A 126,183-nucleotide genomic window follows, 5' to 3' on the forward strand; every position below is an offset into this window, starting at 1 on the left:
ACATATAAAATCTTTAAGAATCTTAAAATTCTTTAAATAGATATTTATATACACATTCTAAGTAGCAAAAAAAAACAGTCTAGTTCAAGTTACTGTGCACAGTCAACATTAATAAAACAATATTTCTATTTGGATAATTTAAATTCATCACTTATCTATTGGTGTTGATATAAATATGTTTAAAAGAAACTTACCAGGCGTGGTAGTACATGCCTGTAATCCCAGCTACTCAGGAAACCAACGCAGGAGGATCACAAATTCAAGGTCAGCATGAGCAATTTAGTGAGACCCTGTCTCAAAATTAAAAAAAAAAAAAAAAAAAACAAGGATTGGGGATGGAGCTCAGTGGTAAAGTGCTCCTGAGTTCAATAGCCAATAACAACAACAAAAACAAAACAACAACAACAAAAAAAAAACAGCTGGGCACACTGATGCACACCTGTAATCCCAGCAGCTCAGGAGGCTGAGGCAGGAGGATCAAGAGTTCAAAGCCAGCCTCAGAAATGGCGAAGCCCTAAGCAACTCAGTGAGATCCTGTCTTTAAATACAATACAAAATAGGGCTGAGGATGTGGCTCAGTGGTCGAGTGCCCCTGAGTTCAATATCCAGTACCAAAAAAAAAAAAAGGGAATCTACTCACTATTTTAATGTGACTTATTTTTACACAGATCTAGAGATACTGTGATGGGATCTTTTCTCCCTAAATATAAAACTACACATAGGAAAAGACTGGTGTTATCATTAATTCAGAGAAATATCTTCCAACCCCAGTGATATAAAATCAGTTCTAATGTATTAAACAAGATAATATTCCTTTAGTACAAAAAATATTTTTTAACCTTGCATCAGAATATTAGGAATATTAAGGAGTGTCTCTTTTGTGCCTGGAAATGGGACATTTTATTCATCCTCCAAAAGTTCACAGTACATTATGTGGGCGAAGCATCCTGGGCAACTTTTCCCTCTTTCAGCCTTTGCGGCTGCAAAGCCAAAATGTGTCTGAGTTCTGCTGCCCACAAAAAATGTGGCTAAGGCCAAATAACATAAGTGTTAATACTTTGGGAAGGCCACCCATCTCATGAGTCACAAGGCAGCGACTCTAACACAGGTTCCGGCACCTTCTGCAGCACCAGCAGCAGTCAAGCCACGAGAGCGCCCCCTAGGGGTGAGCATGGGCAGCGAAAAAGAGGTTCAGTATCCTTAATCGGAAAATCCAAAATGCTCAAAAATCCAAAACTTTTTGAGCACTGATATGATGCCATAAGTGGAAAATTCCACACTTGGCCTTCATGTGATAGGTTACAGCCAAAACACAGGTGAACTAAAGATATTGTACAAAAGACTGAATTTTGAGTTGGATCAAAATTGGATCTTAGATATCTATATCCAAGATATATCCGATATATCTTTGGATCCCATCCCCAAGATATCTCATTAGGCATATGCAAATATTTCAAAATCTAAAGAATACAAAGTCTGAAACACTGCCGGTCCTGAGCATTTCAGATAAGAGACCCTCAACCTGCAGTCACCTTCATCTGAGAGAGAGGATGTAGGAATTCTATAGCTTTCAAGTTCAAAATTTGACATTGATTTGCTTCAGGGTGTCTTCAGGAGACACCATGGCAGCACATCAAGAGCTTTAAGATTGCGCCTTTGAAGGCCACCTCCCTAGCCAGGACCAGACCAGCTAGGGCTGGCACAGATAGCTGGACTTCCGCTCCTGCAAGAAGGCACAGCCTTGAAAGGGGGCGGTGTCTCTGTGGGCGGGGCGTGTGTACGAGGGTCTCCGCCCCCTGTGCTGAGTCTCCACCTGGGAACCAGCCTGGGAAGGTCCCAGCTGGGGCCACCCACCTCTCCTCTCTTCTCTTTCTTCCAGGTGGTAAGAGGGGCCTGGGTTAAGCTACTCTGGGACCCTGACTAACAATTTTAAAATAATAAAAACTCACTGGAAAATTGTATTTAAAAAATTTTTATCAAGGAGGTATCAGAAATCACAAGTGGAACTATGTCACCCATTTTCTGCTCATCTCTAGAAGGAATGACTGGAAAACCATATCAGCGCTGGCCTCCTGAAGAGGGAACCCTGGAGAGGAAATGGGGAGGGGAGGGAGCCTCTCTCCTTCCCCAGCATTGATTATGAAAAACTCTCAGACACAAAAGTGGGGAACATTGTGCAATGGATTCCCACACATTCACCACCTAATTGAATTTGTGTTGCCATTTGTGTTTTATCTCTGTATTAGTTTGCCTAAGTTATTTCTTTCAGACTCACATGTAGGTGGAGTCTTTACCCTTTTGATCCCAATAAATTAATTATTATCAATTAGTTATCATCAATTAATTATTGTATTTATTATAAGTTATTTATAATTTACTATAGATTATAATTCTTATTATTAGTTACTATACTTTGATATGAATCATTGTAAATTATTATGAATTTATTATTATAAATATATTATGATAACTCTCAATGATTTTATTATTATTAATAACCTTCCCTGAGAAGAGTTGTGAGAGAAGGTGGAATTAAATGAGATATAGGTAAAATACCTGGCATGGTGCCGAGCACAGGTGCTCAGTCACGGTCACTCTCAGGTTTTTCTTCTTTTGCTTTTAGGTTCCCACAGTCCACTCAAGGCTTTTGATTTCCTGAGCACCCTGGCTTTGAGAAAGGCAGCACAAATAAATTAGAGCTTCTAAAAGGTCAATGACTCAGAATCCATCAGGGAGCAGGGGGCCTTTTCCGAATCCAGCCCTCTTTCTACTTTTCCAATCTTCTCTCAACTTCCTCTGGGCTCCCAACCAGCCTGGGGCAGAAAGGATAATCACACCTGCAGGAAAGTGACAGGAACTTCGACAGCTGTGAGAGACAAGCTTGTGATATGGGAGGAGTCCTAAGGTGGCCATGACACTTACCCTGTTCCAGGCTGCTCCAAGAAAATTGTTTTATGCCTACAAATAGCCACCTTTGCCTGCAGACTATCTTGTGATAAGTTTGGCTGTTTGCTGGTATCAGAAGATGTAATATAAATATAACATGAAAAATCCAAGTAGTTAGAGATAAATAGCTCTCCAAACATGAATGTACTACAAATACTTGATACTCTATATGTATGCAATATATGAGTTAGCTTTCCAGTACTGTAACAAATCACCAGAGATGGTCAATGTATAAGGAGATAAGGTTTATTTTGGTTCACAGTTTTGGAAGTTTCAGCCCAGAATTGATTGGCTGCATTGTTTATGGGTCTGTAGCCCAGTAGTACATTGCAGTGGGAGTTGTATTTGGGCTCACAGTTCTGGAGACTAGGAAGTCCAAGAGCAAGGTGCTGGCATCTGTTTGCTTCTGGTGAGAGCCTCATGCTGAAAGCTGAAGAGGAAGTGGCATGTTCGGAACAAGGGGCAACCTTGCTTTATAATGAACAGCTCTTGCTGCAACTCATCATGTCCTGAGAGTGAGAACTCACCCCTAGGAGACAGTTCCACCCCCATGACCCAAACAATTCCCCACACAGCTGCATTGAGGAATTAAGGTTCCAACACATGGACGTTTGGTGGACATGATCCAATCACAGCAACACATAATAGCAAACACGTAATATAGTACTCATGTCCTAGGGATAAAGAGAGGTAGATTAAGAAACCTAGTTATCACCTCTAGCTACTTGGTTTTTACCACATTCTGTATTATATTTGGTCAGACTAACCCTGTTTGCAACCACTCTCAAGGGCTGCAGCTCTTATTTTTCTAAGCAAACTATCTGAGTCACACCTGCCCTGTTAGCCACACCCGGTAGACTCTGGGGCCTCATGTCTTCCTGTGGGTTGCTCACAAACCCAGACTTACTCCAGTCCTGGGGGAAAGAGAGCACAGGGCCTCACCTGCCCCCCAAGGTACCTGTTTTTCTGATTTCCCTGGCTCTGTTGCTGCCACCCTGGACACAAATGAGGGCAAGTCCCTAAAAGCCACATGTACCTTCCCCACCAGCAGAAGGCTACAGGTTGGGGCCTGACTCTGCCCAAGCATGACTGTTCCTAGAGGAGAAAAAGAATGAGGGGAAATTTACTGGCACTGATATGTGAAGTCCTCCAAAAAGTATTGCTAATGAAAAAACAAAGTGTAGGGCAATATGTGTGTCTTAAAAACTAATATCCGGGCTGGGGATGTAGCTGAGTGGTAGAGCGCTTATCTAGGGTGCCCGAGGCCCTGGGTTCCATCCCTAGCACATAGTGGGAAAAAAAAAAAAAAAAACCTAATATCCGAGCCAAAGTACAGGATTCTGATTCCAGAGGAGATAAACACATTCCCCCTTCTAGCACTATATGAGTTTGGTGATATCAATCACACTGAATTTGTTCTCATATCAATATATGAGTTTGGGAGAGATACAACTCAGCCCCAAGCAGGACATTAGCTTCCCTGCGCTGTGTGTACTTCCTACCAACTGTCTGCATCTAGGAACAAAGAAGAGCAGAGAGAAAAAAAAAATCAGTTAATATTCCTCCTATGACCTTGGAAGCACAGTTCCTCTGGCTGGAGACAAGTATCCCTGGTTATGTTTTTGTTCTGCTTTGTTTTGTACCAGGGATTGCACCCAGGGGCACTTAACCACTGAGCCACATCCCCAGCCCTTCTTAATATTTTATTTAGAGATAGGGTCTCAGTGAGTTGTTTAGGGCCTTACTAAATTGCTGAGGCTGGCTTTGAACTTGAGATCTTCCTGCCTTAGCCTCCCAAGCCTCTGAGATTACAGGAGTGTGCCTTGGTGCCCAGCTGGCCTCAGTTTTAAGTGCCAGCTCACATACTACTGCCACCAACACCAAGGTGTGACCTGCAGGCCGAGGCATGGCTTCTTTTGGCGCTCTGTCTGTCGGCATCTGATACACACTTCTGGGTTTCAAGCAGTTGCCCCTGAGTCTAAGCTCGGCCACACGGACAGGGGGAGAGTGGTGAACTCCTTACCATTTTGGTGGAACTTTGAAATCTGGTCTCTTTCCCCTGTCCATTTGTCACCATTTGCTTTTCATGGTCTTTAGATAGCTGTTTCATGCTTGCTTGCTTCCTTTTTAAAATATTTTTTTTAGTTGTTGATAGACCTTTATTTTACTTATTTATAATGCAGTTCTGAGAATCAAACCCAGTGCCTCACGCATGCCAGACAAGAGTGCTACTGCTGAGCCCCAGCCCCAGCCCCTGTTCCATGCTTGCTATAGTTACAACAAGTATGATCAGAAAGTATAGGGAAAGACAGGTGCAGTGGCGCATGCCTGTAATCCCAGCGACTGGGGAGGCTGAGGCAGGAGCATAGCAAGTTTGAAGCCAGCCTCAGCAACTTAGCAAAACCCTGTTTCAAAATAAAAAAATAAAAATGTCTGGTGCCTAGCTCAGGGGTAGTGCTCCCAGCTTCCATCAGCGAGAATGGTGGGGGGAGGAAGATCCCAGAAAGTTGTGTCTGAACTTGTGAGTACACCCAGAGCTTGCATGTACAAACGTACCCCCAAATAATACCAAAGGCTTCCTGAACTGAGTACAAGGTAGCCCTCCAGCCAGGTCCCTGACTGACCACTTGGGGGCGCTCATGTGGGGCTGATCTCAACAGCATTACAAATGGTTTCCAAATTACTAGTTTAAGAAACCACAGCCCACAAGAAGGAGGTTGAAACTTGTGACCTGAACCTCACTTTCTGGATTTTCTGTTCAGATTAAAATCATTCCCTAGTCAGACTGACTTAAGGAAGAGAAAAAAGACAAAAACTACTAAATTCAGGAATGAAAGGGAAAATCACTACAGAACTACAGACTTTAAATAGTTGGGTGTGGTGACTTACACCTGTGATCCTACTGGCTTGGGAGGCTGAGGAAAGAGGTTCGTGAATTCAAAGCCAGCCTTTGCAATTTAGCGAGGCCCTAAGCAACTCAGCAAGACCCTTTCTCTAAATAAAATACAAAAAAGGGCTGGGATGTGGCTCAGTGGTTAAGCGCCCCTGGGTTCAATCCCTGGTATCCATAAATAAATAAAGAGCAAGCTCCTAAGTGAATATTATGAATAAGCCAACACATATAAACTTAGCAAGTTTGTTCAAGTGGACTGACATTTGAACTTGAGATCCTCCTGCCTCAGCCTCCCAAGCCTCTGAGATTACAGGTGTGTGCCTTGGTGCCCAGCCAGCCTCAGTTTTAAGTGCCAGCTCACACTCCTGCCACCAACACTGAGGTGTGACCTGCAGGCCGGGGTAGGGCTTCTTTTGGCGCCCTTTGATAGTGCTATATCAGATAAGTTCAATTTGCAGTTAAAAGTCCCTCCAAAAGAAATCTCCAGATGGTTTCACTTGCAAAATCTGCCAGATATTTAAAGACAAAGTAGCATAAATTCTATACATTCTCTTCCAGAAAATAGAGGAGAACATTTCCCAGCTCATTTTGTGTGGTCAACATGACCCTGACACCAAAATACCGAAATCAGACAATACAAGAAAACTATAGATCAGTTCTTTTTTCATGATCATAGACATAGCCTCAACAAAATATTATCAAATCAAATACAGCAATGTGTGTATATCTCACTGTAACTGAGTAGTGTTTATACTAAGAATTCGACAATGTTTTGATATTTCCAAATCAATGTATTCTACCATGTTAATAGACTAAAGAATGAAAAAAAAAAACCACACATGTTCAAATAAATTGGTTCAGAAAAATCATTTGACAAAATTCAATGGCCATTCACAATATAAGAACTAAGCAGACTAGGAACTTCCTGAGCCTGAATAAGGGCGTTTGCTAAAAATACTTAAACATCATATTTAATGGTGAAAGACTGGATGTTTTCCTTCTGAGACGGGGAACAGGGTAAGGATGTCTGCCCATTCTTATCATTCCTATTCATTATTGTACGGGAAGGCCAACAATGAGGCAAGAAAAGCAAAAGATGGCTGGACACCGTGGTGCCGCAGTCTGGCTGGGCAAAATAACCGAGGTGGGGTGGGGCGTGACAAGCAACTTGTGAAGGTTGAAACAGCGGGAGCCGCTTTATTACGGGACAGCAGAGGTATATATACTTAACTAATTACACACTTAATTAACTTAATTAACATCATCTAGATACAGCAGTCATTAAGGAATCCTCTTCATCTTAATGGCTCGCTGGCGTTACTTCACAAACCACTCCTCCTGGCAAAGTGCCAGACGCCATCTTGACTTGATTGTGGCCCTCAACATGGTGGCACACGCCTGTCATCCCAGCAGCTTAGGAGGCTGAGGCAGGAGGTTCATGAGTTCAAAGCCAGCCTCAGCAAAAGTGAGGTACCAAGCTATTCAGTGAGACCCCTGTCTCTAAATAAAATACAAAATAGGGCTGGGAATGAGGTTCCCTGGTTGAGTGCCCTTTGAGTTAAATCCCGGGCACCAAAAGAAAAGAAAAAGAAAAAGATGTTTTATAAAGGAAGAAATAAAATTGTGTGCCAGGCGCAGTGGCGCATGCCTGTATTCCCAATTTAAAACTGAAAAATTATCAATTGTAATAGCATAAAACCCAGACATACTCAGGCACAAATCTAATAAAATGTATGCAGGATCCATCAGCTGAAACTACAGAACACTGATGAAAGCAATCAAAGAACATCTAAGTCATGGAAGGTCACACTGTGCTCATGGAATGGAAGACTCAGTATCGTTAAGATGGCAGTTCTTCCCAAACCTTCTATAGATTGAACGCTATTCCAACTGAAATTCTACCAATAATTTTTTTTTAAATAGCTGCAGATAAGCTTATTCTAAAACAATTTTGGGAGAGAAATGTTAGAGGGCTCACATGACGTGATTTTAAATATTGCTGTACCGCTATATAAACACACAGCTCACTGGACCAGAAGAAAGGTCCAAAAATAGACTCACAGTTTTGATTTGCATTTCCCTAATGGCTAAATGATATTAAGCATCTGTTCTCATGCTTGCTGACCATTTGTACGTCATTGTTGAAATGTCTGTTCAAACCTTTTTTTTCCCCCCCTGTACTGGGGCACGCTCCACCACTGAGCTACATCCCCAACCTTTTTTATTTATTTTTCATTTTGAGATAGAGTCTCACTAAGATGCTGAGACTGACCTGGAACTTGTGATCCTCTTGCCTCAGCCTCCTGAGTCCCTAGGATCACAGGTGAGCACCCCAGGGCCAGGGGCTGATTGATTTTTGACAAAGCTCCAAAGGTGGTTCAATGAAGAAAAGCTGGTCTTTTCATCAAATGATGTTGGAAAAATTAGCCATATAGCAAACCAAAAATCCAGGGGTCCACTTCATGTTTTGAATATAAATCGTGATGTTCAACCATTGGTGGCTTGCTGATTGATTGATTGATTGATTGGTACCAGGGATTAAACCCAGGGGCACTTAAGCACTGAGCCACATCCCCAGTCCCCCCCACACACACACCCTTTTTCGTATTTTATTTAGAGACAGGGTCTTGCTAAGTTGCTGAGGCTGGCTTTGAACTCAAGATCCTCCTGCCTCAGCCTCCCAAGCTGCTGGGATTACAGGCGTGCGCCATCATGCTTATTTTAAAACTGATAATTTTTTTCTTCTTCTTCTCCCTCTTCCCCTCCCTAACTGTGGGGAAAGTCAGACAAACATTCTTCCTGTCCTAAGTCAAGTTATCTGTCTTTCCACTCACTGAGCACAAGAATAAAGAAAGTCCAGATGCAGAAACTAAAATAACAGCTCTGTAAACTGTATACGTTAAATATTAATCTAATTCGATCTACTGATAGTGATACTCGAAAATCAGCCCTTTTATCTCCCCTTTTTAAAGTCATCTGTTCCCCCAGCAGTTAGAATGGAAGCTTCTGAGACAACGAGTCTGTTGCCTTCTCATTTGCAATAAAACATTTTCCCTTTTCTCAAATCCTTGTCCTCATTGTTGAAATGGCATCGAAGACAAGGACTGAGCTTTTGGTATCACTTGGGATTTACAACTTGTACCTTATAAAAAAATAAACTCAATAATGGATCATAGATGTAATTGTAACATCATAAAAGTTAAAATAAAAGAAGCTGGACACCGTGTCACACGCCTGTGATCCCAGTGGCTCAGGAGGATGAAGCAGTATTAAAAAAAGAAAACACAAAAGAAAAGTTTTGCAACCTGGTATTGGCAGAGACTTCTTAGATATGACATCAAAATGTGATTTATAAAATAAATTTTGATAAATTAAATTTCATCAAAACTTAAACTTTCTTCTCTGCAAAAGACCCTGTTAGATTGAAAAGCCGGGCCTAGTAGTTCGCACCTGTGATCCCCAGCAACTCAGGGGGCTGAGGCAGGAGGGTGGCAAGTTCCAGGCCAGCCTGGATGACTTACAGAGATCCTGTCTCAAAATAGAAAATAAAAAGGCTAAGGATATAGCTCAAGTGGTACAGTGCTTCCTAGCAGATACAAGGCACAAGATTCAATCCCCAGCACCATACTGAAAAAAAAAAAAAAGAGGAGGAAAAGATTTGAACAGACATTTCACCAATAATGTCATATACATGATCGGTAAGCATAAGAGGACATGCTTAGGGCTGGGGTTGTGGCTCACTTGCCTAGCATGTGTGAGGCACTGAGTTCGATTCTCAGCACCACATAAAAATAAATAAAATAAAGGTCTGTCAACAACTAATAAAAATATTAAAAAAGAGAAGATGCTTAATATTATTTTTCCACAGGAAAATTCAGGCAAATGCAAATCAAAACCACATGAGATAATGCTATACAACTGCTACAAAAAAAAAAAAAAAACAAACAAACAAATGATAAAGCCAAGTGCTGATAAATTCCATAAGGAAGTCTCATATATTGTTGGTGAGAATGCCACTCCAACATTTGACAGTTTCGTAAACATACAGTTAGCATATGACAAGCAATCGCCAATATCACATCCTAGAGATATTTAAAAATTTATTCACATAAAACTCAATACAAAAATTTTTGTATTTGCTCTATTTGTCATCAATGAAAACTGGAAACAACCCAAATGTCCTCTACAGTGAATGGATAAAATGAACTGTGGTAATCCATACAATAAAAGGTAATTTTTTAAAAAAAGAATAAAGTATTGAGACCCATGATAACTTAGATGAATCTCAAAGGCATTATTCTGAGGGAAAGAAACCAGTCAAAAAAGTTACATAGTGTGAAAATTTCATTTATATTGCATTCTGGAAAAGGCAATAGTATAGCAATAGCAACACAGATTAGTGGTTATCCTGGATTTGGGGTAGAGGGTGTGGCTTCACAAGGACACTACTAGGGAGTTTTTCTGTATCCTAACTGTGGTCCTCATGACCCAAATCTACAAAGTTTCAAAACTCAGAGCTGCAAACAAACATACATGTACACACATCTAATTTTATGATATGATTATTTAAAATTATTTTTGAAAGCTGACATGTGTAATGAAAGAGAGATACAGATGTATCTGCTTATGCCCAAATAGCCCTTCTCCACATACCCATAGAAGAAATCAGTCAATGGTTGCTATGGCAGGGAGAGGAAGCACTTACTGAGGTTCAGGGGCGGGGAGGGCAGTGTCATTAATTTTAGATGTTGCTTTGCCTGGATTAAGGGTAAAGCACCATTTCTGGGTCTGTCCGTGAGGGTGTTTCAGGGAGACTGGCACTTGAATCAGTAGACTGAGTAAGAAAGCTCCACCCTCGCCCAGTATAGGCAGGCACCAGGAAATTGGCGGAGGGCCCAGATAGAATGAAAAAAAGGAAAGGAAAGGTGAATTGGCTTTCTCTTTCTCTTCTGGGACTGTGACACCCTTGTCCTGCCCTTAGCCGCAGAACTCCAGATTCTCTGGCCTTTGGTCTCTGGGACTTACATTAGCAGCTAACCTGGTTCTCAGGTCTTCAGAATTTGAACCACACTATCAGCATCTCCAGTTCTCTAGTTTGCAGACAATCAATCCATCAGGGAACTTCTCAGCCTTTAAAATCAAATGAATCAAGTTTCCAAGAAAATTCCTTCTCACAGTCAGGCACCGAAGTTCCCAACTGTGATCCCAGTGACTCAGGAGGCTGAGTCCGGAGGATTGCAGGTTCCAGGTCGGCCTCCGCAAAGTAGCCAAACTTTGTCTCAAATAAAAAGATGAAAAGGGTTGGGGATGTAGCTCAGTGATAGAGCACTCCTGGGTTCAATCCTCAGTACTGAAAAGAGAAAATACCTTCTCACATATCTATCCCTAGACTTAAATTGGAATCTATGTTATTAGTTCTATTTCTTTCTTTTTTTAAAGAGAGAGTGAGAGAGAGAATTTTTTTTAATATCTATTTTTTAGTTTTCGGCGGACACAACATCTTTGTTGGTATGTGGTGCTGAGGATCGAACCTGGGCCGCACGCATGCCAGGCGAGCACACTACCACTTGTGCCACATCCCCGGCCCTATTAGTTCTATTTCTATGGAGACCTCTTAACTAATACAGGTCCTTACTTTATTTTACACTTTCTGTGCTGACAGAATTATTTTCCTACAATGGGCTGAATTTCCTATTCAAAAACTTTCTTTTTTTTTAATATTTATTTTTTAGTTCTCGGCGGACACAACATCTTTGTTGGTATGTGGTGCTGAGGATCGAACCCGGGCCGCACGCATGCCAGGCGAGCGCGCTACCGCTTGAGCCACATCCCCGGCCCCCAAAAACTTTCTTATTGATACACATTATTATACAGAATAGTGGGGTTCATTGTGGCATATTTTATACCTGTATATAACCATTTGATCAACTTCAATCCCCAATACCTTCCCTTACTTTCTCCAGCTCCTCCTTTGATCCTATCCCTACTAAAAAGAGTATAAAACATAGTGTATATAGATCCAGGGATGATGGTGCAAGCCTGTAATCCCAGCAACTCAGGAGGCTAAGACAGGAGGATCATGAGTTCAAAACCAGCCTCAGCAACAGCAAGGCACAAAAAAACTCAGTGAGACCCTGTCTCTAAATAAAATACAAAATAAGGCTGGGGATGTGGCTCAGTGGCAGAGCACCCCTGCATTCAATTTCCAGTACCCCCCCCCCAAAAAAAACATAGTGCATATGAATACATTGGAAAGGAACATACAAAAATTTAAAAATAGGTATGGTGGTACACATCCAGAAACTCAGGAGGCTGAGGCAGGAGGATTGCAAGTTGAAAGTCAGTCTAAGCAACTTAGCAATGCCCTAAGCAATTTAGTGAGAGATTGTCTCAAATAAAATATTTCTTAAAAAAAAGACATGGCTCAGTGGTAAAGCTCTTGCCTAGCACATGTAGGGCCCTAAGTTCAATCCCCAACACTGGGGGGAAAAAACAGTGCTAAGATGTGGCTCAGTGGTAAAGTGACCCCTGTGTTCAGTCCCTGATTTATATATATATACACACATAAATTTTTTTTCTCCTAAGTGAAATTTATTGTTACTCTTGCCTTTCATTTCTAAATTTGGTATTGTGCTATTTTCTTACTCTTTGTAGACATGTTTCCTGTGGGTATATATTTTTAAATAAAATGAGTCAAACCCATCATAAAATGGATATGGAACTTCAAGGGACCCTGAATAGCCATAACAACCTGAAAACACAAAGTTGAAAATCTCACATGTCCTGATTCAAAACTTACCACAAGTCTACCCAGATCAAAATCACGGTGGTCTATACATACAATGGAATATTATTCAGCCAAGAAAGGAGTGAATTCCTGATGAACCTTGAAGATGTCATGCTGAGCCACTTACAAAAGGACAAATATTGAATGATGCCACTTAAATTAGGTATCTAGAGTAGCTGAATTTACAGAGACAGAAAAATAGAATGGTGGTTGCTGAAGGTGGGTGGGGAGTTACTAGGTTTTTGTTGCTGTTGTTTTTTTAAGAGAGAGAGAGAATTTTTAATATTTATTTTTTAGTTGGCGGACACAACATCTTTGTTGGTATGTGGTGCTGAGGATCGAACCCAGGCCACACGCATGCCAGGCGAGCGCGCTACCGCTTGAGCCACATCCCCAGCCCAGGGGGGAGTTACTCTTTACAGGTACAGTTTTAGCTTGGGAAGATGTCAAGTTCTGGAGACAGAACGGTGGTGATGGATGAGAATGTGGCGGATGTTACTAAACTGTACACTTAACAACACAAAAATGGCTAACTGGTAAGTTTTATGATATGCATATTTTATATCACAATTTTCATTTTTTTTTGGTAGTAGGGGGGCTTAAACACTGAGACTCCTCCCCAGCCCTTTTTTATATTTTATTTAGAGACAGGGTCTCACTGAGTTGGTTAGGGCCTCACTAAGTTCCCAAGGCTGGCTTTGAACTCACAATCCTCCTGCCTCAGCCTCCAGAGCTGCTGGGATGACAGGTGTGTACCACTGCATCCAACTTATAACTTTTTAAAACAACAACTTAATTGGAATTTGGTCAAAAGACTCAACAAACATTTCTCTAAAGGTGAATGGCAATTAAGCACTTGAAAAGACCATTAATGTCATTAACCATTAGAGAATTGCAAATTAAAATAATCAGAATTGCTACTACACATTTATTAAAAAGGCTAACATGAAAAAGACTGATATTACCAGGAGCTGGCAAAGACCTAGGACAAGTGGGTGTTTCTCACATTGCTGGAGGTGACATAAAATGACACAGCAACTCTGGAAAAACAGGTTGGCAGTCTCTGAAAAGCTAAGTAGACCCTGGAGGTGACATAAAATGACACAGCAACTCTGGAAAAACAGGTTGGCAGTCTCTGAAAAGCTAAGTAGACGCTTACCATGTGCTCATGTTCCTGGGTATTTACCTGGAGAAATAAAAACTTTTCACACAAAAAGCTATAAAATGTGCATAACAGCTTTATTAGTAATAACAAAAATTGGATAAAACCCAAATGTCCTTCAATGGATGAATGGATAAATCAATCAGGCAGACAACTATTCTATAATAAAAGGGAAAGAAATGTGGCACACAATTTGAATGGATCTCAAGGACATTAGGCTAATGACAAGAATCAACCTCAGAGTTACATATCACTGGATTCCTTTTTTTTGGGGGGGTGGGTACTAGGGATTGAGCCACATCTCCAGTTCTATTTTGTATTAAAAATATTTTTTTTTAGTTGTTGATGGACAGCATGCCTTTGTTTATTTTTTATGTGGTGCTAAGGATTGAACTCAGTGCCTCACACATGCTAGGCAAAAGCATTCTGCCACTGAGTTACAGCCCCAGCTCCGTTTTGTATTTTATTTAGAAACAAGATCTCACGGAGTTGCTTAGGGCCTCAGCAATTGAACTTGCAATCCTCCTGCCTCATCCTCCCAAGCTGCCAGGATTACAGGCATCACCACAATGCCTGGCTAGATTCCCTTTATATAACACACTTTTGTGTGTGTGTGTGTGTGTGTGTGTGTGTGTGTGTGTTCACGCGTGCATGCGCCAAGGATCAAACATAGGGAGTCAAGCATGCTAAACATATGCTCTACCACTGAGATACATCCCCTTCAGACATATTCTTGAAATAACAAATCACATTGACTGAGAACAGAGCAGAGTTTGCTAGGAGTTGGTAAAAATGTGACTATGAGGTTACGTGAGGGCGTTTTCTCCCTGATGATGAAACAATTCTGTATTCTGATTGTTTGAATCTGTATAACATTCTATACTTAGAATTTACACACACACAAATAATACATATCAAAACTGGTGGAATTTGAATAAAGCATTATAGTATAATTGTTTCAATGTCGGTTTCTGAGTTTTTTAAAAATTTAGTTGTAGATGGACACAATATCTTTATTTTATGTATTTGTTCTTTATGTGGTGCTGAATATTGAGCCCAGTGCCTCATATGTACTAGGCAAGTGCTCTACCACTAAGCTACAACCCCAGCTCGGTTTCTGGGTTTTGATAGTATATTATGGTCTCATAGAAGATATTATCATTGGGAAAAGCCAGATGAAAAATACACAGAAATTCTGTATTATTTTTGCAACTTTTTTGAGTTTTAAAATCTTTCAAGTTATAAGAAGCCAGACACAAAAGTGTGCATGTTGTATAAATCATTTTATTTCAAGTTCTAAAAGAGACAAACTAAAATACAGTGTTGAAAATTAGACTTGTGCACTGGATACAGTGGCACATGCCTATAATCCCAGCATCTCTGGAGGCTGAAGAGGAGGACCGCAAGTTCAAAGCCAGCCTCAGCAATTTTGAGAGGCTCTAAGCAACTCAGTGAGACCTCTAAATAAATATATACATGCTGGGGATGTGGCTCAGTGGTTAAGCCATCCCTAGGTTCAATTCCTGGTACCCCACTTCCCCGAAAAAAAAAAAAAAAAAAGAAAATCAGATTTGTGGTTCCCCTATGAGATGCTGGGTGGAGAATGATATAAAGAGACATGAAGTAACTGTCTGGAGTGGTCAAAATAAATATGCATTTTTCTGTTTAAGTTATACCTAGAAAGGAGGAGGAATGAAAAGCCTTCATTAATTTTGCTTGAAATGACCAAAAAAAAAAAAATTGATGGGACTGGGGGTGTGGCTCGGTGGTGGAGCACAAGGTTTTGGTTTTGTTGTTTTGTGTGTGTGTGTGTGTGTGTATTTGGCTTTGGTTTTTGCCTTAATGGTGATTGAACCCAGAGCCTCCCATATGCTAGGCAAGAGCTCTACTACTGAAACTATATTCCCAGTCCCTCTTATTTCATTTTGATATAGGGTCTCACTAGATTGCCAAGGATGGCCCTGAATTTGTAATCCTCCTGCCTCAGCCTATAGAGAAGATGGGATTAAATGTAGGACTACAAATTTGCAGCACTGTCCCTTGCCACCAGGACATAGATCTGATCCCCATTACCAAAAGACAAAAAAAAAAAAAAAAAAAAAAAAACCTTGCATAAAGGACTTTCTGAGGAGTGACTCAAGAATCTAGAGTGACTTGAGGATAAAAGTTCCCTCTGTAACTCTGCAGATATAATTCTCAGAGAGGCCTAGTTGACCAATTTACACTTCCCAATCTCTTTTGGGAAAATCTAGTGAGCATATGAGAATGTAGTCCACAGTTTGGTTTTGAGCAGATTATGTAGTTGTAAATCTAGTATTTTCATCTTTGGGTCTTTTATTATTGAACTTCTGTGTCCAGCCTTTCCAAAAGGTCAGTTTGAAAGGAAAGCACAGGTACCAATGAACACCAGTGAATATACCCATGTGTCTAAAATGTCCAGCGTTACTTCAAAAGCAACCTCTCCACTGAGGCCCGTGATTGCGCTGCCAGAGTGGCTGTACAGACTCACTCTTCCTTTTTGGTTATCTGTGCATATGAGGCCCAAGGATACTGTCCTTTGTTTAGGTCCCCACCATCCAAATTCTGGTTTCTCTTTGTGTTATTGTTCCTTCCCCTGGATATCACCTCTGGCTTTGTAATTCTGACCCTGAAATCTGAAGGTTTTCAGGGCTGAGTGCTGGGGGAAAGGGAACCCATTCAAATCTTTATTCAGAGCAGGGATACAGGAATCCCTGGGGACTAACCTCTCAAATTCATGGGTTTCACAGGGATTCTGGAGCTGTCAGGGAAGTGCTCAGCGTTCCTGGACCTTGCTGGCAGGAAGTAGATCTCAACAGCAGGTGAGGGAAACTTGGGGGAGTGCCCATTCCATACCTTGGGGACCATCTCTCCATTTTCAAGATAATGAGACAGACACCCAGAAAGTAGAGGCCATCTCTAGGCAGCAGTCCCCAAATTTATGACTCTACCTAGCCTTTAGGTTCCAGGTTCCTATTCCTTTCCTGGGTGTGTCATCTAAAGTCAACTGGATCAGAATGGACCGACTTCCCTGCCTCTATACAACAGTCTTGCCCCAGGCTCCTCCTCTGCCCCCATCCAAAACCTTCACAGCAATTCTATTGGTTCCAGCCCCAAACAGATCCCAGTCCTGTCCCCTCCTCTAATTCAGGGCTCTTTCGGTCAGACTCCTACAGACTCCCAGGTGTCTGTTTCTGTCTTAGCTACCCCATCTCCTATTCTCCCTTAGCAGCCATACTGATCCCTTCTGATCCAGTGATTCCTGAACCACAACTGGCTCCCCCGGAACCCTTAGATTTTACACAGCTTCCTCCTCACAGCCCACAAAGCCCTGACTCAGAGATGGCTGACTGGTCTACAGAACGGAATGTTTGGAATGTCTTGGGAACGGACAGAGACTTGAGTACCCACCCAAGAGCCAGACTAATGAGCTTCAAGAGATTGCCCTTGTTAGGCCTTTGGTACGTTCCCATTAGGTTTGCTATCAATTCATGCTGTTGTCACCTCCTTCTAGGCAAGACCTCCAACTTCTACCTTAGGAAGCAGTGAGGAAAGATTGCCCTTTAAAATCTGACTGTCCTGCCAGGTGTGGTGGCACATGCCTGTAATCCCAGCAATTCAGGAGGCTGAGGCAGGAGGATCTCAAGTTGGCAATTTAGTGAAACCCTGTCTCAAAATTTTAAAAGGGGAGGGGCTGGGGATTGTAGCTCAGTGGTGGAGCCTCTCCCCCACTCCCACCCTGTTTCATCCTCAGCAAGGAAACAAACAAATAAAAATCAGACAGTTCTAAATTTAAATGTTGGTTCACTCAACCAATCTCTACTGCATTTCACACATCTGAAAATAAAGACAATAACCCTCTGGAGTCACCAGAGGGTTATTGTGCCCAGTGAGCTATAAAGCACACATCACAAAACTTGGCACACATTAGGCGCGCTTACTATGTCAATGAAAGCTATTGTTTGCACTTTAAGGAACCAACAACTGGGCATGGTGATGCACCCCTGTAATCTCAGCCGCAGGCAGGAGGATCAAGAGTTCAAAGCCAGCCTCAGCAAAGCGAGTTGCTGAGCAACTCAGTGAGACTCTGAACCAGCACAATCAAGATTGGTGGCCGTTCGCGGGGGTGCACGCCTGAAATCCTAGCTGCTCGGGAGGCTGAGGCAGGAGGATGGCGAATTCAAAGCCAGCCTCAGCAACATCGAGGCCCTAAGCAACTCAGTGAGACCTTGTCTCTAAATAAAATACAAAACAGGGCTGGGGATGTGGATCAGTGGTGGAGTGCCCCTGAGTTCAATTCCCAGTACTCTCCGCCCCCCAAAAAAGAACAAACCGCTCTGCCCAGAGTCCAGGCTCACTCTCCAGCCTTAAGTCCCCCATCACTAGTGTGTGTGCAAGCACTACTTGGTGCCCAAAGGATTCCAGCACCCGCGGAGGGGCGGCCTCTTAAAATCCCTCCAGCCTCACGCCATCGCGCTCCTCACAGGGTGACTCCCAGTCTGCTCAAGCACCAGCAGTCAGAGGCGTGTGCCCTGCGTGCACCCCGCGTGTGCGCGGCCGCCGGGGCGGATAAAAGTTGAGCCGGCCGCAGAGAGAAGACACCGCATCCCACTCCACCCCCGCCGGGCGCTCGGCCCCGCGGCCGGTGGGCGGAGGGGCGGGCCACGCAGGCGCCGCGCCCTGCCATTGGCCGTGCCGGCGGGGGCGTGGCCTACCTCGTCTGCGTCCCCGCTGTGTTGTCATTAGGCGACGGCTAGAGGACACGGTCAACATGGCGGCGGTATCGGGGCTGGTGCGGAGACCCCTTCAGCAGGTAGGCAGCAGCTCGCGGCCCCCGCGACCCTGCGCGACCCATGCCCACCCGGCGACCTCTCTGAGTGCCCTTCTCTCCCCCGCCCCAGGTCTCCGGGCTGCTGAGGAGGCGCTTTCATCGGACCACGCCGGCCGCCCTGCAGGTAACTCGCGCGGGAGCTCCGCAGGGCCTGGAGGGAATCCTTGTCCTGGGGACCGGGTCTGGAGACGCCGGGGTCGCGTCTGCGCCCTAGCTGGTCCGCGTCTCGGAGATAAGTGGCCTTCGCAGGCTCTGGAGGCCGCGGACGGACTCATCCTGCGTGGGGCTCCTGCTGCCTCTATCGCCGCCGGGCACTAATCACACTGGCATGTCGCCCCGCGAGGCTGGTTGGGATCAGATGAGCCATCGAAGAAAACTAGTGGCTTCCTCTATCAACCGCACCCCCATCTTTATTTTTCTTTTTCATGTGGCAAAATATGCTTAACATTTACTCCTTCAAAGTGATTATTGAGTGGCATCAAGTACATTCACCATACGCAACCATCACCACCATACATTTCCAGAACTTTTTTTTCATCCTCCATTTTAGAAACACGATCCACTTCCCAATAATACCTTACCGCCCCCCCCACACACACACACTTGTAACCTCTGTTGTACTCTATGAGTTTGCCTCTTCTAGTGGAATTCGTTTGACCTTTTTACGCCCAGCTTATTTCTCTTAGCACAGTATCTTCAGGGTTAATACATGTTGTAGGATACAACAGAATGTGTTTCCTTACACAGTCTGAATAGTACCTGTTGTGTGTATACACCTATTTCATTCATTTATGCGAAGATGGGCATTTGAGTTTCCACCTTTTGGATTTGTGAGTAATGCTGCTATGAATGTTGTTGTGCAGGTATATATTTGAGTCTTCCTTTCAGTTCTTTAGGGTATGTACCTAACAGCAGAATTGCTAGAGTGTATGATAATATCCACCACCACCCCCTTTTTTTCTTTACTAGAAGTTTCTGCCATGCTTTGTATTAAAATAACACCTTATATCCCCTCAATTCAAAGTGTTTGGTAGTGCCTGGCACCTAGTGAGTGCTCAATACTTAGCCTTAGTTAAGCTTCCCTGATTTTGTCTGCCCCTTACCCTCTTAACTGTGGTAACAAAACAACCCAGCATATGCCTGTGAGCTAGGGTAGCCTGCAAACAACATGTACATCAAGAAAAGTATTAAGGCTGGGCATAGTGTCATACATCTGTAATCTCAGCCACTCAAGAAACTGAGGCAGGAGGATCACAAGTTTGAGGCCAGCCTGGGCAACTTAGCAAGACCCTGTCTCAAAACATAAAAGGGCTGGTGATATAGCTTACTGATAGAGCACCCCTGGGTTCAATTGCCAGTACGGCCAAAAAAAAAAAAAAAAAGTTAAGTAAGCTCTTAACTGACATATCCAGTTTAAGATAACAATATAACTTATTTAAGAATTCTTGGAACTTGTAAGGAGAAGCCTGTTTTAATTTTATGTTTCGTATTGTGTACAGCATAGGTAAGTGTAAAGGAAGAGAATCTCAATGGTATTTTATATGATCCTCTAGTATATTGATAATTTTTCTATTCCTGTGACAGATGACAGTTCGAGATGCTATCAATCAAGGTATGGATGAGGAACTGGAAAGAGATGAGAAGGTATTTCTTCTTGGGGAAGAAGTTGCCCAGTATGATGGGGCATACAAGGTAACCAAAATCAGTGAAAGTTATTCAGAACTGAAGTGGCCCTTCACCCCAATGTGTGCTTAAAAGTAATGGGTTCATCTCTTAATTGTAGGTTAGCCGAGGCCTGTGGAAGAAATACGGAGACAAAAGGATTATAGATACTCCCATATCTGAGGTAAGCCCTCCTATAGGAAGTTGATCTTTGAAGAGCATATCTATCAGTGTTTGCAATCCTGATTTTTTAGATCTTTGTCTTAGGCTTGTGTTTTACTTTACAGATGGGCTTTGCTGGAATTGCTGTCGGTGCAGCTATGGTATGTAATAAGCTTATCCAAAGAGACTTCTTTTAATAGGATCTTTTAAAAACATTGCATGTTGGAGGAAGGGAGAGGTTGTTTGCCACTCTTCATTGCTGTTTCTATTCTTTTTTAACATCAATGTTTTTGATTTGACAGGCTGGTTTGCGACCCATTTGTGAATTTATGACCTTTAATTTCTCCATGCAAGCCATTGACCAGGTTATAAATTCAGCTGCCAAGACCTACTATATGTCAGGGGGCCTCCAGTGTGTGCCCATAGTCTTCAGGGGGCCCAATGGTGCCTCAGCAGGTGTAGCTGCCCAGCACTCACAGTGCTTTGCTGCGTGGTATGGGCACTGCCCAGGCTTGAAGGTGGTCAGCCCCTGGAATGCAGAAGATGCGAAAGGACTCATCAAATCAGCCATTCGAGATAACAATCCAGGTCAGCAGAGTGACCCCTGTGTCTCTTTTGAACTTTAAAAAAAGAAAATGAAAGCTGGGGGCAGTGGCACACACCTGAAATCCTAATGACTTGGGAGGCTGAAGCAGGAGGGTTGCAATTTGCAGGCTAGCCTCAGAGACATAGTATAGCTTTAAGCAACTTAGTGAGTCTCTTTCTCAAGATAAAAAAAAAAATTGAAAAGGTTGGGATATAGTTCAGTGGTGCGGTACCCTTGGGTTAATTCCCCAGTGTGAAAAAAACTAAAAACTCCTTGCATCGAAGGAATCATTAAAGGCCTCTACTTAGGATTAGATGTATCATATCAAATACTAATGATTTATAGATAATAGATATGGTAAAGATAGTAAAGAATGTGGTTGTTTTTTTAGTTCCAACTAAAATGGGAGCAGTTAGGTAAAGGTGACATTTACTGCACACTCCACAACACTGTCTTAACCGCAACAGATAAAATTATATTGACCATGGGGCTGGGGATGTGGCTCAAGTGGTAGCGCGCTCGCCTGGCATGCATGCGGCCCGGGTTTGATCCTCAGCACCACATACAAACAAAGATATTGTGTCCGCCGAAAACTAAAAAATAAATATTAAAAAATTCTCATTCTCTCTCTCTCTCTCTCTTTAAAAAAAAAAAAATTATATTGACCAAACTACAACTGTAACGACATAGACCATCCTTAAGTTATTGGACATATAGAAACAAGGCTTCCTAATAAACAGTGAAACTTTTCACATGATAAATGATGTTGTCCATGCATTTTTAGTCATTATGTAGTTAGTTAATTTTTGCTTAAATATTTATATTTTGCAGTGGTGGTACTAGAGAATGAATTGATGTACGGAGTTCCTTTTGAATTTCCTACAGAAGCTCAATCAAAAGATTTTCTGATTCCTATCGGAAAAGCCAAAGTAGAAAGGCAAGGTAAGACTATGCATTTAGTATACATTTAAACATTATTTTTAATCCAGCCCCTCTTATTTTTTTTAAGTCAAATGAAGTCTAGAAGGTATTGTCATGTATTTTGATTAAAAAAGTAAAGGTGAGCTTAGGTTAAGAATGTGTGGAGCTGGGGATGTAGCTTGGTCGTGGAGCACTTGCCTAGCCCGCACAAGGCCCTGGGTTCATTATCCAGTACCACAAAGGGGGGAAAAGGTATGATGTGTGATGCCTGATTTTTCATACAGTTATGCTTCTCAAATCTCAGTCCAGTAGGTGTGTATTTCATTTTTAGGAAGGCGGCCACATTCCTTGGCTCACTGGAATGAAATTGAGGACTTGACAGATGAACAAGAGCCACAGCTGACTGCAGACTGGTACCGCATCTTTATTCTCAACCTGACCTCTGACCTGTGACCATTCTGTTTCAGGGACACATATAACGGTGGTTTCCCACTCCAGACCTGTGGGCCACTGCTTAGAAGCTGCTACAGTGCTATCTAAAGAGGGAATTGAATGTGAGGTGAGTGGACATTCATTTGCTCTTAAGAAATCAGAAAGCCTCTTTAAATATGAGACCTAGAAATGGGAGTTTGAGTTCTGTAATAGGTTAGTTGGTTGTAAAATCTTGCTTTGCCACTTAGTTCTGTCTCTCCTTAGAGCTAAGAACCAGCTTGCTTATCACATAACTTAGCTTTTTACCACTCAGGTTCTAGATGTTTTAGAATAGTACTTGCTTTCTCAAGACTTAGCCTTTGGGGCTGGGCTTAGGCACAAACTCAGAAGTTAATGATTCTAACTTTCTCTGTAGGACCTGTGCTTACTATTTGCACTTGGGCAAGATACATACTCCACTTCTCATCAGCTATAAAATGAGGATAATGTAAATACTACTCCATCGTGGGATGGCTGTGAGCATTACACTGAGTGTAGGGCCTGGTGCATGCTAAGCTCTCAGTGCAAGTTGGCTATTATTTATTTTGCCAAGATAGAAGTTAGAGTTGAGGAGGACAAATGAATTTATTGTGAACAGAGCTGCTAAGAGAAGAGATTTTTGCTTTAATTACAATTTTCCTTTTACATTTTGTACATTCATTAACAAGAAACAAAAAAGGAAGTGGTATTATAGGGTCCAGGCTATCTTTGTGCTGCAGTGCTTCCATAAAGCATATTTGTTATACTGTCTGTTTAGGTGATAAATATGCGTACCATCAGACCAATGGACATTGACACCATAGAAGCCAGTGTCATGAAGACAAATCATCTCATAACTGTGGAAGGAGGCTGGCCACAATTTGGAGTAGGAGCTGAAATTTGTGCCAGGATCATGGAAGGTATTTCAGAGAAACTGGTTCTAGAATGTTAGTCAAGCTATAATAAAATTAAAGCCTTAATTCGTACGGGATAAAGAAAGAAAAAAAAAAAAACTAGGGATGGCCAAAAGACTTGGTGATTCAATTTGTCATTTTGGCATTTTTTCCTTTGGGTAAGTGTTTTTAAAAGCAAAGCCAGAAACAGTTCCCCACAACTAGAAATTCTTCACCTATGTTTTCTTTTCCTGGGTAACCACATCTCTGTGTTAAAGTGAGTGGTAGTCAGTTGGCTTCTGTCGCCTCTCTCTCAGGAAAGCCTGCCTTCTCTCCTAGGCCCTGCATTCAATTTCCTGGATGCTCCTGCTGTTCGAGTCACTGGTGCTGACGTCCCTATGCCTTATGCAAAGATTCTAGAAGACAACTCTGTACCTCAGGTCAAGGACATCATATTTGCCATAAAGAAAACATTAAATATTTAGTTTGTACATGAGTATCAAGTCACTGAAATTTACTTAAAATACTTGCTGGGACTTCACATGGATTGTACTGTAAGACCTTACAATTCAAAAAGTTCTCTCTAAGGCAGCAACAGGTGTTTTGTACTGGTGGGATGTTTGAATGTGTCTGAGTGGGGAAGACGCCACTCTTCTGCCCTAGACTCCATGCTTTCACTGTCTGTTACGGTTGTCCTGTTCTTTGAATGCATTAATGTAAAATTTTACCTCTTTTGCTAGAAGGACAAGGTATGAATGTGGCATAGTACTGATGAAAGTTATATCCAAAAAAGATAACTTATATGTATAAATAAAGTGTATAATCTACATTTACTGTTTGATTGTTTTGATAAGGAATAAAGGAATTCCTGATTATATTTTTTATATTCATGAAATGATCAATGTGGGTGGAAATTTCAAAATTCGTTATGAAATTAGCCAGGCATATTGCATTGCCTATTATCCCAGCAACCCAGGAGGCAGAATCAGGAGGATAGCAAGTTTGAGACCAGCCTCAGCAGCTTGAACCTTAAGCAACTTTGTGAGATCATGTCTGAAAATTAAAAATAAATAAAAAGGGCCAGGGATGTAACTCAGTGGTAAAGGGCCCCTGGGTTCTACCCACAATACCCCAAACAAAACAAAAAAACCCAATGCTGCCTCTTGTGGTGGCACATGCTTGTAATCCCAGCTACTCAGGAGGCTGGGGCAGGAAGATTACAAATTCAAGGCTAGCCCGGGCAATTTAATGTCTCAATTTAAAAATTAATAAAAGGTCTGGATATATAGCTCATATGTAAGAGTGTCTCTGGTGTCAATTCCTAGTACTGCAAAAAAGAAAAGAAATTGATGCCAAATGGAAACAAAGCTGGTGTACAAAATCATTTTCATTTTTGGCAGTGGTGTTCCTCTGGTGCTGGGGATCAAACCCTGAGCCCTGTGCATACTAAAAGCTCTGCCACTGAGCTCCGGCCCAGCTCCTCATTGCTTGTTTTTATTCAATATATCTAAAACTTTATGTAAAACAACAAAGCTGACTTTAGAAGGCCCACAGCTACCATCAGGAACAGATCACCTAGACTACATCACACTTGGAATGGGATCTTGTCCACACACTCTTCAAATACCTGATTCTAACAGGTTCCTTTTAAAATGAAGACAAAAATTTATGTCAGGTGTTTTTCTCACTACCAAAAACAGACATTGTCATACATTACCCTCATAAGTTGAGATAGAGAAGATAGGTTTAAGTCAGTTAGTGAAAAATATTTAAATTATCTAATATCAAATTTAAATACTAAGATGTAAATAATGATTGTTAGTTCTTATTGACAAATGATAAGACACAAAAGAATAAAGGCAGGATAGGTAGGAAGGAAACTTTAGATATACTGTGTTAATGTAAGCTTTATGTTTACAAAAGATGCTGTAAAAAGTTCTCATTTGAAACATGTAGCCAAGCTCCAGACAACATGTTTTTCTTGACATGGTTTATTTTAATAAAAAATACAGCTGAACATTTATCACAGATTACATGAAACTATACACAATGACATTCTCTCTGCATAGTAACCAACACTGATGTGTGTATTTGAATTTTAAAATGGATTATTTATAATCCTTTAAAGTGCAATTTATTTAAAGGTTTAAGCAAATCAGGATAAAAGATTTCTAATAAATGAGTAACGTTAAAAAAGATGATATATTCAATAAGTCTTTCAAAAATCAGAATTGATTTATATAGATGCCAAATTTGCTTGTGTTGTAATAATGATCACCCAGATGACTTTGTTGTTGAGGACTACGCAGATCCTCTAACTGACTGGCAAGAGCTTTTTTGTGTCTGTTTCAGTACATTCTAACTAAAATGAACTAGGAGTCCACAGAGTAGTTGTTCTCACAGCCCCAAGTTCTATAGCCAAAATGGGATTCCTGGTGGAGCCTGAGACTGTTAGGAACTCCCCCATTTTATGTGAGGGAAGAAAAAAATGAAGAACTCAGTGGCTTCTCTGACTCAGCAACATAACTGTGCTTTGGGCCACAGTATTAATGTCTGAGGTGAAATAAAAGTAGCAGAAATGGGAATTAGCTAAGAAATAATGAGACAATGCTTCAGAAAAAATAAGCTATGAGAGGAACATTTCTGATGGGGTAGGAGGGATTGCAACAGAAAGGCCATTCACTATGGTGACGGAACATTGTCATTGCTTCTGTCTCTGTCCATTTCCTTTAAATGGTGAAAATATTGATTCCAATATGTGGCTGCCCCCAAAAGATGTCCATTAGCAGATGACCAGACTCCTTCACAATGCTGACAAAGGAACAACACATTTCTTAAGGCAGCAACGCCAGCTCCACTTTATTCTATTTGGAGGACGGCTCCCTCCTAACAGGCCTCTTAGCCGAGCATCTGTAGAACAGTGCGCAGCTGTACTGATTCCTCAAGGGCTCATCCAGGAAGAAGGGTCTTTAGTGGGTAGGAGTGGGGCGGACATGAATTCTTCCCTCAGTGTAAACAGGAAGCTTCAGCCAATCTTAGGAGCACTGTGGTCACAGGTTTCGGTTTTTCTCAAAGTTCCCTTTTGGAAATTCTGGATGGAGCTGAGCAAGGCCCCTCGGCTCACACCATTCACAGCCTGGGATGAGAGCTGCACAGGCACCTCTGTGCTCGCAGGAGGCAAGGGAGCTGCTGGCGGTGGCGGTGGAGGCGGAGGAGGTGGAGGTAATGCAGATAGCCCTGTGGAGGTAAGGGGACAGTCAGTATCCACCTCTCCCCCAGCCCTGAGCACTGCTGCTGCTCAGACCTGGGTGGAAAGGACTGAGGGGAGATTGCAAATATTCTCCTCAGAGGGATCAAGATACCCAGTACTGTACCACTCTCTAAAACACTGAACAGAAAAGCTGAAGCATCAAAGGGGAATTAAGATTGTCATTTGCCTCAAATATCAGATGAAAAGACTGTTGGAACAAATATCACAGATTACATGGCAACAATCACAATGACATTCTTTTTTCCTTCTTTTAAATTTGAGACTGGGTCTTGATGTTGCTGACGGTCTCACTAAATTGCCAAGGCTGGCCTCAGACTTTCAATCTGCCTCAGCCCCACTGAGTTCCTGGGATGACGGGCATTGGCCACCATGCCAGGCCACAGTGATCCTTTGTCTACATAAATAAGGTGCTGATCTCATTTTCCAAATTTAAGTACCAAAAGAAGAGTTCCATCAGCCACTTTAGCCAGGTACGGGCAGCCCCACCCATTCTGAGCTAGATGTGTGATGCAGACATCTTTCTGCACAGAACTGAGCTACCTGAATGCCAATTACTCAAAGGGATGACTAGTTCAGTGGCTCTAACGTGCAATATTTTGATGGATGTGATTTAAAATAAAATGATAAACCACTGAGGATTCTCAGCAAGGAACCAGCACCTGCTGGGTTATGCATTCCCCAAAGGAGTCTGTCTTGAAGAGTCATTCTCTACTGGGTTGGATTAAAGAAATATAAAACGCTAATGATTGTGAACAGTGTAAAGCAAGCACTTAAAGGGGTCTCTCCTTGGCAATGACATTCTCAGGGAGAAGTCTCTTGTCAAGTGCTGTTCTTTCCACAGTAGTCCAACTGAGGAACTGAATGGAACTGTACCAGACATGCATCTCTGCTGGCGCATCAGGAGGGGCCAGAATGCTGAGCTCTACTTGGCAAGGAGGGGAAGCTAGACAGGTATCTAAAACATGCCCACCTCTAAGGCATATGGTTATTTGCAACTTGAATTTCATATTTTTGAATCAATGAGTGAATTGTTCTCTAGGGACAAAATAAATACTAAGTACAGAAATAGCACTACCTTACAGAACTTTCCTATGCACAGGGTTAGTGGGTTTATGTCCTGTGAACCTGTGTCTCCCTGGAACTCTACTATTTATTGCTGCCCTGTCCTCTACCCCTGCTAGGGCTACAGCAGGGAGACATTCTGCTGGGTGGCTTCCCACACTGTGGTGAGCTATAGTGAGAACAGGAAAGACACCTGTATGGATGAATTTGTATGGATGAATGGCTTGGGGTGACCCAGAAAATATTCAAGTAAGTATATCCTTCCCACCAACTGTGACAGGCAACAGCTGAAATCTTGTAATTCATAGAAAACCACTTACCTTCCTTTATATCTTTTACCCCAACCTAAGACAGTTAAAATTGAAGAATGACACAAATACATACACCCATGCTCTGCAGCCTTGGGATTCTCAATGATCAATACAAATAAAGATTAAATACAGACAAATGAACAAAATGTAACTTTCATTGATCTATTGGATAACAACTAATGCATGAAGGGCAATTACGTTCTGTGCTGGCGTTGATTGTGGGAAGATGTTCTTGACTTTATGTCACAGGGTTATAAAAAGGGCTTTAAACCTGACGTGACTGTTGAGGTGAGAAACCCAGGTGGAATGAGCGTGTGATGGAAGTGTTCCTCTGAAGAGGACTCCTGGACGTGACCAGTGAAATACCAGGAGAAGGGAGCCCTGCCCGCTTAGGTGCCAATGCCCCCTACCAGACACTCTCACCCAGTGGCCAGAAGAGAGGACTCCAGGGTTTCTTCCTTTCAGCTTTGTGCTCTGACCCCTGGCAGAAGAATCACTGCAGGGTTAAGAATGAGAAGACAGAGTCCGGCAGCCCAGAACTGGCCACCCAGAGACTGGTTATTCCTGAAGCCCAGGATTCTGGGGGGCTAGAGACGGGACTTGGGGAATGGGCTTACAGGTATGGCTGGCCATCCTGGCACAGAACAGAAGTGCCTGGCCTCACAGGGAACCAACCCTTGACTTTGGCCTCTTTGTCCAGCATTGACATTAAGAGTGTAAATTACTACCACAGAGTTTGGGAGTTGTGGGGGAGTTCAGTAAATATATCTTCATTTTCCCAGGAAAGGCTGAAACTTGCAATTTTGATCACTTTGAAAAGGTAGATATTGGAAATAAACAGACTGTCGAAAGTGCTGTGGGGTGATCTGTGCCTGTAGCAAGGATGCTAAGGGCTGTGTGAAAGGAGAGCTGCCCACCCACCCTGATGTCTGCTCACAGAGGGTCAGACCAGCACCAAAGGGCCACTCTTCCTCACTAGGCCTGCAGGAACTAAGGCAGGTCTTGATGTATACAGTCACATTCATGGAAGGCCAGAGCCCACATTACCAGCTCAGAACCCCCTCTGCAAGGGGAGGGGAAGCCTAGGAGTCAGAGGTCAAAACAGAAGGAGGCAAATCGCATTCCAGGGATTGAGTCTTGACAAGTTTCATCTATTGTCCCTGGAACTTTTCTTCTTGCCTTTTTAAGGTCACAAGCTTCCTTTAAAGGTCTGTTGGGACTTAAGCTATAATACACTGGTAACAATGGCAGGGGTGAGGTGTGGATGGGGTTCAGGAGCTATGAGGCCTGTGACAAACCTAGGAACAACTGCATGATGTGTGCTCCATGTCTCAAATGCAAAAGCTCCTCCTGCAAAAGGTCCCAGATAGTCCTTTCCCCAGGTGACAGAGTAGGCTGGCCTCACGTTATGCATCTAGGAAGGGAGACAGTCAGTCCTGATCTCTCCCAGCTCCCTTTCTCTTAGAAAAAATCTCCAAGACCAGCTACTCTACCCTTCCTGAAATCCTCTCCACCAAACTCAATGGGAACCTGGCCGTCCAGTAGAGGAAAGTACAGGCTGCTGCCCCAAGAAAGTAGGTGAGACGTAGGGAGGAATGCCATTCCAGAAACACCCTAGACAGTCTCATGGAAAGGACATCTAAATCCTCTGTCCTCAGGCCAATTTTAGCAGAGGGTAATTTACAGGTCTCTGTGGCTGAGTTCCTTTCTGGTCCACACACATAGGTGGGAGGCCAAGTGGCCACCAGACCACACTAGAGCCTTACCAGACTACCTACCACTCTCAGGAGAGAGTGGAGAGCCCCAACCCCTGGTCCCCAGGTCTTGGGAACCACCTTCACTTTGACCTCAGGCAAAGAAGGAGGCTATTCCCAGGTCCCGACTAGAGAATTTTTAAGGATGCTTTAAAAAGAACTGTTCCCGACCATCATCAGTTACGCAAGCCAGTAAGCTGTCTCCTGGAACCCTAAAACCCTACAGCCTTTTCCTAACACCTTTTCCTCTAGATCAGAATGAGAAGGGACCAATAATTCTGTAACAACAGGACTTTGAGAGTCATGGTTTCCAAAATTAAAATACATCAAAATGCCATGCAGTCAATTAGCAGGTTTTAGAGCTGTATTTTATAACAAAAATCAGAGTGAAAATGAAGACTTTTGAAGGTCGTGATGGAAATGAAATGAATATAGATGAAGTCATTTGGGTGCTTTTTAAAGATGCTGTATTTCATTGAAATGTTCCATAAGGACACAGTCTCAAATCTGCTCTCCCACGTGCTCATCACCTTAGTGATCTAGACACTTTGGGTTCTAGTCACATACAGAAACAGAGCATCTTTAAAGTTAGAGAAATTAGCATAGCTTACTTTACCGAAAATTCGCGTTCAAAATGGCGCATGCTCTACTGAAAACAGCAAAGAGAAAGAAAGAGAGGACACAAGTCATTATTCAGGTTTTAGTGTCATTTAATCAAACAGTAACAGACAGTAAAATCAGACAGTCTGAATCACATGCTAATTAATCTCACTGCAAAACTAGGAGATACTCAAATTAACCACAAAATGCCCTGGTTTTTAAACCTGATTGTGACCCTTTTAGGACATGGGAAATCTAGTAATAGAGCAATCAATGAGTCACTTTCCTCTTCAGAGTCTTTCTCTCCTGAGCCAGTTAGGTGCTATTTTTATTTCTTTATAAGCACAGTGCTCACTTCAAAAGAGCCAGGGAGATTCCCGGTCCTGAAGAGCATTAGCAGTGTACTTCATTCTATTTCCAAACAAGGACCGAGGGGAAGAAAGGAAAACTCGCCACTTTTTTATTTTATTTTATTTTTTTGCAAGCAAGACTTCAAGTGTCTAAAATATAGACTTTCTGAAGTTGGGAAGAGAAAAAGCATAGGGCAGGTTCAAGGTGGATCGCCTGGGTGGGAGGCCTCCCAGGCAGAGATGCGGGTCACCTTCCCCTGGTAAAGCATGAGTAAAGCAAGAAAGGAAGGAAAGAAGGAAGGAAGGAAAGGAAGAAGAAAGGCAAATATTTTTCTTGTCTTCTTTCCAACTTATAAGTTTCCAGTTTAATGTGAGGGATAATGGTTTCCCAGAGAGGGAATCCCAGAGTTCCTAAGGAACAAATTCCATACACTGCCTGGAGGAAAAATCCCCTCCCTGGAGGTGGACCAGGAACTAGCACCCCCTGGGCGGTGCAGATTGACCACTCACACCAGGATGGTCTGGAAGACACAAAGGATGCTGGGAACACCTGCCCACCTCTCCTCCCCATTCTAAGAGAGTACTCTAAGGAGGAGGTCATATACTAGGAACTGGACTTGCAAGAGGAGGAGGAGAGCTGAGAATGGCCACAGCAGGTGGCAGCAGTGGGCAGAAGAACAGAGTCAACACGTGCTTCAGAGTTTGGTTGCAAGGCAGCCCTGCTCATCCCAGAGAGTGCACCTTTGTGTATGTGTGGTTTCTGAGAGACAGACAGACCATTCTTATGGCCAGACACAGCAATTTTGAGTCTACAATGAGGTTTTAGGCTTTGATTTGATTTGATTTTAGAAACTTCAACATTCTAAATAAACTCATCTCTTTCTTTGTGCCTTAAGTCTTCTTTTCCTCCTTAATAGTCCTTCACTTTCTGTCCCATTCTTTAAGCCCCTAATCACTCTTCATGCCCACGAGGCTCTGCTTTGCTACCTCCAGCTCTCTGGAGTCAAAACTTCTCTTTTTCTCCACTCATTCTTATAGACTGGGTTTTCTACAAACTGTCAGATCTTCTTCCTCAAAATGATTGCTTAAAATTAAACTGTAAGCAACAAGGGCTAAAATTCTCTGATGACAGACACTTAGCTTATGGCACTTCATTGCTTATAGCTTTGCTGTGTACAGCATCTACCTAGTAAGGTGCAGGACTTCTTTTAAAAGACAGCTTCAACCGGGCGCAGTGGCACACACCTGTAATCCCATAGTTCAGGAGGTTGAGGCAGGAGGATCACAAGTTCAAAGCCAGCCTCAGCAACTTAGCAAGGCCTTAAGCAACTCAGTGAGACCCTGTCTGTAAATAAAATATTTTTTAAAAAGGTCTGGTGATGTAGCTTAGTGGTAAAGTGCCCCTGGTTCAATTCCTGGTATTAAAAAAAAAAAAAAAAAAAAAAAAAAACAGCTTCAAAGAGTGGAAATTATTTGCTCAAGATCACAGCAGGCAAGTGATAGAGCTAGGATTCAGGACTCACTTCAGGTTTCCTGATTCTATATTTGGGATTCTTTCTTATTTGTTTATCAATCACATAGGAGTGCTTTACCACTGAGTCCTTTTTATTTTTTATTTTGATATAGGGTCTTGCTAAGTTGCCCAGACTAGCCTCAAACTTGGGCTCCTCCTGCCTTAGCCTCCTGAGTGGCTGGATTATAGGTGTGTACCACTGTGCCTGGCTTGGGGTTCCTTCTACACAAGCTGAGACTTGTTTAACAGCATAGGCCCAGCAGTGCACCCTGAAAAAAGCAGGCACTCAATAAATCAGTGGGGCAAATGAACAAAGGTAGAACCAAGCTCCAATCCTGACCCTAGCACTCCCTACTGTCTGACCTTAGCCAAGTTCTCTCAGCCCTACTACAGCCTCAGCCCTACTATAGCCTCAGTTTCTTTTTCTGTAAAATGGAACTCAACTGGAGTCAACTCTCATTGGAAAATATTCATGGAGAATAAATGAAACAGTGGTTACTAATCATTTAGAATAGTACCTGACACAAAATAAGTGCCCCAAATATGTTAGGTGAAATTATTAAAAACAACAGCTTAGGGTCTCCTGCTTATTTAGGTTTCCTAAAACACTCGTTTACTAATCTACTTAAAATAAAATTAAAAAAATTGATATCAAAGTAACAGAACTTTCTGCTCCCTAAGTGGGGTGGAAGTGAGAACTTTTAACCCGCTCAGCTCTATGAAAACAGAGTATAAATACTAGTTGGTGGCATTCACCATGACACAAGTCAGGATAAAGAATTTTTAAGTTCTTGAAAGACTGACCTTCCTAGGGCAAAAAAAAAAAAAAATCTTTAGAAGAACAAAAAAGTGTTAGGAATGTTCTCACTGAAAAAAATAGGATCATAGTAAAAGTATTAGAGAATGCCACCCTGCCCAATGGAACTGCCAGCCTTAGGGAAATTATATTCCTCCACCAATTTGTTAAGGAACTCAATAGATCCCAAGGCAGGAGCTAGAGAGAAAAGGGAGTAGCCCCCTCCATTTAGAAACATCTGCCCCATCTAGAAAGTAACCGAAAATTAGGTCACACTTAGCTACCTTAAATGTACCCGTAAAACTGAGGCTTTCCAGAAGAGAAGCACTGCTGTCGGCTCAGCTCCCCTAAGCTGACCTATTGCTGTTGGTCTCTTGCAGAGTGAAGTGCCAGAGGGCAGAGTCCACACTGGGTTTAGAGTTTGCAGATTAGAAGGAACTATGACATGGTCTCTTCTAACTTTTGCTTTTCTGCCATTTACCGAGGAGGTAACCAAAACCCAGCAGTGGAAACTGACTGGTTCCAGGCCTTGGTAACTAACAGTGAATGGAGGAACGCATCTGCCTGAACTAGAGCTCCTGAGATGCTGAAAAGGTGACTCCATGAAGGCTGGGACCTTGTCTGCCTGTCTGGGTCACACAGGGCCACACACAGCCCCTGGAAATCACACGCTCCCTACAATGCATCTTGAATGAAGAAACTCCCTGTAGGAACCCCATTTGGGGCCTGCAATGCTAGGTTGCTAGGCAAATGCTAAATATTATTTTTTATGAGACGTATTACAAGAAATGCCCAGCAGAGGTCAGAGTACTGTATTTGGGGTGACATCAATAATTTGATCAACCCTGAAGGATAGGAGTCCCCACTTGCTGGGGACTTCCATCTCTGTCAGTTATTGTGCTTAGACCTCAATATTTTCCCTTTAAATCCTCAAGATTCCCCTTCAGGGTAGGTACTGTCAAATTCACAGTATTGCCTCCTGCCATTTCTACTCACCTAAGAGGAAGTTTTCCCAGTACCAACTCTAATTACAAAAGATTCCCCTTTTTCTTCTCACATTCTAAGTTACTTCATCTCATGCAAACATACTACTGTGTTAAATAGCTCCCATGTAAAGCAGAGGTAAATTAGAGACTTCTTCCCCGCAATCCAAACAAATTGCACATTTTCTATGTCATTTAAAGATAAGAATTAGCGATGAACTGTCCAGACACATCTAACACACATGGTGAGGTGCTCTGTGCAGTAAAGAGACACCTTGCTTGTTAAAGGAGAGCTCATAGAATCTCCAAGTTAATGTTCTTAATATGTCCAAGTGGTATAAAATTAATATTCTAACTTTTAGAAATTGGCTCAACAATGTGGTCTGGACAGAGAATCTCCAGAAGTCTGTGATCAACCTAAACAGATTACCTCATAAAAGACATATCAACCTGGATCAGTATTTGGGAGTTTCTTTAAAAAAAATCTGCTGACAAAGACAAAGACAAGAATATCCTGCCATGAGCCAGGTTCTTCATTCCTCAAGAAAAGTCCTGGCCCAGAACATTCTACATAAGCCTCTGGTAACTGCTCTTAGCCACTAGGAAGGCACACCAGCCTGAAGCAGGGGGTTCAAATTAGCTCCCTTGCATTTGCTTGTTGTCATTTCCTCAGGAGGGTCAGGAAGAAGTATTTGAGAACAACCGGAAAATGCTCTTGGTAGCTCCCGGATACTACCCTAAACAGTAATGAATGTGGTATTGTCAACTCCTGTATCAACCTTCTTTCAGAAAGTTGTAGGAACCTTTCCAAGAATTGTTGATGAGCTCTGAGTGAAGAAGCAGCTCCTCAGACATCTAGAACAGCTGGTTCGTTTAAGAAGTGAAAGGATATATGCTGCTCCAGAGTGTTTCCACTGGGCTGGCAAAATGCTTAGAAAGATCTTTGTTCAAAGGGAAGGAAGCCAAGAAAGTATTATGAGACCATTCTGCAGAATCAGAGTTCTATAAGTAAGCTCCCAAGCTAAACTCTCTCTCTCTCTCTCTTTTTTTTTTTAGTTGTAGATAGACCTTTATTTTATTTATTTATCTTTATGTGGTGCTGAGGATCAAACCCAGTGCCTCACACATGCTAGGCAAGCGCTCTACCACTGAGCCACAACCCCAGCACCCAAGCTAAATTCTTTTTAAAAATTTTAAACAAAATTCACAGTATCTGATTTAATTCACATAGGTGAAACAAAGGCTAATGATAAAGAAACATCAGAATAATTAAATGCATTACAGAGTAAAATAGAGTGCAAGTAGTTATCTGGAAACCAGAAGACAGTGGTGGGATTTCGCACCTCACCTAGACAGTTCACCATTTCTGCTCTGACACAAAACTCAGATCATGAATGGGCTCCCTAAGGAGAAAGCTCCAGTAGGACAGGGCCCTGGGCAGTAGTGCATTTGTTTTGTCCCAAGACAAACTCTGACCCAAGGATCCTTTTGTGAGGCTTTATAGCCAAGAGAGCAAGCTTGAGCCAGAGTGGTAAGTGGCCCGGAAACCAGTCCATTCCCTATGAACTCAAGCTTGGAAATGGAAACCCTGAGCTCTCCTGGAAGACACAGCTAATCTGCATTCCCACTGGTCTTCCCAGGAGAAGGCAGTGCTACCTAACATTGAAATGCCTGGGCCAAGGCACCAGAGAGAGCCCGCTTCTCCCACGGGTGGAGAGGAGGGAGTCACATGACCTTACCCCATTACTGACCTGCTGTAGAGGGTGGAGTCGGCGACGATGGGGATGTGAGAGGTGAGCTGGCCCCAGATCCTGCTAAGATAAAACACAGGGAAACCCTCATGGGGGACCAAAAACAGACATTTGGAATTTGGAACAAGTAGAAACCCATCACTGCCTTGTGGGCCTTGTAAAACAATGTGATAAAGGACAGAAAATTCACAAACTGGACCCAAGGGCAACAGACTTTCATCCCAGTCCAAGGTCTGCTTTCTTCCCCAGGTCCTCAAAGGCCTGTTGAGTCCCACTGCCTCCAGCAGCTTGACTAGTTTGAAACCAACTTTGTTTAATCAAAACAGCTTAGGCAGTTGGCAATAACTTCTCTTCCGGACCCAACCTCATCTCTGGGTAATGACAAATGACAGTGGTCAGAGCAATACAGGGAACAGAGCCTGATGGGAGCTTCTCCAAAGAAAACAAGAGCTCCTCACAGAACCCACCCAACATTGCTTTCTATAGAAAGGTACATTTCTGAGCGGGTACGATCAATTAGACAGGGTCCAGCCTGCAGCCTGTGGATTTTCCATGTTTTTTCTTACATGACATTTAGTAAATACAGTAAAACAGTATTTACAGTAAAACAATGTGCAAAATTCCACACATTGCATGCTTTTCCTGGGTCTAGTAGCCTTGTTATATTTCAAACACTCCCAAGTTCTCAGCATCTCCCTGTAGCTTAGACATCCCTAGAAAATAATCGCACTGGATGGACAGGGATGCAGCCCTAGAAGCAGATGGCAGTTCCTACATAAGCCTCTTCTATAAAGACAAGAAGCCCCACCCCCCTTGCACATGGAGTTCCTAACCAAGAGCCTCCAGGGCTGATGGGCACACACCTCAAAAAGGAGGGCCGTCACCTTTTGCTGTTGTGGTTAAGCTCACAGCCATGACCACACTCCCAATCCCCTCCCTCATGGACACTGAGAGACATCCTAATTAAGCCATGCCTTCCTCTGGCTTCCCTTATTCACAATATTCCTTTAGCTCCCTATAAAATATGAGCTTTCTACTGAAATAGGAGGTAAAACTCCGGGCTAGGGATAGAGCTCAGTTGGTAGAGTGCTTGCCTTGCACAGAAGGTAAAATTCAACGTGTGCTACTTTCAGATTGTTTGTAGTGCTGACAGATTTTAACCGAGAGAAGACTGAACTTGGGTCCCAGTAGTGTCTCCCGGTAATCTGTACATTTCCCTCAACAACCCTTACTTCACTTTTCTCTCAGTTTTTTCTCCAGCCCAGGCAGATATCCTCTTGGCTGACTTCACCCAGGAGAATGAGGCATGACCTGTAAAGATCCTCACTTTCCTCCACCATTTTCTTTTTTTTGGTGCTGGGGACTGAATCCAGGGCACTCAACCACTGGGCCACATCCCCAGCCCTCTTCCCCCCCCAACCCCAGGAGAAAGCATATTAATTTTATTTGATGTTAATACTTTTAAGTGGCATGGAGTTTCCATAGAAAATAAATGATAAGCCCAAGAAAGCCCTTAGACTTAGGGATTTATATACCATTTTAACCAAGTGCAATAAATTGTGGAGAAATGACTAGACAAAGGAAAGGAATTTCGACTTGTAGAGGTGGCACACCAAGAGAAAGTGACTCAGAAATACATGGGGGAATTAATGAAAGATAAGTGTTGTTTTAGTAAGTTTTTTTTTCCAGCTGCTTTTGTATTTTATTTAGAGACAGAGTCTCACTGAGTTGCTTAGGTCCTTGCTAAGTTGCTGAGGCTGGCTTTGAACTCAGCCCCAGCCTCCCGAGCAGCTGGCATTACAGGTGTGTACCACCGCACCTGGCAAGGCCTACCCCTTTGAATCATCTTGGGCTTTCTGGAATGATGCCCTTGCCATCCCCACACACCACTGAGTCCTTTCCTTAATCTATGCAGAGAAGCCCATCTTCCCACCATGTGGGGTGCAGAGCAGAAGGCAGGATTAAGGGTTCTTTCAGTTAATGAAGCCTCTACGGAAAGACAGGATTCCTTGCATTTTAAGTAGGGTCTGTTTTACTTCCATGGCGAATGCTCCTGTGTAGGTGGCTGATTAGCCAATGACAATGAAGAAGCAGAGCTACCTAATAACCTCTGAGATCCTCTAGCACTTGAGTTCTGAGGCCATGAATGCTGTCACAATCCTTCATCAGGATCAGAGTTCTTCTGTTTTCTGTATGGGTGCCCAGTCTACGCCCACAAGAATCCAAAACCTCTGGACCAACCACAGGCACCTGACCTTGACCTCTGACTCTTGGGCCCCACTAAAATCTATAGCCAGTTACCTGAATTATTAGAGTTGCTGTACTTTGCTGAATGCTCTTCACTATTTTCAATAGCAGATCGTTTTGACTTCTTTAAAAGAAAGAAGGGAGCAAAGAATAAACATGCTGAAGCTGAGAGTTAGAATAAAAAAATTTTCCAGACATACAGTTAAACTAGCTACAAACAAGGTCATATTGGGCCTCATAACTTAGCACAGTGAAGAAGCCACAAGCCAAAACTAAAGAGGGAAATAAAACCCAGAATGCTGACTTTACTATCTCAGGCCGATCATTTCCACCAATTACATTTTGCCATAACAACCTCAGTAAGCCAGGAAACTATATGGTCCATTACACTGCTGATATTATGTGGCTTTTAAAAAGCTCCAAACCAGTCATCTGGAAGTACTTTCAGCTTTCAAGGAGATACAGCACAAAGTCATTAAATGTTCACCTAGAACTTTCCTCACACTAGTCGAGCATTCACCAGGAACTCAGAGATGCCAGGCTTACCTTCCGAGCTAAGATCTTTCTCTTTTTTCTTTCTTCTTCAGATCCATGATGTGACTGAGCTCTTGTCAGTCTTCGATGCTGGTGAATCTTTAAGAGATCACAATCCACCACAATGTAAGCACATCCTACATAAGGCATTTTCCTAAAGAAAATCTTCTCCAATATGCTTTGCCAAATCAAATTATTTGGGTAAAACAATCAACAATCTTGTTTTTTTTTTTTTTTTTTTTTTAACTCAGCCTCCCTGTCTCCTGGCTTAGGTCTGAATGTCTGGGAGGAGTAAGTATGTCAGGTGATGCACAACTTCTCACTCCCCAGGTTCTTCCCTGCATCTTAGTTTTATTAATTTGCTTATTGGTACTGGAGACTGAATCTAGGGTTTCATGCAGCTCGGCAAACACTCTTTCAACTGCGCCACAGCCACAATCCTTTTCATTTTATTTTGAGACAGGGCTTTACTAAGTTGCTGAGGCCAGCCTCAAACTTGTCATCCTTCTGCCTCAGCTTCCCAAGTCACTGGGATTACCAGTATGCACCATCACAGCTGGCCAGTTCCTGGTATCTTTAGGGCATGGACTACACATACTCCTAACCACCTAGCATGCCCTGATCATAAAGAATGACCACCCTTTGTGCCATGTGTTTTCCCCCCATAGACTGAGCTGCTTGTGGGTAGATTGTGAATATTTGGCCCTTTGTCCCAGTAGCCAGCTTGGAATGTGGTTGAGAGCAACCAAGCACAAAATGTTTAGGGCATGAAAAATCAGTCAAAACTCAACCGCTGGCCAGGTGTGGTGGTGCACACCTGTAATCCCAGAGGCTAGGAAGGCTGAGGCAGGAGAATCCCGAGTTCTAAGCCATCCTCAGCAACAGTGAGGCCGTAAGCAACTCAGTGAGACCCTGTCTCTAAATAAAATACAAAGATACAAAGCCAGGCTGGGGATGTGGCTCAGTGGTCCAGTGCCCCTGAGTTCAATCCCCAGAACCCAATAAATAAATAAATAAATAAATAAATAAATAAATAAATAAATAAATAAATACCCAACCCCCTGGCGAATACCATGGCAGAGGATGCGGACACAAAAGACCAAAAGGCGATGAAGAACTGTGATCAACTTACCTGTTTCTGTTCTTCAATTAGTCTCTTTTCTATACATTCTTTGGCAATTCTCAATGCCTCTTTTAACTTTGTGGGAATCTGAAAGAAGAAAAAGTACATCATCTATTGAATGAAGGGACTGGAGAGTCTCCTGAATCCTGGAGTCCATGAGGAGTAGCTGATTACCCAGAGGAGGCTCTCTGGAATAAAACCAGTTCGAGCTGTCCACTTGAATGCTATCCCAGCCACATTTAGTGTCCCTAACACACTCACCTCTTGGGCATTTTTTAGCAATGAACACATAAAACTAAAACAGAGGCATAATCTACACTTCAAGTAATTCAAGTGGATCTCACACTGCCAAAATAATCTTGAAGAAGAAAAACAAAGTTGGAAAGCTCAAACATCTTGAGTCTGAAAATAATGACATAGCTACAGTAATCAAAACAGTGTGATGCCAGGTGAGGTGGCACATGCCTGTAATCCCAGCAACTCAGGAGGCTAAGGCAGGAGGATCGTGAGTTCAAAGCCAATCTCAGCAACTTAGCGAGGCCCCAAACAACTCAGAGACCCTGTCTCTAAATAAAAAAAGGCTAGAGAGCTGGGGATGTGGCTTAAGCCTGGCATGTGTGCGGCCCAGGTTCGATCCTCAGCACCACATACAAACAAAGATGTTGTGTCTGCCGAAAACTGAAAAATAAATATTGAAATTCTCTCTCTCTCTCTCTCTCTTAAAAAAAAGGGGGGGGGGGGCTAGGGACACTGGCTCAGTGGCTAAGCACCCTGGGTTCAATCCCTAGAACAAAACAAAAAACAAAAAACCCCTAGTGTGATACTGATGTAAAAACAGACACCTAGAATAATGGAACAGTACAGAGAACCTAAGAAAAAAACCCTCATATGCAGTCAAATGATCTTTGACAAGGGTGCTAAGAACATCCAATGAACAAAGAACTGTCTTCAATAAATGGTGCTGGGAAAATTGGAAATCTACATGCGAAGGAGTGAAGCTGAACCCTACGCCATTCATAAAACTAATTTAAAATGGATTCAAGACCTAAATGTAAGTTCTAAAACCATAAAACTAAAAGAAAACACTGGATAAAAGCTTCATGACATTAGATTTGGCAATGACACCCCCCCCACCCAGTTCTGGGGATTGAACCCAGGGACATTTTTCCACTATGCCAAATCCCCAGCCCTTTTTAATATTTTTTTTTCTAGAGACAGGGTCTTGATAAGTTGCTCAGAGCCTCATTAAGTTGCTGAGGTGACTTGGAACTTGCAATCCTCCTGCCTCAGCCTCCCAAGCCACTGGGATTATAGGTGTGTGCTACCATGCCCAGCCCTGTTATTTCTTAATTTATTAGCTTTTCAAACCAGGAGGAGTCCAGACCTGGAAAAGAGACACCCAGAGCATGTTGAACTTTTTGTCTTTTGTTATTGTTTTAAAAATTAAAATTTAATTTAATTTATTTTTAGTAGGTCATATAGTTAGTTCAAAATCCAAAAGGTGTAAAAAGGTACATACACAGTGAAAAGTCTCCTACATCACTGCCCTCCTTGGGGTCAGCGAGTGTCACCAGTTTCCTGTGTAACCTCCACAGTCAATACATCTACAGGAACTTAGTTCTACTTTTTAAAATCATATTGTTTTTATGGAAAGGGTTGCTGGCTTAGAGAAGGAGTAAAATCTAACACTAATCCCCAAATCCTAGGGACTAGAAAGTCTGGCTGGGAGAGAGTATATTTATTGAAAGCCTGAATTAATACATTTCCTAAGAGATTTCAGTGAAGGAGATGAATTTATTTTTATTTCTTCCTACCTCAGAATCCAAAGAAACCATTTACTCTGTGGGAACTTCTCTGACGAGCTGTAAGGATGGCCTTAGGCCTGAGCCTAAGCGACTCCATTTTAAAACTCCAGTTTGAAACCTGCAGTCTCTCCTGGCACACCTACGGAGCCCTCCAATATGATCATCAGGAATAGTCCTGACATAAACAAGTCACTTCTCCCCACCCTGACAAGCTCAAAGTGAAGTCTCTGCCATGTTGTCCTCACCCCATAAGGGGAAGAGGCAAGAAAATCAGGGTGGGGATCACCAGACCTAATGCTTTAACCCCAGGGCAAATGATGTCACTGAGAGATCTGATGGCCGCTGACAGGGATTGGAAGGGTGGTCAGAAGCCCCCCAACTTAGTATAAGTGATGGAGCAAAGGAACAGACATTCAGCCAGCCGACACTGATGCCCTCACGCTGAGAGCCTGATGACGGCCTGGACTGACAGCCCAGCTCTTCTCATAGTTTGCCTGGTCCTCTGCATCTTCCTCACTGCTTTCAGACTCTACAGTCACATCTTGACGGGGTGAGAGGGGTGACTTGTCTCTATGACCCTCTCCTCAACTGGCCGTCAGCTCCACCCCAGGAGAAGCCTGCCTTGGTTCCTCACCTGATCACCACGGTCTGAGTGAATGTGCATCTGCTCGACTTAAAGCCTAAGGCTGGAGGCTTTTGTTCTGACACTTGAGCTTAGAATGCAGAGGGAATATCTGTCTGTTGTGAGCCTGTCATGATTGTGTTTGCAGTGCTTAGAATTAATCTAGAATTGTTTGCTGTGAATTGATCATGTCTATTGCAGTGCCTAGCATTAAGGATTGTCATTTTCTTGAGTAAGAACCTATAGAGTGAAATTGTATTGAGCGATTTGAGTGAATAAAGCATTGAAAAGAACAAAAGCGTGTGGACATTCTTTATTTCTCCCCCTCAACTGCATAAGTTGCACCTTTTGACCATCACGACACTAGCAAACAGAGCAGAGGGAAACATTTCTCACTTATACAATCTAGCTTCACCTTGGTTTTCTTTTCTTTCTTTCTTTGCTTTGTTCGTTTTCATCATAATAGCATGACATGTTTTTTTGCAAAACAGAGAGACGACACAAAATTACATGTCAGCCTCCCGCCCAAATCTGCATGCAGGTGAGAGATGGGACCTGAATGAGGAGTGTGCGAAAGTAGTCTCAGTTGACCAATGACAGGCTGGTATTACTCCCCAGTGGGACACGCAAGTAGACAGCAACTAGAAGGTTAGGTACTTGCCAGTGGCCACTTGTCAGTGGCTCTCAACTGGGTGCAGTTTTGTAGACCCTTATCTGGAATGTCTGGAGACACTGTCATGGTATTTTTGTTTTTGTTTTGACTTTCTTTCTTGTTCTTTTTCTTCTTCTTCTTTTTTTTTTTTTTTTTTTTTGTGTGTGTGTGTGTGTGTGGTGCTGGGGATCAAACCCAGGGTCTTACACATGCCAGGTAAGTGCTCTACCACTGAGCTACATCCCCAGTTCTTGCCTGGAGACATTTCTGGTTGCCACAATGAAGGAAGGGCCTCTGCTTCACACCCTGCAGTGCACGGGCCGGGAGCTCCCACATTAAGGAATTATCCAGCCCAAAAATCAAATGCCACAGTTGAGAAGCCCCACTGTAGGTAATGGCTGGTATCCTACAAGCAAAGCATTACTCTGGTTTTTCATGCTCTTCCCATGACACCACACCACTGCTTCCCCCGCGACTTCCTTCCAGACTTTTCTCTAGACACAGATATGTGGTTTTACACAGTATATTTCATACTCAGCTTAAAAAAAAAAACTTAGCCCAAATCATAATTGCTTTACATACTATTATAATGCCTTAATACATTTCACTTTTATTGGATTTACTCTTTTTTTCCAAATAAATGTACTAGAGATGATAAAACTAGCTCCTAATTATACAGTATTTAGATTACTTTCAATTTTTCCCTATTGTCTACAGTTTCTTATATGACTGAACAAAAAGGTAACTTTCAAGGCTAACTTATTTGTGTTACAAACAAAAAAAGAAAAAAAAAAGATATAATCGCTCGCTTTACCTTAAACTGTGGCTTTTCAGAAGTGGTTAGTAAAACATCACTGAATAATCTGTAAAAAGAAAGAAACAAAAACCCTTTTTAAACCAGGTATATTCCCAGAGTAAGATCAAGGCATATTAAGACACCTATAATACCTGAGGTCTCCCTTCTCCCACCACATACTCAGCCCCAGCCAAGCCACCACTCCAAGTTTACCCACAAACGCAAAGCAGTTTACGGGCCACCCAGTGTGATCTCAGGAACTCCCTCCCCAGTGGCTCAGGGATATTAGGGAGCACTGGACCAGCTGTGTGGGGGAGATGGTTTCCCCACCATGGGGCAATATAGTATTTGGGGAAAAAAAAAGTATTTTTGCAAAAATATGACAAATAATACATGTAGTAGATATTTCTAAACAAAATATCTGTTATTCTTCTTTTTATTTATTTATTTATGCCTCAGAAAAGGACAAAATTTATTCTAGAGCCCAGCAAAATAAAGAGGAAGTGGAAAAGAATTGCCCTGATTGGAATCCAAGAGAAAAATATTTTTTTCTAATGTTTCTCATGCATAATTTTAAAAAACAGCAGCTTTTGGAGAACAGCAATTCTCTCTTCCAAAGCCAGTCATTAAGAATGATAGCATGAGGGAGCTGGGGTTGTGGCTCAGAGGTAGAGTGCCTGCCTAGCATGCATGAGGCCCTAGGTTCGAGCCTCGGCACTACATAAAAATAAAATATTATGTCCACCTATAACTAAAAAATAAATATTAAAAACAATAGCATGAGGAATTCTGAACTGCTTTGATGAAAATGGCTGCTTGGATAGTGCCCATTTGACCATTCCCTACTTTGTAAAGACAGGAAATTCATCCCAAGCAGAAGCCATAGGACTGCCTTTTCCTCAGAGGACTCCCCAACCTCCTGACCCTCCCCTGCCAGGCCTCTATTTACTTCCAAAAAACACATTTACTTGAACATAAATCACCCCTCACCCTGGGCTCTTGTCAAGGATGAAGCCCACAGGATGGAGACTTGGGTGAAGAAAAATATATTTGGATTCACTTTAGAACTAGAAGCCTGGGAGGAAAATGGAAGTGCTTTGGAGAAGAGAGTACAAATGCAAAATCAAGTAAATGAACACGCTGCCTCCTCCCTACAAATGCATTTTGTTATAAAACTTTGGGTAGAAATTACTTGGGTTTTTTGTTTGTTTTGCTCTTGATACTGGGGATTGAACCCTGGGGTCCTTTATCACTTAGCTATATACCCAAACCTTTTTTTCTTTATTTTGAGACAGGGTCTTGGTAAGTTGCTGAGGCTAGCCTCAAACTTGAGATCCTCCTGCCTCTGCCTCTCAAGTTGCTAGGATTATAGGCATGTACCATCATGCCCAGGTAGAAATTACTTTGCTTTCTCAACTGGATCCATTTTTCCATATGCATGCATATTTTTATAATAGCAGTGGGTCTGGACATAGATGCTCCTGTGGATCTGTGGAATATTCCAATGTCATATCCACAGGGCAGGTTTGTTTCTACCATTCATCTGTCTCCCCAGGGACCAGGACAGCTCCTGGCCTACAGAAGGTCCTTTCTAAACACTCATGAGAATAATGAACAAGGAATCTGAAGTTATACACCTTCTTTGAACTTTGCTGCACACTCTTCAAATTGTCCCTTGCCTCCTTTGCCTCTGTTATTGTTTCTGAGTCCATCTGTTACACAACAAGCTGGTACAGAGAAAGCAATGGGCCTGGGAAACTCCACTCCCACAGTTTCCCAGGTGGAAGTGGCAAACCTGGGATCCACCTTAGGTCTGTCTGACTCCAGCCACATCCTCCTTAACCTTAGCTCAGCTTCTTCTCCATAAAGGAATAGAAAATGTACCTAAAAGAAAGGCCCCAAAGCACTATATCAACTGCTTTGATGAAGTAATCTCTCAGGAGGTTGAGGTAGGAGGATCGCGAGTTCAAAGCAGACTCAGCAACTTAGCAAGGCCCTAAACAACTCAGTGAAACCCTGTCTCTAAATAAAATATAAAAAGGGCTGGGGATGTGGCTCAGTTGTTAAGTGCCCCTGGGTTCAATCCCTAGTACCAAAAAAAAAAAAAAGTATTGTTAACTCTGTTTAAGGGAGAATGTCTTCTGAATGCACAGCCCTTAGCACAGTGCCTGATACAGGCTAGAAGTTCAACAAATAGTACCCAGTGGGGAAATGAGCAAACAAAGCTCAGAAGCCCAGAAATACATTGCCTTCTCCTAAAGGGCAAACCTCCCAAGGCCCTGTGCTTGCGAACTACCCACAGCTGGGTGCTAACTGGCACGCTCAAACAGGTTAGCAAGGAGAGGGGCTTGAGAAGGCCCTCCTTTGGCATTCCTAAGTTTGGGGCTTCACATGTACACACACACATACACACACACACACAATGCTAACGTTGACAGAGGAGAGACACACATAAAAGGACATTAATGTTCAAGGACAACATGAGAGAGCGGGGAGGTCATGGTATCATGCTGCAAGTGACCATCAGCAAGCAGGTCACTTCAACTCCACCGGGACCACAATTCAGTCCTTAGTACAGTACCAGGCACAGCGGTCTGGTGTTCAACAGTTATCAAGGTGACAAGCAATGCATATAATTGACTTACGGCATCTGTAAGAGCCGGGAGACGGTAGGCATGCCATTTTTACAGGCGTCACAAGACAGCGTAGACTCCAACACGGCCACTTGAAATGAACAGATACACATTTTAGTTCCACAGAACACGTTGGCAAATCCGCTTGGTGATGAAAAGTTTGACACCGCTTTGTAATAACTGTCTGCAGGCTGATCAGGACAGTGTCAAAACTCTTCACACACAGACAGATGGCATACATGGGGGGAGGGGGGATGCTGGCAACACTCGTGTTCCCAATGACTCAAAAGAAATGCCTCAGGAGCCACACGCTGACAGAAAGCCAAGTGTATTCCAAAGATAATTGGGACTCATTCATAAAAAGTGTTTATTCTTTCAGAAAAGAAGTAAACCCTACACAGAAGCACAATTTGGAACTTGAAAGTCATTTTGCTGCTTGCCTGATTTAAATCAAACACGAAATGCCAGCTGTTGATACCTCGTTATCCAACACCTTGGATGGCATCAAAAACAGCAGAGACTTTCTATCTGAAGGTCACTGTTCAGTTTTGGCTGTTCAAACTCAACACAAAATAGTCTTGGGGGCCTGTTCTCTCCACACTTTTGGAGTGTTGACTTGTATGTTCCTGGATGATGGTCCAAGAGCCACCCTGCTCTCCTCTCTCCGCTCCAGCTGAGTTCTCAGCTGGCTGTGGAAGAACAGGAGGGCCCCTGGGTGAGTCGGCTTTAGTTCCTGTAGAAGGTAACTCCCACCTACCCTTTGGCTCTCCTGGGCCTACTCAGGTAATGCTGGAAGAGCTCCTGGATCCAGAATGTTTGTGACCCTGCACCCCTGGCTGGGCCTGCTGGGCTCTTCTCTGCCAGGCTTCTAACCCATGGCTCTCCTGTTCCAGTCCTGCTCCAGCCTTGTTCTGACTCCTGACACCTGCCAGTGTCCCCAAGACTGGCTTCAAGTTGCTGGGCCCTGGCTTTTGCTTCTGATTAAGACTCATGCTGGCTATACTTCTCTTTATGTCCCTCTACTTTCAAAATGCTAATGCATGGCTGGGGCTGTAGCTCAGAGGTAGAACACTTGCCTCACATGTGTGAGGCACTGGGTTCGATCCTTGGCACCACATAAAAATAAATACAGATATATTTTTTTAAATGCTAATGCATTTTACAAGAAGTTTCCTGAAGGTTTCAGATGGCCCCACCAATTGTCAAGCCACCTGAATGTTTGCTGAAGTGTATTTCTGGTTGTGGAGGATAGTAACGTCCTCTAGGTCCTTCCTGGACTCTGGAAACAGAGTGGCTCTGTCTGAGCCCAGGAGATCCCTCCAAACCCTGTACTGACCCACAGCCATGGATGGTGCAGGAGGAAAGGAATCCACAGGCACTGAGTCTGGCGGTCGTCCATAGGTCATTTCATACAGTAAGTGGCCAAAGCAGTGGACGTCCACACTTTCCAACGTCTGTGGAAGAAAGAGAGCACTGCCACGTTCATCCTCCACCTAGACCCCCTACTCCTGCCCAAAGCTTCCACTGAGAAACCAGGCCCAGGGGCAGCCCTACTCCCAATTGGCAGTAAAAATGCAATCCCAAAGCCTTTCGTGAAAGCTCAGAAGGTATCATTCTGACCAAACATCATGGTCCTACCTCTGTGATTTTCCAATTAATGATTTCACCCCCTTCCTTGCCCTATCCAGCAACGCTCCCTGAGAAAAACAGGGCCAATGGGTAAGGCCCACCTCAGCTCTGCCTTTCTCTTCTTAGCACTATTTCCTACATGAGAAGATCAGGGGTCCTCTACTGCTTCATTGCTTTAGTGACTTACATTGATTTTCCTGAATTGTGTGAAGTAGGACCGGTAGAAGGAAGGAAGGCCCAGTAAGGAATTCTCGAGGTCTAACAGCCGGCAAGTGTCCCCATCTAACATCACGTTGGAGGCATGAAGGTGCCCATAAGGGAATCCTTTGTCATGTAGAAACTTTAATACCTATTAAAAAATTTGCATAGGTTACATTTTCCTCCCAACTCACTTGGATATGAGAGGTTAAACTGTGTGTGTGTGTGTGTGTGTGTGTGTGTGTGTGTGTGTGTGTGTGTTTTCTTTTTTGCTGGGGGTATAGCTTAGTGGTAGAGCACATGCTTAATATGTACAAGGTCCTAGGTTCAATCCCCAGCACTGAAAAAAACAAACAAAAAATCAAAAACAACCTGGTTTTTCTTTTAAAGTCAATGTGTTTTGAAACAATATCAAACAGGTCACTGGGGCGATTCCTAAAGAAAAACGTTACCTCTGTCCGTTCCTTTGGAGTCATGCTGAATGCTCTCAGGCTGTGAGTCTGAGATGCAACACCAAGTTCCCTTTTCCAAAGAATAGAGAAGGGTTGGGCATGGTGGCACACTACTGTAATTCCAGCAGCTTGGGAGGCTGAGGCAGGAGAATCTCGAGTTCAAAGCCAGCCTCAGAAACTTAGTGACACCCTAAGCAACTCAGTGAGACCCTGTCTCAAAATAAAATGTGAAAAAGGCTGGGGATGTGGCTCAGCGGTTAAATGCCCCTGGGTTCAATCTCGGTACCAAAAATAAACAAAAAAGAATAGAGAAGAGTTTGGAGCAAATAGCTTTGAAGCCAAAAGGCTTTGATTTAAGTGGTTTCTGATCCCAACAGGCCAGCTCTCTCCAGGGCAGTCCCGATCCTCCTGCATTAATGAATGAAGCTGTTTTCTCAGCACTTCTGACAGGTACTCCAGAAAAGGGACTGACTTGCAAATGTCTTTAGTCCAATCTCTTCTCAGGACACATGTGACTATTTATTAACAGAAACATACAACAGGCTCCCATAAAAAGAAGCAAACTTTTCAGCTGCCATTTTAAAAAAGTGGCTTGACCCCGGAATAGAGATGCCTCAATACAGCCCTGCAAAGACCTGGCGAGTCACAGCGGCAGCAGTTAAAGGGGGGTGCCCAGGTCAGTCTACTGAGGACTGAAAGAAAATACCACAACTTCCCCACTGTTGACTTTATTTATTTATTTATTTTCAGTTGTAGATGGATACAATACCTTTATTTATTTTTTTAATGTGGTGCTGAGGTTTGAACCCAGTGCCTCATACATGCCAGGCAAGCACTTACCACTGAACCACAACCCCAGCCCCCTACTGTTGATTTTTAAACTCTTCACCTTATTTAACTTACAGTGTGTAAAATATATTATGAGTAGTACATGTATGTAATATATATAGTTACATATACACAACGGAGGTTTATGCTCAAGTCTTTTTTATGATAGGGCTGCACAGGTCAGGAAGTCTAGAAAATATGATTTAGAGGATGATATGGGAAAGGGCTTTCCTTTCCTTTCTTCTTTCTTTCTTTCTTTTTTTTTCTTTTTTCTTTTTGGTGCTAGGGATTGAACCTCAGGTCTTGTGATGCTAAACCTCCAGCCCAAATGGGAAAGGCTTTCAATACTGATTATATATCTGTAAGGGAACTACATGGGTATATATCCCATATAACAAAACAAAAGTCTTGGCACAGAGATGAAGGTCAACCAAACACAAAACCAGGCATCCTCATACCAAAGTTCTTAAAAGTCAGACACCAAAGTTATTAATAGCTAACACTTTTAGAATTTTATAAATGTAAATTACCGCCACCTTCATCACAAATATTTGCTTTTGGAGGTAAAATATAGCAATGCCATCAGTTTATAAATATTCAGACAATGTCAGCAGTTTTGGATATTGCCTGAAAACTTTTCCATAAGAAGAATATAATTGTGGACAAAACTCCAGCGCCACTTAAACAAAAATTGAATACCTCTTACCTCTAAAATCTGCCGTCCATATGTTTTTATTTGTTGGAGTTCAAGGCCCTGAATCTTCTTAGGGTTGCAGTATTTTTTTAAGAATGGGTCCTTTGGTTTTGCCTTTTGAAAAGAACAAAGAGCACATTAGAAAGTGTCAGAGGAGCCTATATCTGCACCTGAGCTTCCTGAACACGGAATAGCCTACAGACACTGGAGGTTCCAGAGACGGCCAGCCCACAGGATGTGGGTTTAAAAATATAAGAGTCTGTGTAGTGGATAGAAAGAGAATAACCTGGGTTCTGTCCCTTCTCTTTCCCAGGGATGATGTGCCTAGTCAAGGCCTTGTTAGTCCCCTGAACCCTGCATACTGTCAGGACTCTTCAGAACTGCTTGGTTACATTCTAGACAAACTTTAAAATTGACCCAAGCCTACAATGAAATGGATACAATCATTAAATGTCCTATCTTTCCTCGTGTGTGAAAAGAAATGCTCTTGGGGCTGGGGCTGGGGCTCTGTAGTAGAACGCTTGCCCTGCACATGTGAGGCACTGGGTTCGATCCTCAGCACCACATAAAATAAATAAATTAGTAAAACAAAGGTACTGTGTCCATATTCAACTAAAAAAAATAAATAAATAAAAATAAAAGAAATACTCTTTTTAACCAAACTGTGTAGTCTTTCCAAATAAAAGGAAAACTAAAATAAAATCCTCAAGGCCTAGCTTCTGGAACCTTAGGTATCGAGTATTAATAATGAGATCTAAAGGAACTCAAAAGAACTTTGTAACCATGATCATATACATTTACCTTGTAAATCAGATCCTTCAAAGTTCCTTTTTCATTAAATGTCCTGATTAGCAGTGCAGAGGATTCATTAGCAGTGGCAAAGGTAACCCGATAGATGTAAGGGTGCTGCCAAAACAAAAAAGAAATTCATGTTGATTGGCATGAGAATCAGGGTCCAGGGCCTGTTTATGCAGAGTCAAGAGCCACCTTGGTAGTTTGGTTGCATATAAATGTGAGGATATTCCTGAACGGTGGTAGTTTCAAGTTATTTAGATGATCAACTAGTTCCTCTTCCTTCCAATGGGGGAAGGGACAGAGATGTTATTGACAAGAGGAAAGTGGATAATGAACATGGTGAACTCCACCTTGAAGGTATCTGCACTCTCTTAGTTCAGGCAAAAGCCTGGTGGAAGACAGGAAATGTGAGTTTGGGGAATATGGTTTTGATATTCTGCCTCTATAAATGGACAAAGAATACAGCCAAATCTCAGCACAACCGGAGTGGGACCAGGATCAATGTGCCTTTGCTCACAGGTTGGCCTGGTATTCCACGCTGCTGTTGGGGTGCCGAGCCAGGGAGCACAGCAGCCAGGAAATAAGCAAAAGCAGTATCGTTTGGCATCTTTGTTCCTTTCCAAAGCTGCTGGCATGGGTCACCCTGCTGTTCCATAGACATTTGCAATATGATGATTCACAGTGTCCTCCTCAGATGGGGACATTGACGTCAACCAAGTAGGGTGGGGAAAAGACAAATTATTTAATGACTGAGAGGAAAGTCCTCAAATAACCTCAAATTTTGGTTGCATGAACAAACTGGCTCCAGATTGGCATGACAATGCCCAACAGCTCACAAGAATTCCATGAAAATTTAAGACAGCAGGAGCTGAGCTGCCCAGGGCTAGAGGGTGGAGAGGCTGGGGAGGGTGGAAGGTTATGCCCAGAAAAATACAGTAATCAATCCTGAAAGTTTCTCCTGATCATCACATCAGCATGATGGCTGCTGACTTTTTAATAGCTTTATTGATACATAATTCACATGTCATTACATTCACCCTAACCATTCAATGGTTTTCAATATATTCAGTGGTAAGATATCACAATCTAATTATAGAACATATCCATCACCCCCAAAAGAAATTCAATGAAGTAGACAAAGGGGAATGGGGGGAGAGTGAGGGGACGGGAATGGGAAAGATATAGAATGAATTAGACATAACTCTTCTATGTTCATATGTGAATACATGATCAGTGCAATTTCACACCATGTATAACCTCAAGAATGGGATCCTAATTAGAATGTTAGACTCCATGCATGTATGATATGTCAAAATACACTCTATGTCATGTATATCTAAAAAGAATTTAGCCACCTCAGTGGTGTATGCCTGTAATCCCAGAGGCTCAGGAGGCTGAGACAGGAGGATCAAAGCCAGCCTCAGCAATGGTGAGGCCCTAAGTAACTCAGTGAGACCCTGTCTCTAAATAAAACACAAAATAGGGCTGGGGAAGTGGCTCAATGGCCCAGGGCCCCTGAATTCAATCCCTGGTACAAAAAAAAAAAAGAAAGAAAAATAGAAGATATAATAACTTTTTTCTGAATAAAAATAAAAGTTATGGGGCTGGGGATGTGGCTCAAGCGGTAGCGTGCTCGCCTGGCATGCGTGCAGCCCAGGGTTCGATCCTCAGCTCCACATAAAAACAAAGATGTTGTGTCCACCGAAAACTAAAAAAATAATAATAAATATTTAAGGGCTGGGGATGTGGCTCAAGAGGTAGCGCGCTCGCCTGGCATGCGTGCGACCAGGGTTCGATCCTCAGCACCACATACCAACAAAGATGTTGTGTCCGCCGAGAGCTAAAAAAAAAAAATAAATAAATAAATTTCTCTCTCTCTCTCTCTCTCTCTCTCTCTCTCTCTCCTCTCTCACTCTCTCTTTAAAAAAAAAATAAATAAATAAATATTTTAAAAAAAAGTTATTACTAATATTAAAAAAAATTCAATGAAAAAGGCTGGGATATAGCTCAGCTGGTAAGAGTGTTTGCCTCACATGTACAAGGTCCTAGGTTCAATCCCCAGCACCACCAAATAAAAAGAAAAAAAAAATTCAATGAGTAAAATAAAAACCCTCGAGTCCATACTGATATGACTAAAAGGGCTGGAATATAGCTCAGTGGTAGGATGCTTGCTTAGCATGCATGAGGCCCTGGGTTTGATCCCCAGCACAGAAAGATTAAAAAGAAAAAAAGGAAAGCTCTTTCTTATGATCTAATAAATACAAAAGGAATGATGAATTAGAAATCACACTGAAAGCTAAAACTAGTAGATTTGATAAAGAACAGGATATTTCATGTAGTCTCAATCTATCTCCCAGAACATTATTTATTAATTCTAGGTATTTATCTTAAGAAAACAGTTCAGGATGGGCACAAATGTTTAGCTAAAATTGCTCATTATGACTTTTCTGTTTTTCTTAATCTAATAAGAGAAAAAAAAATTAAATACCTAAATGCCTGATTAGTTGAGTAAATTAGCCAATGAAAATTCTATGCAACCATTAATAATAATGTTGCATTGTATTTATTTAGATGATCATGTTTACATGACTAAGGGAAGTTTTCAAACAACATGTAGCTGGTAAAGTGGTGCATGCCTGTAATTCTAGTGACTCAGGAGGCTGAGGCAGGAGGATCTCAAGTTTAAGACCATCCTGGGCAACTTAATGAGACCCTGATTCATAATAAAAAATAAAAAGGGCTGGGGATGTTGCCCAGTGGTATAGCACTCCTGGGTTCAATCCCCAGTACCAAAAACAAAACAAAACAAAAAAAGCAGTATGTATAAAATTTTCAAAAAGTCAAATAAAATTCTAAAACTGTAACAACTCAACATTTTGGTTCCTCCTTCTGGTTGGTTGGGATTACAGGCGAGTTTTATTTTCTTATTTTTGCTCATCTGTGTCTTATGGCTTCTCTACAATTAACATGTACCTCTTATATATGCTACTTTAAAAACAGAAAAAGTACAGCCCATTAAAATAAATTTAAAACTGAATGCAGACAGCATACCGTACAACCTGCCAAACTCAAGGCCACACCATTTTTCTTGGTCACACATGATACCTTGTTAAAAGCCTGGCCTTTTATAGCATGACAAGCCACTCTGTCTTCAAAAATGAATGTGTTAACTCAACTGAACAAGTCAGCATAATTTTGCTCAGCCATTAAGGAACTCCTACAACCTCATTGAGACAACAGATAAAGAACATCAACATTTACTCAATTTTCTGGCCAGATTAGTCTTTACTGAAGATATTCTCCAGCTATCTTGAAATATATCATTGTGATCCTTTCCAACAAAGGCTTTATATTAAACCTGTGCATTGCATAAGTAGTGCTAATGAAGGTCAACTAGTAAGCCTGTGAGAGTAGTAACAGACAACAAAATGGATATTCTGCCTTCTCTTCACCCAGCTTATTGAAATTCTGTCTTCTGGACTAGAAAGAGATCTTAAATTCCACTGATTCATACACCCTCACCAAGAAAAAGAGACTCAGAAGAGTGGTTGCTTTCCTAATCTAGTATCTGTTTAAAATACAAAGGCTAACCTGAGCATGGTGGCACACACCTGTAACCTCAGCCACTTGGGAGGCTGAGCCAGGAGGATTACAAGTGTGAGGCCAGCCTCAGCAACTTAGCAAGGCCATATCTCAAAATAAAGTGAAAAGGATTCAGGATGTAACCCAGTGATAAAATGCTCACCTCACATGTGTGGAGCCTAGGTCTAATTCCCAGCACTACAAAACCCAAAAAACTAATATAATTTAAGGTTATATTTAAATTATCATATTTCATGGGTTGTGCAGATGTCATGAGTGTCATTTCAAATGGTCTGTGATCCATGGGAGGAGCCCTGCACAGTTTCTGTCAGGTATGAAATCCACCTCTCTCTCCATTCTCGAGCATTTCTGCTCTTCTCCTCATGTTCACACTCAACACTATGAGTCTGGGATCAGCCCTGAGAATAATAGAAGGACATGTACTCACCAAACAGGAAGGCAGGAGTTTGATTAGACACTGAAAATCTTTATCTGACAAGTACTTGTCTGGGCCAAGGTCAGCCTGAAAACATGGGAGGAAATATCAGTGTACAGTCTTGGTCATCAAAAGAAAAATTCCTTAAAAGTCTTTCCCTTTCATTTTATTTGTCCAAATAAATGGTAAATCAAAGATGACAACCACGCTAACTCTTGTTGCCTCAAGGTCTTTCTGTCAAGGCAGTGTATAAACATACAAAAACCAGGATTTAACTGTGATCACATCTAATTCTACTGATCAAATGTATCACTTGAATGCCCAAAGTGAAAGACTGTAAGTAACCAGGTGTCTGGAGGCTGAGAAAGGAGGACAGCAAGTTCAAGGACAGCCTCAACAACTTAGCAAGACCATCTCAAAAAATTTAAAAAAATTTTTAAAAAGAAAAGCAAGCACTGGGGATGTAGCTCACTGGTAAAGTGCCCTGGGTTCTGGGTTCAATGCCCCATATTAAAAAAAAAAAAAAAAGATAAAGTACTAAAACTGTTAATCCTAAAGAGATCCTAGATAATTATTTTAAGGTGTAGCTATTTCTTTCCAAATGTTTACTATGTGACTAAATATAATTACACCTATATAACCAAACACACCACAAAGAGAACTTAAAATGACTCTCCTTTGATATGGGACTGCAGAAGCCCTGACATCAACATTAATAGTGCAGTACGATTTTGTAATTCTCTTGTCAAATCTGCTTTCAGAAATCTATCTAAATTTACTGAAATAAAATTGACGCAATGAAAACACTAAAAAGGAAAAAAAAAAAATCTGAAGCAAAAAAATTAGCTTACCCAGCTTAAGACTAGCCGTTCCTTTGGTTGATTTTTAATCTTCATCAAAAAATATTTCTTCCTTATCCTCCAGCCTGTCATTAAAGCAGAAATGTGTTTAGAGCTGCATCATTTTTACAATTGCTCTAAGTTTCACTGACTAAAAGTAATTGATCAAAATTAAGCTTGGCAAAATTACCCATAGTAAGCACCAGTAAAAAAGCCACTTGATTATGTTCACATGGTAAAGGGTATACCAGAGAGCAAGCAAGCAAGGTGGAGGGGAGGAAAAAGGGAGGGAAGGAAGGAAGAAAGAAAGGAAGACAACAGGGTGGCTGGGAGGCTGAAGCAGGAGGATGGAGTTCAAAGCCAGCCTCAGCAACTTAGGGAGGCCCTTAGCAACCCAGGGAGACCTCATTTATAAATAAAATATAAAAAAGGGCTGGGGATGTGGCTCAGTGGTTAAGCACACCTGAGTTCAATCCCCAGTACCAAAAAAAAAAAAAAAAAAAGAAGGAGGAGGAGGAGGAGGAAAAAAGAAATTATTCATGGAAGTAGTAAGAAAATGGATTAAGTGAAAAAGACAGATGAAAACTGGATGGTAGCTGGGGATATAGCTCAGGCGGTACAGTGATTGCCTCGAATGCACAAGGCCCTGGGTTCAAACCCCAGCACCAAACAAAACAAAACAAAAAACCTGAATGGCGGGGGCTAAGGTTGTAGCTCATGAGGAGACTGGTTACCTAGAGCATGTGAGGCACTGGGTTTGATCCTCTGCACCACATAAAAATAAATAAATAAAATAAAGGTATTGCATCTATCTACAACTAAGGGTTTTTTTAATTAAAAAAAAGAAAAAGAGTGGTGGGTGCAAAAAGTTACTACCATCCAAATCCTAAGATGCGTTAAGTAGTAAAAGTTAAGGACCGCGTCCTCAAGCAGTAGGAATGCAGAAAGAAAAAGGAGTCCCAGAACCTAAGAAGAGTCCTAGGACATCTGGGGATATCTGACAGAAAGAGGACCAAGAATGCAGGTCTGGAACCTGTCTCCTTAAAGGACCCAGCTGCCGATTTCTCACCTATGTCTTTCAGTGGCTCCACCACCTCCCACTTTGGCTCTGATCGGAAGAACATGGAGACCTGTTGTAAGGCAATCTCTGCAAAGACATGTGGAAACTCATTAGGAAAAGGGCCATATGCTCCAGATATTATTCTCACAAATGAAAAAATTACAAAAAGAACACGAAGAAGAAGGGGAGGAGGAGGAGGAAGAAGAGGACAACTAAAAGCAATGTGGGATTTTAGACTGGACCCTGAAACAGCCAAAGCACATTAGTGGAAATACGGTGAAATCTGTGTAACACATGTGTTTAACAGCAATAAGAGAGCTGGGCTCAGTGGTGTATGCCTGTAATCCCAGCGGCTCGGGAGGCTAAGGCAAGAGGATGACAAGTTTGAAGCCAGCCTCAGCAACTTATTGAGGCCCTGAGCAACTCAGTGAGACCCTGTTCCAAATAAAAAATAAGTAAAAAAGGGCTGGGAATGTGGCTCAGTGGTTAAGTGCCCCCGAGTTAAATCCTCACTATAAAAAAAAAGTAATATGATAATATTAATATATTCTGACAAGTGTGTCATCAGATATTAACATTAAAGGACAGGTATAAAGGGAAACTCTTTGTAATACCATTGCAACATCTCTGTAAATCTAAACTCATTCCCAAGTTAAAAGTTTATCAAGCAGAAAAAAAATGTAATTATTAATGATATAAAAAAATAAATGTGTATATATTTTTTAACTGGAAAATCTAAAACATGTGAACTAGGTGACCTAAACCCTGAATTTGATATATGCCCCAGACCACAACCAAAGCACAAGACTCAAAACACATTCTAAGGTCAGACTGGAACAGCACTGAATGTTGTTCCAAGTGATATTTATCCCGTCTTCATTCCTCATGGAATTATAGCTTTCACCAACAAAGAAGTGATTAGCCTTAAATAAATACTGGAAATAAAAGCCAGTGTTTTAGAAAAACATCTATGTTCAGTAACAACATGGTTCTATTGTGGGAAGTCACTGAGTGCCTGTTTACGGGAAAATTAAAAAAAAAAAAAATCCATCCTTTCTCCCCTCCTCTGGTGTTCACTTATCATGACAATGTTTTCCCCCCTTGAAGAAGACAATGAGAACAGGAAGTTCTTTAAAGTCCACTGTATTAAGAAACCATCAGAATAACTGCTTTTTACATTTCCTGCAAAAAAGCAACATCTGTAAGTTGCCATTTCCTCTCAATGCAGGGAGTAAATGAAAGTAGTCCAGATCCCTGAAAGCTAATAGCCATTATCTCAATGCACCGTGGAATTCCACCTCTGCCGAGCACTAAACTAACTGCCTTCCAAGGAGACTGGTGAGGCCTGAGGGATTCGCCAGAAATACTCTCCATATGTCAAAATGACCCGGTCTCCAATTATGCAGAGAGCTTGACCAACAGCATTCTACTGATATGTTTTACTGTACATTATGAGTTAAGAGAGACAGGGAAGAAAACAATTTCCTAGCTATTTGTTTATTAACTCAATATGTAAAGTGTCAATGACATCCACTCAGAAGAAAACACAGGGTGCCCAAATCAAAATTGGCTCGATTTACATTTGTTGTAACTACCCCAATGCACAATGAACCATTTACAAGCAGAAGCATATAAATTTTTATTATCAACTCTGGGAACCTTGCACCTTTTCTATAATTAATGTTGCTATAAAGTGTTTTTAGTATTTCCAAAATAACTTGCAAATAAGCAAGCTTAAAAGGAAATTAAGTGAAAATTATTCATATCAACTTTGAGAAGGATCATGAGAAATAATTTTCCAACATAGTACCATGTCATCCCAAAGACTGGAAAGGACAGTTGTGCAAAGCTAACAGTGACTCATAACTCCCTATAACATCATTAGTCAACAATATTTATTTATGCTACTGCATACTATATGTTGTTTAAGGAGTGGAGACATAGCCGGGAACAAATAGAACATGCTGGATTTGTTAATCATAAATTAAGGACTAGGGAACAGATTCTCTCTTTACCTTAGGAGCAGAAAGGATACTTTCCTCCCACTGAACTGTGATGTATTGTTCAATAAACCCCATGGCTACCATGCTCCCAATCTTAACACCTTCTCTCCCCAGATTCAGGCAACATGTTTCAATCCTAAATAGCACTCCTCTGTTTAGAAGCCTTTACTGGCCCCCACTTCCTTACCAAATCCAGACCAAGCTGCTGAACATCGTGTTCAGCCTGCCTCTGGCTTACCTCATCTTTCTGGTCTTTTCCCCCACTATGTTCGGGGTCTCCTACTCTGCACCCTGAGGTCTGCCTCCTGTGGCCACTAAAGGCTGGCCTTCCCCTGGTGCCTCCCCATTTTTTACCTGACCCATCTATTCCTCAAGGCTCAGCTCAAATTTGCTGTCCCTAGCCAGGACTTGCTGCATGCTCCCAGTGCGCTCTCTGTCCCTTTCTTATGGAATTATCCATAGTCTGTCCTATATTAGGGTGACTCTCTTCCACCAGACTGTAAACTGGCTGGAAGGGACCTCTTAATCTGGGTAAAATCCAGAGCCATTTACTACTTCTCTTCCCCTTGGGGGGCTCTGCCTGAAGCAGCGGCCCCTGCCTCTCAGCCTGGCTAGCTTCCATTAGCCCTCAGGTCTCACTGCAGGTAACAGCTGCTCTGGAAAGCCCCCTTCCATCACCAGGTCTGGACTGTCTGCCCTCCCAACCTTCACCCCATCCTTCCCTCAAGGTGCTGCCCAGTGTTCACCTGCCAAGATCTTCACCTGTCAATCTCCCTATGTAAGTGCCTTGGGTTTGTGGGTGAGTGTAGGTGGAGGGACTACTCCTTTCTCCTTGCTGAATGCTTAGCACCTGGCATATAATAGGTGCTCAGTAAGTAGTTGATGACATACAAATAATGGTTCATTATATGGTTGATAGATGTGAACCATTAGGACATGAAACCCATGGAAAGGAAGGCATCTGTCCTCTATTTCCTTAGTACTGACATGTGGGAAGCCACATGCTCACTGAGTGCTGATGAACAAGCCCAATATAGGAAATGCAGAGCCAGACCTCTGAGTCTATCCTGGGCTTCCCATGAAGCTCAGATGTACCAGGTGCCCCCACTGTGTGCAGTCTTTGAACTCCTAGATCCAGCCCTGTGGGATGACTGCAGGGAACAAACACGAGCTCTTCTAGCCCTGCAACTGAGCTTCAAATCTCCAGTCTACCAGGCCAGCAGTGTCATGTCTCAGAGAAGCTTGTGGCCTCTCCCAGACGCCCTGCTTTTGTCCTGAACATCATAGCCCAGTCCCAGCCCCCACTTCTTGTACCCTCCTATTCAAGGGATTCCTGGGGTCTTAGGACTGGACGGACTTCAGCGCTGCCTGCCCTACTCAGGCCTGTAGTTTTGCAGGTCAGGATCCAGAGCACAGAGAGGGGAAATGCTGCCCACAACAAAAGTGGCCCCGGGGCCCAGGCCTCCTGATTTCTGGTTCAAGTGACTCTTACGTGGACATTAAAACCTTTTCTGGGGGCTGAGGATGTAGCTCAGGGGTATGGCACTTGCCTAGCATGCACAAGGCCATGAGCTCAATCACCAGCATCATTAAAAAAAGCAGCAGCATCTCTTATTGTGAGGAGATGTGCAGGTTTGAGATGGGAAGATGGCTACAGCTCAGAGGCTTCTAAATGACAGAAGGGGCTTGTCAACAAGATAGATACGAGCACGCGTGTGTGCGTGTGTGTGTGTGTGTGTGTTCTCAACACAAACTCCTCAGGTCTAGGAGACACCTCTCTTGTACAACAGCTGGCCCAAGCACCTGACAACCCTCCCATGGATTATTAAGGGCCTACAGTTCCCTTCTGTGGATGTGGTCATTTGGAAAAAGCCGGAAAAGAAAGAAAGTCCCACAATCCCAGGCTGGGGACTCCAGGAGGACGTGAAGCAGCTGCTGGGGTCCTGAGAGCTCCTGAGGAGCCATCCTGGGGAGCTGGGTGGGCAGCACAGTCCCCTCTAACAAGGCACTCTCACCCCAGGCAGAGCATTGAACAGGGAGAGCGGCCATGTGGGTCTTTCCACCACTTGAACACATAACTCAAATCCTGCTGCAGTGAAGTTGGGTGGGTCCACGGACCATTAGAAAACTGAGGAGAGACAGGGCCATTATCCACACTCAGGGGGAGAAGCGGCCCTGAATAGAGAAGTGCCACTGTCGGGTGGCGTGCTCTGTGCCCTCTGGGAACCACGTGAGACCGTGTATTTCAGGAATGGCTCCATGGAGCTGGCGTGGGCTTCCTTTTCCTGGTGCCGTTGGTGAGTCAGCCTAGAGCCAAGACAAGTTCTGACATTTCATTCAAAGGTGGAAATAAATCACCATCTTTCTGAAAACAGCACCCCTCACCTATTGCTTCATTATAGGACTCTGCCCTCTATGAAGCAGCTGGACTCTTGAGCTTTTGGATTCTGGTAGGAGTTTCTGGTGGCCTTTTACACCCCTGCCCACATCTGCTTTGAACCCTGACCATCTACTCTGCTGTGGTGTTGGGAAAGATGAAGAACAGTGTCAGCATGTGGGGGAGGTTCAGTACAAGGAGAAACCGAGATCAAACAACCTTCCAGAAGCTAAATAGAATTTTAACTTGAAAAAATTCAGATCAGACTTAGTCACACAAATGTACAAGACTGGATCAGGCCGTCCCTCTCTGGTGACCTTAGTTTCCTCATCTATAAATAAAAAGATTAGTCTTGGTGCAACAGCTCTGGGATTCCTGCTGGCACAGCCCCCCTGCGACTCAATGTCCCTGTGGAACGAGCCCCCTGAGAGCAGAGAGTGCGCCTGCCTCACACCTGCCTCCTGACACTCGGCTGATACCTGTGGGCTGCAGGGGCTGAATGGCTTCTTTACATGTGTGCTACACCTTGATGCCTGCCTGCAGGACAAGAGCCACAGACACTCAGGAAGTGATGCAGACAAACACACACAGGACAGAGTTGGGGCTGATTTGATGAGCCAATCTAGATGACCGGCTGACCATGTCTGGAACTATTGAGGTGCAGTGTGGAGAAATGAAAGCTGCAAATGATGCTACTCTGACAGAACTGGAGCTGTCTTGAGAGCCCCAGTCCTACTTGTGATGTCTTTTCTCCTCTGTGTGTGCAGGGAGAAGAAGGGAATCCTTATAACAACCCAACGCACAATTTTGTAAGTTATAGTAAATATGAGTTTGAAATAAACTTTCCTTCTCTTGGTTATTTGAAAAGGCATTTTCCTTAGCCGTGTATAGCACTTCAACTGGAAGATGGCAAGCCTTTTCTAGAGCAAGATGTCTCCCACTTTAATGTGCGCGCAGTGTACCTGAGGACCTGTTCAAGGCAGATTCTGAATCAGCAGGTCTGGGATGGGGCCTGAATTCTGCACTTTTGACAAGCCCGCGTGGTGCTGATGCGGTCAGGGTGGCCAGAGAACCACACTTTGAGTAGCCAGCCTCAAGGGCTGTGGTTTTCCAACCAGGCTGGGTCCTGGAATCACTCAGACAGCTCTATAAACCACGAGCCCCACCCGCAGGGACTGCAATTTCATTGGCAAGCATGCGGCCTGGGCACTGGAACTTTTTAAAGCCCCCAAGTGATTCCACTACACAGAAGAGTTTGGTGCCCAAGAAATAAGCCTCAATTCCCCCACTCTGAAATAGGAATAAAAAGTGCCTCCCTCTAATTATTTTTAAAGCAATGTTTTGAAGACCCAATAATCTGACAAAAATCTATTCTTTTAGCAAGGAAATTAACAATACCCAGAGTTCCACACAGAAAGCTTCTAAGCAGGGCTCGGCTTTAATCAATCAGTTGAATTTGGCTCATGGGCTCAGGTCTGCAATGGTCTTTACTGGTCCTTTAAGTCCACACTAGAATGTACTTAATATCTTGTTCCTCCTTCCATTGGCATCAGGCTTGGGCTATTGATGCTGCTTTGTGTGTAATCAGTATTGGAAGAGAAGCCATTTCAACTCAGACCCCTAGTAACATCCTGATTCAGGTACCCTCTATGCTTTGCACTGGAGGGGCTCAGGAGCATGGAAAAAAAAAAGGACCCTTCTGAATCATTGCTGTATTTAAAATAAATGCCTGGAAAATACAGATACACAATGTATTGTAAATATAAAAACAGAGCCAAACTGCACGTGGTGGCATATACTTGGGATCCCAGTGGCTCAGGAGGCTGAGGCAGGAGGATCAAGAATTCAAAGTAAACCTCAGCAATTTGGCGAGGCCAAAAGAAACTCAGTGAGACCCTATGTCTAAATAAAATACAAAATAGGACTAGGTATGTGGCTCAGTGACTAAGCATCCCTGGGATCAACCCTTAGTACCTGAAAAAAAAACAGAGCCAAATACCAAAAGAAATTGAAATTACTGTGTACATCACTGTGGATTATATACTCTCTGTTCTGTCAGAAAAGATAATAAAGATTGTGAGTACTAGACATGACAATTTCTCTTCCCTACTTTTCTGTGCAAACATTATGAACATTTTACAAGTAAATAAAGTTCTTATAAATCTAAATTATAATCAAGTAAGTCTTTGTAAATAAATAATACCTTATTACAAATGTGCACATTTCCCTGTTTAGAAGTACAGTTTCCCCCATATTCATTACCTCTTTCTAAGAACAGTGCCCAGAGTGACCACAGCGGACAGACCCCTTGGCTTACCAGTGTAGTTTGCAGAATAGTTGTTTGGATCTAGAAACTTCTTAACCAGTTCACAATTAGACAAAATATGATTTGTGGTGATAACATTGAGATAGTTCTGAAGACCTTTCTGCCTCTCAGCTATGAATTCACGATCCATGTTGCCAATCAATTTTTTGGGAGGAAGAGGTAGACTTAGTCCTGCAATCTTAAAAAGGAAAATAAAAAGGTATTATACTTATGTCATCCACTAGTAAGATTCAATATTAGAATCCTAAGCCATCATATTTCATTAAATTTCAGATAACATAGATTTTAAGATGCATCCTAATTTTAGTGGTATTATAAAAATGGGGGAAAAAACTATGTATCTTGGAACTGATAAAATTATGTATGAAGTACAGTAACTTTAAAATTTTAAAAGGGCTGGGGATGAAGCTCAATGGTAGAGTATTTGCCTAACATGTGTGAGGCCCTAGGTTCAATCTCTAGCACACCACAATTAAGTAATTAATAAGTTAATAAATTAACTAGTAAAAAATTAACCAAAGCTATACATAAACATAATGCAAAGAACCAATAATTTTTTAAAAATTATTACTGGCAGTTCTGTGGTACTTTGTCTCCCACTCTCTCTGCCACCAGGTGAAATCCCTTCTCCACTACCCTGAAACAGCCACATTCAATTCTTTCTGCAAATCTTTTGGCAGTGGGGAATGCTCATATTGCTTGGTCTTCTATGTCTTGACTTCTCATTTTTTGGAAATTTCTGTACCTTCCCATTATGGAAAAATTAAGATTTAGTTCTTTTTCACAATTCTTACCTTACTCCACACACATCCAATCCCCATCTGTACATATGTGGTTATAATTTTAGTGTATCATTATCATATTTACATTAGGTAAATTATATTCATAATAGTTATATTCATAACAATTGCTAAACCTTTTGGGGGTTCTGTGATGTAAAATGAGACCTTTTAAAATTATCTGCTTCCCATCTCAAAATTGTGCCTTCCCCATCTGCTTCATGAGTGAGCTCTCAGCTATTGGATTTTCGGCCTAAAATATTTTGTTGTGGTTTTCTTCTCTGTTATTATATTTGTCCTTGAGATGGTGTGTGTGTGTGTGTGTGTGTGTGTGTGTGTGTGTGTGTGTGTTTATAAAACCAATTGACTATTGTCTAGAGTGGTTTGGTGAGGAAAGAAAAGTAAATGCAGGTGCTCAACCTACTATCATTTTCCAGATCATTTAAAATGTTGAGTCTATTTTTCAAACTTAAAAAACAAAGTATCTAATTGGCATTTTAATTCGGGGAGCAAAGTCACTTTCAAAGAGTGGCGCATTCAACGTGAGTGCTTAGATCAGAGCCACGTGGTGTGCATTATTGATGGAGGGTCTGGAGGGCACCTTGAATTCAGAAAAGTAAGTCATCTGGACCACTAGTGTGGACCAGCCTAACTGCGACTGTGCCACTCTACAGTTTTCAAATAATGATGCTGCCAGATGAAGAGCCTAAAGTTGATACTGGATGAGATGAAAAGGCTGGCTGATTGCCTATTTCTCCAACGTAATTATGAGAATACATCAGAGCACAATTAGAATGAATTTTCTATTGTGGCACAATTTATTGCCAGAGAACAAACTTATCAGTTTTAGGGTGGTTTCCTCTTTAACACAATTAGCCTTTATTGAATGACAGCTTCTTTATTAGCTAAATAAAAATGCATCCTCATCCAGCTATCACACATCCAAGGCTCATCACTTCATTTTATTTTCATCAGGGACATGAAGTTTTAACCAAGGGTAATACATAACCCAAACGTAACAGATGTTTCCTCTTACATAGCTATTCTATGAAATTGCAGGATATAATCTTATTTTGAGTGTGTGTGCGCATGTGTATAAGCCCACAGATAAGTTTATATAGGCACAAAAATTGTCTGGCAGGATTCACACGGTGACTTAACAATAGCTACCTTTTGGAGCAAGTCATTTTTTTTTTCAGATAACTACATAAATAACATTTTTATTCATCTTTCAGAGATAATCTTTTAGCTAAGAAAATTATGCAAAACAATGAAAAATAACTATGATTTTTGCTTGAAAAAGTCTATCCTGTTTGCTTGCTAATACAGTTATTAACTGCAGTACACGGAAGTCCCAGGACACACCACTAACACACAGGCCTTCTTTATGTGCTTGAGGAAGACATGGGAGTATTTGTGGACTTTCCCAATCTCTGTTAAGCTAGCTTTTGCAGTGAATGACTTGGAGAATACAGCCCAAAAAGCTGCTGAGCCTCTTTTTCTTCCAACTCCCTACTTATCTCTTCAAAATTCCCTTTGTGGCAACAAACGCTCCCGGGGGTCTGTCCCTGCTGAGAGTGGCCTTCCTCAGTGGAGAGAGCGCCACTCTCTCTGTCCACTCCTTCAGCTTAAGCTCTCTCCTTGAGCTTTTGTCTCCATCCTCTTTCTTTTTCTTATTTGCCTTGTTTTCTAGGTTAAAATGAGCAATCTCATCACTTTTCTCTGTGATACACTTTAGCAGTGAATGACTCCTCCTGGCTGAGAGCTTCCCATCCTCAGTGTTAACTGTGCCTCTTTCCCCAATGCTGCTGCTCCTTGGCCTGGCTTCCTCCTCCATCACACAGTCAGACCCAGGAAGGCGCAAGAGGGCAGAAAGAGGTGGCTGCATCTGGGAGTGGTGGTGCATGCCTGTAATCCCAGCTGCTCAGGAGGCTGAGGCAGGAGGATCACAAGTTCCATGTCAGCCTCAGCAACTTAGTGAGACTCTAGGCAACTTGGCAAGACCCTGTTTCTAAAAAAAAAAAAAAAAAAAAAAAAAGATATATATATATATTGAAAGGGCTAGGGATGTGGCTCAGTGGTTATGCATCTATGGGTCAATCCCTGGTGGGGGGGAGGAGGTGGGGGGGGGAGTTGGGGGGGCGGGTGGCTGCCCATCCGGTCAGATTTCCTGTGACAGTCTTAATTTTTGTTTCTTTACTATGATGCTTATAATGCTCATTCACTACTTTTTCCTCCCAATTAAATAACAAGAAAATACCTTTTGCTTCTCAAACTGATTATATAGGAAGCAAGGATTTTTTTTTTTTAATTACCATTAACTAGTATTAACCTACTAGCCTGCACCACCGCACACCAGCACCAACTGCATCCTACCACACCCAGAATGGATATATATCTAATGTCATCAGGTTCAAACACCAATATTTTCACCATTTTTCACTTATGGTGGGGATGTAAGAAGGCATTTGATAGCTGTCTTGAATCGTTAGGGTTCCAAGCTTCAACCAGTCTATTTTTCTAAACTTCATTTTACTCTAGGAAAATGTACTGATCTGCCTAAACCTCCCATGACTTTTTCCAAATCATCAGAGTTCTTTTGCCAACAGCTGCAATTACTGTGTCCCTACTATGTCAGATAGGCTGGAGGTAGTTTTTCTGCCCTATGTGAAGATCTCAGGTTAATATTCCTAGAAGTATAAAACTATGCAACATGTGTCATTTTTAAATGCCTTTTGCCCAGTAGGGTGTCATAGGCCTGTCATTCCTGCTATTTGGCAGAAGCAGGAGGATCACAAGTTGAAAATGAAAAACAAAAAGGGCTGGGGAGGTAGTGCAGTGATGAAGTGCCCCTGGGTTCTATCTCCAGTACCAGAAAAAAAGATAAAATATTGCCTTTTATAGAAGATTAACATTCAAGAGACATTTATTTTCTCTTTCAGCTTTGTCTTAGACTTTCTAGAATGCTTCCCAATCACAGAATATAAAATCTAGAATATAAAATGACTAAAAGGGAGGGGAAATAACACTAGCACAGACAGTGATAAAGTGACGGAGCCCAGATTTCCTAGACGACTCACAGGGCCTCAGCACCTCTCTTTCACTACCTTCTCCTTTAACTAGCCCTCTGGATTGCCTTGAGTTCCTTTCAGAAGGAAAGGAGAACAGCAAAGCCCAGAGATAAGTCCCGAGTTCCATTCACAGTGACAGCCTGAGGTGGGGCCCAGAGCCCACAATCTGATCGATGCCTAGTGAGGTCTCTAAATGACACAACAAACTATACCACAGTGTCAAGAAAACTAGCTTGGATCTGGATGAAAACAAAACATCCAACATTCATCGTTCATCTCTCTCACTTCTATCATCAGTTCTTAATGACCTGCCGACTACCTTCAATCATCTAGTTAGTATTCTAGGGAGTTCTAAGCTCTCAGTGGACCGTTAATTTGTCCCAATTTCCTCCCAGTGCACAGTAAGTCTCTCCAAGGTCAATGACGGGCAGGAATATTCAAATCACAAAACTCTGGTGTTATGTGAGACCTTGGAAATCACCAGGTTCAACTCTTTTCAGATGGAGAAAATGAAGCTAAGAGGAGCCGGGTATGGTGGCCCATGCCTGTAATTCCAGTGACTCAGGAGGCTGGGGCAGGAGGATAGCAAGTTCAAAGCCAGCCTCAGCAACTTAGTGAGGCACTTGCAACTCAGTGAGACCCTGTCTCTAAATAAAATATAAAAAAAGGGTTGGGGATGTGGCTCAGTGATTAAGCACCCCTGAGTTCAATTCCCAGTACCAAAATAAGAAAAAAAAAAAAAAGGAGCTAAGAGAAGAAATGACAGACAGAGGTGTCAATGTTAGTAAGGGGCAGTCTGGGTTCCTCCCCAAGTCTAAGGGACAAAGTTTGTGTTCCTTCCCATCATCTCAACCACCTGCTCCTTTGTCTTTGTTTTATGCTATTTCCTTAGATGGTTGCTGATTTGATGTTTATTTGCATTTATTTAAGATAAATGATTTATCTTCATTGTTACCACAAAATATGTTCACTTACAGAATTTTTGGAAAATGCAGACTTTTTTCTATTTTTCTCCTTATTACAGCTCACAGGAGCTTATTTGTAAGGAAAAGTATAAATAACCAGAAAATAACATAACGCATAATCCCACAACTTGGGGGTCACCATTGGCATATTCCTTCCAATCTTCTTTTCTCGACTTTTCATGTAACCATATTGTGTGGCACATATAATTCTGCTTTGTTAGTTTCACCGAGGTATGTTCCTGTTGGATTCAGACACCACTCCACCAGATTATATTTCTCTTTCTTCAGCAGAAACTCATTTGTCTGTTGAATGAGTAATTGGACACTGAAAATCCTGGTCACAGTTTCATCGTGCGGTTCTGGTGTCTTTTTGGTCTGTTTTATGGAGTTTGTTTTGAAATTATTGTGTTGCCAAGAAGCTGTATGTTCTTTCTTCTATTTGTTTACTTGGATCAAGAAAAACCTCCCACTGAAAGGCTGTCTGGCTGTGTTCTGCGCCACACAAGCCAACATCAATACATGTGGGTATTTGCATTTGAAATAAGATGCACATTGAAAGTGCCCATTTTAAAAGAGAAAATTACACTGAAGCAAAAATAAAATTCTGCTCCATTAAAAAGGCCACAATTGAATATCATAGAGATTCAAACTTATATCCCCAAAGTAAAAGAAATAAGACCTAAAAATCCTCCCCCCTACCCTTGTTCTCAGAGGCTAGGTGGAGTCGGTTTCAATTTTTGGAAATATTTCTCCATAATCTTTACTCAGCTGTGACAAAAAGACGCTGTATAAAGATCATCCAATACTGGGCAAAGATTCATTTGTGAATAAAGATGGAAGCACGTGGTAGGACCAGGGTTAACTCCCAAGATGCTCACATTACTGTATGGCTGCAGTGGGGGGAACTTGATGGGAAAATCTGCCCCTGGAATCAACTGCACCCCGGTGGCTTATCTGCAAAGTCACCACAGGCCTGGCTTTTATCTAAGCACAAAGAATACGCTATCAAAATCCACAAATAAAACCAATTAAGCCCATCAATGAGAAGAATTCAATCTCTGCCAATATGCTATCAAGAGACTTAAATTAGCCATACTACAATTAAAATAAAAAAAGACAGGGACTGGGGATATGGCTCTGCGGTAGAAAGCTTGCCCAGTACGCCCAAGCTGCTGGTTTGAACCCCAGCACCCCCAACCCCCAGAAAAAAGGACAACATGTGTCAAATGTATGACAAATATGGCAGTTGCTCACAGGTTTGCAGATAGCTGGGCCAATTCAACCAGAAGGAAAATAAGGCACTTGTGCTTTCGGCAGTAAGTGTTGTAAATAACGGTAAAGTTTGGGCTCTTAAAATGCTATTTTCTGAAGTCTAATCAATAAAAGGTGGCCTTTGGAAGGAAAGAAGCACCACGCTCCCTGCCAGCCAGCCAGCCAGCCAGCCAGCCATTCTCCTGACCTTTGAGGACGGCATCAGAGGTCACTCAGGAAACAGGCTGATGGCCAGCTCGCCCATGAACGCAGCAGCCCTTTGCCTCCCGGCTGAGCTGGCCAGACCGCGCTCTCTGGTTCAAACTAGAATGGCTTGTGTTACCACTCCAATCTGAGGAATGACACAGGCCCCGTGATCTCCAGACCACCCTGCCTGGGATGACACAGCTAGTACTTCTAATGGTGCTCAAGCCCCTCCAGGACCCTGCCTGCAACCACTATAGGCACTGGCTGTTTGCAAACCAAGACTTTGCAGCTCATCCTCTTTTCCATTATGGCCACCAGGTTAGAACATCCACGTCAGAGAGATTTAGAAATACATATTTAAGAGAAAAAAGTTAAACTGAAAAAGGCTGTCTCTGCTGTTACTATTAGGTGTTGATCTGGGAGGCTAACTATACAGCCCAGTCCAGTGGAGAGTTTGAGGGTCCCAGCTCAAATAACCAGTCCTGATCTGTGAAATGGGGATGCTACATCAGCACCTAAGCTGTATTAAGGATATGGTCTGGCACAAAGAGACTCACTTGCAAGGGGAATATTAATTATAAATCACAAGTCCCTTCTCAAAAGTTTATTTTTAGAGCCACTAGTCATCTGTTTAAAATATGAATTGATTTCCTTTGTCAGGAAAATTTGTTAATTTCTTGTTCCTGATATTGCTGTTTGCTGTAGTTTGGATTGTGAGTGTCCCCCAAAGCTCTATGTGCTAAAGGCTTGTCCCCAGGGTGGCACTGCTGAGAGGTGGTAAAACCTTTAAGAGGTGGGCCCTAGTTGAGAGGTCACTAGGGATAGGCTCTTGAAGGGAAGTATGAGACCCTGCCCCCCTGTCATGTTTTCTCTTGTCTCCCAGCAGTAAGGCAGGCCAAAGCAATAGGGCCAACTGATTATGGACTGAAATCCCCCAAACTGAGAGCTACCATAAACCTTTCCCCTTTATAACTGATTATCTCAGGTATTTTGTTATAATGATGGGAAGCTGACAAACACACCATTTCCAACCAGTTTCTAAGATACCCAAAGCAATGTGTGTCACTAGAGTTTCAAAACACTTACCTGCAAGCTGTTGTTCAGTAAATCAAAGTCACTGTATCTTCTAACAATCTGTAAGAGACAAGACAACAGTGTTTTGATTCTGCAAAGACATCCCTTTCCATTGCCTTATGAACTATTTACTGGCATTCCAGTGCTGAGGACTTTATGCTAAGAGGAAGAGGACCTCTTGGTCTTCCTCTGTTTTATTTGACAGGCTCAGAAAATAAGCCCTGAGTTGGCTGGGCTATGGGAAACTGGTTAATGCCAGGCAAACTTACAAGACATTAACAAGTACATGAATTAATGATTTTCAAAATTAGTAAATAAATGAAGTTTTACTAAGCTTAGTCTCAAAAGGAAGGGTTCAGTTCTGAGGCCATATTATCCTTCCCCTGGATCAAACTCCCAAGGAGATAGCCTATCACTCTAGAGACTGGATTACACCTGCAGGAAAGACTGCCACATCTCACCTGATTTCTCAGGCTTTCCCTCTTGGCAGACAGTCCACCTTTCATTGTCTACATTATTTCTTAGTTGTACTGATGCCATTAATCATTCCAAGGTTCTTGGTAAGGGATTATTTCACTTTTGAATAGATCCACTCTCAGCCTTTATTGGGGTTGTCAAATGTTGGTATGCAGAAGAATTGCCTGGGAATATCCAGAACCTCTCTCAGGAATAATCTAATTCAGCAGGTGTAGGGTGGGCCTAAGAGTCCATTTTCGCCCAGCACTCCCAGGCTGCTAATGGATCTAGAAAACCGTGGATCTAGAAAACTGCACCCCCGCATGATTTTTCTGGTAGGATCTTGCTGTTGGTACTGCTTGCTACATCCACATGAAAAAGTTAAATTTAAGGCCATCTCTGATAAGAGCAAAAAAGCAAAAATTGTACAGTGGCTACCCCCAGAGATTATGCAAAATTCAAACCTATTCTGCCAAACATCTAAGTGTGAACTTGGACAAGTTGGTTAAGCTCTCAAACGTAAAAAAGGGGTAATTCTACTACACAGGACTGGTTTTAAAGGATTAAGTGAATATTAAGGCATTCGCACTTGAAGCAGTGCTGAACCCTTAATATGCTCAATAGATGTTAAATGAAATAATTATTTAAACAAACAGCAATTTAAAATTCTAGGCAAAGGAAAGATTTAAGTGTGGCCACTGTGGTCAGACTGCATGGGGAGAGACAAGAAACTGCATGAGGGGGCCTGGGGTTGTGGCTAGTGGCAGAGGCTTAGCACATGCAAGGTGCTGGGTTCAATCCTCAGCACCACATAAAAATAAAATAAAGGTATTAAAAAAAAAGAAAGAAAGAAACTGCAAATGGTGGAAGATCAAGTTCAAGCTGAGCTCTGAAGGACAAGTTTACATTTTTGGAAAGAGGTGGAATGGTACATGTAACTATTAAAACAACAGAGGCTGGGGACGTAGCTCAGAGGTAGAGCAATTGCCTAGTATGTCCAAAACCCAACATTGCAAAACCAAGACAGAAGCAAACAGGAAAGAAATGGCCCCATTCAGAACGACAAGTCAACTGGAATGGGAAAGACTTCTAGATCTGTCTAGGAAGTGTTTTCTCTCTGAAGCCACCACTGGGGACAGAAGAGCTGGGGGCTCCAAGAAGACCCTCCCTTACGGACAGTGGGGGAGCTAGCACTAGGAGTGGCCCAGGAGTGGACTTGGGCATCCATGAAATGCAGTGACCTAACCATACAATAGTCAGGACACTGACTCCCCTTTCTGTGAACTGAACTCCCTCTAACCCCACCCACCTGAATCATGGCTGTAGGGGTCCTGCTTCTTCTGGTTTGAGCCAGAAAACAAATTCCTAGATATTCTTCCTAGCAACCCTGTATATAATATAACCAAACAACTGGAAACAGAAAAACTTTTTATGATACTTGTTTTAAAGTCAAAGGTTTCCATTAGGGTAGAGGAAAGGGACCCAAGAGAGAGGATGGGAGGATAAGGGGAAGTACTTATGTTATATGCATATCTGAATATTCCACTATGAAACTCACTATTCCGAATAATTAATATGTAGCAATAAAGAAAAAAATTTTAAATGAAGGAAAGCTAACAGCTTATAGCTAAAAGAATATGATTTATATTTATGAATGTTCTGATTTTTCCAGTTTTTAGATGGCCTAAGTCAGGGTTTTGGTGACAAGTTCAAACCTATTTCTAGTTGATAAAAAGTGCTTACCTGCCAGCTGTTTTCTGCAGAAATTCCTCTTTGCACCCGAATGATATATTCCTAAAGATGGGGGAGAGAGGAAGAGCCTCAGTTATAAAACCATAGAATCAGAAACAAGTAAAAATATCAAATAAAGTAGACTTCAGAGCAAAGAAAACAACAAGTTGAGCTATTGCCTGCAAATCTAATATCCAAAATCCGAAACTTTTTGAGCATCACCATAATGTTCAAAATCTTTCTGCTTATTGAACAGGAGATATAGTTCAGTGGTACAGAGCTGGCCTAGCATGGGCAAGTCCCAAGGTTCAACATCAAGCACTGAAAAAGAGAGCGAGCCAAGTGCAGAAGGGCATGCCTATAATCCCAGCAGCTCAGGAGGCTGAGGCAAGAGGACTGCAAGTTCAAAGCCAGCCTCAGTGACTTAAGGAGTCCCTAAGCAACTTAGTGAGACCATGTCTCTAAATAAAATATAAAAAAAAATGGTAGGGATGTGGCAGGAAGAATTAAACAGAAAACCAGTTAAGATATAGAAAAACCTAAGAATATGGTCAACCAACTGGATTTAATTAGCATTTGTAGAATACTCCATCCAATAACAGAAAATTACACATTCTTTTCTTTCAAGTGACTGTGCAGCATAACCAATACAGACCACATCCTGAGCCTTAAAAAAAAAAAAAACCTCACCAAGCTTAACCAACAACAAAGATAAAAGGAAAAATCTCCAAACAGTTTAAAACTAAATCACATACTTCTAAATAATCCATGGGTCAAAGAAATCTCAAGAGAAAAACAAACAAACAAACAAAAAACCCACTGAACAGAAAAATAACACAATGTTTGGGCTCAGAACAAGACACCCCAAATTATGGTGCCTTGCTGTACTAAATACTTTGAATTGAGGGAAATGACCAGAAGCAAAATCTGTCTCCTGCCCTTTTCCTCCCCCAGGGGAGGCCACAGAAACTAGAGCCCCTCTCCTCCAAAAGCCAGTTATAAAACCTAAAAGTATTACACCACTCTTCCCCTAAATGTTTGTGTGGCTGTAAAGAAATTCTTTGATCTACCTTGTCTAATAATAGCTCACAAGACCCTCATGTCAGAAGGGTTCAGCTCTTGACCTGGGAGGGAGGAATGCCACTGAGAAAGGCTAAGAAGGATCTGAACTAAGCCTTGCAGGGCTTTCCCATTTAGTCTTATACCATAGAACATATATGTCCAATCACATGCATAAATGGCTATTCATTCTTCATTGAACCTAATCATAAAAATAGTTCTGATAGGCACAATGGCCCATGCCTGTAAACCCAGTGACAGGAGGCTGAGGCAAGAGATTGCAAGTTTGAGGCCAGCCTCAAAGACTTAAAGAGACTCTATCTCAAAAATTTTAAAAAGGGGTGGGGATGTAGCTCAGTGATAGAGCATCTGGTTCTATCCCCTGTCCTAGTGTTGCGGGTAGGGGAAGAGTTTCCCTTGAGACTTTGGGTCTTCATTTTTCCGAAGGCTCCAGTGTCATGTAAAAATGATTAAACAAATTTGTTATGTTTTTCCTATTAATTTGATTTGTCAGTTTCTTCAGACATAGTCAAGAACTCTAGGAGAGCTGAAGAAACTTTTCCTCTGCTACAACAATAGAGCAAAATTTAGGAGACACAGCTCAAGTAGTGCTAAAAGGGAAATTTAAGCACTAAATGCTTTTGTAAGAAAAGAGAAAAGTATCACATCAATACTCCAAGCTCTGCCCCAAGAGCCTAACAAAGGATCATAATCAACTTGAAGCAAGGAGAAGGAAGAAAATAAAATACAGATAAAAGCAGAAATCAATGAAATTTGAAAAGAGAAAACCAGTGAAATTAAAAACCAATTCTTTGACAAAACCAAAAACTTGACAAACTTCTAATAAAGCTGACAGGAAAGAAAGGTAAGACACAAATGACAGACATCAGGAATGAAACAGGCTGTCACTCAGACTCCAGACTCTGCAAGGATCAGAGGGTGACATGAACACATCTACCCACGGAAATTCGACCACTTAGACGAAACAGACCACTTCCTCGAAACCACTAAGGACCACAACTCACCAATATGAAGTGGATAAATTTGCTATCTTTATAACTAATAAGAAAGTTGACCTCATAATGTAAAAACTCCCCCCAAAGAATTATCTCAGCTTGAAGCTTTCATGGGAGAATTCTGCAAATGTTTAAAAATTCACACCAATTCTACACAAATGCTTCTGGAAAACAGATGTGGAAGAAGTAGTTCCCAATTTATTTGATGAAGCTAGTATTACCCCACCTCAAACTAAAGATGCTACAAAAAAAGAACTATAGACCAATATCATTCATGAACATGGGCTCAAAAATCCTTACCATTTTTTTTTTTTTTTTTTTGGTACCCAAGATTGAACTCAGGAGCACTTTACCACGGAGCCACATCCCCAGCCCTATTTTGTATTTTTTTGTTTAGAGACAGAGTCTCACTGAATTGCTTAGAGCCTTGCCCTTGCTGAGACTGGCATTGAACTCATGATACTCCTGTCTCAGCCTCCTGAGCCTCTGGGATTACAGATATGTGCCACCATGCCTGGTCTTATCAAAATATTAGCAAATATTAGAACTTAACAATATGTAAAAAGAGATCTGGGGAAGTAGCTCAATGGTAGCGCACTTGCCTAGCATGTAAAGAAAATATATGTGTACATATAGACAGATATACATATATTATACGAGCTTATTCCAGGGATGTAAAGCTGATTCATTATTCAAAAATCAATCAATATAATCTGCCATAATGAGCTGAAGAAAAAAATCACAACTCAGATGAAACAGACCACTTCCTCGAAACCACTAAATATGAAGAGGATAAATTTGCTATCTTTATAACTAATAAGATGATGCAGAAGCTGGGCATGGTGGCACATGCCTATAATCCCAGCAACTTTGGAGGCTGAAGCAGGAGGGTTGCAAGTTGGAGGTCAGCCTCAGCAATTTAGCAAGGCCCTAAGCAATTCAGAGAGACCCTGTCTCAAAATGAAAAATAAAAAAGGGCTGGGATGTGGTTCAAGGATTAAACACCCCTGGGTTCAATCCCTGGTACCAAAAAAGAAAAAGAAAGATACAGAAAAACTGTTTGACAAAATTCAGCACCCTTTCATGATAAAAACTTTCAGAAAAATAGGAATAGAGGATAACTTTGTCAATCTGATAAAAAGCTTCTACAAATCTCCTAGAGATAACACACTGGATGGTGAAAGACAACATTTCCCCCTAAGATAGGAACAAGGCAAGATGTCTGTGCTCACTGTTCTCATTCAACACAGTTCCAAAAAGTATATGGGTCAAATGGAAGAAATAAACAGGTTCTATTTGCAGGTGGCATGAAAATATATGTAGAAAATCTCAAGGAATCTACAAAAAACTTCCTTGAACTAATAATTAATTTTAACAAGGCCTCAGGGTACAAAAGTCCTTTGCATCAATAAATAAGTATATGCTGGGTGTAGTGGCACACCTGCAATCCCAGTGGCTAGGGAGGATGAGGAAGGAGGATTTTGAGATCAAGGCCAATCTTAGAAATTTAGTGAGACTCTAAGCAATTCAGTGACACCCTGTCTTTAAATAAAAAATAAAAATTACTGGGGTTGGGGCTCAATGGTTAAGTATCTCTGGGTTCAATTCCTGGTACCCTCCTCCCCAAAAAAGTAAGTATATGAATATCCATTATATATCTATATTCATAGCAGTTTGACTACTGATAGTGCCCAAGCAGAAACAGACAGACCTTTCTCAATGGGTGGTTAAATTCTGCTATATCCATACCATGGAATACTACACACAAACATGAATGAAATATTGATACACACAACTTGGATGACTCTCCAGAGAATTATGCTGAGTGAAGAAAGCCAATCCCATAATGTTATATCTGAATGATTCCATTTATATCATTTTCTTGAAATCACAAAATTATAGAGATGAAGAACAGAGTAGTGGTTGCTAAGAGTTAAGGTGAGGATAGGGGCTTGGTGGGTGAGGGAAGTGGATGTGTCTGTAGAAGGACCAAATGAGGGATGGCAATGTTCTCTATTTTGCATCGATGTCAATATCGTGATTGTGTATCATATTATAGTTTTTGGAAGATGCTATCATTGGGAGAAATTGAAGTATATGGGTATATGGATCACACTGCATTATTTCTTATAGCTGCACATGAATCTATAATTATCTCAAGTATAAAGTTTAATTTAAAACTAAGCAAAATGCAGACATTCAAAACTAGATGTCTATTAGTCAGAAGACTATGATTTTTAGTGTTCAAAGTATGCATTTTATATCCAGTCAGCTATGAAAGACTATGATTAACAAGTAAAAAGATATAATAGATATGCACCAAGGCCATTTCCCGAAGAAAACAAATCTCCTGACCCTCAAACCTGCCCAATCATAAAAATCATCAGGCAAGGTGGTGTATTTGAATATATTCCCAGGCCTGCATCAAATCTGTTAGATCAGAATCTCTAGGAAACACACACACACACATACACACACACACACACACAACTTAGGTATTAGAAGTTTCAATAGCCTCCCCAGGTAATTCTTATTAATAAATAAGCAAGAAACCTAGACTCAGTACAATCTCCTACAGAGACAAACAAGGATTTCACAAGGTATGGATTAAATCATATAAAGAATGTTAACATTTTTTTCTTCAAATGCTCAGAATTGTTATACTAATTTTAGGTGGAATGAATTAGGCATTACTTAGTCACTACTCAACAAATGTTCAATACAGTACTCCACAAATCTTTTCTACTGAATTAATCTCACTGACTTAAGTAGATTATTTAGAAAATAAAGCCAAAGAAGCATTGTTAACCTGGCAACTGGATTTTAAAACTGACCTTATTACACTACCATTCATTTCCATTCTATCGGCAAAGGCTGATAAAGTCCACAGAAGCATAAACTCCTGCCTATACGTGAAGGACAGTATAGCCAGGTACAGTGGCAATCCCAGTGACTTGGGAGGCTGAAGCAAAAAGTCAGCTTCGAGTCAAAAAGTCAGCTTCAGTAACTTAATGAGGCCTTAAGTAACTTAGCGAGACCCTGTCTCTAAATAAAACAAAAGAAGGGTTGGGGATGTGGCCTAGTAGTTAAGTGCTGCTAGGTTCAATCCCTGGTACCAAAAAAAAAAAAAAAATGGTATATTCAATAAGATTCACTCAATTATTATGAGTGAAACAACAACTGTGTACCTGGTGCCATACTTAGTGGGTTTCATATGGGGTTATAAAATAATTATTTCAAAACTGATTTGTGTAGTATGGCAAATTTCTTAAGCAACACACTAATGCAATTAATTCTGAATATATAAAAACAAAATGCTAAAAATATCTGACAGTCTTACACTGGGAAATCAGTCCTTTGCTTTGAACTGTTCTCTGCTCTGGGCTGTTACACTGCCAAATTTTCTGATCTTTTATATTTCTAATAAGTAGAGATATAAATTAGCACATTTAATTGAGTAATTCCTAACAATATACTTAGATTTTTCTTTTTACGTCTAAAGTAGGGGAGGAGATGGTTAGGGTGGCACATGCCTATAATCCCAGCTGTTCATGAGGCTGAAGCAGGAGGATGACAAGTTCAAAGCTAGCTTCTAGCTACTTAGTGAGGCCCTAAGCAACTTAGCAAGACCCTGTCTCAAAGTAATAAATAAAAAATAAAAGGGGCTGAGGATGTGGCTCAGTGGTTGAGTGCCTCTGGGTTTGATCTCAAGGAAGAAAGGAAGAAAGAAAAAAGGAGAGGGAGGGAAGGAGAGAGAGGAGGAGGGAAGGAATGATGGAAGGAGGGAAAGAAAGGAAGGATGGGGAGGGGGGAAGGAGGGAGGAAGGAAGGAAAAGGAGAAATATTAAATCTCAAAAATTAGTTTGAGCATCCATTGCTTCATTTATCAGAGGAATATGTGAATTTTTAAAATTCCAGCTCAGTGTTGGGCAGTTGGTAGGTGTTGGCTAGGCATTGCTGGCCTGCCTTACTTACTTTTCAGTTCAAAGTTTGGATATGTGTTTTATAAGATGTTGTTACCACCTGTGAACGTGAATCAAGCACTCTCATGTTCACAGTCTGAGCTTGGTTCGTGCTGGGGATAGAACTCTCATCAAGAAATGTGCAGTTGGGGCTGGGGATGTGGCTCAAGCGGTAGCGTGCTCGCCTGGCATGCGTGCGGCCCGGGTTCGATCCTCAGCACCACATACAAACAAAGATGTTGTGTCCGCCGAGAACTAAAAAATAAATAAATAAATATTTAAAAAAAAAAAAAGTTAAAAAAAAAAAAAAAAAGAAATGTGCAGTTTGTCCAGAAAGGCACTGCAGGCCGCTCCTTCCCTCTCCACACATGTAGTTGAGGTTTATTAAAAATATAAACTTGGCTGCAAAATAGCCCCCAATAATGATTGGGGCAGTATCTGGCAGAAGGGAAGCCGTAGCTATAAACAGTGCTTGGGTCCTTATGTCAGGCTGTGACGTCCCAAAATGACATTCTACTTACTGTTTCTGCCAAGAGACTCAAAATATGTTTAAGTCAGTATTCTCAAAAAAAAGGGGTAGGGGAAGGGTGGTAAAAAAGGGTGATTCTGCTTCTACGTGACATTTAAAGACTTTTTTTTTTATATTGGGGGTTGAAACTAGGGGTGCTGGGCTGGGATTGTGGCTCAGTGGCAGAGAACTTGCCTAGTATGTGTGAGGCACTGGTTCGATTCTCAGCACCGCATATCAATAAATAAAATAAAGGTTCATTGACAACTAAAAAAATAATAATAATTAAAAAAAAAAAAAAAAGAAACTAGGGGTGCTTAACCACTGAGCCATATCCCCAGGCCTTTTTATTTTTTATTTTGAGACAGGGTCTCACAAAGTTGCTTAGGGCCTTGCTAAATTGCTGAGGCTGGTCTCCGACTTGTAATCCTCCTGCCTCAGTCTCCCAAGTCACTGGGATTACAGATGTGCTCACCACCACATCTGTTGTCTGGAGAAGTTTTTGATTATCATGGTAGGGGAAGGGAATATAAACTGAGGCCAAGAATGCTATTATACAAATAGGACAGCCACCATAACAAAGAACTGACCCCAAATGTCAAAGTGCCAAGGTCCAAAGTACCAGATCACCTCAGTCTACAGAGGCCTAGGCCACAGGTTGAGGTTAGGAGTTACTTCTGTCATCAGCTGCCCTTGTTCCACAGTCCACAGGCAATACCATCTGTAGCACATTCACATCTACTTGCGGAATGCACTTGGCTACTGGTGGTGTATTTTTTTTTTCTTTTTGGTATTGGGGATTGGAACAAGGGGTATTTGACCACTGAGCCATATCTGCAGCCCTATTTTATATTTTATTTAAAGACAGGGTCCTGCAGAGTTGGTTAGGGCCTGGCTAAATGGATAAAACTGGCTTAGAACCTGGGATCCTCCTGCCTCTGTCTCCCAAGCTGCTGGGATTACAGGCATGTACCACTGTGCCCGGCTACTCAGATATATTTTTATTCCACTTCAAAGGGACAAGTTGGTCCCTAATAATAAAAACATTTGATTTTTTAAGATTGCTTGATACCACTGTCCATACTGGCCAAAAGGAAATACTTTCATCTCAAATTTCTGCTGATTTAAACTAAAGAAAACAGCATGGCTGTCTACTGCTTGCAAACAGAGACAACTCTTAGGAAAACCTGGAGACCAGTAAAAACTAGCCTTTGAAGTCAGGCCTCCATATCCCAAACTGGAGTCAGCAGCCCAGAATCCTCCAGTGAACCTGCCCATCCTTCCCGCCCTCTTTGATGTGGAACAGAACCTAAGATGTGTGTACATGAGGATGTAAACCACCAGGGACCAAGACACAGAAAAGGGGAGCTGTCAGCCCTGCAGGGCAGCCCTGAGTCAGAGGTATCTAGGCGTCACCACCAACTCTGCCCCATGCTGCCACTTCCCCAAAGGGCCCTCTCCCTCTGGCTCCTCTGACACCACATCCTTGATCTTGGCATGCCAGGGAGGCCTGAGCATGTGGGTATTTTGACAAGTCATTGTGGTTTGGTGCTGAAGTTTTTCAAATTGGACCTGCACTAGTACCACATGATTTCTGACTTAGAGGAAGAAAGAGAAGGGAGGATTAATGTCAAAGGAGCACTAACCACACGCTAAGAGCTTTGCTAAGCATCTAACCAAAAGCTTCTTATTCATTCCTTCCGCTCCTTAGTCAATCCTTCTCAGCAGCCACCCAAGTGGGCAGATCTCTACTCAGCAAGATATAGTGAGCTGCCCAATGTTGCACAGCTGAAAAGCAGCGGATTGGGAACTGGAATCCAAGTCCTGCTGACTCCCAAGTCCCTCCAACTTTCCAAACATGGCTGGTGACCCCCCACTGACCTTGGTAGCTATGAGGCCAGTCTCTTTCTGCAGCCCTAAAAGACAGGGGTCCACACTAGTGCATGGCATTTGGCTGGTTCACCTCTGATGATGCCAACCTATTGACCAACCTGAGGGTGCAGGGATGGGGGCGTCATTTCCACAGCTGATGATAAATGCTTCCAATATACGCCATTTTCCAAGTAAGTATCCCCATGAGCATTTTGTGTTTCCTGAGCTTCCAAATGGGTAATTCAGGATTTCACTGTCTAGTTGCTCAAAGATGCCTTGGTTTGATGAGATTTTTGGAAAACTTTAGTGAAGTTACAAATACAGATCTGTGTGTGTGTGTGTGTGTGTGTGTGTGTGTGTGTTGCTAGAGATCAAACCCAAGGCCTCACACATGTTAGGCAAGGCTCTACTAGTGACCCTCACACAACCACATGGAAAGAAAGGTGTTAGAGAAGCTAGTTCCAACACTTATGTAAACCTACAAATCAGCCTAAATCTCATAATTCTCTCTTCCCTTTTGGAACAGCTATCAGATTTAGCCCAAGACTCAAAATACAGAAATACATGGTATGGCTGTTCTGAGATGTTTTACAGATAATTCTCGTTGTACCCACCTCTACCTAAGCAGGACATCTCAAAACCAGCTGCATTCTACGGAACCCAGACCACACACACACACATACAAAAAAAAAAAAAAATCCCTACGCTTGGGCCCTGACTCCCAAAGATGCAAGTTTAATTTGTCTGGGGTAGGGCACAGGTATTAATAGGTTTAGAAGTTCCCCCAGGTGATTCTGATGTGCAGCTGGGGTAAGAACAACTGTTTTCAAACCTTTCAAAATTGGAAGCAGCTCCACACCATGAAAATAAAAACCCTTGCACAGAAGGAAGGAAACCAATGAACCAAGCACTCGCCACATCTCACCAGACTCCTCCCCACTCACTTCCTTCCCTCCCTGACTCCCACCAGGGCTCAACTCTGCTCTTCTTGGGTAGACTATGCACCTAACCTGAGCTTCTCAGGATCCCTCACATTTGACCCCATAGTGGTGGCTCCCACAGCACCACCCACAATATCAAACGATGTTGTTTGAGGTGAGCAAGGAAGAACTGCTACTCTCATTTGGCAGCTGGGGGAACCGAGTCTCTGAAGGATGGATGCCTGGACTAGCAATGGTGGATCTGGATAGGGCAGGCCTTCTAGTCTTTAGTACCCACCAGCCACACCACTCCTCTGGGGTTACTCCCAAACCCACTTGTTTTCTGGAACCTTCCCTTCATAGGAAAAGCCCCCAAAGAATGCTAAAAGCAAGTCGGGCATAGTGGCACACACCTGAAATCCCAGTGGCTCAGAGACTGAGGCAGGAGGATCCCACGTTCAAAGCCAATCCCTGATATAATATATATATATATATATATATATATATATATATATATATTTTTTTTTTTTTAAATGCTAAAAACCTTTCTGGACATCCAGCACCATGCCACTTCTTGGCTCCAGAATCTTCCATGACCCTCACTGACCACAGGACAAACCCAAACTCTTTAGCCTAGCTTCCACATTTTTCTACCTTCTGATAAAACTGACCTAACCCTTTTTTCTATTCAACCCTCCTCTGTCAGACTCTTTAGAACATAAATATTCTTACTCACCTTGCTTTGCTGCTCTACTTATTAAAAACCTGGGAAGCTCTACCTTTTAAACGTTATGGCTATTTTTGTCTCATGTCTGTCTACATTTGGGGAGGGGGATCTTTCCAACTGAATTAAGTTTTTCAAGAGCTACAATCACACATTTCTTTGTGTTCTAAATAACACTTGAATACAATGTCAGGCCAATGGCAGAAGCACAGCACATACCTGCTGATGGGTATTAGCTGACTGACCCCATGCATTTTCGGGAGGAGGAAGCCTATACACCTACAACAGGCCTCAGACTTACCACTCCTTTATAAGAATTAGTGCTTAGGGCTAGGGACGTGGCTCACTGTTCTAGTGCTTGCCTAGCACGTGTGCACGAGGCAATCCCCAGCAAAAATTTTTTAAAAATAAAAATAGAATTAATGTTCAAAATCAGTGTCACAAAGCACAGCAGCTGCACCTTACAAGCAGAAGTCTGCATCATTACAAAGGACAACAAGGTTTCTGAAGAAATTCTCATAACAGAATCGGCTTATAGAACTTCCGCTCAGCTCACTGGCCACCTGCCTTGTGGCTTACAGTCTTTAAAATTTCACTTCGAATTAAGGATTACTTCTTGCTTTGCTAAATTGTCATTATTTATCTCGGTTTCATCTGCAGATTTTCTGTTCTGGGACCTACCTTTGTTCTATAGCCATTGCTATGCAACCCAATAATGTGTAAAAATGGCCCTCAAACAAATGAAAACATTGGGTTTTTAAAGGCATCCAAAGAATCATCACTAATCTTTTTTTTTTTAATTTTAATATTTATTTTTTAGTTCTCGGCGGACACAACATCTTTGTTTGTATGTGGTGTTGAGGATCGAACCCAGGCCGCACGCATGCCAGGCGAGCGCACTACCGCTTGAGCCACATCCCCAGCCCCATCACTAATCTTAAAAAATAAATACTGGCAGGTGAGTGAAGCCAAGTGCATCTCCTTTCTCACCATGTGAAATGAATTTCCTTTAAAAATTCAACCAACTGGATCACAGAAACGTGTGCTCTAACCTTATGCAAAGCAAATCTCCCAGTTTCTTCTCTGCTCGAAGAATTGACGCAGAACATATCACAAACACACTTTGATCTCTGCAGTGAGATGAGCAACCACTGACATGCATGCTTCTCCCCTCTGCAGGCCTTTTGAAGTCCAAGCTCTCCTCTGTGGGATGGTCTCCCAGCAGGAGAACTGGTCTCTAGGCTGACTTCAAAGAAAGCTGATGATCCAGCTAAGAGAAATACTGCAAAGAAGCGCTCCAGACTCCCTTGACCTCAGACATGACTATGGAATGGATATGGCATCTTAAACAGCCAGATTCTGCAGCATTCTATAGAACAACGACCCTTAAATGATGCCAAAGCAAATTACCTAATTTGCTAAAATGTGAACCCAATAATTCTATCTTATATCAGAGGAAAGGCGGGGGCAGCTTCAAAAAGCCTCAATTAAAACAAAATAAAGATTTCATTTACTTGTGCAATATGCTCTTAAACTGTAGAGATGGATGCAGTATGAATAATGATTAAATACTACCCTCTATATTTAGCTAGAAAAGACTGTCAAACATATAATCTCTGTTGCCAATGATGATTTTTAGGTGGGCTCTGGCACCTACAGTGACCAACTCCTTTACAACCTTAGCTGGTACTCAAGGGACACAGGGTCTAGAAGGAGAAGCCAGTCACTGTGTAATGATTAGCCACAATGTGTCACCCCCCCTTCCACACCACAGCCACAGGCCCGGAGGGTGGGGGGGTGGGGAGGAGGACAAAAGCTTTCTATTCACAGAGACCTGGACTTAAAGCCCAACTGCCACTTAACTAACTCCCACTTAACTAGTTTCCTGGTCTAATTTCTCTGGGCCTCAATTTATTCATCTGCAAAATCATCCCTTCCCATTAGGTTTGTGATAAATATTCGATAAGATAGCATATTTAGAGCAGCCAGCATAATGACCAGCTTTGTTAACTGTTAGTTTTCTTCCTAGCTAAGAAAACAGCAAATACAAGCTTTTTTTTTTTTTTTTTTTTTTTTTTGTACCAGGGATTGAACCCAGGAGTGCCTAAACACTGAGTCACATCTCCAGCCCTTTTTATATTTTCTTTTGAGACAGGGTCTCACTGAGTTGCTTAGGGCCTTGCTAAATTGCTGAGGCTGGCTTTGAACTCGTGATCCTCCTGCCTCAGCCTCCCGAGCCCCTGGAATTACAGGCCACCACACCCGGCCAAACACAAGCTTTCTGCAGGTGGATGCATTTTGGTTTTAATTGGCAAGCAGGAGGCAGTGGCAACACTAGTGAGTAAGCTCTGTTAAGTAAAAAACAAAAAGTCATTTTCTTAAAACACGGAAACAATGTCCTTAGTCTTTGATTATTCTAGAGTTATTACTCTGTTGTCCCAGGTTCTTGCCCATTTCAGGCTTTTTTTTTTTTTCATCCCTACATTTTTCTGGATATCCTCAATGAACATATATTACTATTATGATAAGAAAAGACAAATTTTAGTGTTGGTTTGCAGGCTGCAGGCATAGCTCAGTGGCAAGCACTTGCCTAGCATGCATAGGCCCTGGGTTCAATTCCCAGCATTGCAAAAAAAAAAACTTTGTCAGTTTGCTGCACACAAGTAACTTAAAACATGCCACTTGAAGGAATTCTGAGTGATAAGATAAGAATTGAGATTATCTGAGCTTAAATAAGAGCCTGATATGTTATCAATGACATGTGCAATCAATCACTCCTTTTCCTTGGTGAGGAAACTTTTGGTCCTTTTACTGCCCATCAGCACTTTTACTGTTCTGGGAAGACTAGGAAAACAAAAGATGAAAGTCAAGTCAATGAACTCTTCTATTTGTATCAAGGCTGGTAAAATATTTGGTGGGAACAAAGCTTGAAATTCTAGGTGGAAGTCAAGCTGCAGAAGTCCCTACTGGTTTTAATAATGGTTGGTCACCACAGAGTTGATTATACCTAAGTCAGTTCTACCAAGCCTCAACATGCCAGTGTCCTCCTGAGTCACTATTCCAATTTCATAACCAACCATGTACGTGATGGCACACTGCACAGGCCATGGGGTCATACATCTCCTGGAAGGTACAACTGCCGTGCTTCTGGAAGACTTTGCCTTCTGTCCCTCAGCTTCTTTTATCTCCCAACAAAAGACCAAGGCTCAGAGAGGGTAGATGCCTCAAGGTATGCCTCAAAGCTTGTATGTGGTGAGAATAGACTGGACTGCAGGCCGACAGGCCTACCTCACACAGGGGTACAGCAGTTCCTACATTCTATGGCCTTGGGCAGAATGCTGTCATGTTATATACAGTCTTGTTCTGATGAATGGAGGTTATCTGGGCAGGCAGAACTGGTCTATCAAGTCAGAAGGAAGCTGAGAATAAAGAGCAGAGTAAGGACATGCAGCCAGGCCGGAGCACAAGAGTTAAGTATGGGACACAGCTCTCTAAACACCACCTGACCACAGTCTCCTAACTTTAATATCCCCAAACTTTGCAGACCAGCTCCTTCTTCATGAACACAAACTTCTGGGGTTGACTGGAAACCAGGTAGCACATAGAAGCTGTGTACAAATGATAAATGATTTTCTTTCGAATGTTAAGCAAGCCCTGCCATGCAAGAATAAGAAGCAGAAAGGAGCATTTTTATATGAAGATGCCATAAGTGGACACCAGGTTTATGAAGAACTCAACAATTTGAATGGCAGATAATTTCCGTTGTACAAAAGTGGAACAGGGTCCTTGAGGAGACTGTTGTTTCCACACCAAGTTCCTATTAAACTCTCCAAGGTACCAACTGTGGCTGCCCCTCATGGAGCTTCCTTCCTGTGCTTAATTGTTAAAAACCATGCTACTCAAGAGGCTGGATTTAAAATTCAAGGCCAGACCAGGCAACTTAGCAAGAACCTGTCTTAAAGCAAAAAGGGCTGGGGATGTAGCTCAGTAGTAGAGTACTTGCCTAGCATGGCAAGGCCCTGGGTTCAATCCCCAGTGCCACAAACAAGCAAACAACACACACACACAGAAGTTCTAGGACTCAATGCTCACCAACTTGATGGTCACAGAGCTCACAGGCCTCAGCCTCTCAGGCTTCCTCCACCAGTTTAATTGTTTGAAGACAGCAGCCATCTAATTTGACATTCAATATGGTAGCCTCTAAGGCCACGGGACCTCTGAGCTCTTGAAATGTAGCTAGTGAAAGGAAGTGAATTTTTAATTTTATTTAATTTAAAGTAGCCTAGTGGCTATAGTATGAGGCAATGTAGTTATAGACTATTTGCAGGTACTAACAGATATTTATGAAAATGAATGCATACTAAATAGTGTATTATGACTTGCTTTTTCCCCACTTAATATAACATGGCTCTCTCTCCATATTAATGCTTTTGAAGATTGTTATTTTTAATGTCTATATCTGTGCTGTCCAGTATACTAGTCATAAGCAATATATGGTTATCAAGTACCTGAAATGTGATTACTTCTGGTTGAAATATACTATAATTATAAAATACACATTACATTTTTAAAAAACTTTGACAAAATGAATGTGACTATAGCATCAATTTTATATTGATTTCATGTTGAAATAATATTTTGGATATACTGAATTAAACAGAATATATTAAATTAATTTCATTTTACTTTTTAAATGTGACTACTAGAAAATGCAAATAACATATATGGTTCACAATACCTCTTCACTGGACAGTGATTCTCTAAGACCGCCACTATGTGTGATGAATGAACTCATTTCCTATGCAGTCAAGCTGGGAGAATTTAGAAGGCAGCCACCCAAACCATTGTCTGACTCTGTGAGTCAGGGAACACCTACACCTTGTCTTCTCCTGGGAGTAGGCATCATAGAGCCATTGAACAGGTCCATCAATCTGCAGACCCTGATAACAATCACTTTGGATGGCTCACAACTTGTATTTTGATTCAAAGTTCACGAGTATCATATGAACCTTCATCTGCCACTCCCAGCCCTAAGATCTTGAGCAAGTTATTCTTTCTGTACTTTATTTTCTTCAACTGAAAAATAGGGATAATAACAAAACCCAACTCAGAATTGGTATGAGGATCAAATGAAAATCTAAAAGTCTGACAGTTTCTTACCAAGTTAAACATGTACTTAGCATGTCACCCAGAAACTCCATTCCCAGGTATTTACTTGGGAGAAATGAAAGTGTATGTCCACATGAAGACTTTACCCAAATGTTCATGGCAGCTCTATTCATAATTGTCCCCAACTGGAAACAACCCAAATGTCTACCAATGGGTAAATGTCCATTCCACTGTGGTCCATCCCCCAAAAAATGGAATACTACTTAGCAATAAAAAGAAACATGGATTGGCCTGGGACTATAGCTCAGTGGCAGAGCGCTTGCCTAGCATGCATGAGGCACCGGGTTCGATCCTCAGCACCACATAAAAATAAACAAATAAAATAAAGGCATTCTATCCATCTATATCTACAAAAAAATTAAAAAAGAAAGAAAGAAAGAAACATGGAGTTAAGTGTAGGGGTGCTTGCTTATAGTCCAGCTACTTGGGAGGCAGAGGCTGAAGATGGCTTGAGTCTGAGAGTTCAGGGCAAGACTAGGCAACATAGCAAGATCCTGTCTCTCAATCAATCAAACACAAAAACATACAATATCTTGGAAGAATCTCATAGCTTTATGCTAATTAAAATAAGCCAGACACCAATGATTACATCCTTTAAGATTTCGTTTACTGATGACATTTTAGCAAAGATGAAACAATAGCAATAAAAAGCAGAGTAATAGTTGCCAAGGACCAGAGGGAAGGTACTGACTGCAAAATGATACCCAGAAAATATGTGCAGTTGAGCAAAATGTTACACAATAGGTATATACTTGTCAAAATTTATCAAATCGTACACTAAAACTAATAAATTTTATTACACGTAAATTATACTTTGTATTAGTCGTCTTTGAATTGCTATGACAAAATACCTGGGAAAAACAACTTAAAGGAATAAAGATTCTTTTAGCTCATGGTTTCAGAAGTTTCAGTCTATGTTTGGCTGGCTCCATTATTTTGGATCTGAGGTGAGGTAGAACATCATGGAAGAAGGGTATGACAGGACAAATTTGCTCACCTCATGACAGCCAGAAAATCAGAGAGAAGGAAGAAGGGGCCCCTGAGACCTACTTCCTCCAACTAGGCCTTACCTCCTACAGTTTGTACCACCTCATAATAATGCTATAAAAGTATTAATCCATCCATGGACTAATCCATTGACGAGGTCAAAGCCCTCATGATCCGATCACTTCCTAAAAGCCACACCTCTGAACATTGCTGCACTGGGGACCAAGCCTTTAATACGTCAGACTCTGGGGAACACTCAATGAGGCTGACCCAAAAGAGAGAAATAGAGGGAGAGAAAATTAGACTATTGTAACTAGGGCTTGGCACAATAGTAAGAGTTTAAACAATGTTTGCTGTTAGGACACGTGGCACTCTTTTTTCAGTATTATTCAAAATGTCTAAAGCCAAACTTGGACTCATCATGTTCCTTGCAAGACCAGTTACCATCTTAGTGCCTCTGTGCCCCTCGTGGTCTCTACCTGGAACTTTTCTTCTCTCCCTTCCTTCTCTTTCTCTTGCCATGGACCTGAGATGTGGTCTTTCTAACTCCAGGGCTTCATTATCAGAAGGGACTCTCCTCTTCCCTTCCTCCATCCTTCTAGCCACACCCTACACACCAGCGACAAAGAGCTGTTTAAAACTCTACTTTCACATGCCACACATCTGCTCAAGACCCCTCATTGCTGTTTGGGTCCCCTTAGCCTGGCATTCAAGAGGCCCCACAATTGGCCATAGTTGCCCTTTTTTCATCTTTTACCCTAGACTAGAATTTTGTAAAATAAACCCTTTTAAAATGAATGAACAAACACAGGCAGGGACCAAGTCTATCCTGTTTAGACCTTCATCCCAAGTACTGAATGCCTAGAACCCAAGGCATACTCCCAGCATGTTCTGGAAAAACCCGGTTCTGCTGCATAAGAACAAGCCAAATGTGGAAGGAAATAAGAGACTGAAGAAAGAGGCCAACAGAGCTAAGATCGCATGAAGTGTAATTTATTAGGGACTTATGGACAGAAGTATGTCTTGGGCAGCAGCAAAACAGGAGGATTCCATACCCAAGGCAGGAAGGAGGTGTTTATATATGTAGCTAGATGAAGGTGGGCTGTGGCCAAATGGTAGATCCCTGGCCTTTATCAAAAACTCTTAAAAAAGCTGTAATCCCAGTGACTCAAGAGGCTGAGGCAGGAAGTCTGCAAGTTTAAGGCCAGCCTAGGAGTTTAACAAGATCTTGTCTCAATATTTAAAAAAAGAAAAAGGACTGGGGATGTAGCTCAGTGGTGGAGCACCCCTGGATTCAATCCCCGATACCTTATTAAAAAAAGAAAAGCAACTATTAACATAGGGCTGGGAATGTGGCTGAGAGGTAAAGAGCTTGCCTTAGCATGCACAAGGCCTTGGGCTTGATCTCCTGCATTGTAAAAAAAAAAAAGAAACAAACAAATAAACCTACTAAGATGCCCAAGGACAGTTAAGAAAGTCTGTGAGTCAGTGGTCAGTCAGCATAGCTAACTATCTCAACAACTTTGACCTATAGGGTTTGGGACAAGTGCCAGGGTTACCTGGCAGGCAAAATGGCAGTTATAACCAAGATGACTGTAGTCCTGTCAAACTGGATCCCACATAGCAGTGTCTGCTGAAGGAACTCCTGAAGTCTACAAATACAACTTTGGCTGCAAAGAACAGAATCATTATTCCTCAGTGTTTTTACATTGAGATCCTTCTGGTGAGTTAGTGAATGATGACAAGTACCACTCCTTTTTAGTATCATTCAAAATGTCCAAAGCCAAACTTTAAAGTTTAGAATAGTGTAAAACAGTAGAGGCTTTGCTAGATGTTTCAGGATTGCCGTCTTCTCTGAAATAGCTTTCCTCATTTCCTAAGCCTTGGGAGGACCTCACCCTTTCTCCCACTCCCATATGCCCTGCTCACTCTCCCAGGCAGAGCAGCCCTCTCAGTGTCTTTTTTTTTTTTTTTTTTTAAAGAGAGAGTGAGAAACAGTGAGAGAGAGAATTTTTAATATTTATTTTTTAGTATTTGGCGGACACAACATCTTTGTTGGTATGTGGTGCTGAGGATCGAACCCGGGCCGCACGCATGCCAGACGAGCGCGCTACCGCTTGAGCCACATCCCCAGCCCCTCTCAGTGTCTTACTTGGCCTTTGGTTTATGTGTTCGCTACCTCCACCAGGATGTCAGCCTCCTGCCTCATTCATCTTGATACACAGCACAGAGCCTGGCACCCAGAAGATTCTTGTTTTTGTAAATGTTCCAGAGGTCCAATGTATATGCACCCATGTTGGAACCCCTCCAGGGGTGAGGAAAAGCCAGGAGGGGAAGAGCAGAAACAGGCTAGGAGCTGCCTAGCTTCAGGCCAGGCCCCTGGCACCTCACAGCTACCCACTTGCCCCTTCCACTGCCTCTGAACATTGACAGCCAACTCTGCCTCCAGGCAGGAGCGTAAGGAGACTGTGCTACATCTCCAGGAGCCTGGATGTCAAAACGTGTTCCTCCAGGGTAAACAGGTAAAGGCAGGTGGGTGGGGGTGGGGGTAGGAGTAGGGTGGGTAGTTGTTCTTTGAGATGTCACTGATATTTTTTGCCATTTACTAGCAAAGTAGTCACAGGTGATAGTAAGACAAACTTTTAAAAAATTTAACTTCCCCTTTTCCACTCAACATACTTGAGTGCCAAAAAATGCACAAGACAATGAGCCAGTGCCCTGACATGTACAGAGGTAACCGTGGACATGGGCTAGGCGCTCTTCGAATGTTTCAGCTATATGAGCCTATTAATCAGCAACCCCAACATACTCTTACCATCCCGCCTTACAGATGGACAAACTGAGGCTGGAGGGATTAAGCAATATGTCCAAAGTCATTCTGCCTCTCTCCTCATGTTATTTACAGTTTGCACCTGTGGAGGGGGGCATAAATAGAAAACAGGGTAGTAAGAAATAATAGGTATATAAAATGCATGTGTCTATAGAGAGGAAATTTGAGGAAGGAAAATTATGGGTGACTTGATAGGTTAAGAGGTGAAGTAGCAAGACCCAGGAAGGGTGTCCTGAGTTGTATCTTGAATACCTGCATTCATTCAATGACTTTATTTATTCAACATATATTTGTGTTGGATGCTTATTATCCATGTGCCAGGGACTGTTTTAGTTTAAAATTAAATTAAAATAGTAATATGTAAACAAGAAAGGCTAGACTTAGAGTAAAAAAAATAACCTTAAAGAGAAAGAGAGAGGCAGAACGAACTGCCCATGCCCCTTCCCATGGGAAGGGGGAGGGAAGACCTCCAGAGGCACCTCTCTACCCTCAGCAGTAACCTCAGAGCCACTAGAGGAGGGACAGTTCACCACTGCAAGCCTATAGCCAACTCCAGTGCCATCAGAGAGCATGAGCTTCAGAAGTGTCTGCAGAATCCAAGAGGACAACCAGTGAACTTGATCTACAGGGTCACATAGGAAATGCTTAGGGCCTGGTGAGGGGCGTCCCAGCTACTCCAGGTACTCTGGTGGGCCAGTGGGCTGCGTGCTGGCCAGACCCTGAGCCTGACACTAGAGGTTGGTGTGAGTGGGCCCACTTCCAGTTTCATTTCCCTTGGCTTGGGCAAAGAGGAAAAGTGTGTAGGGCTAAAGTGCAATGTGTCCCCTGGGGGAGGGCAGACTCACGAGGAAAAAGGCACTGCATGAACAAGATTGTTTCCCCTTTCACCTCTACAAGTGTTTTGTTTTGTGCTTAATCATTGAGCCACATCCCCAGCCCTTTTTATTTTTTACTTACAGACAGGGTCTCACTGAGTTAAGTTGCTTAGGGCCTTGCTAAGTTGCTAAGGCTGGCTTTGAACTTGCGATAATCAATCCTCCTGCCACAGCCTCCTAAGCCTCTGGGATTACAGGCATGCACCACTGTACCCAGCTCTATGAGTGTTTCTTAGACATTTCGAGATCCAGGATTCTCCTGTAACCAATACTCCATTCATTCCCTCCCCTACCAGCAGAAGAAAGCCTCAAATGAAAAAATAAGTAGAGATGACCTGTTGCTGATGAGCCACGTCAAAGAAATGCGGGCAGACTTGTTTAAATATTATAAACAGAGGTGCTATGACAAGCAGGTGGAACAAGGCGAAGGCACACACCCTGTTTCCAGTCCAGAGCCCTTTGCCCTCTCCAGGGCCACTGTAGAAGTCACCAGAGCACACACACTGAAATGAACCAAGCAAGCTGCAAACTAAAGCAATTTGTTTTTTGCCCACAGGACATAATCCATCTATTGTTCTAAGTATATTGTGGTTTCCTTTCTTCCTTTTTTTCCGGTGATACTGGAAATTTGGAAATTGAACCTGGGGTGCTCCACTTCTGAGTTGAGTAACATCCTCTTCCCTAGGCTCCCCATCCTTTTATTTATTTTTATTTTATTTATTTATTTTTTAATTTTGAGATAGGGTCTGCTAAATTGCTGCAACTGGCCTCAAACAAATCCTCCTGCTCTACTCTCCCAAGTAATTGGGATTACAGGCATGTGCCACTGTGCCCAGCTGGTTTTCTTTTCTTTCTTTTTTTTTTTTTTTTCCCTCAGTGCTGGGGACTGAATTCAGGGCCTCACACAAGCTCACCAAGCACTCTACCACTGAGCTACATCCCCAGCCCCAGCGGATTTTCTTTAAGTAGGGTACCTGTGGTAGTTAGCAGAATACTTTTTTTTTTATGCACGCACCTCACCATCTAAAATAAGTTAATTCTCCAAGTTCACAGTTTTTGAAAAATTTCTAACTGTGATGCTTACCCTAAGATCCATAGGTTGGTGAGGTTCTGAGAAGGTATACAGACAGATGTGTGTTTATGGAGAGCAGTTGTCCCTCTGATGAGATTTTTTAAAGGAGGTGGACTCAAAGAGTTGAAGAACTTGTGTTGAGATTATATTTTGAGCTTAATTAACATCTTGGAAGGTTATAAAATTTTCCAGGGTGATGGCTGAGGGGTGCTGGGCTTCTTTGGGGATAATGAAAATGTTCTGAGATTGTGGTGATCCATAGCTCTGTTAAATATACTAAAAGTCACTGAATTGTACACTTTGGGTGGATTGTATGGTATGTGAATCAGAAAGCTAGTACCAAAAACAAAACAAACACTTTTCCCAGAATACTCTTGTTACTGCATACATTCCCCAACTTAACAGATAGCTATACTAATAATTAGAAAAGCACCCTCTTAGCCACCAAGAAATAATTACTTAATTATTTGAAGACATCAAGGCATTTAGGACTTCCTTTAGCTTTCAACTATGCTCTTTCAGGAGGCAGGAGGAAATACTTGATATCTTAATCTTCAGCTAGAAATGGGCAGACTTCCCCCAAGAATGGTCATCAGCAAGGTCAGCCAGAGACTACATGGTCAATCTCCACAAATGCTTCCCCTCCTGAGGTCTAGGTATCTTCCTGAGATAAAGCACTTGTCCCCTAGTCCCAGTCAAGTTTCAAAAGGCAAGTGAAGGGTCACTGTCCTCTCCTTTGAAGAGATTGTCTCTCCCACTATGTGCCTGGTGCTCACAAAAGAAGTCACTAAGAATGACTTTCAGGTTAGGAGAAAAACCATGGAGTTTATTACTCCCTCCCCCATATCCCCCTAACATTTCAGCATTTAGGACTTCCAAAACAATCTTCAGGTGCAGCTCCTCCTTTCCCAGGATGCCCAAAGTGGAAACATAAAGAGCTTCAGCCTGCAAGGTGGCGCATGCCTGTAACCCCAGCAGCTTGGGAGGCTGAGACTGGAGTTCAAAGCCAGCCTTAGCAACTGATCTGGAGTTCAAACCAACCTCAGCAACTTATCCAGGCCCTAAGCAACTCAACGAGATCCTGTTTCAAAATAAAATATTTTAAAAGGGCTGGGGATTTGGCTCAGTGGTTAAATGCCCCTGGGTTCAATCCCTTTTACCAAATAAATAAATAAATAAATAGCTTAATTTCATAAGAGGCCACTCAAAAATCTCTCAAAGCTTGAGCTGAGCACTTGCTTTACTTGCTTCAAATGAACCCATTTAAACCTTACCAATAATTTATATATTGAACAATCACAATCCATATGGAAGGCATGGCTATTTCTGCAGCTGGAAGGTAGATAAAATATGTAACTATCTTTTCACCTAAAATAAATTCCAGCCCCAGAATCCTACATTTCCTCCTAGTAACTACAGCAAGTTTCTTATTTGTATTTCTATTATAGGAAAACTTTCTCATGGGATAATCTTCAAAAGAGATGATATATGAGGACTGAGTATCACCAGCCCCTAAATCAGGCGGCAAAACACTGACTTCTTCAAAAGAAAGCAATTACTTATGATCTCTAAATGAACTAATTACCAGTCTCTAAAAGTTTTAAACTAGGGCTTTCTGACTGCATTCATTAAGGTTTCTAGGACAACTAGGCCAAAATACATAACCAGTATGAGTGATTAGAGTCCCAGAAAATAACTGCTATTTAGAATAATGTGTAGAAGTGTTGCCAAGTTAGCTGCCATATAGTCTGCAATAGTCTATGCAATCATCTTCAAAGAAAAAAAAAATCTAAATTGTTCAGTATAATAAGGAATTCTAAAGGTACTGCCCAACAGCATCCCAAAAGGAAGCCCAGATAGATTCTGATACTGAGTTTTGGATTATCCTAATATTTCAGGCTCTGAAGACAATGATTCCATTTAATTTGGCATCATTTTCAAATAGGTATTTTGGTGCTATATGAATAAAGCTTAAAAGACAATTTCAAAGAAGGGTCATCAATTAAGAAGCCAAACCGCAAAAAAACAAGTCATAAAAAGAACTCCAAATCCACCTGTGTTATGACAGGCAAAGATCCTGGTTGACTTGTATACACCTTGGAAAACAAAAGACCTCCAAATCTCGCCAGTGGCACAGGCCTATAATCCCAACAGCTTGGGAGGCTGAGACAGGAGGATCGTTGAGTTCAAAGCCAGCCTCAGCAAAAGGCAAGGCACTAAACAGTGAGACCTGTTCTAAATAAAATAGAAAATAGGACTGGGGATGTGGCTCAGTGGTTGAGTGGCCCTGAGTTCAATCCCTGGTACCAAAAAAAGAAAAAAAAAAAAAAAAAGACCTCCAAATCTGATAGAACAAAAACTCCATGAGAGCAGGTCTATTTCACAGGCTGATTCTCTCTGTTGAATGAATGTTGTTGCATAAATAAACCATGCAGAAGTAGTTTCACAAAAATCAAAAGTTCAAGGACAGATCCATTTCATAAAGATTTTTAACGTGTAATATTATCTTTTCCACGGATTTAAAAAATGTTCTGTTATGCCCCAAATATCCCTAAAATTATCTTTTGTTTCTCAAGAACAAAATGCACCCAATGCAGAGTAAATGGGCCCTGATCCAGATGAACCTCACAGAAGAATATTTAAAGAGAAGAAAACTGAGATGAAAAGCTATCCACACTGTGGAGTGCCAACCAGCAAAAAGCCGATCTGCACATTTGATAACAATCCTCTCCAGAACTGTCAGTTTCCTTTGGTTTCTATTTCAGTGAGGTTAGCATTTTTTGAGGCTATTGACTTAAGTTTTCCCTTTCATGTAGCTAAGAATTCTTATTTCCCTTGTCTTCTCTTATTTCTCCCAAACTTTCTCCTAACTCACCCGTATAGCTTTTAAACAGAATTCCTTTTTTTAGAAAACCTTCCCCCTTCTTCTGACTCCAGACTGAAAGCATCCTGTCCCCAAACACTGGCCTTTCTGGTTTTATGGAAGCTTCATTTTCTTGCAGAAGAAGCCTAGTCTATTTCTTATAGCTAAATTCATTGTGCGCCATAAAAAAGAAAATAAAATCATTCAGGCACTGAATCACCTATCAACACGCACTTGGTCAGTTGCTCAACCCAATGTGCTTTTTCTGGTGGTGACCTTGTGTTCCCTTCATCCTTCTGGTGTCTGTATTTTCCCCAGAGAATTTTTCCCTCCCAAGTTCATAAATCCTACATCAGATGTGCTCTAAAATTTTCAGTTAGAAATTGTTTCCTAAGGCAAAACAAGATTGCGAGATGAAAGGAACTATGGCCAGAAAGGAGCTTACTTGGAATAATGTACTCTAAAGTGTTTAACTCTTTGCACATACATTATCAGAGAATGAAGAGATGAAAAAAGGGAGGAAGGCACCTTACAAATACTTCAAGAAGATTATTTCATTTGATCTTCCCACCATAGTCAGAGCAGCTATGTATTGCTCTCATGACAAAACAAACCACCAAAAATGTTTCAGTGAGTCGGATGCGGTGGCACTCGCCTGTCATCCCTGCCATTCTGGAGGTCTAGACAGGAGGATCACAAGTTCAAAGCCAGCCTCAGCAACTTAGTGAAGCCCTAAGCAACTTAGGGAGACTCTGTTTCAAAATAAAAAATAAAAATAACTAGGGATGTGTCTCAGTGGTCAAGAACCCCTGGAATTCAATCTCAGGTACAAAAAAAAAAATTTTTTTTTTTCAGTGATTTGTCCAACCAATGTCACATGACTAGCAAGTATCATCCCAGCATCCCAGACCTGTACTAAGGTCTTGCCTCTCTCAACCCAAAGGATGTTCACTACTATATATTCCCTCATGTATTTCTATCTATGGCCAAGGAGCAACTTCCTAGAGACTCAGTATTTGAAAGAGAAGTTAGACCTCTGACCTTTGAGACATATCTCCCTTCAGCTAACAAGGTGGAAAGCCATTTTCATTCTTTCCAGAAAGCATTGCTTTTCTCTTTTGCATACCACTTTTAACTACTGCTTCTTTCCCAATAATTTCCAACTGTTCTTATTTTGAAGGAACTTACTCATAAGACATTAATAGTCCAAAAAGTTTGCATCAGCATATGATTTTCTCAATAAAGTTGAGAGCTGATGCAACATTTCTTAGTCTCAAACTTTATAGCTAAAATGACAAGAACACAGAATAGTCAAAAATTACGCAAGACAATGCTACTTTTTTTTTTTTTAACTCTACAACATCTGCCTCTATGGGTCTCCTGTGAGTCATTGTCTTTTGTGTTCAGTCATAATTACAAGAACTGCCATTTTCTACCCTAAATTATTTTGTCTTTTAAAGAAAAACACTGCAATAAAAATGGGGGGAAAAAAATTTTTCAACGCCTGGCTAAAGTACTAACTTCTATGTTAACAATTTACACAAACAGGAATAGGCAAGTAAGGTTGCAACTCATTTATTTATTCATTAAAAAGAAAAAACTCACATGTGAAATCCTATCTACATACCAGGGGCTGGGAGTCCAAAGTGAACAAGAATTGTCCCTCTTACAGCCTGGTGGAAAAGAAAAGCAGTAATCACTGAATAAAATGATGATGTGATGGTGAGCACATAGGGCAGTACCATCAAGAAATGCTTTCATAGCTGGGGCAGTGGCACCCGCGTAAATCCAGCGACTCAGGAGGCTGAGGCAGTAGGATAGAGTTCAAAGCAACAATGAGGTACTAAGCAACTCAGTGAGACCCTGTCTCTAAATAAAATATAAAAATAGGCTGGAGATGTGGCTCAGTGGTTGAGTGACCCCGGGTTCAATCCTTGGTACCAAAAAAAAAAAAAAAAAAAAAAAGAAAGAAAGAAAAAGAAATGCTTCCTGAAGGAAGTGGTCAATGAGCATTTACAAGCATCTCTTTATTTTTAGTATAAAATAGACTTCAAAGATTCAACTCTATTGAGAGGCTATAAGATTTATTTGCCAATATGAAGTCAGAAATGTAATTGAAGAGCAGAATTATTACTGTGATCCTGCCCTAAATTTCAACGATTAATACTCCCTTACACCAAGTTACAAGTTTCACAAATCCAGTTGTCTATGGTGCCTGTCCACATGGCTGGAGAATAGAATTAAAGATAAGCACAATGAAATAAAATGCACTTTTAAAAAAATTAAAATATGTATTTATTTATTTTTTTAGTTGTAGTTGGAAACAATACCTTTATTTTGTTTATTTATTTTTATGTGGTGCTGGGGTTCGAACCAGGGCCTTGCACATGCTAGGTGAGTGCTCTACTGCTGAGCCACAACCCCAGCCCCAATAAAATGCACTTTTTAGAAACAATCATTTTTCCAAACTGGAAATGAACTCTTTGAACAATCCAAGGCCTACAAAGCACGGCTGTCGGAAGAGGAAACTGAGGTTCAAAAAAGTCCCACTTTAATACGAGAGAAATGAAAGGTCTCTTTGAACACCAGAAGAGCTTTGAACAAAAAGAGAAACAGAAGGCTATTGTGGGGCTTTAGCCTCCAGATGATGAACCTCCAAACACACTGCAATAGTAAACAACAAGCCTCTGAGCTGGAATCTGATTTGGTGGCCTGACAAAACATTACAATTTATAGAATCTGTCTCTCCCCATTCATTATTTCCCAAGGTTCCGCTGGCAGGCAACAACTCCCAAGGTTTTTTGCTGGTACCTGGGTTTATTGCTTGTAAATCATAATGCATAGTATGACTTAAAAAAAAAAAGGCACAGGCAAATGAAAACAACCATGGCTTTAAAGCCCCATAAAAGACAGTATATGTAACAGAAATGAACAGTGCCTGGGTTTACTACGAGGATCTTACTCTTTCGTGCAACTCCAGAGCATCTTAAATGCAAATGAATTCTACCATTGCCCACTGCCCAGCAGGTCCGAGTAGGGAAGGAGCACTTTCCTACACCTGCCTCCGCAGGACCCCTGACTGCTTCCCTCACCGTTTCCCTGGCCAAGGCCAAGCAGCTGACCTGGACCTGGGGCTGAGGACCCCAGCCATTTTCTCTCTGCAGTCCCCTAAGTAGGCTTCGGTCCCCTGAAGTCACACTTCCATTGGGCCCGGCATACCCTCATCCCCACCACCCAGACCCCCGGCTGGAAGGAGGAAACCCAGTGGCCCCGACGAGAAGGCTGGCTGCGGACTGAGAGGGGCCGTACGGTCCCTTCACTATTGCCCCGGGAGGCGTCCCGGGACCGGGGTCCCACCACCTCGCCGGCTCCGAGTCCTTCCCCGGACGCCGCCGGGCTCCTCCCACCCCTCGGCCCGGGCGCCGCGGTCCCCGCCCTCGGCCGCTCCGGCCTCCGCGTCCGCCTGGGCCCCGGGGGCCCTGCAGACCCGCCGCCACGCCCGAGCCCTCCGGGCCAGGGCCGCCCGCCGCCCGCCGGCTCCCTCCCGGGCCCGGGGCCGCCCGCCCGCCCGCCGGCCGCGCACCGTGTGGGACTGCAGGCTCTGGCTCGCCTCGATGGCTGCTGTCAGCGGCACCGTGTCGTCCAGCAGCACCTTGCCGGCCGGCGGCTTCTCCATGAAAGCCATCCCGCGCCGCCGGGCCGCCGCCGCCGCCTCAGGTCGCGGGGCTGGAACCAGAAGCGCCACTCCCGCCGCCCGGCCCGCTGCAGCGCCGCTGCTGTCAACACGCGCCGCCCCACGCGCCGCCGCCTCCCGCCGCGCCCGCGGGTCCTAGCGCCGACCCGTCGCGGCGCCGTCGCTGTCGTCCCCTGCCACCCTACGCGCCGCCGCCAGCCTCGGGGTCCTAGCGCCGATCCTCCATTGGCCGCCGGCCTGCACTCTGTGCTGCGCGGCGCAGGACTTAGGCTCTCTTTCACCTGACAACCGCTGTCCACCCCCTGACGACCTCTGTCGTTGCCCTGGGGTTGGGTCTCCCAGCTATACGTAGCTGCAGGACAGACCCGGGAACACAGTATCCGAAGCTAACACCACCATGGATCCTCAGATGCAAAGATACTCTATCCTGAGCCCTAGAATTCAGGACACTTCAGGCCCAGAGACATCCAAACCAAGCCTCGCAGAATTGGGCTTTTCCAGATGAGACCCTCAGAAGCTGGGGCTCTCAGACTTGAGACCCTTACAACTGGGCCTCTGCCAAACTACCATACACATGAACCACAGGACCTAGAGCCTTCAAGTGAACCCTGTCTGAACCCTGGAAATCCAGAAACTATAAAACAAACTCTGTCTGATTCAGGTTTTACAGAGACCATTGAACCTGGATCTTCAGACAGGAGAACCTTGATTATACATATTGTATCCTCACCAGATCTCAAACTTAAAAAAAAAAAATATTGTGGGGCAACCCTAAGTAACCAAATGGCCATAATTGATGGCTTTGGGCACCAAGACCCAGTAGAGGAATATGTGAGAAAAGAAATCATCAGGCTTCATGATTTAGCCCCAAATGAGAACTATTTCCGCATCCCAATTCTGTCCCAATGTGTTTTAAAAACAGTTTATTGGGCTGGGGTTGTGGCTCAGTGGTGGAGCACTTGCCTAGCATGAGTGAGGCACTGGGTTCAATTCTCAGCACCACCTATAAATAAAATAAATGTTCTTTAACAACTAAATTTTTTTTTTAAAAAAAGCACTTTATTAAAGCAAAACCACATATCATTTAGGGAGGACTCAATTTTTTATTTCCATTTCTTTATTTCAAGGCAAATGGATTATTGCCAGAATCACTGAAATAAAAATCTTGCTTACCATGATGGGATTGACCAAAACAAGTCTCTGCTTACATACTGCTGGTGGGGATATAAAGTGGCCAACCTGGAAGGTATTCATTCATTCAACCATTACTTTCTGAGTATCTACCATCTAATGGGCCCAGTGGTAGGTTTTGAGATTTAATAATACATATCAAGGACTTTAAAATGTTCTCCCTCTGTGACTCAGTATTCTGTGTGTATGAAGGTCATATTATTTAAAAAAAAAATTAAGGACAAATATCTGATATCCAATAAAGGATGAGACAAATGATGGTATACTCTTAAACTTTTTGCAATTTTAAAAATCAGATTATTGGCTGGGGGGTGCAGCTCAGTGACAGAATATATGCACAAGGCCCTGGGTTCAATCCCCAGCACGCTACCCTATAAATCAGATTATTGAAGAAGAATAATCAGAGAAAGTACTCTTCATATATTAAGTAAATAAAGCAATATATGCACCCGTGTGACCCCAATATATTTACAGGATAAAAACTCTGAAAGGAAACACACAAAAATGTTTCCTCTAGATAGCAGAATCATGAGCTCTTTACACTTTTCCATATTTTCAAAATGTCTCTGATGAAAATATTTTATTTTTATGATTAGGGTCCAGTGCTCTCACAATCCACTGGTTCTGTAAAACAAATTTCTTTTTTTTTTTTAAAGAGAGAGAGAGAGAGAATTTTTTTTATATTTATTTTTTAGTATTTGGCGGACACAACATCTTTGTTGGTATGTGGTGCTGAGGCGAGCGTGCTATCGCTTGAGCCACATCCCCAGCCCTGTAAAACAAATTTCTGAGAGTAAGACTTCTCTGAATCCAGTCAGCTGGAGTTCAGCTCCATTTGCACTATTCACTGTACAAACACCCAATCCAATGCTGTAGTAAAAAAACCCAACTTGATCACACACAAATAATTTCAGATACCCAAAGAAACTCATTTTGCAATTTTCAAATTAGATGTTTTCCAATTTAAGATTAAAATGTGATACTCTGGGCAGATATTCTTGTCAAATGATGGCAATTGTGCTTTATTCAAAGTGTTATTTCAAGACTTTGGATGCTCAGTGCAAAGGGATGACAAAATGAGCAAAATTATTTTCCTCTAATACTTTTTTAGGAGGATGGAAAGTTTATTACACAAACAATGACTTCAGGGCAATCTATATTGAGTACTGGAATTGAGGTGCCAGTTACCATGGGAGCACAGAGTTATGACAAGCAGAGTAGACTGGGGGACAGTTCATGGAAGAGATGAAGTGTGAGCGGGGTCTTTTTTTTTTTTTTTGGACCAAGGATTAAACCCAAGGGAACTTAACCACTGAGCCACATCTCCAGCCCTTTTTATATTTATTTAGAGACAGGGTGTCACTGAGTTGCTTAGGGCCTTGCTAAGATGCTGTGGCTGGCTTTGAACTCAAGATCCTTTTGTCTCAGACTCCAGAGTCACTAGGATTACAGGCACATGCCATTGTACCTAACAAAACCAGGTCTTTAAGGAGAAAGATCATATCACTTCTTCTTTTAGCAAGCCCTTTGGTGAACATACATTACATGCCAGACACTGTGTTAGGTACAGGGGAGTTAAAGAATGAGACAGATGTCACCTGCTATCAAGCTGCTTAGCCACATAAGGAACTAAAAAAACAAAATTGGATGTGCAGTGATGAGCTAGTCCAGGGGTTTATAGTAGCTCTCAAAAGTAGCAGGGCCCAGTGAACTGGAGGAGCAGAGAGTAGGATGCATAATAGGCTCCGCAGGAGATGCCCAGAAGAAGGAAAGAAAAAAAGGAGACTTTCATATGCTGGAATTCTAAACTATTATACCTTTTCCTGAGAGTGTTAAGAACATTCTCAAGAGAACAGATCCACTTTGAGATTTCAGGGGCCGGCCGCTAATATGCACTTCTTACCTGGGCAGTGCTGCTTCAAAGAGGGAAGCAAGAGGGAGGAGGAGACCGGTATGGGAGTACAGGAGGTAGAGAGGTGGGAAGAGTTTTGCCATGAGAGGAAAAAAAGTCACAATGTTAGATTGGATAACTAGATAAAAGCCAGGCATAGTGCACGTTTGTAATCCCAGCTATTCAGGAGGCTGGTATCACAAATTTGAGGTCAGCCTGACGATTTAGGGAAATGCTGTCTCGAAGTGAAGAGCACCACTGTGTTCAATCCCCAGTTTTGCACAAACAAAACCCAAAACAAAATAAGAGCCAGGCAAAAAGCTGATTTCTTAAACCTGAGGAGGAAATTACAGATTCCAATTCTGAAGCTACTCCTTGGGTCACACTGCTCCACAATTTACTGGCAGCCTGATGACTTTGCTTCCGTTCTCCACACCTGTGGAGTGCAGATGAGGACAGGCTCCGCCCCACAGGATTACTGAGAGGACTGAATGCATTAATGAAGGTAATAGCCTGAAAGAGAGGCTCCTGCTGAGAGAAGGCCCAGCAGGCGGCAGCTCTTACATTAGCAAGGAAATCAGCAGAACCAAATGAGGAAGGAAGCTGTTGGACTGAAGAGCTTTTCTCTCTGGAAAGGAACAGAACTGGAAAGGAATTAGAATTGAAGATCCTAATATAACGACCTCCCCTAAGCCTTCCTTCTAGGGAAAGGAAACTGAAAGCAGAGTCAGAAATCTGGTGTTTGATGGAATAAAGCCAAGGACAAATCCTGCCTGAAACTTCCTCTGTGAATTCTAAAAGACAGCCCTTTAGAATAACCATCCATATTACTAATTCCTTTTTATCTACCCTGATCAATGCCTATCAGCGACCCCCCTAATAATCTTGGACTTACCTAGATTCTAAGATCCAATGGAGTCCAGGCCCCAAACACAGGAAAACCTCAACATCCATTTGGTTTTCCTTTTCCTATTTTTATTTATTTATTTATTTTTGAGACAGGGTCTCATTATTGGGCAGGCTGGCCCTGAACTCCTGGGCTCACTCAAGCTATCCTCCTGCCTCAGCCTCTCAAATAGCTGGGGAGTACAGGCATGTGTCCATCACTGTGTTGGGCTGTATTTGGCTTTTGAAGTGGCTCCTGATGAATGTGGGGGAACTCTCCCCAGGCCAGAGCTGATTTAAATTAGATGTGCTTTGCTTCAAGTCGCAGGCTGGGTAAATCTAATGAGGAATAAGGGAACCTTGACTTTTGCCACATACACAACTACTTAGGACCAACAAAAGAAATTTTTAAAAGAAAGAAAAAAAGTAATTTCCAAATGTTTAGATGGCCTACAGGTCGTTTACCTTGCAACCTGACATTTGGCCTGATTGACTGAATATGAATTTTAGTGAAATCCTTCCAGGCGGGGCAACTGCTTTACAAAATCAAGTGACAGACACCTGTAAAACTGTTTCCTAAGCAGGATGGCCTCCCAACTAAAATGATTTTATTTCTTTAAATATTCATAATCTGGATATTAAACAACAAAATTCAACTCACACTTAAAATTCAACTCCTTATGTCCCTTACATGTTGATATTTTCCATCAAACCAAAGAGGACTCTTGCCCAGGGTTATAAGAAGGTCATTGAAGCCACTTTATAGTTAAGAGCCACCTTAGAAATAAACTGTTTCTGGAGTCTACTGTTAATCTTGCTCTGTTTACATACACATAACTTTTTGCGTTTCTTATAATTCTGAGCTTTAAATGGTTTCTTCTGGCTGATGACTTTGCTTCAACTCCAAATCTCTCTGAAGATATTGTGAATCCATCTCTCTTCTGTGTTTGCAACTCAAATGAAGACAAAGAACAAAGGTAGCAAAACATCCGGAACCCTGGAGACAGTACTTCTGGGTGGCACAATTTAGCTCAGATAAGAGCAATTTAATACATTATGCCAACCTAGGGAGTCACAGTGCCAGTCACTCAGAATGAGTCAACCCTTGGTAGGATATGTTTTAATGAAAACTTAGGCCAGGGGCGGTGGTGCATGTCTGTTATCCCAGGGGCTCAGAAGGCGGAGGCAGAGGCAGGAGGATCATGAGCAGGAGGATCCTGAGTTAAGCAACCCTGTCTCAATACAAAATAGGGCTAGGGATGTGGCTCAGTGCCCCTGAGTTTAATCCCCAGTAGTTAACCCCCCTCCCCCAAAAAAGCTTAATAGATGTCATTTAATGGCAATTTTCTTTTGAGAGCAAATTGGCCTCTGAAACGTGCTCTAAGAACATGAGAAAAAAATGCCTAATAGTTCAGGAGAAAATAAAAGCCTGTGGTTACCTCAGAGGTATTGGTATGCATTTAGCAATTTCTTTTTTCTAGATGCATACAGAAGCCAGGTCCACAAGACAATTGGTGGCCGTGGCGAAGCTCTCCCGGACTTGCTATAAGATTTGCTGCTGAAAAAAAAAAAAAATGAGTGGCATTCACCAATATGAAAATGTTTCTAATAGAATATAAAAATCTGTTAAGCAATTTTCCAGTACATTAGGCTGAAATTGCTTAAGATGGGTATTTCTGTAGTAATCAAGCATCACATAAATTGCAGTCTTATAATGCCCCTGTGTGGAAAGTGCTAGTACCATTTGGCCTACTTCATTATTTCTGTTCTCCTTCCACATATGACTTGGTATAGTCAAAGCCACCTCTCAATTATCTGGGGGCGCATTTCCTAACTTGAGTGTCATCCAAGCTTTCTTTCTAAGATAGTCATTTTTCAGCAGTTTGCGTGGGGCTCCAAATGAGAAAACCAGCCAATTTTCTTCATAACTGGCTTTAACAAAGCATGAGTGGTTTCAGAATCTTGGCTCTGAGAGAAAATGATGACACCACTTACAGAGAAGTATCAATACCTTCTTGCCTACTTCTCTGTTCCCACTGTAACTGATTTACAGAGATCAAAGACCAGTATTCCTAGGGAACATTAAAAATGTGGAAATGTTCTTGTTGAGAAGCTATTTTTGAAAATTACACAGTGTAGCTAAGAACCGTGGTATGCACCTGTAATCCCAGTTACCAGGGAGGCTAAAGAGGAAGGATCACGTGTCTGAGGTCAGCCTGGGCAACTTAACAGGTCCTGTCTTAATTTCTTTTAATAAAAAGGGCTGGGTATGCATTTCAGTGCTAAAGAGCCCACGGATTTAATCCCTCATATTGCAGGGGGAAAAGTTAACAATTCAAAACAGTTATCAGCCACATCTGACATCTGCACACCCACCCCCCCACCACCCCCACCCCCGTCAGCCCATACTTGGCTTGCATATAACTTTTTATTTTTAAGCTAACCCTTTTAGCAATTCTTACTCTGAAGACAATCATTGAGTAACAACTTAGGAAAAGTTGGATTTAAGGTGGATTTGTGTATGCCAACTAGAATAAAAGGAAACAATAACTGTAGTCAGGAATAAGTTCTAGAACTTTCTAAAATGTAAGAATTCCATAGAATGATTTCCATTACTTTAATGGCACCCATAATACCAGAAAAAAAAAAAAAAAACCTGATAGTGCTCTAAGAACAGTAATACTGTAAGACCTACAGGGTGACATATGAAAGAAAGTTTTTGGAGCCAGGCAGCCTCAAGCCTGAATCCCAGCTCTACTGCACATTAGCTATACAACATGGCACAAGTCACACAGCCTGTCTGTTCCCTTGCCCATAAAGGACATAAGCCTAACTTCAAAAAGTTGTTTCAAGGATTAAATGTAGAAAATGAGCTCATTACAAATTTCAAAAATGGCAGCTACTAATATTAATGAACACCTCACAGTCCATTTATGGGCCCACACTTAATAAGACTGCTTTAAGTCCCAGGGAATGAGTTCAACTTGGTCTCAAGTTCTCTGTTGTTTTGATGTAATCAGAGACTTTCAGTAAGTCTAGTAATTCACCTATAAATGAGTTTTCTTTAGGTGGATCTCGGTCTGCACACGCTGCCTATTCTGTGAATCAGCTTCCTTTGAAGTGGACCTTGGTATTTTCTTCCCAATTTCACAAACCACAGGAAACACTTTATGTATAACACTGCCCTCTAGTGATTAGAATAACTTTTTCTAGTTATCTGTTCAACTGTAACCCTTTGTTTAAAAAAATAATAAAGAAGTAAAATAAAAAATTAAAATCTGGTTACTTATCCACCAGCCCAAGAAAAACTTTTCCTGGAAATTTGGTGGAATCAACCAGTTACCCCTGATCTTATCCTCTTAATCAAAGCATCTAACTGTGTCAGAGTTACCATCTAAAACTACAAGAGCACAGGTGGAACACTTACAAGTGCTATAATCCCAGTGATTTGGGAGGCATAGATAGGAGGATCACAAGTTCAAAGCCAGTCTTAGCAATTTAGCCACACTCTGTCTCAAAATAAAAAAAATAAAAAGGACTGGCTCAGTGGTAAAGCAACCCTGGAGTCAATCCACAGTATTGGGAAAAAAAGTGTGGGCTGTGTTAGGGATGATCATTTATTTAGTCCACATTTCCCCTTCAATACCCCAAAACTCTTTGAAAAACTTGGCCTTCTTATACCTTTTATTTCTTCTATTTTTACAATAAAGCATGTATTTGTGTATCTACACAATGTGAACCCACATTTCCAAGGGAGGGAGAAAAGAATCTGTCTGGATTGTTAAAATAGAAACTCTGCATTGAGGATTCAATTCCAAGATTAAAATACTAATACAGATTGACTGACAGCCTGAAAGATGGTCTGATGCCTGCTTAATTGTAGGCTACCCTGCTTTAAATGTAAGAAAACTCCTAACCTCACTCACAGAGGAAATGGACAATAGCAGCTACTGTTCACAGCTGAGCCTTATGCTTAACTGTGTATCTGCTGTTCCCAACAATAATCCTGCCCAGTACATGTTATCGCTATTTTCTAGATGAGACACAGTTTACATAATTGAATCCAAGTCTGCCCACAAGCCCTTCTCTGGTAACAGTGACCTGAAAGGCAAGTTCCACAGAAAGGTGAGCAAGATGCCATCTTGGTGTAAATAACAAATTACAATAAACTGACCCAGAAACAGAGAGAAAGGTATCTAAGAATATTTACTGGTAAAGGGTAAGTGTTCAAAGATGATCAAGTTCCACTGCTGCCTTCAGCAAGCAAATGCTTGACAGTTATAAAAATCCAGTGAGAAACCTATTCTACTCAGATATAGGTAGGTGTTTATCAAACACAAATCTAACTAGGTTTAAATTCTGAAAGTACACCCTTCAGATAAGTAAGCCTCCTGATACTTTCTTTTTCAATTTAAAAAACTTCAACAGCTGGGTGCAGTGGCACAAACCTGTAATCCTAGCAACTCGGGAGACTGAGGCAGGAGGATCTCAAGTTCAAAGCCAGCCTCAGCAACTTAGTGAGGCCCTATGCAATTTAGCAAGATCCTGTCTCAAAAAATAAAAAAAACTAAAAGGGACAGGGATGTGGCTCAATGGTTAAAAACACCAAAAAACAACTACCAAAAAATTCTTTTTTTTTTCTTTTAACTTATTTATATATTTAATTTTTTTTTATTGTTGGTCGTTCAAAACATTACATAGTTCTTAATACATCATATTTCACAGTTTGATTCAAGTGGGTTATGAACTCCCAATTTTACCCCGTATACAGATTGCTGTATCACATCAGTTACCCTTCCATTGATTGACAAATTGCCTTTCTAGTGTCTGATGTATTCTGCTGTCTGTCCTATTCTCTACTATCCCCCCTCCCCTCCCCTTTTCTCTCTCTACCCCTTCTACTGTAAATCATTTCTTCGATTTGTATTATCTTGTCTTACCCCTCCTTTCCTCTTTTTTTTTTTTTTTTAAAGAGAGAGTGAGAGAGGAGAGAGAGAGAGAGAGAATTTTTAATATTTATTTCTTAGTTCTCGGCGGACACAACATCTTTGTTGGTATGTGGTGCTGAGGATCGAACCCGGGCCGCACGCATGCCAGGCGAGCGCGCTACCGCTTGAGCCACATCCCCAGCCCCTCCTTTCCTCTTATATGTCATTTTGTATAACCCTGAGGATCGCCTTTCATTTCCATGCAATTTCCCTTCTCACTCCCTTTCCCTCCCACCTCTCATCCCTGTTTAATGTAAATCTTCTTCTCAAACTTTCGTCCCTACCCTGTCCTTGTTTACTCCCCTTATATCAAAGGGGTCATTTGGTATTTATTTTTTAAAGATTGACTAGCTTCACTTAGCATAATCTGCTCTAATGCCATCCATTTCCCTCCAAATTCTATGATTTTGTCATTTCTTAATGCAGAGTAATACTCCATTGTGTATAAATGCCACATTTTTTTTATCCATTCATCTATTGAAGGGCATCTAGGCTGATTCCACAATCTTGCTATCGTGAATTGTGCTGCTATGAACATCGATGTAGCCGTGTCCCTGTAGCATGCTCTTATTAGGTCTTTGGGGAATAGACCGAGAAGGGGAATAGCTGGGTCAAATGGTGGTTCCATTCCCAGCTTTCCAAGAAATCTCCATACTGCTTTCCAAATTGGCTGCACCACCAAAAAATTCTTAACTGATGATGTAGTCAGGCATCTACTTAGCTCTGGGTGAAGTTCAAATTGGAAAGTGGACATCCGCTCACCCCTCTACCTGCTCCCCTTCTCTAACGTAGCTTCTGAATCTCTCAGCTTCTGAGTCTCTTGGCTTTTCCTTGGTGATGAATAGCAAGTGGCCCATTTCCCCAGATGCTCTTTAATAACAATCACACTGGTGTTTGAACTTATAACTTAGCACCTATAATTAGGATTTGGGAGCTTCTGGAACCATAACCTTGACCCAGCCTTCCATAACAGTCTTTTTACTTTCTATTACACAACATGACACGGCAATAAAAGCAACAAACCGCTTCAGCTTTTTCACTTCTGCAGAAGCTAAAACCACTTCTCCAATATATAAAGGAGCAGGAAAGTTAATTTCCTGGGAGAGAAATACACAGCCTGGTCCTGGCATTTTCGTACCCAAGAGAGCTGAGATGAGCCCATTGATCAAAACTCCATGTACAATTGTCCTTCCAAACTTGGTGTGTTTAGCGAAATCTTCATTTAAATGCAAAGGATTGACATCTCCCGTTAATTCTGAGAAGGCAGCCACGTCCCTCTGTGTGAAGGCCCTGCTGAGTTCAGCCCGGTCCCCAACCCTCAAGTGCACATGCTGCAGGAACTGTCTGCTCCACGCTGGTTGACTTAGGCAGAATCTCCTTTGAAGTCCACCCCATGGAAGGCAATAGCGGGATATTCCTGGGAACATCTTCAGCATCCTCATATTTCATCCATGGGAGCTTCTAGCCTGCTTCTGTTTTCAAAGTATGCAGCCACCAAAAAGTACTTTTGAGAGCAGAGGAAAGTTTCTGAAATTGAAGACTATTCAATCCAATACTAATTCCCTACTGTTACCAGATAACGCGAGGAGAAATGGAGAGACCTATAAGAGAATGAAAAAGGTTAATGCAGTACCAGGAAGAAAGTACACTGCCACAGTGCAAGGCAGAAACACACCCAGTTTTACAGAAGGAACAAAGCTGGGGTACTAGCATTTTAATTATCACCTGCAGCACTGGGGAGGGAACCCAGGGCCTCACACATGCTAGGCAAGTGCTCTACCACTGAACTATACCCCAGCCTTTTTTATTTTTAATTTTTATTTTTTGGTAATCAGGGGCACTCAATCACTAAGCCACATCCCCAGCCTATTTTGTATTTTATTTAGACACAGGGTCTTACTGAGTTGCTTAGGGCCTTTCTAAGTTGCTGAGGCTGGCTTTGAACTCACAATCCTCTCACCTCAGCCTTCCCAGCTGCTGGGATTACAGGCATGTGACACCGAACCCAACTATTTTTTGAGTCAGGGACTCACTAAGTTGACTAGGCTGGCCTTGAATTTGTGATCCTTTTGCCTCAGCTTCCCGAGTCATTGTCTGGCTGCACTAGCATTTTAAAGAACGGCCTTAGTTAAACAAGTAGTCAAAAGCTCTGGATGAGTGTATCAATACATAACACACTAGGTGTAAACATTATTTTAAAAGCCTTTATCACAAGTGTTCCAACTTTGATTCCCAAACATCTCCCATCCAATCTAAAATCTAAATACTTTGTCTCACATTTTCAGAAGCAATGAAGTCCTACATTTTACCCTCCTTGCTAGCTGCTATTAACTGTATGACCTTCATTCAAGCACATAGTAAAAAAGCAGTTGGTCCATATTCAATCTCACTTGGAATACGTGAAGGAACAACCTTTACCTGAATCACTCTGAAAGCACATTTTTTGCCTTTGTAGGATCCTAACAGGGTCAAAGAACTCCACAATTTGACTAGACCACTGCAAAAAGATCAAGAAAACAAATGAAGATTTGTCCTTGAATAGTACTTCTGTTTATTAGTACTTTTTAAGTCCAGAAAAGTGGGTGGTTTTTATCAGAAAACCTTAATTTAAATGAAAACAAAACAAAACAAAAAAAAACAAACAATAACAAAACCTGTGAGTAAAAGCACAGTATATCATAGGCAGAGAATAAAATGAACCCAAGAATATTTCTAAAATATATATTACTGGCTGTCCAACCATGACCATCAATAGGGAACTCTGGCTGTAATCAAACCACGAGTTTTGCTCTTTCTAGTGCATAAGCCCCTGATAGATGTTCAGATTCATCTCAGCTTACATTTCCAAAAGTTGCCAGAGTTCATAATCACAAAACTCTTCTTGTTCTAAAAGCAAGCATTTTTGTTGTCTCTCCATCAGTCTCTCTTCCCCGTTGTTCTACAATGTTCCTGTTTATCGTACCTGCTACATATTCTCAGGATGGCTGACAAGGTCTTCTCTTCATAGGTCAGGACATCCACAGGTAAGGCAGCACCAACCTACATAAGGAATAATGTATTAGCAAATATCAACATTACCCTTGAACTCATTAGTGAGGTCTAATGAGTTCCCGTCAATGCCTTGTTTTTGAGTTTCTCCTCCTCTGCTGATGCTAGTACTCTCGGGTGCCTGATTAATGCTTCCCTTGCCTGGACTGCTCCCACACCTCTTCATGTGGCTGATCCTCCTCACCCCTTGTTTGAATTTTCCTTCCTCGATTCCCAAGCTCAGGCTAGATCTGCTTGCTCTGCTCTTTCCATATGGGATTTCCAACTTCCTCTCTCACAATTCTCATCTTGTCACTAATTAACAAATAGTCCCATGTAAAAGAACATTAGTCTATTTAGAGCTATGTTCCCAGAAACCAGGGTTTTATACTGACACATAGAAAGTATACAGATCTTTTTTTTTGACTTTTTATTTAGATAAACTATACACTTGGAGGAGACTGCAAAGCAAGCTATATAGGAGGTTCCATGTACCCTATAGCTCCCTCAATGCCAATATCTTGCATTAGTATAATACAGTATCAAAATTAGGTAATCTATATCAGTATAACTTGGAGTTTATTCAGATTTTGCCAGTTATATATATACTCATATTTGGACATATATCTGTATTTATGTGTAGTTCTATGTAATTTTACCACATTAAGTAGCTTCACATAACTACTGCCACAACCAAGATAAAGAACAAGACTCCCTGACTCTACCCCTTTATATCACTCCTCCTCACCCTTGACCCCTGGCAACCACTAATCTTCCTCTAGATTATTTAATTATAATTGTTTTTTCAAAAGTATTACAGACACAGACTCACAAAGTAAGTAATCTTGGGGACTGGTTTTTTCACTCATCTGGTCATTGTGAATATCAACATTTCATTCTTTTTCATTGTTGAGTAAATTCCATGGTATGAATATACTACAGCTTAACTATTCACCCACTGCAGTACACCTGGAAATAGCTCAATGGTAGAACATATGCACAGCAAGTGCAGGGGCCTGGGTGCAGTCCTCAGTACTGCAAAAATAAAACAAAAAAAAAGAGGGTTCTTTTTATATATTTAGATATGAGTCTTTTGTCAGATTAGTTTACAAATATTATCCCCCAGTGTGTAACTGACCTTTTCAATCTCTTAACAGTCCTTTGCCAATTAAAGGTTATTTTTTCAGGGGGGTTCTAGGGATTGAACTCAGGAGCGCTTGACCACTGAGACACACTCCCAGCCCTACTCTGTATTTTATGTAGAGACAGGGTCTCACTGAGTTGCTTAGGGCCTCACTTTTGTTGAGGCTGGCTTTGAACTCAGGATCCTCCTGCCTCAGTCTCCTGAGCCTCTGGAGAATAGGCATGCACCACTGTGCTTAGCCCAAGTAAAGGTTTTTAATTTTGATAAGGTACATGGCAGACTTTTAAAAATATATATATATTTATTTTTCAGTTGGACACAATATCTTTATTTATTTACTCTTATGTGGTGCTGAGGATCGAACCAAGGGCCTCACACGTGCTAGGCAAGCGCTCGACCACTGAGCCACAACCGCAGCCCCACATGGCAGATTTGACTTGACAGAATGTATGAATCAGGAAATAATATCCTGAGACTCCTTCTTTGCTTTCCCTCTTAACTTCCAAAGCTCTCCTTTGTTCTCAAATCAATGTCAGGACAAAGAGATGCAAAGTATTGGTCTGTGATAAGACAAGGAGCTGCGCCAGAATGCAAAGCAACAATATCACTGTTTGTACCAGGGATTGAACCCAGAGGCCCTTAATTACTGAGCCCTATCCCAAGCTCTTTTTTATATTTTAATTAGAGACAGGGTCTCCCGAGTTCCTTAAGACCTCACTAAGTTGCTGAAGCTACTTTGAACTTGCAATTCTCCTGCTTTAGCCTCTCAAGCTGCAAATGTTCTACCCCTGAGCTGCACCCCTAGCCCTCACAGTGTTTTATAAGGAGACCTTTTCACTAAATGAAGTGGTGTGCTGGTTTCTAGTGTGAAGCCCCATCTCTTCAAGATGAGCAAAATAACACTTTGCAGGTTGCCAGCCTAGATCACAATCTAAATAACAATGAACAAATATTTGTCTAACAAGTTTCTTGTCAAATACAAGGCATAGGCCTGGGGTTGTGGCTCAGTGGTGGAGCACCTGCCTTGCACACATGAGGCACTGGGTTCCAAACTTAGCACCACATAAAGTAAGATAAATGATATAAAGGTACTGTGTCCATCTACAACTAAAAAAATATTAAAAAAACCCACAAGGCATGTTAGGACAAACCTACTAAAATTCATCATCTACAGTTTTAAAATGCTGTCAGAATTCTTTTCTTTTTTTCCCTTTTCTGTGCTAGGGGTCAAATCCAGGGCCTTGCACATACCTGGCAAGCACTCTACCTCTGAGCTATATCCCCATCCCCTACCCTTTTTAAAAATTTCTTACAAAGATCTTAATCTACCAAATAACTTCATACCTCCCCAAACAGGTCCTTTAGGGCAGAAATAAGCAGCTGTTTGAACTGTGCAGCATTCAGACCAACTCCATGATCTTGAAATTCCCTGAAAAAACACATTAAAAAGAAAAAAAAGGGACATTAAATTATATGCTATTCAGATTCATTTTTAAAAAGGTAATCTAAAATGTAACTTACGAAACTGAACTTACAGGCACACTTTCATGTAGTGGTACTCAGAGGGATTTTTGTAAACTATTCTTTCGTATGTGGTAGCCAGTGCTGGCATCTTTTTCAATGCTGATCACACCTATAGTAAATCAAAAAGGCTAGTAGTTACAAAGGCACAAGCTATATCTCATTGTTTTGGTGGAGGGGTACTAGGGACTGAACTCAGGGGCTCTCCATCAAGAGCTACATCCTTAACCCTTTCTATTTTGAGATAGGGTCTGCCTAAGTTTCTGAGACTGGCCTTGAACTAGCAATCCTCCTGTCTCAGCCTCCTGAGGCTTTCACCTTTTTAATGAGAATTCAACCCATTTGATTTTAAAAAGACCTCTTGACACAGTAACATCTAATTCTGGTCAAAGGTTACCTACAGAGATAGAAAGGAAGTTCCTATGTTTTCAACATGCCAGACAACTGTCCTCTTAATTTTAAGAAGTATGATTTATTCTACATTCTACTAACATAAATCCTGCTGACTTTTTTTTTTTTTTTTTTTGGTACTAAGCACCCAGCTCTGTGCTAAATACATCACATGCATTGGTTTCTTTGTCTTTAAAATTATCCTATGAAGTAAACACTATTATTCCCCTTTATTTCCCCCAGTGCTGATGAGCTTTACCATGAACCTACATCCCCAGCCTTTTCAATTTTGACACAGGGTCTCACAAAGTTGCCCAGGCTAGCCTCGAACTTGGGATCCTCCTGCCTTAGCCACCCAACACACAGAGCAAACATTTACTGGGACTACAGGCATGTGCCACTGTACTCAGCAATTACTCTCACTTTAGACAGCAAGGCTCTTGAGAAGAATAATTCCTGAAACAGCCATTGTTATGGTGTGAACCTGATCTGTCCCCCCAAAACTTGTGCTTGACCTTGGATCAGAACTATAAGCCAAAATAAAACTTTTCTTTGTCCAACCAAGGAAAGGGACTTAGCAGAGACTGCATAACAATGTAAATGTATTTAATGACACTGAAATGTATACTTAAAAGTGGCTAAAATGATATGTCATGTTTCATATTTTGTATGTTTTATACTAAGAGATAAGAAGATTTTTTTTTTGGTAGTGTGGAATTGAACACAAAGCTCTGCACAAGCTAGACAAGCACTCTATCACTGAGCTGCATCTGCACTACACAGAGCACACGTTTTACTGAGCAGTCACTTATCCACAGGCCTGAGTCCTCAGAGGAGGGGACAGCACTGCCCTCTGCAGGCTGTTCTGAGTTTAAGCGCTCCTGTAGTCATTGCCATCAACGGCCTTTACCTAGGCTTTTTTAATAATTACAGGGGTGCAGGTAAACATCTATTAGCAGTAGGTTCCATGCTTACTCCCCTCCCCACTCCCGGCGAACCTATTTAAATCTATTCAAGCACATCCCTCCCCTGTTCAAACCCTGCAATGCTTCCTATTTTATCAAGAGCAAGACCAAAGTCCTTGAGTAGCCTGCAAAATCCTAGCTGATCTGTGCTGTTCTTGACCCCCTGTCCACTGGACCCACCTCCCAGTTCCTTCTCCTCCACCTGTCTCTCCCGCCTCTGGGCCTCAGCTTCAGCTTTCTTCAAGGAGCCACATGGTTCACTCTTTTGCCTTCTTTCTGGTTTTCTGCTCAATCTGTCTCTGTAGCCTAGTGCCCATCCTAATACTGCATCGCCCCCTCTTTGCCCTGACCCTGCTCTTTTGTCTCAAGGCATTTGCCGCCTTCTAACATAATTGCATAATTCACTTATTCTTTATCTTTACTCCCCTAGTAAGTTCACTCCACGAGTCAGGGGTCTGTCTTGTTTGCTGCTGTTTTCCAAAGACCTAAAGCAGTGCGTTGCACCGTGCAGACGTTCCAAGGATAACTCCGGGAATACTGTAAAACCTCAATACTGCAATACTGCTGAGCACTTAGATTGTTTCCAACTAACAACCGCCATTGATTCAGGGCCCTCCTCTGCGCGTGGCACAGGCAGCGCGCCCTGCACAGTGCCACTCACTGATCGAGGTCACCCTGTGCGGTAGTGACCGCACACCGCGTTGTATAGAGGGCGATGGGGGATCTCTGCCCCCGCGGACCGGTACCTCGGGCTCTCCGCACCATCCTCCGGTAGCTCCAGCTTTGCACATGCGCACTCGGCGCGCGTGGCGGGCGACAGCAGTGCGGCCGACTAACACAGCTCCCGGAAATAACCACTCTCGTGCGGGCTTCCGCTTACCTGCTGTCCGTCGGGCTAGCTTGACGCCTCCTCTGACTCCGGTTGGCTGCAAGGATTCGCCAAGGCTTGGAGATCCCAAGCAGGAGCCAGAACCTGGGTCCGGGAAACTCCTGGTATGTTTACGTTTGGCTGCTCCCAGACCCCGGATGAGAGGTAGGCAAGCGGATATGACGTCACCGCGCGGAGTCTCCTTTGGACCCCGGTGTGGATCCTGAGCTGGAGCTGAGGACCGCGGAGCTCAGCGCCCTCTGGTGCCCACTCCGGGGAAAGTGCGCGCAATTGTCTGCATAGGATGTCTGTTTATTTTGGCAGGTGAAGTTTTAATAGCCATTTGATTTTTCATGCATTCTTTTTTTGGGGGAGCATACCCCAACCTTTTTATTTTTGTTTTGTTTTGAGAAAGGGTCTTGCTAAATTGCAGAGGCTGGGGCTGGGGATGTGGCTCAAGCGGTAGCGCGTTAGCCTGGCATGCGTGCGGCCGGGTTCGATCCTCAGCACCACATACCAACAAAGATGTTGTGTCCGCTGAGAACTAAAAAATAAATATTAAAATTCTCTCTCTCTCTCTCTCTCTCTCTCTCTCTCTCTCTCTCTCTCTCTCTCTCTCTTTCTCTCTCCCCTCTCTTCTCTCTTTAAAAAATAAAAAAAATAAAAAAATAAATTGCAGAGGCTGTCCTCAAACTTGTGATCCTTCTGTCTCAGCCTCCTGAGTAGCCAGGATTACAGGTGTGTGCCACCGCGCCCGGCTTCATGCATTCATTCTTCAATAAATGTATTTATCTAGAATCTGTTCTTTGTTTCAATGTTGATAATAAAAGCCAGGGCCTCCTGCATGCAAGGCAACTGGTCTACCACTGAGCTACATCCCCAGCCCTACCTGTGTCAAGCACTCTCCAAGGACAGGACCCACTCTCAATGTCCCTGTGTCTCCCAGCACACTGTGGGTGTTCTATATGGGTGGACACGGAAAAATCCAGCTTGTCCTATTTCCAAACGTAAGTCGTTTTGTTATCGCTGTTGACCAGTGAGTCCTTGCTTCCCCGATGTTGGAGAATAACACCAAAGAAGCACGCCTAGGCAAGGTCAGAGTAGAAATTAGAAGTTTATTAAAGGACAGCAGAGTCTCCCGGAGGAAGAAGGGGACCCAAGAGGTGGAATTCGTGGAAGGGCTGTTGTCTCCCCTTTTTATAGTTCTTTCAGTGATGGAATGTAGGTGGGAAGGCCCGAGGGGTGGGACACAGGTGGGCCAAAGAAGTAGTCTGAGCAGGAAGGACTTCGTTAACACTTCTTTGGGATGGACTTTGGCCTAGGGCCTTTCCTGGACTTCATTAACATTCCATGGGTTGTCCTGAGTTTCCTGGAATCATTCTCAGCATGGCCTCCATTTTAGATTTCATTTTAGATTTTATTAGACCCGATTTATCTAACTACACTGACTACCTAACTTTAAATCTGGCTTCAGTTTCACTTATGCATTTATTTACTAAGTACTTGTTTGAACTAGTTATGTGCTGGAATTCAAAGCCAGCCTCAGCAACAGTGAGATGCTAAACAACTCAGTGAGACCCTGTCTGTATTTGCTAGGCACTATTGTAGGTGCTGGAAACTCAGAAGAATAAGAAGATATGGCCCCTGTTCTCATGAAACATAATGTATATTTAATAATAACAATAGTGGCATTTAATATTTATCAAGTGCCTACTTTGTGCCAGGCACTGTACAAAAGATTTTACATATGCTTTTATAGGAAACACTTATACAAATCTGTGGTAGCTATTATATAATCAGGCCCATTTTATGCAGGTACAACTGAGGCATAAAGGCTAAGGTATTTGCCCAAGATCACACAGTTATAAGTGATGGAACAGGCTTTCTGATTCTGGCCAGTGCTCTCTACATTGTACTGCATTGGTAACCAAAGTCCAAGGTCAGAGGTTCAGACTCTGGAGATCTCAACAAGTCTGGTCTGGCCATTTGCCCCAAATGGGAAAAATAATAGTAAAAAGGAAGCAAGGAACTTAATCAGTATTGCTGTATTGGGAAGGCTAAGTAAGCTCAGGAGTCTCAGTTCGGGTGCTGATGTGAGCTTTAGGTTTTAAAAGAGGAAGAATTGGGGGAGGGGCTGAGACTTGTGCAATCAGTATGGTCAAGCTGGGGTCTGGTTTATCATTATCTCAGTTCTGGTTCTGCAAGGTGGCTTATCACTGAAGTTCTTATCACTTGAGGGGGCAATTTCCATTTGCTGCTCAGGACATTTATCTAGCAGACCTGTGATCATGGAAGGGGGCAATTTGGTTTGGATGAGATATTTATTCCTGCAGAGGGACAGGAGGGAGGACATGAAATATTGCCTTTTAGTCCCCTGTGCCTGGTAAATCTTAGACAAGTGATTTTGCCTGACAAGTTTCATCCTGGGCTGGGCTTCATTGTTCCTGAAAAGGTGTGGGGCAATAACTGGAGACTCTCAGGCACCCCTCCAGGGATCTGGGACAGGACGTTGTAAAACCTGGCAGTGGAGTGTTCCTTCAAATCTTGAAAATACCTTAATTATTTTTATCTTGGTGTTCACAGTCTTGAAGGAGGTCAAGATGGGTTAGGTCGTGTAGGGCTAATAAACCTCGTATTACCAGTTTTTAGACGTACATTCTTTAAATGATTAGCATACTTGTGTGCAAAGCTGAGCAGGGAGTCTGAAGACAGATACAAAATGAAGGCAGAGGGGGCTGGGGTTGTGGCTTAGTGGTAGAGCACTTGCCTAGCATGTGTGAGGCACTGGGTTCAATTCTAGTACCACATATAAATAAATAAAAGTAAAGGTCCATTGGCAATTTAAAAAAATATTTGAAAAAAAAAAAATGAAGGCAGAGATGCCAAACTACCCTGCTTTTAGTTACCCATTGAGTATCTGAGGCCCAAATGATGTCAGTGCTTCAAGCAAAGACAGCTTCTAATTCCAACCAATTGAGGGGCTGAGGTGGGAAAGGATCCTCAAGCATAAGTTCTATGAGGACAAGGCTTTGTCTATGATGATACACCACTGCATTCCAGTTCCCCGTCCTGGGCACGGTGGCTCACACTTGTAATCCCAGTTGCTCAGGAGGCTGGGACAGAAGAATCTCGGGTTCAAAGCCAGCCTCAGCAACTGCAAAGTACTAAGCAATTCAGTGAGACCCTATCTCTAAATAAAATATGAAATAGGGCTGGGGATGTGGCTCAGTGGTTGAGTGCCCCTGAATTCAATCTCTGATACTCAAAAACAAAACAAGATTTTCCTGAATGCATCAGTTCATACATGAATGTGATGATTCAGCCTGGTGAGTGGGGGATGGGCAAAGGTGGCCTTTCACAACCAATCCCATGCCCTGAGGGAGCAAGGACCCTCCTTCTCATTCTGTTCTCAAAATGCCACTGTCTGCTGTTTCCTGAAACTCCAGTCCTTGCCCTTGTCCACGCTGTCCAGTTCTGTGGCCCCAGCTTGCCTGCCTTCTCCCCTCATGTCCTCAGAGGGGACATGACTGGTTCCCAGATGGGGAAGTAGGTGGAAGAAATCCACACAGACCCCGGATGCTGCCATTTTCTTTCTCAACAAAGCTTGGATTTTGGAAGCTCCCAGAATGAGCTTCAAACCCATCCTATACCTCCTACCTGGCCTCCTCCTCACACGGAGAGATCATTAGCCTTCACCCCACAAAGTTATAAGGGAAAATGGTTGATTGTGTAAAGTGTCTGGTGCGTAGGAACCAGTGAATAATGGGGACCTCCCTCAACCAGCCACCCGGCAAACCCATCTATCTTGCCAGCCTGTGCCATACCCCCATCCCCCCTCCTGCCCCATCCCCCAATAAAAAAAGACAAAACCCAGAACAGCTCATGTACTTCAGGGATCAAAAAAACCTTGGTTAGTTTTCACTCCTTCTGCATCGAACCCTGAAAAGGAAGTGCCTTCCCACCTGCTTGACTTTTCTCAGTGCTGTCTGGTTAATCCAAAGTTGAGGATAAGAGATACCTTGGAGTAGTAAAGGTGTTGTTAGTTGACTTTGCTTTTCAACTACACTTTATTTTTTGGATGGGCGCTGTAGGCTTACAGTGTATCATCTCAAAGATATCAATGCAATAAAAAGTAAGCCTCCTTCTTACCCCTTCCCCAACCAGTGCATCTTCTCTCCAAAGGCAACCACTGGTTTGAGCTGAAGTGTCATCTCCGATGGGTGGTATGGGGGCTTCTTCCTCTTTCTTCTTCTATTTTTTAAACCAGGGATTGAATTCAGGGGTGTGTAGCCACTGAGCCCCATCCCCAACCCTATTTTGTATTTTATTTAGAGACAAGGTCTCACTGAGTTGCCTAGGCCCTCCCTAAGTTGCTGAGGCTGGCTTTGAACTCTCGATCCTCCTGCCTCAGCCTCCAGAGCCTCTAGAGCCACAGGTGTACGCCACCATGCTCAGCTGGCTTTTCCTTCTCCATGATGCAGTGTAACGTCACTCCAAATCAAAGCACACAAAGCTGCCTCAATCTTTATAGAACTGCCCTGAATTTCATTAGGTGCAGTCAGTTGGCTCTTTGGGGCTATTTCTGTCATTCAGGGCAAAGTTGTTGGGCAGATCTGGAGGACTGGTGTTTCTAGAAGATACGGCAGCTGAGAAGAAGCTAAAGCCACACTTCCTTCTGCTTTGCCGGCCTTAGTAACTGATGTCAAGTGGCTTTTGCTAAAGGGGAGGAGCTTTCTCAACTTGAAGAAAAGGCAAGAGAGGGGTCCAAGAGGAATTCCAGCCCCACCACTGTCCATCCATCCAAAGGAAATGATGCTCCGTGTGTCAGCAGGTTTTGTTAAGACAAAGGAAGTGAAAATGATCAGAAGCTGAAAGCTCTGGAATTGCAGCCACTCCCTGTTTCTGCTCAGGGAGAACTGCCAGTTTGACAGCTTTTGCTCATACTGTCCCATGGATTGCATTGTCACCGTCATGTCCACCTTTCATAGCAGAAGAAAACAAGGCATGAAGCCTATAATCCCAGCATCTCCGGAGCCTGAGGCAGGAGGATTGTGAGTTCAAAGCCAACCTCAGCAAAAGCAAGGCCCTAAGCAACTCAGGGAGACCCTGTCTCTAAATACAAAAAGGGCTGGGGATGTGGCTCAGTGGTCGAGTGCCCCTCAAGTTCAAGTCCCAGTAACCCCTCTCCCCAAACAAAACACTCCAAAGCATGAAGGTTAAGTCATGTGTCTTAAGAAGCCAGGCTCTGGTGACTAAAAGGCAGTATTCTGTGTCCTCCCGTGTGCACAACTGGGCTGGGAGCTGCTCCCTGACGCCTACCTGAGCATCCTCTCCAAAGCAGCAGCACTGAAAAGCACGCCCCTGCTTCTGGGAGACCAGCTCTCGTGTGAAACCCACGTAGAGAAAAGCAAGGTGCTACTAGGGAGGAAGCTAAGCCAATAGGTGGAACCCATGGGTGCCCTGGGGCATAGAGGATGCCAGAAGACTCGGTCTTGTAGGCAAGGGGGTGTGGTGGGGCAATCCTTCCTATTCCTCCTCCACCACTGTGACTGGCCAGATTTCATTTGCTAATGAAAACACAGGATGCCCAGTTAAGTCAGAGTTTCAAATAAGCAATCAACAGGACATCCTTATACTAAAAATGTATTTATTGATCATCTGAAATAAAAATTCTACTGGGTATCCCGTATTTTACACAGCAACCCGAGGAGGCAGGAGAAGTTTGGGCAGCTCACCAGGTAATAGTCTAACATACCTGAGGCTCCAGCTTAGGTCCAAACCACCTGTGTCGTCCAGGGTGGTAGTGGGATGCCTGGTTCCTGTGTCAGCACCCACTACCTTGGTTCACTGCCATCTGAGGATGTCTTGGCTCTGTCAGAGCCATTTCTTTGCCGTGTGGGTGCTGGGACTGGAGCCAGGCTCTCGATCCTTGCCTCATTCAGCATTTCCGAAATGCATTTAGGTGATGGAGAATACCCTTAGAAGTATTTTAGAGACCTCTCCCCTTTCAAATAAAGCCCAGGAAAGGAGAATTTGGGGGGAGAAGATAACCATCCTGGAATGAAGCAGATTGCATCTGGTCGCGCCTCTGATCCTTTCTTAACATTCAGAGATCCTCTGCCAGGCGTTCAGAGGGGTCCCTACACTTTCTCTGTATGCCCCATTAGGGGAACTCAGGAATCTGTGGGTTGGGTCTAGAATAGCCTTAAGGCACAGAAATAAGAGAAAAGAGCAGGTGGGGTGGGCAACAGGAATGGCCTGCATGACTCCATTTGTTAAGAAAAAAAAAATAAATAAATAAATCCACACTGCCCAGAGGGGCCTCTCTGTTCCTAGGTATGCCCGTGTGTATGCACAGCTTTTGCAGCACTGGGGATCGAACCCAGGGCGCTCTATTGCCCAGCCACATCCCCAACCCTTTTTATTTTTCATTTTGAGACAGGGTCTTATTAAGTTGCTCAGGCTGACCTTGAACTTATTTCTTTTAAAGAGAGAGAGAGAGAGAGAGAGAGAGAGAGAGAGAGAGAGAGAGAAAGAGAGAGAGAATTTTTTAATATTTCTTTTTTAGTTTTCGGCGGACACAACATCTTTGTTTGGATGTGGTGCTGAGGATGGAACGCACACATGCCAGGCGAGTGTGCTACCGCTTGAGCCACATCCCCAGCCCTGACCTTGAACTTATGATCCTCCTGTCTCCCGAGTCACCAGCCACCATGCCTGGCTATATTGTTTTATTTTCAAGTGACAGAATATCATTTTGGTAACACTAATAATTATTATGTAAAATATTAGCTACTGATGGGCACAAGAGAGAGTTATGGTGCAACCACTTGGAGGTTGCTCCTTTTTAAATGGTAAGCGCTTGCCTGGCATGCCTGAGGCCCTGGGCTTGCTCCCAGGTACCAGGAGGGTGGGGATGGGGGTGTTCTTTCTCAGATAAGCTATTTATTTTTTGGCTTTGTGTTGGTACCAGAGATTGAACTCAGGGGCACTGGACCCCTGAGCCCCATCCCCAGCCCTATTTTGTATTGTATTTAGAGACAGGGTCTCACTGAGTTGCTTAGCACCTCGCCATTGCTGAGGCTGGCTTTGAACTCTTGATTCTCTTGCCTCAGTCTCCTGAGCTGCTGGAGTTATAGGCAAGTGCCACCCTGCCCAGCTGAAAGAACACTTTTCAGAACAGCTGGAACCTGGTCTACACTCTCCCATCCTTTATCAACAATCCTGGAAAAAAAAAAAATCTGGACACCAAATCTCTTGATCTGGCACCGACACTTCGTCTGAACTAAGAGTTAGCTCTTTACAGCTCTGGTCCCATTTACTGTGGCTAAGCTTATGTGCACGCAGAAATATGGATGTGTTTATTTGATCACACATAGAGGTGGGTGTGGGAACATTAAACAGGAACACTTCAAGTCACTTCTGGTCCTGAGAACTTTGGTGAGGGGTTGTGGACCTGGGCTTGTGTTCCTATCTAAGCAGATGCCTTCCCAGGAGTTACAGGTCTTCCAGGGACAGTCATCTGCCCCCTGCCCTTCCCCAGCCAGCTTGGCCTTGGATCCCGGGGATTGTCAGCATCCTGCTTTCTCCACTGGACCCTGCTGGAGCTCCCTAGCTGTGGCAGTGTTCCTATTCATTGCTGCGAGGGTCTAGAGACCAAAGACCCAGGAACCCATAAAGGGAAGTTCCTCCAGGAGCCAAGGGGAAGGGGCTACCCTACTGCTCAAAGGAGAGCCCAGCAGGCAATCATCTTCTCCCTCTCCCAGAGTAGGCCATGATGGTCACTCAAGGCCCTTGCGCCCACCAAGGGCTCAGGAAACCCCAGGCCCACACCCTGGTTGTTACCAGCCCACAGGGCAGCAAAACTGGGCCACAGAGCCCTGGGGCAGCTGGGAATACCAGAACAGCAGCCCCTGCCCCATTGCTCTCCGATCCTGACCTTGGCAGGTGATTTGAGGACAATACCTCTTGTCTCAGCTATGACTCCCCCTCACCCAAATCTGTACTTTTTTTTTTTTTTTTTTTTTGGTACAGGGGATTGAACCCCGGGATGCTTAACCACTGAGCCACATACCCAACCTTTTTTTTTTTTTTTTTTTTTAAATCTTGAGACTAAGGAAGTCCTTAGGGCCTCAATAAGTTGCTGCTGAAGCTGGCCTCAAACTTGTGATCCTCCTGAGCCACTAGTATTACAGGTATGTGCTACCACATCCAGCTTAGAAATTCCTTTGGATGTGATCCTCAGTGGTATTTAACCCGGAGGACAAGAATTCTTTCACTCAGGAAGGCTGCTGATCTGATACTGATCCCAGGTCTGGGGCTTCTACAGTGATCCCGAGGAAGCCATCTCTCACCCACTCAGACCTGCCTAGAGGGACCCCCTCTCCCATGAAATTCTTGGTGACAATAGGAGATTAGAACAAGTAAAATATCTATGATCTACTTTCTTTTCTAGTCTGTTGATTTTTGTTTTCATCTCTATTATTTCCTTTTTCTTCTGGTTCTGACTTCGTATTTCTTTCCTACCTTCTTCAGATTGAAGTTCAAATTATTAACTTTTCTGCCTTTCTTCTTTTTAAATATATGTACTTAGGCCTAAGAACTTTCCTCTGAATACTGCTTTAGCTGCATCCCACAAGTTTGATGTTACATTTTTGTGTCTTCTTAAGATCCATATTCTACTCTTCTCTAAAAAAAAATTAAAATATTCAGACCACTTCCTGAATGCTCATTTAAACTCTATAGTTCATCTTGCTTTATTTCCAGAACTATTTGGTTGTAGACTCTCTATAAAAAAAAGGTTTGAAAGACTAAAGCTCCTGAGTTTAGGGTTTCTAAATGCAACAGAAGCGAGTCAAAAGGAATAGTTTGATGATTTCTGTTTTTAATGTAGAA

At 42.4% G+C, this 126,183-nt stretch overlaps 4 protein-coding genes across 9 annotated transcripts; 1 reads left to right on the plus strand and 3 right to left on the minus strand.

Annotated features, from left to right (window-relative positions):
- Nucleotides 1-18,538: 18,538 nt before the first annotated feature.
- Nucleotides 18,539-24,140, plus strand: Pdhb (pyruvate dehydrogenase E1 subunit beta). The gene is made up of 10 exons (XM_026402021.2): nt 18,539-18,619; nt 18,708-18,761; nt 20,222-20,329; nt 20,421-20,483; nt 20,587-20,622; nt 20,764-21,049; nt 21,879-21,989; nt 22,436-22,527; nt 23,197-23,338; nt 23,651-24,140. Exons 1-10 carry the CDS (start codon nt 18,578-18,580, stop codon nt 23,794-23,796), a joined length of 1,080 nt encoding a protein of 359 aa, XP_026257806.1. The 5' UTR covers nt 18,539-18,577; the 3' UTR covers nt 23,797-24,140.
- Nucleotides 24,141-24,287: 147 nt separating this feature from the next.
- On the minus strand, nt 24,288-100,507 carry Pxk (PX domain containing serine/threonine kinase like). Of its 4 annotated transcripts, XM_077796197.1 has the most exons (19): nt 100,308-100,383; nt 87,021-87,164; nt 72,880-72,930; nt 70,693-70,740; nt 63,325-63,511; nt 56,637-56,714; nt 55,580-55,653; nt 54,741-54,815; nt 50,717-50,821; nt 49,928-50,029; nt 47,931-48,092; nt 47,451-47,568; nt 46,127-46,205; nt 43,500-43,548; nt 39,616-39,693; nt 38,496-38,582; nt 38,004-38,073; nt 35,703-35,765; nt 24,288-26,548 (listed from the first exon to the last, which is right to left on the minus strand). In XM_077796197.1, exons 2-19 carry the CDS (start codon nt 87,099-87,101, stop codon nt 26,337-26,339), a joined length of 1,719 nt encoding a protein of 572 aa, XP_077652323.1. In that variant the 5' UTR covers nt 87,102-87,164; nt 100,308-100,383; the 3' UTR covers nt 24,288-26,336. The 4 variants fall into 4 exon arrangements, with proteins under 4 accessions (XP_077652323.1, XP_077652322.1, XP_077652321.1 ...); XM_077796196.1 differs by lacking the exon at nt 87,021-87,164 and having other exon boundaries at nt 35,703-35,762; nt 100,308-100,507; XM_077796195.1 differs by lacking the exon at nt 87,021-87,164 and having other exon boundaries at nt 100,308-100,507.
- An 8,627-nt stretch (nt 100,508-109,134) lies between these two features.
- Nucleotides 109,135-110,815, minus strand: Htd2 (hydroxyacyl-thioester dehydratase type 2). The gene has a single exon (XM_077795633.1). The coding sequence runs from the start codon at nt 110,813-110,815 to the stop codon at nt 110,294-110,296; it is 522 nt and encodes a 173-aa protein (XP_077651759.1). The 3' UTR covers nt 109,135-110,293.
- Nucleotides 110,816-110,885: 70 nt separating this feature from the next.
- Rpp14 (ribonuclease P/MRP subunit p14) lies at nt 110,886-117,449 on the minus strand. 3 transcript variants are annotated; one of them, XM_077795634.1, is made up of 6 exons: nt 117,301-117,449; nt 115,080-115,177; nt 114,889-114,973; nt 112,336-112,412; nt 111,792-111,870; nt 110,886-110,974 (listed from the first exon to the last, which is right to left on the minus strand). In XM_077795634.1, the coding sequence occupies exons 2-6, from the start codon at nt 115,154-115,156 to the stop codon at nt 110,918-110,920; spliced, it is 375 nt and encodes a 124-aa protein (XP_077651760.1). In that variant the 5' UTR covers nt 115,157-115,177; nt 117,301-117,449; the 3' UTR covers nt 110,886-110,917. The 3 variants fall into 3 exon arrangements, with proteins under 3 accessions (XP_077651760.1, XP_077651761.1, XP_077651762.1); XM_077795635.1 differs by lacking the exon at nt 117,301-117,449 and adding an exon at nt 117,167-117,214; XM_077795636.1 differs by lacking the exon at nt 117,301-117,449 and adding an exon at nt 117,082-117,165.
- Between the last annotated feature and the right edge of the window lie 8,734 nt (nt 117,450-126,183).

The sequence above is a fragment of the Urocitellus parryii genome, chromosome 3 (assembly GCF_045843805.1).
Source record: "Urocitellus parryii isolate mUroPar1 chromosome 3, mUroPar1.hap1, whole genome shotgun sequence".
NCBI classification, from domain to species: domain Eukaryota; kingdom Metazoa; phylum Chordata; class Mammalia; order Rodentia; family Sciuridae; genus Urocitellus; species Urocitellus parryii.

Excerpts from the sequence above, each read along its gene's own strand:
- Pxk (XM_077796195.1), bottom strand. The coding sequence starts at position 100,409 with ATGGCTTTCATGGAGAAGCCGCCGGCCGGCAAGGTGCTGCTGGACGAC. Across the intron at positions 48,093-49,927 it reads ATGGACGGCAGATTTTAGAG|GTATTAAAGTTTCTACATGA; the intron begins GTAAGAGGTATT and ends ATTTTTTAATAG. Across the intron at positions 35,766-38,003 it reads CAGCAACTCTAATAATTCAG|CAGGATCTGGGGCCAGCTCA; the intron begins GTAACTGGCTAT and ends GTTTTATCTTAG.
- Rpp14 (XM_077795634.1), bottom strand. The coding sequence starts at position 115,156 with ATGCCAGCACTGGCTACCACATACGAAAGAATAGTTTACAAAAATCCC. Across the intron at positions 114,974-115,079 it reads CACTACATGAAAGTGTGCCT|GGAATTTCAAGATCATGGAG; the intron begins GTAAGTTCAGTT and ends GTGTTTTTTCAG. Across the intron at positions 112,413-114,888 it reads TAAAGGACCTGTTTGGGGAG|GTTGGTGCTGCCTTACCTGT; the intron begins GTATGAAGTTAT and ends TTCCTTATGTAG.
- Pdhb (XM_026402021.2), top strand. The coding sequence starts at position 18,578 with ATGGCGGCGGTATCGGGGCTGGTGCGGAGACCCCTTCAGCAG. Across the intron at positions 21,050-21,878 it reads CATTCGAGATAACAATCCAG|TGGTGGTACTAGAGAATGAA; the intron begins GTCAGCAGAGTG and ends TATATTTTGCAG. Across the intron at positions 21,990-22,435 it reads AGCCAAAGTAGAAAGGCAAG|GGACACATATAACGGTGGTT; the intron begins GTAAGACTATGC and ends ATTCTGTTTCAG.
- Htd2 (XM_077795633.1), bottom strand. The coding sequence starts at position 110,815 with ATGAGGATGCTGAAGATGTTCCCAGGAATATCCCGCTATTGCCTTCCA.